Source organism: Salvia splendens, chromosome 3, assembly GCF_004379255.2.
Source record: "Salvia splendens isolate huo1 chromosome 3, SspV2, whole genome shotgun sequence".
NCBI lineage: Eukaryota > Viridiplantae > Streptophyta > Magnoliopsida > Lamiales > Lamiaceae > Salvia > Salvia splendens.
Window position 1 is genome coordinate 5,607,208 of NC_056034.1, and position 133,897 is coordinate 5,741,104.

General features: G+C 39.0%; 9 protein-coding genes and 2 long non-coding RNA genes across 21 annotated transcripts in view; 5 read left to right on the top strand and 6 right to left on the bottom strand.

Moving 5' to 3' along the window:
• The window catches only part of LOC121794552 (protein MEI2-like 4), a 7,122-nt gene extending 2,228 nt beyond the window's left edge, over window positions 1-4,894 (bottom strand). Inside the window, exons 1-10 of one of the 2 annotated variants that reach the window (XM_042192760.1) lie at window positions 4,223-4,894; window positions 3,446-3,618; window positions 3,233-3,278; window positions 2,075-2,410; window positions 1,547-1,965; window positions 1,291-1,449; window positions 1,054-1,170; window positions 827-975; window positions 598-671; window positions 67-474 (exon numbers count right to left, since the gene is read on the bottom strand). In XM_042192760.1, the coding sequence (XP_042048694.1) occupies window positions 67-474; window positions 598-671; window positions 827-975; window positions 1,054-1,170; window positions 1,291-1,449; window positions 1,547-1,965; window positions 2,075-2,410; window positions 3,233-3,278; window positions 3,446-3,511 (1,774 nt within the window). In that variant the 5' untranslated portion in view covers window positions 3,512-3,618; window positions 4,223-4,894. Of the gene's footprint in view, window positions 1-66; window positions 478-597; window positions 672-826; window positions 976-1,053; window positions 1,171-1,290; window positions 1,450-1,546; window positions 1,966-2,074; window positions 2,411-3,232; window positions 3,279-3,445; window positions 3,619-4,222 lie in introns of both variants that reach the window. The other variant, XM_042192758.1, reaches the window with a different exon arrangement.
• A 40,062-nt stretch (window positions 4,895-44,956) lies between these two features.
• Window positions 44,957-47,483, bottom strand: LOC121793612. 4 transcript variants are annotated; one of them, XR_006049133.1, is made up of 5 exons: window positions 46,750-47,483; window positions 46,052-46,232; window positions 45,708-45,820; window positions 45,485-45,628; window positions 44,957-45,383 (listed from the first exon to the last, which is right to left on the bottom strand). XR_006049133.1 is itself a non-coding variant. In XM_042191643.1 (4 exons), exons 1-4 carry the CDS (start codon window positions 46,848-46,850, stop codon window positions 45,324-45,326), a joined length of 486 nt encoding a protein of 161 aa, XP_042047577.1. In that variant the 5' UTR covers window positions 46,851-47,483; the 3' UTR covers window positions 44,957-45,323. The 4 variants fall into 4 exon arrangements, 1 of the variants encoding a protein (XP_042047577.1); XR_006049132.1 differs by having other exon boundaries at window positions 45,708-45,830; XR_006049131.1 differs by having other exon boundaries at window positions 45,708-46,232.
• An 86-nt stretch (window positions 47,484-47,569) lies between these two features.
• LOC121794553 (trihelix transcription factor ASR3-like) lies at window positions 47,570-51,387 on the top strand. 3 transcript variants are annotated; one of them, XM_042192762.1, is made up of 3 exons: window positions 47,571-50,029; window positions 50,564-50,605; window positions 50,901-51,387. In XM_042192762.1, exons 1-3 carry the CDS (start codon window positions 49,360-49,362, stop codon window positions 51,173-51,175), a joined length of 987 nt encoding a protein of 328 aa, XP_042048696.1. In that variant the 5' UTR covers window positions 47,571-49,359; the 3' UTR covers window positions 51,176-51,387. The 3 variants fall into 3 exon arrangements, with proteins under 3 accessions (XP_042048697.1, XP_042048696.1, XP_042048695.1); XM_042192761.1 differs by having other exon boundaries at window positions 47,574-50,029; window positions 50,558-50,605; XM_042192763.1 differs by lacking the exon at window positions 50,564-50,605 and having other exon boundaries at window positions 47,570-50,029.
• Window positions 51,388-57,222: 5,835 nt separating this feature from the next.
• On the top strand, window positions 57,223-66,647 carry LOC121794554 (ADP-ribosylation factor GTPase-activating protein AGD3-like). 2 transcript variants are annotated; one of them, XM_042192765.1, is made up of 20 exons: window positions 57,223-57,813; window positions 57,990-58,000; window positions 58,872-58,948; window positions 60,060-60,160; window positions 60,624-60,694; window positions 61,633-61,695; window positions 62,095-62,139; window positions 62,530-62,595; window positions 62,693-62,740; window positions 62,836-62,931; window positions 63,014-63,055; window positions 63,286-63,501; window positions 63,604-63,735; window positions 63,835-64,059; window positions 64,155-64,241; window positions 64,324-64,659; window positions 64,909-65,054; window positions 65,158-65,251; window positions 65,340-65,824; window positions 66,015-66,647. In XM_042192765.1, the coding sequence occupies exons 2-20, from the start codon at window positions 57,998-58,000 to the stop codon at window positions 66,127-66,129; spliced, it is 2,448 nt and encodes an 815-aa protein (XP_042048699.1). In that variant the 5' UTR covers window positions 57,223-57,813; window positions 57,990-57,997; the 3' UTR covers window positions 66,130-66,647. The 2 variants fall into 2 exon arrangements, with proteins under 2 accessions (XP_042048699.1, XP_042048698.1); XM_042192764.1 differs by lacking the exon at window positions 57,990-58,000.
• A 2,459-nt stretch (window positions 66,648-69,106) lies between these two features.
• LOC121794555 (inactive leucine-rich repeat receptor-like protein kinase CORYNE) lies at window positions 69,107-71,529 on the top strand. The gene is made up of 2 exons (XM_042192766.1): window positions 69,107-70,536; window positions 70,949-71,529. Exons 1-2 carry the CDS (start codon window positions 69,674-69,676, stop codon window positions 71,256-71,258), a joined length of 1,173 nt encoding a protein of 390 aa, XP_042048700.1. The 5' UTR covers window positions 69,107-69,673; the 3' UTR covers window positions 71,259-71,529.
• Window positions 71,530-74,498: 2,969 nt separating this feature from the next.
• Window positions 74,499-77,420, bottom strand: LOC121794556 (aspartokinase 1, chloroplastic-like). Of its 3 annotated transcripts, none has more exons than XR_006049311.1 (7): window positions 76,964-77,418; window positions 76,807-76,889; window positions 76,654-76,694; window positions 75,921-76,075; window positions 74,987-75,135; window positions 74,783-74,878; window positions 74,499-74,693 (listed from the first exon to the last, which is right to left on the bottom strand). XR_006049311.1 is itself a non-coding variant. In XM_042192767.1 (7 exons), exons 1-6 carry the CDS (start codon window positions 77,324-77,326, stop codon window positions 74,801-74,803), a joined length of 900 nt encoding a protein of 299 aa, XP_042048701.1. In that variant the 5' UTR covers window positions 77,327-77,420; the 3' UTR covers window positions 74,499-74,693; window positions 74,783-74,800. The 3 variants fall into 3 exon arrangements, 2 of the variants coding, with proteins under 2 accessions (XP_042048701.1, XP_042048702.1); XM_042192767.1 differs by having other exon boundaries at window positions 74,956-75,135; window positions 76,964-77,420; XM_042192768.1 differs by having other exon boundaries at window positions 74,499-74,878; window positions 76,964-77,419.
• Window positions 77,421-85,272: 7,852 nt separating this feature from the next.
• LOC121794560 (protein NEOXANTHIN-DEFICIENT 1-like) lies at window positions 85,273-90,233 on the top strand. 2 transcript variants are annotated; one of them, XM_042192773.1, is made up of 11 exons: window positions 85,273-85,536; window positions 87,157-87,251; window positions 87,368-87,451; window positions 87,549-87,612; window positions 87,849-87,895; window positions 88,975-89,029; window positions 89,239-89,277; window positions 89,365-89,524; window positions 89,594-89,657; window positions 89,742-89,809; window positions 89,912-90,233. In XM_042192773.1, the coding sequence occupies exons 2-11, from the start codon at window positions 87,187-87,189 to the stop codon at window positions 90,103-90,105; spliced, it is 840 nt and encodes a 279-aa protein (XP_042048707.1). In that variant the 5' UTR covers window positions 85,273-85,536; window positions 87,157-87,186; the 3' UTR covers window positions 90,106-90,233. The 2 variants fall into 2 exon arrangements, with proteins under 2 accessions (XP_042048707.1, XP_042048706.1); XM_042192772.1 differs by having other exon boundaries at window positions 85,283-85,536; window positions 89,742-89,798; window positions 89,901-90,233.
• Window positions 90,234-90,284: 51 nt separating this feature from the next.
• On the bottom strand, window positions 90,285-92,812 carry LOC121794559 (serine carboxypeptidase-like 45). The gene is made up of 9 exons (XM_042192770.1): window positions 92,332-92,812; window positions 92,157-92,258; window positions 91,969-92,064; window positions 91,754-91,846; window positions 91,589-91,668; window positions 91,234-91,515; window positions 91,032-91,156; window positions 90,730-90,940; window positions 90,285-90,651 (listed from the first exon to the last, which is right to left on the bottom strand). The coding sequence occupies exons 1-9, from the start codon at window positions 92,579-92,581 to the stop codon at window positions 90,502-90,504; spliced, it is 1,389 nt and encodes a 462-aa protein (XP_042048704.1). The 5' UTR covers window positions 92,582-92,812; the 3' UTR covers window positions 90,285-90,501.
• A 3,056-nt stretch (window positions 92,813-95,868) lies between these two features.
• LOC121794558 (coiled-coil domain-containing protein SCD2-like) lies at window positions 95,869-102,709 on the bottom strand. Its single transcript, XM_042192769.1, has 17 exons — window positions 102,214-102,709; window positions 101,684-101,850; window positions 101,368-101,443; window positions 101,230-101,271; window positions 101,078-101,140; window positions 99,954-100,003; window positions 99,836-99,863; window positions 99,636-99,704; window positions 99,448-99,558; window positions 99,317-99,377; window positions 98,627-98,743; window positions 98,390-98,505; window positions 97,851-97,920; window positions 97,445-97,486; window positions 96,617-96,657; window positions 96,304-96,430; window positions 95,869-96,182 (listed from the first exon to the last, which is right to left on the bottom strand). Exons 1-17 carry the CDS (start codon window positions 102,574-102,576, stop codon window positions 96,061-96,063), a joined length of 1,665 nt encoding a protein of 554 aa, XP_042048703.1. The 5' UTR covers window positions 102,577-102,709; the 3' UTR covers window positions 95,869-96,060.
• Window positions 102,710-117,132: 14,423 nt separating this feature from the next.
• Window positions 117,133-119,750, top strand: LOC121794563. Its single transcript, XR_006049312.1, has 3 exons — window positions 117,133-117,815; window positions 118,950-119,011; window positions 119,472-119,750. It is a non-coding gene; the product is annotated as an uncharacterized LOC121794563 (long non-coding RNA).
• Window positions 119,751-125,477: 5,727 nt separating this feature from the next.
• LOC121794564 lies at window positions 125,478-127,019 on the bottom strand. The gene is made up of 2 exons (XR_006049313.1): window positions 126,181-127,019; window positions 125,478-126,099 (listed from the first exon to the last, which is right to left on the bottom strand). It is a non-coding gene; the product is annotated as an uncharacterized LOC121794564 (long non-coding RNA).
• Window positions 127,020-133,897: the final 6,878 nt, after the last annotated feature.

Consider the following 133,897-nt stretch of genomic DNA (forward strand, 5'->3'; position numbering starts at 1 on the left):
GGCACAAATGAATAAGAAAAAAGATGCATTAAAAGATAAGGGAAACCAAAACCCGGTCGTTGTTACCTTCATTTAACTCGATTGACTGTCCATTAGGGGTAATTCTACGGAACTGATGGCCATCACTTATTTCTGGAGGACGGATATTAACATTTGCAGCTATATTACTTGGAGAACCGAAGAGAGGCCCATTTGCTAAACCATCATGATATTCAGGAAGAGAATGCGGATGAAGATTCGACTGGCTCTGGAGCTCATATTTTGGGTGGTTGTGTGGATGGCCAGATTCAACAATGTTGGATTGGTTTCCAGATTCAACTCTTATTAGAGATGGTAAGCTGTTAGGTACACTAGATGATACACCATGTTGTAGCACATCATCCAGGAGAGGACCAATATGACCTCCATTTGTCGAGAGAGGGCCATGAATTGCATTCTCTGTACCAGAGAATGTCCCCCCCAGCGAAAGCGATCCTGCTATTAGAAAATATAAATATAAATATGAATATAAATTACTCCATATACTTATGAACCATGTCATGAATTGTAAGTGAATGCAAAGAACATGAATTATCCGAAATTGAGAAATAAAATTACCAGAAAATCCACTTGATAGGTTATTCAAAGGGCTATGCTGCAACAGAAAACCAGATTCTTCCTGCTCCAGGAATCTATACATGGGACACAATAAGCTGTTAGTCGATTCATTAAAAGATAAAAGTGATTGTTTGTAAGATTGATTTAAAAAAGGAAGCTCATTAAGGAAGCACATGGAGATAATGGATGTGATAGCGGAAATGTATAATGGAGATTTGAAGTAACGCACCTTTGGGAGCCACCAAGTCGACCTCGTTCAAGCTTAATCTGCTTTCCGGAAATGTCACTCCGGTTCAATGCACGAAGTGCAGATTCTGCAGCTCTGACATCATAAAATTCTACATATTTGTGATAAGACATGCCCGGAGAATCACGAATCTGCAAGCAGAGAAATAGGTAATGCTCAATACGAATGTGAACTAGACATTATTCAATTAAGCTGCATTTGAGCTTTACCTCCTTGGCATCACCATAGACACCAAATATTTCACGGAGTTCATCATTTGAAACAGAAGAATCAAGGTTGAAAACCACAAGGGTACCCTGGTTTACATCCTTTTCTGATGGATTCTCCTGGAACAGATATATAGCAAGATAATACTTCAGAACATATCTATTTAAATTTCACATACGTAAAGGGAAAAACAACAGGATTAAAGCAGGGTTGGAAAAGGCACATTTCCAGAAAACCACCTTCGGAATTGAGAAATGTATATCAAGTTTCCGACGCCTCAATGACTTATTCTGAAGAGCTTTCATTGCATTGCAGGCAGCTCTTATATCATAATATGAGATCATAACAAATCCCCTATGCTTGCATGCTGTATACAGGGTGCGGATGTCTCCGTATTGCTGCAATACCAGTTTTGACAGCAAGAATTCACCAGTAAGAAAACGACCAGAAAAATCTTGAAACACAAATGAAATACTGACAGGTGATACCACTTACCTCAAAAAGTGTTCTCAATTCAGAGTCTTCAACGTTGCTATTTATATTTCTGACAAAGAGTGTCCTAGAAGGATGCTCACCAAAAGGGTGTTCCCCGCCGTTGGATCCCAGCTGATTGTTAGAATTGAAATCACAAAGTTCAGGATTTCTTTGCAAGAAGCTATCTTCTCCAAGTTCCAATCCTCCAACACTGCTAAAGAGGTCTAGATCTTCCACGTCTTCCACGTTATTAGATCTCATAACACTGCCAAACCCATCAGTCACACCAGAAAGCAAGTCATCGTCATCTGGTAGAAGATTACCAATAGTTTGAGCCTCAAGTTCTTCTAGCGATTCAAAAACTTCCTCTTCCTCATAATGGGAGGAAGCAGCAGCAGCAAAGGAGTGACCATACGGGCCATTGTTAGATGACAATTTTACTGCAAGATAACAACAGATTCATGGTTTTTATCATTGATTTGGCAGGTGCTTGGATGATGAATGGACAGCTTAAGAATTAACACAACTATGAGAAAAGAGAGTACATACAGTTTCTACTAAATAAATCCGACATTGAACTTGAGAAAAGGCCATTTTCATACTGAGCACCGGTGAGGTTTATTTTATCTCCATCAAAACAATATGGCACAGGCTCTATGTTCGAATTAGTTCTAGAACCCAGATCATGATCAACAGCACTCGGCAAGGAGCGGCTGACAGCTCCAATAAGATGATTTCCCAACGAAAGGTTAACATGTCGACCACGGCTGAGATAATAGTCAGGAAGAGCAAAACCATTTCCCGTATGTGAATCCAATGGGATTTTATTTTCATATGGTGACGAAGCAACGCCTTCAGGTCTTAGCATCCCATCTAGTTTGAAACCTGAAAAGAGTATAAACAAGTTTCAGAAGACCTCACCAAGACCTGTGGCTATATAATATAAATAATAACATCAAGACAAGTGTTATAATCTGTACATAACCATTTTCGAAATGTTACAGTACTTAGATACATTTGACTTTTCATCCCAACCACAAAAGCATCGTCACTTTTATTTAGCATCAATTTCACAATAGTTTAATTCACTTCAAGTAAGACTCCTAACTTGCACAAACATATTGAATAGAGATTTAGTGGATATAGCACAATAATGCATGCCTCTGAATTTACACATATATATAACCATCGTAGACTCATTGTATGAAATAAACTTAACATTGAAGGTTAGTGAAGTGCTAACTTAACCACATGTAAAACCACCTTGATATCAAAGAAAATTGGCAAAAACAATCTACTAACGAGGAGATTTTGTACTCCTATTAACTATTAAGAAATGCCTGCCACCACGAATGGATACCTACAGCAGTCGTAGTGCACAAGCTAGTCTTAGAGCAATGATAACATAAAAAACTACGAGTGATTAAATGTAACAGTATTAACAATTATTGATAAAAGCTGATAGATTTCAGTTTCCTACAATAAAGTTACCAAATATGACAAGAATATCAGAAATTTAGCTTTTATAGAACAAATTGAGGCCATGCTGTAAGATAAATTTTATCAGTAAGCACAAAAGTAATTTGCATCCATTTCCCGCCTACTCTATTTTCCATTTTTTAAGATGAATATCAGTACTGGATTGGAAACCTTACAAGAAACATGAACCTTCATACAACTCTATATAACAATATCATGAACACTCACCGGCATAACCACTCATTTGGTCCATCTTCTTTATACCAACCTGTTTCTGCAAATTAAAGAGGTAAGAAATAATGTATAATCAATCACATAGCAAGCAAAAGCATGTACGATGTTTTTCTGAAGATGGAGATGACAGTTACACACAATATACCACCAGATTGTAGACCTATAATTCTGAAGTTCTCTTATTAAATATTGTATGTGCAATCATACCTCATCAGACAAGTACACCTCCTCTGAAAAGAAGGATGAAGGAGAAAAACCCCTAGAGTTCATCATTTCAGAAGGCTTGGTTAATCCTTTTAGAATAAATCAACCCTTAGCCTCCAACAATCACAAAAAATCAGTTCTTGTTGAAGTTTAGAGGATATAGCTTCAGAAAGAAACTGCACGGACAATTGGGACAAGGTTAACACCCGAAGAAAGAGAACATGGAAAACCAGACACATGAGCAACAGCTTGACAAGCAAGGCGAGAAATCACAAACAAAGACAAATGATCTAGTAGTTATAGTCCAACACGAAATGTAAGTGTCTAGCTAATCAAAATTTAAGTTAAAAGTAGAGCTGTTTCATTTGATATATAGGTTGCCAATAAATTGTGCCAATCTACCTATAATTCAACAAAATTCACATTGTAACAGCTGCATTTAAGATCTCACAACTTAAAAGGTAATTAATTGATGACAAAACGATAACTCAAAATTTTCACCAGACAAAACTCCAACCACAAATAGAATTCTCGAATTGTGCAGATCGAAGAAAAGCAAAAGTCTGCAACAATTCAAACTTGAAATCACCAGAGAGCGAGAGAGACGAAGGCAAACCCTTCCCACATCAAAATTCAGGTGATTAAACCAAAATTCAACACCGGATCACACAGTACAGAGCCTTGGGGAGCAAAAATACTATCTTTGGTCTAAAAACACAAATTTCCCCTTAAGATCAAACGAAAGCCAGCTCAAATTTCAAAAAAATAAACAAAAGTCACCTGTGAGATTACAGCAGCATATCTCAGAAGTCGGAACGAAAACAAAGATAATACTGAAACTAAAAACACAGAAACGAGCAGAAGGAAGAGGAGAAGGATTTTAAGAAGGCTATAGCAATTGAAGGAGAGAAACCGAAGGGAGAATCATCTCGGAATTTAAGAATGACAGGGAAACGGAATAATTTGCGGCAAAAGGCAAGGGTAAGGGAGATTGGAGAAGAGATCTAGGTATCTGTGCCGTGCAAATAACCTCCTCCAAAGCTTCGTCGATGCCTTTCTCTCTCTTCATATTTTCCTTGTTTTCCCTACATTGCACGTTAATCACATGTACTATCATCTATGCTCTCTCTTTCTCTCTCTTGTTTGAATAATTTCTCTATAAAATATGCATATGAATTCTCCCTCTGTCCTGTGTCAGACCCAATCGGCGTTTTCCTGCTCGCTTTTTCTCTAAGCTTTAGACCGGAGATTCCGTCACGTTCCGGCGAGGCACGGCGGAGATCCTATCCTGATCTCCTCCGCGCGCTCTCGAGCACGGAAAATTATGACACTGAATTTCAGGATAAATTCAAACTGTAAAACAGAGAAAAAGGGGAAAGGTTAGAGAGAGAAGGAAATTAAAGATCGGTTTTTATCATTTTATGGATGATTTGAATAGCGATTGAGAATGCAAGAAACCAACAAGAAAAATTAAAATAAATCTTAAATTAATTCATCTTCTTTCATGTATTTACCCATTTTCCTGCTCTCCTAATAAAGAAAAATGAAATCTGTAATATTTGTTTCATTTTAAACATATACTCGGTCCGTAAAAAAATGTCTCATTTTTTTATTTGTAATGTTCCAATTTAAAGTCTTTTTCATTTTAGATAAATACACCACGTCATTTAACTAAAACTCATTACCCTTAAATTAGTATTACTACTATAAAATTAATATATTACTCCATCAGTTCGCATTCGCGAATAGGAGTCTTATTTCTCTGGCATGAGTTTTTAGAATATTAATAAAGTGGGCTGGAAAAATGTTAGTGAAATATAAGTTTCACTTGTATTAAGAAGTATTGGCTTTAAATGATACTATGTGAGTATAATGAATTGGTGGAACGGAAAACCTTATAATCATTTATAGTAATAATGAACTGGGACTCGTATTCGCATATGGATCGAAATAGAAAACAGAACTCCTATTGCGGATGGAGGGAATACTATAAAAGTATGGTCCACAATCCATTACCTCAACTCCCTATTTTACTTCTCAAATTCAATAATTTTCTAAAATCCTTACAGAATTAAAATGAGACTATAAATGGATGACGGGAAAGTAGTATTAAACTGGGTTTTATCCTCTACCGCGCACTCTTTTTACACCGGACAATTCATCAATCATATTTCAGATTGAAACTCGATTGTCATTTGTCATGTGTTTGAATGGCTATCATCTAAAAAAAGAAAGTTATTGAAGTATTTATCCATTTTACGACACTTGTAGTCTTAAAGGAGTTTGTCATATTCTGTAACTATGTAATTATATTGATTGTTATGAGTAAAAGATATGTTAGATTTTGTAAATCATTAAATACCTTAGTATGTTTCGTGTAGACTAATGAAATTTTTAATTTTTTTTGTCGCGATGAGTAAACAATTAATTGTGAGATGTCAAGCACCTGAAAACCAAATTTACTTAATTTAATCTGATATTTATTATCCGTTAGATAAGCAAGTGCAACAATGGCAATAAAATCTTGATAAAGTGTACCCTAAATTTGCTCAAATATTCAACATAAAACATAGTAGTACTCTTTATTCTAAATAGGGAAAGATTAACATAAGTGAGACACAAATAAAAATTTGAATATTGACATCTAATATCATGGAATTTTCAAGAAGTTGGGTTTTTCCCACGAACTTTGAAATTGACAAATAATATCACGAACTTTACCTCGAGTTTGTTATTTCCCACCAATAAAAAAATTCCAACTATATTAATAGATTGAAGAACAAATTTGGAGGATGTGCTTCAAGAAAAACTATTCTCAAAGATTGAAAATCTTGAAACTCTCTAAGTTGTTTTCGAGAAATTACGAAAAAAAATCCGTATCATGATATTATTTGCCGGAATTTTTTTATTGGTGAGAAATAACAAACTCGAGGTAAAATTCGTGATATTATTTGTCAATTTCAAAGTTTGTGGGAAAACCCCAACTTTTTTAAAGTTCCATGATATTAGGTGCCAAATATCCCATAAAAATTTGTTCAAAAACATGTTTTAAGTTGTGATGGCTCAAAATTTGTTAAAATGTTATGAGTAATAGATAATACAGTAATATTTTAAAATGTTTAATCTCATGACAAATTTTAACCGCCAAATGTAAGGATATTTTCCGTTTTATTTATATATCGGAATTTGGTATTTTAAGAACGGCTAATGACAATAAATAGCATACTGTTAAGTTTTTTTGCTTATTTGCAAATAATTTCATGGTATAAATAAACGCTACGCCTACGATAATTACCTAAGTGGGGATCAATATTTTTAAATGGCTGCAGCAAGTGGACCATGGTCGACCAAATTTTAAGTACTTCATCAAAATTTTGGGACCCGATTTTTATTGCATTATTATCATTTTCCTATAATTTCGTTATTGATTGCATCTCTCTTCTATACAATCCAAACAATTTATGAAGGAGTAATTTTCAAGTCAATAAGATGATTTAAGTTTACAATTTATATTCCATAAGTATAACTTGTTACGGCAGTATATTTACATTATATTTCACTATAAATGGCAAGGATGGTAGATAAAATATAAAGAAAAAAAAGAGAGATAAAAGTTTGATTGTGAAAATGATCAGTTTTCATTATTGCAGAGGAGCGAAATGTCGAGATTAGTAGTGGATTTTCATTATTATCGTTTGGACGCTTTTGGTGCGGTAGGTGTCAATATTATTCTAATCTCAAAATTATCTGCCAGATAATCATTAATTTATTCTTATCTGCTTTTCTAACTTTTCTTTCTCAACTATCACAATTAATTTGGGAAACTGTAAAAATGCCCTCACACGCTCAAACATATTCATTCAATAATTAAAATTTAAAATAGGGTGATTTGATTATAATAAACAATATTTTCGCTTTTCTTTTTATTTTAGTTTCTATACACAAATACTAGTACTATATACACTTTGTATTTTTCTTAGTATTTTTCATTGAGTGGAAACATATTTTTCTTAGTTACGATACGGGTTTAAAAAATGTAAAGAAAAATGAGTTGAATAAGTTAGTAGAATATGTGTCTCACTTATATATATTAGTTTTATTATAAAATGTGAGTGGAATAAGTTGGTGGAATGTGGAACTACTTATCATTTATAGTAAAAGTGAAATATAACTCTTATTGTGGGACAGACCGAAACAGGAAAATAGGACTCTTATTACGGACGGAGGGAATACTCTTCATCTACTCATTAAAAGCTCATTTTGTTATTTCAAATATTCGTCATTATGTGTTTCCTTTCAATTTTTTAATATAGTATTTAGTAAGTAGTATTACTATTCTCTTATACTACTTCCGTCCATAAAAAATATACCAATTTTACCATATTTAGGTATCCACCAAAACTAGATCAATTCTAAATATGAAAAGTGTTAAACAAATATTACTAACCATACACATCATTCTAAGTATGGACCTAACAATTCCTCTAAGGCCACTCGCAATGGGGCGCCCGATGGCGTCCATTATCCTCGGGCGCAGACGATGCCCACATTGTGGGTGGCCGCCATCGTCCGCGCCCTACGTCCGCGGCCGATGCATAGGGCGCGCCCTACGTCGCGGACGATGGCCTATCGTCCGCACCATCGTCCGCGCCATTGTGGGATCGGCGGACGATGGCGCGGACGATAGGACATCGTACGCGCCATCGGGCGCCCCATTGCGGGATCGTCGAACGATGGTTGCGGACGATGGCACGCGTTTTCGATGGCTATTTAAACCTCATTTCTCATTCACTTGTTCGTACGAACATCGCACCTCTCTCATTTCGCTCATCTGTCACATTTCTACATCTCTCAAATACCAAAATGAACCATGACGATGACGCCACTAGTTTTAGCTCCTCGGAGTCGGGTAGTTCGACCTCGGCCACCTCGGAAGCCTTAGATGCAGTCGTTGAAGAGGCCATGGCGGAATGCTTAGCCCAACTGCAGCGCGATGCGGCGGCGGCGGCGGAGCAGATCCACAAGCCTATTCGACGTCGGAGGTCTGTCCGACGCGACCACGCGGCAGCTCACGAACGTCTGATGGCAGACTATTTTGCTGATCAACCACGGTGGGGACAGACTGTTTTCCGCCGTCGGTTTAGAATGTCGCGTTACATTTTTCTCAGCATTGTCCGGACGTTATCATCACGTGATGAATACTTCACGTATCGGGAAGACAGCATCGGCTGACCCGGCCTTACACAGTTGCAAAAGTGCACGGCTGCACTCCGTCAATTGGCCTACAACTCCACGGCGGACATTTTCGACAAGTACCTCCACGTCGGGGAGACAACAGGCCGGGAGTGTGTGAAGAGATTTTGTAGGGGAGTTGTGGAGGCCTACGGCGACACATATTTGCACAAGCCGACTGCCGCTGATTGCCAGGGCCAGATGAAGATGCATGAGACGGCGCACGGCTTTCCTGGGATGCTAAGGAGCATCGACTGTATGCAATGGCAGTGGAAGAATTGTCCGACGGCGTGGAGAGGCCAATTCACAAGTGGATACAAGGGCAGCCACCCGACGATGATCCTCGAAGCCGTAGCTGACCATCGACTCTGGATCTGGCATGCTTACTTCGGCGTAGCCGGGTCGAACAACGACATTAACGGCGTGGAGAGGCCAATTCACAAGTGGGCAATTGTGAAGGGGCCGGCTCGTCTCTGGTTCAAGGAAGTCATCGCCGATGTCATGTATGCGTGCATAATCATGCATAACATGATAGTCGAGCATGAGGGTGGGAGCATCACCGACTGGAACGATGATAACGGTGCATCTAGCTCGTCCAGCATGGCGACCAAGCCCCCCGCTAGAGAATTACCGTCGTGCTTCAATGAGGTTCTAGCTAGACAGGCCTCAATGCGCAACCAACAAGACCATGTTCAGCTCATGAACGACATGATTGGAGAAATGTGGGCCCATAACCGTCGTCACTGAGTTTGCGTATTTTTCAAATTCATATTGTAATGTATTGATTTCTATAAATGAAATGAAGTTTTTTCCCATTTTTTGTTGTTATTTAAATATTCAAATAAAATGAAAATTCATAGGGCGCGCCTTAGAGCACGCCTTAGGGCGCCACATTGCAGGTGGGGGGTAGGAAGATAAAACTGATGACGTGGCACACCTTAGGCCGCCCCATTGCTAATGGCCTAACACAACTTCCATCATTTTTTCTCTCATTCTCTCTTATTTTACTAATTGCGCATTAAAACTCCTGTCATTTATAACTTTGTCTATTTTTTATGGACAAAGATAGTATTCAATTACTTCTCTTTATTATTAAATTATAAATTAATTTATAAGATCGGGACTGAGGGTTTTTATAGCGATCAACCTCTATCCATCATGTCCCTTAACTATTCATCCTGCACCACTTTTTGCTCTCATTATTCATGAGTTTCATTGTTTCATTTCCACTATTAACAAAAAAAAAAGTTTTAATACTAATAGAACTTCATTAAAAAAAATTCAAAAATTACATTACCAATTCTTAAAAATTTGCTAGAGAATGAAGCCTCTATCCACCATGCCCCTTAACTATTCACCCTGCACTACTTTTTGCTCCCTTCATTATTCATGAATTTCATTGTTTCATTTCTACAATTAACAAAAAAAAAAATTAATACTAATAGAACTTCATTAAAAAAACCAAAAAATTACATTACCAATTCTTAAAAATTTGCTAGAGAATGAAAATTTGGTGTGATTTTTTTTATATAAATGACGTATTTATAAATAATTTTGGGATGAATTGGAAGATAAAAAACATGAAAAATAAGTCAAAAAACGACAATAAACAATAGTATACGGGGGGAAATGATATTTTTTTCCAATTTCACCGTTTTTTAAAAAACAATTATAATGGCTAAATAGGACGCTCACTCGCGGCCCGACGAGAGGATGACAACGTGCGTTGTGAGCGGACCACGTCGACAGGGCGCGTCGGCCCGACAGAACGAGCGGCTCGTTGGGACAAGAGTTCTGCAGCGGCAGCTCGTTGCTATCTCATCCTAACTGAATGGGACAGCACACTAACGAGGCTTACTGTTGCGGGTGCTCTGAGACTCCAATAACTTTTAATACTCACATTCTTGCATACTCCATTAAAACTTGTGTCCATCACAAATACTCCCTCCGTGCCCAAAGAATATGCACAGTGGGTTCGGCACGAGTTTTAATGTAAAATTGGTAAAGTAAGAGAAAAGTAGAGAGAAAAAGTAATTAAAGTATTGTCAGTGGAGAATGGGTTCCACCTCTTTAGAGAGAAGACTTTCAAAAGTTAGAAAGTGCATGTTCTTGTGGGACGGACTAAAAAAGAAAGAGTACATATTCTTGTGGGACGGAAGGAGTAAGACATTTAATGACAGATAAAAAAATATATATACTAAAAACAATATAACAACCAAATCGGATAGCGACACTTTTTAATGCTATTAAGGGCGCTATTTTGGGTGTCTAATTATACCACCAACGCTTCATAAAATGTCTTTATTGTAATTGTCCCAACTAAAATTAGGGGAACAAATAGAAGTGTCATAAAAAAGATCAAGATAATTTGCCCTCAACTTGAGGACGTTTTCTTTTGCGTCCTAAATTATGGTTATTTTTAAAATTTTCAAACGCTACTAATTGCGTCTCAGTTTTTATGTCCATAAAAGATAAGTTTTTTTTGTAGTGTAACTTTTAGTAAATTCTGATATTATTAAGTTTTTTCTTTTTACAATTTATTAATCCCTTCATTGTTAGAGAAAATCTATTAAGTTTGAAATGTAGAAATTTAATATCTCGACATTGTTTCGCTGTCGAAATTTATTCTCTGCGAAGGAAGAAAAAAAAAATCCATTTACTTGATCGTTCAACTATTGCATATCCAAGATGCTAAAATAACGTCAAACTGAACCTCACATTTTTCAGCATATCAACCATATTTGTTTGCGTCATAATAATTGTACGGAGATGCCTATCCGGAACCGGCGGTTACGGTTCAAAACTGTCGGTTCCGGTTTTGAAAATTGATAAACCAGAACTGAACCGCGAGGGTGTTTCGTGGGTACGGTTCCGGTTCCAAAACCTCTGATTTCGGTTTTGGTTCCGAACCGGCATTTTTTTTACGGTTTACACGGTTCTGAATCGTCGATTTTCGGCGGTTCCAGCTCGGTTTCACGATTTTCCGGTGGTTTTTCGCAGTTCCGTTTTGGAACCGCCCGGAACCGGCGGTTCCGACACGATTTCGGTTCGAAAAATTTCAAACCTGAACCGAACCACGGTTCTAAAATCGACGGTTTCGGTTCGGATAAATTCTCGCGGTTCCGGTTAGAAACCATAACCACCGGTTACGGTTTCACGGTTAACCGCCAAAACCGTAAACCTTGAGCACCCGCCAACTCCAATTATTAAAAAATAATTTCATATTTTTATTTATTCATAAAAATTAATCTTAAATTATTAAAAATGAAAAGTTATTATTAATTTGTCACTCACTTTTTATCCTTCTCTTTATTACTTTATCTATATTTTTCTTTCTTTTTAACAATTTATCAATTTTATAATAAGTCATATAACTAAGTTAAATTATTTTTTAATGAACGGTAAAGAATTTTATTTACTAATCCCTCCGTTTGTTCATAGTTGAGGTAAAACTTTTCGGCACGGAGTTTAAGAAATGGATGTTGAATGTGTTAAATAAATAGATAAAAAAGTAAGAGGGGAAAAAGTCGAGAGAATAAAGTAAAAAGTGAATAAAGTAGAGAGAATAAAGTAAGAGAGAGTAAAGTAAGAAAGAGAAAAAAATTACTATATATGGAAATGACTCAACTATGAGAGAATTTCCTAAAATAGAAAAATGACTTTAACTATGGAGAAAACTATGGAGAAACGAGGAATAACTATTTATCCTCATTATTTATAAACGTAAATCATTACTACTTCATCCATCAGTGATCATTAAATATCCTGTTTGTAGCAATCGTACTGACGGTCCCACGCTATGATAAATCACATACTTCAGTAGATTAGATATTAGTATTACTGTACAATATACTCCACATTTTATAATATATAACCGTGACAAACGATTAAATCATTCGTTTCTTTTTTTTTAAATATTCACCTCGTTTCACTAGTACTTTTATTATATTTAAAAGTAATGTTATGCTCTCCCTTATATAAAATATAGTATTTATATTTTTCTATTTTGGTTTATTCACCAAAAATCAGTTTCTACATATAGTAAGTTTTTATCTCTTTAATAAAGTACTAGTAATTCAAATTTGTGCTAACAATATCTAAACCACATTATTTGTAATCTCTTTCTTTCTATTTCAAATTTTACATTAAACTCATGTCATCAACAGACAACTATCTATATTATTTTTTATTGACGGATGAAGTATAATGATGGGATACGGACTAAACAATAATTGCGAGCCCAATAGCAGTGACGGCCCATCAGCCCAAAACCCAAGAAAGAGTATCAGTTCGGCACAACCAAAGAGTTCGGTCACAGCCTATAGCTCGGAAAGAGTATCAGTTCGGCACAACCAAAGAGTTCGGTCACAGCCTATAGCTCGGTAAAAGCCGACCAATCGAGCTCAACTCTCAGATCGGCAAAAGCTGATCGGCAAAGTTCAGCAGTTCGGTCTCAGTATTCGACCGAACAAGGAGATAGTGGACCCATGCAGGATCTCCACGACCTCCATTACACCCACGATCTATTTAGTGGTATTAAGCAGTTATCAACCCCACTACCAGGGCTGCAAACCACGATCTTAGTTCGAATGTATAAATAGAACTTAGATCAGATAGACCAGGTTAAGCTCTCTAGATCCTGAATCTTATAGCAAATCAGTATTGTAATCTGTAAGCGAGACCAAGCAATACAAATTTGCCCTCTCTTCTTCCCGTGGACGTAGATTTACCTCAGTAAATCGAACCACGTAATTTTCCGTGTTGTGATCATTTATTACTTGCATTTATTCCCATCAAAAATTCGCCACATCATCACTGGCGCCGTCTGTGGGAAGCAGAGAACCAAAACTGTGATAAAAGCGAGTTTTTGATCCTTTTCCACCAAAAAAAATGCGTACCAGATCACATAATACACATACTTCCGTCCGTGATGAAGGTGAGGAATCTAGTCCAGCCCATAGGTCTGGAAAACAGCCTCGGGAGAAATCTGCCTCCAGTTCTCACGGTGAAGGAACAAACCACTCAAAAAGTCATCGCACCGAGCCTCCCCAGCAGCTCGCTTTGAATGAGGCTGTCAAGTTGTTCTTGGCTGAGAAGCAGGATGAGTTCTTAACATTCCTGCAAAAGAGCCAGAAGCCGGAGAAGAAAACGGCGGATTCTCCCTCCCCCTCCAGACATGAAAGTCACTACCGCAGTAGTGTCGCACCTTCCAGGAGAAAGAATCCTCACCACCGACATGTTCCTGTTCCTCCTCGGTACCGAAATCACAGGAGAACTCCATCTCCACCATACCGAAGAGATGTCGGATTCGCCATGTATGGAGCGCTGAAGACTCCATTTTCGGATGATATCACCCGAACTCCATTGCCACAGAATTACCGAACTCCGTCAATGACTTATGACGGGTTAGTGGATCCTCATGATTTCCTGGGACGCTATTAGTATAATATGGCGAACCAAGGTCTCAATGAGGTTCACATGTGTAAGCTGTTTCCCGAGCTGCTTATCGGGAACGCAAGAAGGTGGTTTGACAGCCTCCCTCAAGGGAGCATTAGATCTTACAGAGATCTAATGGATGCTTTTCACAGGAGATTCTTCCAGAAAGCGGAAGCCCGAATCACTTCGGCTCAGCTGCTTTCTATACGTCAAGGTCGCGATGAAAAAATTAGCGACTTCATGACGAGATTCCACAAGGAATGCCTACAAGTTGATGATCTCAATGATCTACTTGTCATTTCGGCATTCCAAAATGGAATTCTGCCCGGAGCTCTCTACAGAAAGCTCGTTGAGTGCAGTCCGCAAACAGCTCAAGAGATGTGGGACATTGCGGACCAGTTTTCTCGTGCCGATGAGGCAGACCGTCGAAAACGGTCTTTAGACAGCTCATCCAGAGGAGACAAAAAGAAGCCCGATCATAGCGATCAGGGGCTTCCTCGCCGAACTCCTTTTGAAAGAATTCAAAGGGCACCGGTACAAGGCAGATTGGGACCACGTCTCGATCTTGAGAAACCGCCCGCTCAGTTCGTACCATTGAACAAGTCGAGAGCGGAAATTTTCGAACTGCATTCTGATATGTTCGAAAAACCAAAGCGGATGACGAAATCAGCCACGCGCCGAAGTCAGGATACGTACTGCTCCTACCATCAAGACCACGGTCACGATACCGAGGAGTGCCGAAATTTGGCAGCAGGTATTGATGTTCTTGTGAAAGCAGGGACGTTAAAAAAATACCAAAGCAAGCTGCCGAAGAAGAATAAGAAACAGAGAGGTGCGAACTGCGCTCCTCAGGATCCTAAAAGGCAACAGGATCCCGAAGACGATGACGAGCCGCAATATGACGGAGTAATCCAGACTATTGACGCTCTCCCAGCCGGGAAGACTAAGTCGTCTCTAAAAGCAGAACGCAGAGGCGTCAATCGAGAGGAGCCTATGCATAAAAGGCTGAAGAAGGAGGAAGTAATCACTTTTTCAGATGCAGATCCCGTCCCGGCCATTTCTCCTCATCAAGACGCGATTGTCATTCAAGCCGGAGTGGCAAACAAACTGATCCACAGAGTGTTTGTGGATACAGGAGCGTCGGTTAGCATTCTTTTTAAAGAATGTTTTGATAAACTGGAAGTGGATCCAGCTCGGCTCAGTCCGGCCCCACTTCCTCTGAAAAGTTTCAACCAGGAAGACACCCGCCCTGAAGGTACTATCAGCCTTCCGATTACGGTGGGAAGAGCGCCTACTAGCTCCAGTACGATGATCGAGTTTTTTGTGGTAAAAGCTCGGTCCCCGTATAACATCATCCTGGGAAGAGACTGGCTCAACACAGTTCGGGCCATTTGCTCTACTTATCACCTCACAATCAAGATCCCCACTAAAGGAGGGATTGCAGTCATCCGAGGTGATCAAAAGAGAGCAAAAGAATATTTGCAGATTGCGCTTAAAAGTGCCGAGCAATCAGATCGGCACCATCAAGCATAGCAATCACAGCAGCCGGAGTCAGAGGCAGGCGAAATGACCGAAGTCACACCGGAGCCGAACTCGATGACAGTTCAGTTATACGAAGATGATCCATCCAGAACGGTCAAGATCGGTTTCGCGGGAACACCTCTGCTCCGGGAAAAGACCATCCAGCTCCTCAAAGAGTACAAAGATGTCTTTGCGTGGTCTCCGTTGGACATGACCGGAGTGTCTTCCGAGGTAATTACACATCGGTTAAATATTGATCCTTCAGTCCGGCCTATAAAACAGAAGCAAAGACTCTTTGCGGCAGAAAGAAATCAAGTCATCCATGACGAAGTCCGCCAATTACTGAAAGCGGATGTATTATTCGAAGTAAAATATCCTTCTTGGGTGGCCAATCCTGTGATGATCAAGAAAAAAGAAGGAGGATGGCGGATGTGCATAGATTTTACCGATCTAAATAAGCACTGTCCTAAAGATTGCTACCCCCTTCCGAACATAGATAAAAAAGTAGAAGCTTTGATAGGCTTCGAAATTTTCTGTTTTCTTGATTTGTATAAAGGATACCACCAAGTTTTAATGGATGAGAATGATGCTTCAAAAACGGCTTTCATTACTGACTTCGGCATTTTTGCTTATAAAAAGATGCCATTCGGTTTAAAGAATGCCGGAGCCACATATCAAAGGATGGTAGACAAGCTATTTCGGCACCTGATCGGAAAAGAGGTTGAAGTCTATGTTGACGACATAGTTGTTAAAAGTAGAAGCACTTCGGATTACGAAGACAATCTCAAATCAACTCTCGACGTGCTCAAAAAAGCCAACCTCAAACTCAATCCCCAAAAATGTACCTTTTTGGTAGATTCGGGAAAGTTTCTGGGTTGTTGGGTTTCAAAGGACGGACTCAAGGCAAATCCCCTAAAGGTTCAAGTTGTTCAGAACATGGCAATGCCGAAGTCCATACACGGTGTGCAAAGGCTAACTGGATGTCTAGCCGCACTGAATAGATTCCTTTCCCAAGCAGCCGAAAAACAACCGCCGTTCTTCAATGTTTTGAAGAAGGCACCAAAGTTTGAGTGGGGAGCCGAACAGAAAAAGGCTTTTGACGAACTCAAAAGTTATTTAGCCGAACTCCCTATTCTCTCTGCTCCAACAGATGCCGAAGTGATATTCTTATATTTAGCGGCATCAGATCAAACCATTAGCGCGGTACTTGTACGAGAAGAAGGCCTAAAGCAGCGTCCTATCTACTTTACAAGCCGAGCATTAAGAGGTCCCGAAACAAGGTATCAACCTCTGGAAAAAATTGCTCTGGCATTAGTAAATGCAGCAAGGAGACTGCGGCCATATTTCTATGCTCACAAGGTATGCGTCTTAACCGATCTTCCACTTCGGCAAGTTTTGACTAAGCCTGAAGCATCAGGCAGAATTGCCAAGTGGGCCATAGAGTTGGGAGAACATTCAATAGAATATCTACCTCGGAAAGCCATCAAGGGACAAGCCTTGGCAGATTTTCTGGTAGAGGCAAAGTTCGATCAAGCAATCCCTATTATTGCCGAACCGAAAAGCCCTACCAATGATGAACCAACACAGCCCCAGGAACCCGAAGTAGAGCCGCCGGACTGTTGGATTGGATTCGTAGATGGAGCTTCGAATAAGACGGGAAGTGGAGCTGGTATTCTACTTATCGCTCCCGACGGACACGAGGTAACTTATTCACTTCGGTTCTTATTCCCAACCACTAATAACGAAGCCGAATACGAAGCCCTTCTTGCCGGACTTCGGTTAGCGCAAAGTCTATTTATCAAATCTCTCAAAATCCATTGTGATTCACAAGTCATAGTGAATCACATGTTGGGTACAAGTGAAGCCCGAGATGAAAGGATGAAAAAATACTTGGACAAAGCGCAAAGCATTAGCCGAAGTTTCTCTTATTTTCGGATAATCCGCATCCCCAGAGCGGAAAATGGCCGAGCAGATACTTTAAGCAAGTTGGCCTCATATCCGAGCTCAAAAGTGGAGGAATTACCGCACAGAAGCATTGATGATGCTGAGGTACTTTCAGTAACCAGCTCGCCGAACTGGATGACGCCAATATCAAAGTATCTAGATCAAGGACAACTGCCCGAGGATAAGAGAGAAGCTCGGAAAATCACATGCCGAGCACTTCGGTATGAACTTCATGAAGGAGTCCTATATAGAAAGTCCTACCTTCAACCGTTATTGCGATGTGTAGGACCAGAAGAGACGGACTACATCCTTAGAGAAGTTCATGAAGGATCGTGCGGCAGCCACATCGGAGCTAGAGCTTTAGCTAAAAAAGTTCTGAGATGGGGATATTATTGGCCAACTATGGTACAAGAAGCAGTACAGCTCGTTAAGAAATGTACGAAGTGCCAAATCCATGCAAATATCCCAAGGATGCCGCAGACCGATCTATGTGCTATGCAAAGCCCTTGGCCTTTTATGCAATGGGGCATAGACATAGTAGGACCACTACCACAAGCTCCTCGGCAAATGAAATTCTTGATCGTTGCCGTGGACTACTTCACAAAGTGGGTGGAGGCTGAACCATTAGCTACGATAACGAGCTCGAAGGCATTGGATTTTGTTTGGAAGAACATAGTTTGCCGATTTGGCATACCCCATATCCTCATTTCGGATAATGGGACTCAGTTCACCGACAAGACATTCAAGAATTGGTGCCAAGAGTTGAATATTCAACAGCGGTTCACTTCGGTCTCTCACCCACAAGCAAACGGACAAACGGAAGTAACAAACCGTATTTTGGTGAAAGGATTAAAAGCTCGGTTAGAACAAGCCAAAGGACAATGGGTAGAAAATCTTCCTCAAGTCCTATGGTCTTACCGAACTACACCAAAAACCTCCAACGGTGAAACTCCGTACAGTCTAGTGTACGGCACTGAAGCCGTAATTCCGGTTGAGATCGGCATACCCAGCCCCCGAACACTCAATTTCTCAACAGAACTGAATGATGACGGACTGAGAGCCGAACTAGATCTTGCCGAAGAAAGAAGAGAACTGGCCTGCATAAAAGCAGCCAAGTACAAGGAGCAAGTAACCCGGTATTATAACCAAAGGGTGAAAAAGCTGCAGTTTCAAGTGGGAGATCTCGTATTGAGAAACAATGAAGTAAGCCGAGCAGAAAAGCTGGGCAAACTTGAACCCACATGGGAAGGTCCGTATCGGGTGTCAGAAGTCCTGGGAAAAGGGTCTTATAAATTGACTCACATGTCAGGAGAACAAGTACCCCGAACATGGCATATTTCCAACCTCAAGAAGTTCCATTTGTAAGAGACAAGGTCCGGTCAGTCTTGTATCTAGTTCGGTCCTAGGGATATGTGCTTTCATGTTTCTATTTGTCCTTTATGCTGGTCGTTTTATAAAAGTTTAAAATCTTTTTCGTCTTTTTTATTTGTCTTTATGTGCGTTTAGTCTCTATGTGCGTTTTGTCTCTTATAAATATTACTGAGGTATATTGATCTTTAAAGGCTGATCCCCTTTTTAGATCATGTATTAAAGACAATTGTGAGTCCAAGCTTCTAAGGAAGATACAAGACCACAATTCAGCTTAAGAAACAAGCAGTTCGTCTGAAACGGACTGCAATAAGCCGAAAACCACTTCGGTCAACCAGGGAAAGTCCAATCCAAGCGATAAAACTCGCCAAATTAGGACACAAAAGGAAAGTCCAATCCAAGCGATAAAACTCGCCAAATTAGGACACAAAGGGAAAGTCCAATCCAAGCGATAAAACTCGCCAAATAAGGACACAAACTAAGTCCGGTCAAAGAAGAGTTTTCTTCATAAGACTGAGGACGAGTCCGGCCAAAGAAGAGTTTTCTTCATAAGACCGCGGACGAGTACAATAAATGAAATAAAAAATCGCTGAACTGTAAATACGCAGTGATAGAAGCGAAATGAAAAAAATTTCATTTATTAAGTCTTGTTCGGCATACAATTTCGCTGCCCTACGAGAAGGCGTTACACCATTACAAAGGACTATTCTACTGTCCACGGTTGCTAAAGTTGAGCCACCTATCCAAAAAATCCTCATGATGCTGAGTTCGGGTGTTCCGAACAGTTGAAGAATAAGTAGGTCGACGAGATGCTCTGATCGACCTACCGCCCCTTCCCTGAGTCCGGGAAGTTCTAGCACCTCGGCGGCGAAGAGTCTCTTCACGAAGCATCCGCTGATCTTGCTCACTCATAATCACAACTCCTCTACGAACTTCAGGGCGTTCTCGTCTTGACATTTCCGGTTGTTCCGGAGTCCGTTGCTGACTTGGAGTACGTTCTCGTCTTGACGTTTCCGGTTCATCCTGAGTCCGTTGTTGGTTTGGAGTAGAATCTTGAGCAAGTGGATTAGAGGTTTGAGTTGGAGTGTGAGCATCTGTTGGCGGGAAACGCCTAAGGAATCTCTCGATTGAGGGACGCCGGGAAAGAATGATGTCGTACCGAGAAGCCAAGCGCCGCAATGACTTCACAACTTGTTGGCAAGCCGAGCTCTCCAGCGCATTGTTCTTCCGGAGTACATGAAGCTCCTCCCACAGTTCATCAACTTGATTCTGAACTTCAGATATGGTCATCAACTTGATTCTGAACTTCAGATATGCAGTCCTCTCAGCGATGACAGTGTTCAGCTCGGCCTCCAGATCTTTCTTTATGGACTTTAAGTCCTTATTGTTGGACTCCAGCTCCACTAACCGAGCCAAGAGTTCGTCATACTTCACCTGGTCATCTATGGCTTTTTTCTCAGCTTCGTTTAAAGCCGAAGAGTATAGCCGCTTCCAGTGAAGTACCTCCAGCTCCTTAGAGTTAAGAATACAAAGCAGCTATGTCAGTTCGGCATTTCAGTTTACCGAGCAGGCAGTAAACCACAACAGGAGTAAAAGAGATTACGAAAAGCTATAAAGAAGACACGAGTGTAGAAAGAAGAATTTTTTCATTCACAAGAAAAATTTTTTACACAAGGAGGGCTTCAAGGCCATTTTACAAGGAGAGAAAGAAACTAAACTAAGAGAAGGGAGACGAAATCATACTCCGCCAGTTTCGTCTCCGGCTCCTCTGTGGGTTTCAGCCTCCTTCTCCTTGCCTACTTCGGCTTCAGCCTCGGCCTCCCCACTCCCTCCAGCCTGCTCGGTGCCCCCATCGCCGATCTGCTGCACCTCCTGCTCGGCATGCCCGTCGCCGGCCTGCTGATCCGTCTGCTCGGTCTCCTTGCCGGCCTCGTTTTCCTGCCCACCCTCTTCGTTAAAGATTGAAGCGGGTGAAACAGGTCCCAAGGAGGCAAAGATGGCCTCCATGTTCTCGTCCCGGTCAGCGCGGCAGTTACGAACTCTTTCAGCAGAGAGCAGGACCGAGGAAGAAGCAAGCTCCTCAAGGAGCGGCAGACTCTGGAGACGAGCTGAAATCTCTCGGCCATACAGCGCCAGGACGACTTCGGGTCCCTGCTCAGCGTTATCGGTCATCAATTTCAGCAGATCACCGATAAAGGCCGAAAATTGATTGCTCAAAAAGAGTTTCTCCGCGAAAACACGGAGAGCCTCTCCCTGAGCAACCACGGCGGCAGCCTCCCTCTGTTTAGATTGCTCTCTCTGGATGATGAGCTGGTTTTTGGCACGCTGAGCTTCATCCTGAGCCGAGATCCTAGCGGCCCTTGCCTTCTCAAAGTCTGCCCGAGCCTGTTCGGCCTGGTGACGAGCAGCATTCAACTTCCTCTGCATCTCAGCATAATCGTTGGACGCTTTGGAGAGTTCAACGGCGACGAGCTTGGAGAGCATATTGTTCCTCTGAAAATGGAAAAAGGAAAAAGTCAACAGAGGGGCCACAAAAAATATAGGAAAAAAGCAAGGCCAGAAAATCAAGAAGAGAATTCACCTCTACAAAGTCCGTTGGCCATGCAAAAGGCTCACAGACATGTTCCGAAGGGGCCGCCAAGACAATGTCTTTCTCCGGCGCTCTTGGGGGTTTCTGAATCTTCCCCTTCCCCTTTGCCGAAGTCGACTCCGGCTTTTTTGGATCCGAAGAAGAGGTCTTCTGCCTTTTCGGATTCTTCTCGACATCAGACGCCGAGCCGGTGGCTTTCTGTTTCTCCGGCTCCTTGGATTCGGAGGATTTCCGACCTAGCCTGCTTAGCCTGTTCACTGCCAAAAAGCCGCCCGAAAAGAGACAAAGTTAGTTTCGCCCTAAAAGCAGTAAAGCAACAAAGAAATCCTCACCCCCATTCTCTTCGTCCGAAGACGAGAATCGAACACGAATTCACCTTACTAGCTCATATTCCCGAATACTGTTTCCTAATCAGGGAATCTTATTGAGCTCCGCCCTCGAGCTCGTCACGGGTCACTACCTAGGATGAGGAATTACGGACTTCTGCCCTGCTCCAATGAAAAGTCCGGAGCCGCGTCCTATTGTACAAAAAAGAATAGGGACGCCGGGAAAGAATGATGTCGTACCGAGAAGCCAAGCGCCGCAATGACTTCACAACTTGTTGGCAAGCCGAGCTCTCCAGCGCATTGTTCTTCCGGAGTACATGAAGCTCCTCCCACAGTTCATCAACTTGATTCTGAACTTCAGATATGGTCATCAACTTGATTCTGAACTTCAGATATGCAGTCCTCTCAGCGATGACAGTGTTCAGCTCGGCCTCCAGATCTTTCTTTATGGACTTTAAGTCCTTATTGTTGGACTCCAGCTCCACTAACCGAGCCAAGAGTTCGTCATACTTCACCTGGTCATCTATGGCTTTTTTCTCAGCTTCGTTAAAGCCGAAGAGTATAGCCGCTTCCAGTGAAGTACCTCCAGCTCCTTAGAGTTAAGAATACAAAGCAGCTATGTCAGTTCGGCATTTCAGTTTACCGAGCAGGCAGTAAACCACAACAGGAGTAAAAGAGATTACGAAAAGCTATAAAGAAGACACGAGTGTAGAAAGAAGAATTTTTTCATTCACAAGAAAAATTTTTTACACAAGGAGGGCTTCAAGGCCATTTTACAAGGAGAGAAAGAAACTAAACTAAGAGAAGGGAGACGAAATCATACTCCGCCCAGTTTCGTCTCGGCTCCTCTGTGGGTTTCAGCCTCCTTTCCTTGCCTACTTCGTGCTTCAGCCTCGGCCTACCCACCTCCCTCCAGCCTGCTCGGTGCCCCCATCGCCGATCTGCTGCACCTCCTGCTTTCGGCGATGCCGTCGCCGGCCTGATGATCCGTCTGCTCGGTCTCCTTGACGGCCTCGTTTCCTTCCCACCCTCTTCGTTAAAGATTGAAGCGGGTTGAAACAGGCTCCCAAGGAGGCAAAGAGGCCTAAATGTTCTCGCTCCGGTCAGCGCGCAGTTAGTTACGGAACTCTTTCAGCATGAGAGCAGGACCGAGGAAGAAGCAAAAGCTCCTCAAAGGAGCGGCAGACTCTGGAGACGAGCTGAAATCTCTCGGCCATACAGCGCCAGGACGACTCGGGTCCCTGCTCAGCGTTATCGGTCATCAATTTCAGCAGATCACCGATAAAGGCCGAAAATTGATTGCTCAAAAAGAGTTTCTCGCCGAAAACACGGAGAGGCCTCTCCCTGAGCAACCACGGCGGCAGCCTCCCTCTGTTTAGATTGCTCTCTCTGGATGATGAGCTGGTTTTTGGCACGCTGAGCTTCATCCTGAGCCGAGATCCTAGCGGCCCTTGCCTTCTCAAAGTCTGCCCGAGCCTGTTCGGCCTGGTGACGAGCAGCATTCAACTTCTCTGCATCTCAGCATAATCGTTGGACGCTTTGGAGAGTTCAACGGCGACGAGCTTGGAGAGCATATTGTTCCTCTGAAATGGAAAAAGGAAAAAGTCAACAGAGGGGCCACAAAAAAATATAGGAAAAAAGCAAGGCCAGAAAATCAAGAAGAGAATTCACCTCTACAAAGTCCGTTGGCCATGCAAAAGGCTCACAGACATGTTCCGAAGGGGCCGCCAAGACAATGTCTTTCTCCGGCGCTCTTGGGGGTTCTGAATCTTCCCCTTCCCCTTTGCCGAAGTCGACTCCGGCTTTTTTGGATCCGAAGAAGAGGTCTTCTGCCTTTTCGGATTCTTCTCGACATCAGACGCCGAGCCGGTGGCTTTCTGTTTCTCCGGCTCCTTGGATTCGAGGATTTCCGACCTAGCCTGCTTAGCATGTTCACTGCCAAAAAGCGAGAAAACAAAGTTAGTTTTCGCCGCTAAAGCAGTAAAGCATAAAAAAGAAATCCTCACCCTCAGTCTCTTCGTCCGAAGACGAGGAATCGAACACGAAGTCACCCTTGACGAGCTCAGATTCCGAATACTGTTTCCTAATCATGGGAATCTTATTGGAGCTCGCCCTCGAGCTCGTCCAACGGTTCTACCCGAGGATGAGGAATTACGGACTTCGGCCCTCTCCAGGAAAAGTCCGGAGCCGCTGTCCTATTGTAAAAAAAGAAACGATTTTGCCACTTCGGCCATTTGGTTTTACAAAAGGCTCTAAAGGGCTGTAAAGGGATCAAGTAAAACCAGGATCCCTTTCCTCTTAAACTGAAAGAAATTAAGGATTGCCCTCAGAGACAGATCCTTTTCTAGTCTACGCAGCTCGGCAGCAAAGGCCGATAAGTGCCTCCAAGAATTTGGAGTCACCTGACCTAAAGGAAGTTGAAAAAAAATCAAGAAGCTCTACAAAGGCAGGGGGAAGAGGGAAACGAAGCCCGCATTCTAAGCAGGCTTCGTAAACGGTGGCATAACCCTCCGGCGGCGAGTTAGCCCTATGAATGTCGTCGGGAATCACCACTAACCCCCCAGGAAGAAAATATTTTCCGTGTAAGGATATCACAGTATCCTTACTCAAAATGCTGTGAAAAATATTCTACCGTCTTCTCCCCGGACCTTTTCCGGCCAGAAGACCCCTCACCCCCCTTCCTACCACTACCTGATTCAGAAACAGTTTCAGAAGAAGAAGACATGATTCTTACTCTTTGATGGTCGAAAGTCTCTGAAGAAATTCTTGAAGAAGCGGAAGAAAATTTTACGAAAAAGAGAGAGAATGCCGAAGAAATAATCGCAAAAGTGTTCCAATGATGAAGAAAGGAAATATTTATCAGATTCGCAGAGGCATTTCAAATTCGTCACACCGTTTCAAATCCCACTTTTTCCGGATTCTCTGGCCGGATTTGCTGTCACATTTAATGCAGACACGTGCGGAGCACGTCCCCTGACGTCAGCCTCCCCCTTACACTTATCCAAAATGCCGAAGTGATTCACTTCGCTTTTCGGGGGGGTGGTGATGGGATACGAACTAAACAATAATTGCGAGCCCAATAGCAGTGACGGCCCATCAGCCCAAAACCCAAGAAAGAGTATCAGTTCGGCACAACCAAAGAGTTCGGTCACAGCCTATAGCTCGGAAAGAGTATCAGTTCGGCACAACCAAAGAGTTCGGTCACAGCCTATAGCTCGGTAAAAGCCGACCAATCGAGCTCAACTCTCAGATCGGCAAAAGCTGATCGGCAAAGTTCAGCAGTTCGGTCTCAGTATTCGACCGAACAAGGAGATAGTGGACCCATGCAGGATCTCCACGACCTCCATTACACCCACGATCTATTTAGTGGTATTAAGCAGTTATCAACCCCACTACCAGGGCTGCAAACCACGATCTTAGTTCGAATGTATAAATAGAACTTAGATCAGATAGACCAGGTTAAGCTCTCTAGATCCTGAATCTTATAGCAAATCAGTATTGTAATCTGTAAGCGAGACCAAACAATACAAATTTGCCCTCTCTTCTTCCCGTGGACGTAGATTTACCTCAGTAAATCGAACCACGTAATTTTCCGTGTTGTGATCATTTATTACTTGCATTTATTCCCATCAAAAATTCGCCACATCATCATATAATATAGTAGTAGATCTTTATTAGTACTCTCTACATTCATTTAATTTGTAGTTGAATATTCCCTCCATCTTTGCTTAGTAAAGGCATTTCTTAAGGTACGGAGATTAACAAATTTTGTTAAATTAAACAAATGAAGATAAAGTAAAATATGAGTGTAAAATAGGAAAAATAAGTGATCGACTAAATTAAGAGTAATTAGATATTTATTTCTGACTTTTTACTTGTAATAAATTTGTACTCACTTTTGCTATAAAAATATTCTTTAACTCAAATATTGAAATGGAATTTGTTACTCATATCATGGCAACTTAAACATCTTGTGGGAAGAAAAGCAAAAATAAAATAAAAACAAAATAATAGGCCAACTTCCAAAATTCATGTAGTAAGAAATTTGTAGTACAATTTTCAGTACACATTAGGTTAGCGAGTCACATGTTCGTCTTCAGAAGATATTGTATGTGGAGTAGATAAATTGAGATTTCAACCTTTTCACACTTGAAACGTTATGATCATATTTATATTAGATCAATAAAAAATTACTACAATAATTGAATTGAACAATAAAGTTTTATTTGAAGATCCATTTTGTATGTTATTCAGGTAAGATTATGCTAATTTATAAATTTACTCTTACACACCTCTCTCCCTCTATCTAGGGTTTTCTTAATATTGAGAGATATTAATGTGAGAAAGGGCAGCTGGTTGAACGGATCAACCAATGGAAGAATTAAGAGAAAGACAAAATAGTTTAGGGATCGGTCCAATAAATCGACTGCCAGTTTTTAGGTTAGTTACCAAAGCCTTCATTTGGATCTTATTTCACGTTCTACTATTATCGAGTAACATTTTAGTTTGTCACACTTCACAAGTATAAACATATGAATAAAATTTAGATTTTTGTGTTGGATCCATACACTTATTTTTCTCCTGTGAATTTTGGGTTGCTGTGTTTCCACTTTTTAATTGGGTTTTTGAGTTTTATATTGTACAACTGATGTTCATTTATTTTAAAATAAAGTTTTTAGTTACTAAGTTTTACTATTAAAGAATTTTTTTGTAAACTCTCTCTCACTGTGAAAGAGAAAGAGAGTAGTGACAAAAACCAGGAACCAAATTAAATTTAAGTTGCTTTCCATTGGTGTATAAACAATGCCTTTTATATTTGTTTGAAAAGCAAAAAGTATATAAATAATTAATCCATTGCTATAAAAAAAAAGTAGTACAAGAAAATCCGTCTTCTGATCTCCATTTGTTGGAGTTTTTTTATTTTAAAGTTGAAGTGTGATGGTTTAGACACACTAATGATTTGATTAAGTTCCATACGGTAGAAACAAAAGTTTTGAATGTATTTTTGAATAGTGTACATACTCTTAAGAATCGAGCTTGGGTAATTAATAGACATTATAAAGATGTGCTATTAAAGTGAAAACATATGGTGCATCATTTCAAATGAGAAACAATCTTAGTTATAATTGTCGGATGAGATGTTAATGCAAAAGAACAAAAGAATATTATGAAGAGTCGGATGAGATGTTAATGCAAAAGAACAAAAGAATCAAATGCTAACTAATTTCAATTTTGTATATTAAAAATATCAACATAAAGATATAAATTTATTAATTAATCTTCTTGTGTTGATAAATTTATGTAATTGTGTTGATATTTAAATTTACATGTTGTATTGATATAATTATGTCTTTGTGTTGATAATTTTAATACACAGAATTGAAAGTTATTAGATATTACTGTAAATTAGTATTACAATAACACGACCCGGAAGGAGTATATACCACTGAAAATAAATTTAAGGAAAATATTTATTAAAAATAAAACAAGATTAGGACCATCTCAGATATACACTATAGAACTTAAAATAGAGTAGGCAATTAGTCCAATAACACTCCAAAATCAATTTCATTTAGAGGTTTTGAGTAAAACATAATACTCCTACTACCTATTTTTAGGTTCACAGCAAAACAAACCGAAATTATTTTTCAAATTCGGTGAGTAAAAAAGATAGTGAAAATAGAATATTCTTTTAAGTTTAATGTAAATTGTTAGAGTAAACTTACCACTCCCCCTTGTCCCTCATTATGTATCGAGTTTTCCATTTTGGTTTGTTTCACTCACTTCATTTTTATCACTTTTAATAGTGGGCATCACATTCAACTAATGATGGGGTACGAACTAAACCCTAATGGCAAGCCCAATAACAGTGACGGCCCACCAGCCCAGAGCCCAAGAAAGAGTATCTGTTCGGCACCAAAGAGTTCGGCACGACCAAAGAGTTCGGACTCAGCCTACAGCTCGGTAAAAGCCGACCAGTCAAGCTCTCCTCTCAGATCGGCAAGAGCTGATCGGTAAAGTCCAGCAGTTCGGTCTCAGCATTCGACCGAACTAGGAGTTAGTGGACTCATGAAAGGCCTCCACGACCTCCGCTATACCCACGATCTATTTAGTGGTACGAAGCAGTTATTGAGCAGTTATTGCTCACCCACGATCTTGTTAGTGGGGCTGCAAACCACGATCCTAGTTCAATGTATAAATAGAACTTAGATCAGATAGAAAAGGGTTAAGCTCTCTAGAGATAAAATAGCATATAGCAAGTCTGTGTTGTAAGCTGTAATCCCAGATCAAGCAATACAATCTTGCCCTCCCTTCTTCCCGTGGACGTAGATTTACTTCAGTAAATCGAACCACGTAAATTCTTTGTGTCATAATCTTCATTCTCTACCAGCATTTATTAACATCAATAATTCGCGGATTCATCACTGGCGCCGTCTGTGGGAAACAGAGAACAAAATTTGTGATAAAGCGAATTTTTGATCCATTTTTTCCACCCAAAAAATGCATACCAGATCGCAGAATACCCGTATTCCAGCCCGTGAGAACCAGGAGGAAGCCAATCCATCCCATAGGTCGGGAAAACAGCCTAGGGATAAATCCACCACCAGTTCTCATGGCGAAGGAACAAGCCGCTCCAAAAATCGTCCCACTGAGTCTTCCCAGCAGCCCGATTTGAATGAGGCTGTCAAGCAGTTTTTGGCTGAAAAGCAGGAGGAATTCTTAACCTTCCTGCGAAAAAGCCAAAAGCAGCCGGAGACGAAAACGACGGATTCTCCTTCTCCCTCCGCACAAGAAAGTCACTACCGCAGTAGTGTCGCATCTCCCAGGAGAAAGAATCCCCGTCCCCCACATATTCCAGCTCCTCCTCGGTACCGGAATCACAGGAGAACTCAATCTCCTCCATACCGACGAGATATCGGATTCGCCGTGTACGGAGCACTGAAGACTCCGTTCTCGGACGATATCACCCGAACTCCCCTACCACAGAACTACCGAACTCCGTCGATGACTTACGACGGGCTCGTGGATCCTCACGATTTCTTGGGGCGCTATCAATATAACATGGCGAACCAGGGTCTCAACGAGGTCCACATGTGCAAGCTGTTTCCCGAGCTGCTCATCGGGAACGCAAGAAGGTGGTTCGATAGCCTCCCCCAGGGCAGCATCAGATCTTACCGAGATCTAATGGATGCCTTCCACAGGAGGTTCTTTCAGAAAGCGGAAGCCCGAATCACTTCGGCTCAGCTGCTTTCCATTCGTCAAGGTCGCGACGAAAAAATCTGCGACTTTATGACAAGATTCCACAAGGAATGCCTGCAAGTAGACGATCTCAACGATCTGCTTGTCATCTCGGCATTCCAAAATGGAATCTTGCCCGGAGCTCTCTACAGGAAGCTCGTTGAGTGCGGTCCGCAGACAGCTCAGGAAATGTGGGACATTGCGGACCAGTACTCCCGGGCCGATGAGGCAGACCGTCGCAAACGGTCGTTAGACAGCTCATCGTCCCGAGGAGACAGAAGGAAGCCCGATCATAGCAATCAGGGGCATCCTCGCCGGACTCCATTTGAAAGAATTCAAAGGGCTCCGGTGCAAGACAGATTGGGACCTCGTCTCAATCCCGAGAAGCCGCCCGCTCAGTTCGTACCGCTGAACAAGCCGAGAGCGGAAATTTTCGAACTGCACTCTGACCTGTTCGAAAAGCCAAAGCGGATGACGAAATCAGCCGCGCGCCGACCACAGGATACTACTACTGCTCCTACCATCAAGACCACGGTCACGATACTGAGGAGTGCAGAAACTTGGCTGCAGGCATCGATGTTCTTGTGAAGGCAGGGACATTGAAAAAATACCGAAGTAAGCAGCCAAAGAAGAATAAAAAGCAGAGTGGTGCGAACTGCGCTCCTCAGGATCCGAAAAGGCAGCCGGATCCCGAAGACGATGACGAGCCGCAATATGATGGAGTAATCCAGACTATTGACGCGCTCCCTGCCGGGAAGACCAAGTCGTCCCTAAAGTCAGAGCGCAGAGGCTCCAATCGAGAGGAGCCAACGCATAAAAGGCTGAAGCAGGACGAAGTGATTACGTTCTCGGCTGCTGATCCCGTCCCGGCCATCTCTCCTCACCAAGACGCCATTGTCATCCAAGCCGGAGTGGCAAACAAACTGATCCACAGGGTGCTTGTGGATACAGGAGCGTCGGTTAGCATTCTTTTTAAAGAGTGCTTCGACAAACTGGAAGTGGACCCAGCTCGGCTCAGTCCGGCTCCGCTTCCCCTGAAGAGCTTCACTCAGGAGGACACCCGCCCTGAAGGTATTATCAGCCTTCCGATCACGGTGGGGAAAGCGCCTACTAGCTCCAGTACGATGATTGAGTTTTTCGTGGTGAAAGCTCGGTCCCCGTACAACGTCATCCTGGGAAGAGACTGGCTCAACACAGTTCGGGCCGTTTGCTCCACCTATCACCTCACCATCAAGATCCCTACTAAAGGAGGGATAGCGGTCATCCGAGGTGACCAAAAGAGAGCAAAGGAATGTCTGCAAATTGCGCTTAGAAGTGCCGAGCAGTCAGATCGGCACCACCAAGCATAGCAATCACAGCAGCCGGAGTCAGAGGCGATGACCGAAGTCATACCGGAGCCGAACTCGATGACAGTTCAGCTGTACGAAGACGATCCATCCAGAACGGTTAAGATCGGCTTCGCGGGAACGCCCCTACTTCGGGAAAAAAACCATCCAGCTCCTCAAGGAGTATAAAGACGTCTTTGCATGGTCTCCGTTGGACATGACCGGAGTGCCCCCCGAGGTAATCACTCATCGGTTAAATATTGATCCTTCAGTCCGGCCGATAAAACAGAAGCAAAGACTCTTTGCGGCAGAACGAAGTCAAGTCATCCATGACGAAGTCCGTCAATTATTGAAGGCGGATGTGTTATTCGAAGTGAAGTATCCTTCGTGGGTGGCCAATCCTGTCATGATCAAGAAAAAGGAAGGAGGATGGCGGATGTGCATAGATTTCACCGATCTAAATAAGCACTGTCCCAAAGATTGCTATCCCCTTCCGAACATAGATAAAAAGTAGAAGCTTTGGTAGGCTTTGAAATTTTTTGTTTTCTTGATCTGTACAAAGGATACCATCAAGTTTTAATGGATGAGATTGACGCTTCAAAAACGGCCTTCATTACTGATTTCGGCATTTTCGCTTATAAAAAGATGCCATTCGGTTTAAAGAATGCCGGAGCCACTTATCAAAGGATGGTAGACAAGCTTTTTCGGCACCTGATTGGAAAGGAGGTCGAAGTGTATGTTGACGATATAGTCGTCAAAAGCAAAAGCACTTCGGAGTACGAGCACAACCTCAAGTCCACTCTCGACGTGCTCAAGAAAGCCAACCTCAAACTTAATCCCCAAAAGTGTACCTTTTTGGTAGATTCGGGAAAGTTTCTGGGTTGTTGGGTTTCAAAGGACGGACTCAAGGCAAACCCCTCAAAAGTTCAAATCGTTCAGAACATGGCAATGCCGAAGTCCATACATGACGTGCAAAGGCTAACCGGATGTCTAGCCGCACTGAATCGATTCCTTTCCCAAGCAGCCGAAAAGCAACTGCCGTTCTTCAAGGTGTTGAAAAAGGCACCAAAGTTCGAGTGGGGAGCCGAGCAGAAAAAGGCCTTTGACGAACTCAAAAGTTATCTAGCCGAGCTTCCTATTCTCTCCGCTCCAACCGAAGCCGAAGTAATATTCTTATACTTAGCGGCATCGGATCAAACCATCAGCGCGGTGCTTGTACGAGAAGAAGGCCTAAAGCAGCTTCCCATCTACTTTACAAGCCGAGCATTAAGAGGTCCAGAAACAAGGTATCAACCTCTGGAAAAAATTGCTCTGGCATTAGTAAATGCAGCAAGGAGACTGCGGCCATACTTCTATGCTCACAAGGTATGCGTCTTAACTGATCTGCCACTTCGGCAAGTGTTGACCAAACCAGAAGCATCAGGCAGAATCGCCAAGTGGGCTATAGAGTTGGGAGAGCACACAATTGAATACCTACCTCGGAAAGCCATCAAGGGACAAGCCTTGGCAGATTTTCTTGCAGAAGCAAAGTTCGATCAAGCAATTCCTGTTATTGCCGAACAGAAGAATTCTGCCAATGCCGAACTAGCACAGCCCTTGGAATCCGAAATAGAGCCGCCGGACTGCTGGAGCGGATTCGTAGATGGAGCTTCAAACAAGATGGGAAGTGGAGCTGGTATTTTACTTGTCGCTCCCGACGGACACGAGGTAACCTACTCACTTCGGTTCCTATTCCCCACTACTAATAATGAAGCCGAGTACGAAGCCCTCCTGGCCGGACTCCAGTTAGCGCAAAGTCTGCTCGTCAAATCTCTCAAAGTCCATTGTGATTCACAAGTCATAGTAAATCACATGTTGGGTGCAAGTGAAGCTCGTGACGAGAGAATGATGAAGTATTTGGACAAAGCGCAAAGCATCAGCCGAAGTTTCTCCTATTTTCGGATAATCCGCATTCCCAGAGCGGAAAATAGCCGAGCAGATACCTTAAGTAAGATGGCCTCAGATCCGAACTCAAAGGCGGAAGAATTAATGCATCGAAGCATTGATGAAGCCGAGGTACATTCAGTATCCAGCTCGCCGAACTGGATGACGCCGATCTTGCAGTATCTGGATCAAGGACAATTGCCCGAGGATAAGAGAGAAGCTCGGAAGATCACATGCCGAGCACTTCGGTACGAACTTCATGAAGGAGTCCTCTTTAGAAAGTCTTACCTCCAGCCGTTATTGCGGTGCGTAGGACCAGAAGAGACGGACTACATCCTCAGAGAAGTTCATGAAGGATCGTGCGGTAGCCACATCGGAGCCAGAGCTTTAGCTAAAAAAGTTCTGAGATGGGGATATTATTGGCCAACCATGGTACAAGAGGCAGTGCAGCTCGTCAAGAAGTGTACGAAGTGCCAAATTCATGCAAATGTCCCAAGGATGCCGCAGACCGATCTATACACTATGCAAAGCCCTTGGCCTTTCATGCAATGGGGCATAGACATAGTGGGACCGCTTCCTCAAGCTCCTCGGCAAATGAAATTCCTTATCGTTGCCGTGGACTACTTCACGAAGTGGGTGGAGGCTGAACCATTAGCTACGATAACGAGCTCAAAGGCATTGGACTTCGTCTGGAAGAACATAGTGTGCCGATTTGGCATACCCCACATCCTCATCTCGGATAATGGGACTCAGTTCACCGACAAGACGTTCAAGAATTGGTGCCAAGAGCTGAACATTCAACAGCGGTTCACTTCGGTCTCCCATCCCCAAGCAAACGGACAAACGGAAGTAACGAACCGGATTCTGGTGAAAGGGTTAAAAGCTCGGTTAGAACAAGCCAAAGGACAATGGGTAGAAAATCTCCCTCAAGTCCTATGGTCCTATCGAACTACACCCAAAACCTCCAACGGCGAAACTCCGTATAGTCTGGTGTACGGCACTGAAGCCGTAATTCCGGTGGAGATCGGCGTACCCAGTCCCCGAACTCTAAATTTCTCCTCAGAAATGAATGACGACGGACTGAGAGCAGAACTAGATCTCGCCGAAGAAAGAAGAGAATTGGCGTGCATAAAAGCAGCCAAGTATAAGGAGCAAGTAGCCCGGTATTATAACCAAAGGGTGAAAAAGCTTCAATTTCAAGTGGGAGATCTCGTCTTGAGAAACAACGAAGTAAGCCGAGCAGAAAAGCTGGGCAAACTCGAGCCCACATGGGAGGGTCCATATCGGGTGTCAGAAGTCCTCGGCAAAGGGTCTTATAAATTGACTCACATGTCAGGAGAACAAGTACCCCGAACATGGCACGTCTCCAACCTCAAGAAGTTCCACTTGTAAGAGACAAAGTCCGGTCAGTCTGTCTTGTGTCTAGTTCGGTCATAGGGGTACATGTTTTTATTTGTTTGTTTTTACTTGTACCTTTTACTTGTCGTTTTATAAAAAGTTTAAAGTTTTTTTTCTTTCGTCTTTTTCATTTTTTCCTATGTGTTTTGTCTCTATGTGCTTGTCGTCTCTTACAAATGGTACCAAGGTATATCGTTCTTTAAAGACTGATCCCCTTTTTAGATCGATTATTAAAGACTATTGTGAGTCCAAGCTTCTAAGGAGGATATAAGACCACAAGTCAGCTTAACAAGCAGTCCGTCTGAAACGAACTGCAATAAGCCAACGATTGTGAGTCCAAGCTTCCAAGGAGGATACAAGACCGCAATTCAGCTTAACAAGCACTTCGTCTGAAACGAACTGCAATAAGGGAAAGTCCGATCCACGCGATAAACCTCGCCGAATTAGGACGACCAAGTTCGGTCAAAGAAGTTTACCTCATAAGACCGGGGACGACCATGTCTAGTCAAAGAGGTTTACTGCATAAGACCACTTCGGTTAAATGGGAAAGTCCGATCCACGCGATAAAACTCGCCGAATTAGGACAAGGGAAAGTTCGATCCCGGCGACAAAAATCGCCAAATTAGAACACAAACCAAGTCTGGTCAAAGATGTTTATTTCATCAGACCAAAGACGAGTCCGGTCAAAGATGTTTATTTCATCAGACCAAAGACGAGTCCGGTCAAAGATGTTTATTTCATCAGACCAAAGACGAGTCCGGTCAAAGATGTTTATTTCATCAGACCAAAGACGAGTCCGGTCAAAGATGTTTATTTCATCAGACCAAAGACGAGTCCGGTCAAAGAAGTTTACTTCATAAGACCAAGGACCAAGTCCGGTCAAAGAAGTTTACTTCATAAGACCGAGGACAAGTACGATGAAATTTTTTCGCTAAGCTGTAAATACAGTGTTAGAAGCGAAAACAAAATTTCATTTTTCAAATCTTGTTCGGCATACAACTCAGCTACCCTACAAAATGGCGTTACGCTATTACAAAGGACTATTCTACTGTCCAGGGTTGCTGAAGTTAAGCCACCTATCTGCAAAATCCTCTGGAAGCCGAGTTCGGTTGTTCCGAGCAGATGAAGAATAAGCAGGTCGACGAGATGCTATCCTCGACCCAACGCCTCTTCCCCGAGCCCGAGAAGTCCTAACACCTCGGCGATGAAGAGTCTCTGCAATAATCATCTGCTGATCTTGCTCGCTCATAGTCACAACTCCTCGGCGAATTTCAGTCCGTCCCTGTCTTGACGATTCCGGTTGCTCCTGAGCCCGTTCTCGTCTTGACGTTTCCGGCTGTTCCGGAGTTCGTTGTTGACTGGAAGTAGGATTTTGAACAAGGGAACCAGAGGCTTGATCTGGAGTGCGAGCATCTGTTGGCACGACATGCCGAAGGAATCTTTCTATGGAGGGGCGCCGAGAAAGAACAATGTCGTACCGAGAAGCCCAGCGCCGTAATGATTTCACAACTTGTTGGCAAGCCGAGCTCTCCAGCGCATTGTTCCTCCGGAGTACATGATATTCCTCCCACAGTTCGTCAACTCGACTCTGAACATCTGATATGGTCAATCCCCCGCGCACACGGATGTAATCCTCGTACGCAGTCCTCTCAGCAACGGTCGTATTCAGCTCGGCCTCCAGATCCTTCTTATCGGACTCTAAGTCCTTATTATCGGCCTCCAGCTTCACTAAACGAGCCAGAAGCTCGTCATTCTTCGTCTGATCGGCTATAGCTCTTTTCTCAGCTTCGTCTAAAGCCGAAGAGTACAGCCGTTTCCAGTGAAGTATCTCCATCTCCTTGAGTACAAAGCAGCTATATTAGTTCGGCAGCTGTACCGAGCAGATAGTAAAATACAACAGGAATAAAGGCGAGTACGAAAAGCTATACGAAGACAAGTGTAGAGAATTTTTTCATTCACAAGGAAAATTTTTTACACTAGGAGGGCTTCAAGGCCATTTTACAAGGAAGAAACTAGACTAAGAGAAGGGAGACGAAATCATACTCCGCCAGCTTCGTCTCCGGCTCCTTGGTCTGGTTCAGCTTCTTTCTCCTGAACTACCTCAGCCTCCGCCTCGCCTCCTGCCGGCCTCGCCTCCGCCTCCTGATCGGCCTCCTTCTCCGGATGCCCGGCCCGCTCGACTTCGGCCTCCAGCTCCAGCGGCTCGGCCTCACCCTCTCCGTTGTAAGTCGAAGCGGGTGAAACGGGTCCCACGGAGGCAAAGATAGCCTCCAGGTTCTCGTCCCGATCAGCTCGGCAACTCCGGACTCGGTCTGCAGAAAGCAGGACCGAAGATGAAGCGAGCTCCTCAAGGAGCGGCAGATTCTGAAGCCGAGCTGCTATTTCTCGGCTGTACAGAGGCAGCACGACGTCGGCCCCCTGCTCGCCCTTATCGGCAATTAGCCTTACCAGGCTACCGACAAAGGCCGAGAACTGGCTGCTCAAAAAGAGTTTCTCCGTGTAAACACGGAGAGCCTCCCCTTGGGCAACCACGGCAGCAGCATCGCTCCGCTTCGTCTGCTCTCGCTGGATGACGAGCTGGTTTTTGGCAAACTGAGCTTCATCCTGGGCCGAAATCCTAGCAGCTCTGGCCTTCTCAAAGTTAGCCTCAGCCTGTTCGGCCCGATGACAAGCAGCCGCCAACTTCCTCTGCATCTCGGCATAGTCATTGGACGCTTTGGAGAGTTCGACGGCGACGAGCTTGGAGAGCATATCGTTCCTCTGAAAATGAATAAAGAAAAAAGTCAACAAAGGGGCCACAAAAAATACAGGAAAAAAGCAAGGCCAGAAAATCAAGAAGAGAATTCACCTCGGCGAAGTCCGTGGGCCATAAAAACGGCTCACAGATATGTTCCGAAGGAGGCGCCAAGACCACGTCTTTCTCTGGCGCTCTCGGGGGCTTCTGGGCCTTCCCCTTCCTACTTGCCGAAGTCGACTCCGGCTTCTTCGGATCCGAAGAGGTTTTTTGCCTTTTCGGAGTCCTCTCGGCATCAGACGCCGAGCTGGTGGTTTTCGGCCTCTCCGGCTCCTTGGACTCCGAAGATTTGCGGCTAGCCTTACTCAGCATGTACACTGCCAAAAAGCAAGAAAGCAAAGTCAGATTTTCTTCGTTAAAGCAGTAGAGCATAAAGATAAAGAGAAATCCTCACCCTCGGCCTCTTCGTCCGAAGACGAGATGTCGAACACGACGTCGCCCTTGACGAGCTCAGACTCCGTGTATTGTTTCCTAACTATGGGAATCTTGTTGAGCTCGCCATCGAGCTCGTCCAACGGTTCAGGCCGAGGGTGACGGATAACGGACTCCGGCCCTCTCCAGGGAAAACTGGGAGCCGCGGTCCTATCATAGTAGAAGAAGCGATTTTGCCACTTCGGCCACTTCGTTTTACAAAAGGCTCTAAAGGGCTGTAAAGGGATCAAGTAAAACCAAGACCCCTTCCTCTTAAATTGAAAGAATTTAAGGATCGCCTTCAAAGACAAATCCCTTCCTAACCTACGGAGTTCGGCAGCGAAGGCCGACAAGTGCCTCCAAGAGTTCGGAGTCACTTGGCCTAAGGGAAGCTGAAAAAAATCTAGTAAATCTATAAAGGCAGAAGGGAGGGGGAAACGAAGCCCGCATTCTAAGCAGGCCTCGTACACGGTGGCGTACCCCTCCGGCGGGGAGTCAGCCCTATGATCACCGTCAGGTACCACCGCCTTTCCCCCAGGAAAAAAGTATTTTTCGGGTAGGGATACCACAGTATCCTTACTCAAAATACTATGGAAATACTCTACGGTCTTCTCCCCGGACCCTTTCCGGCCAGAAGACCCCTTATCCCCTTTCCTACCGCTACCCGACTCCGAAGAAGAAGAAGACATTTTTCTTACTTTTTGAAGGTGAAGAAAGTCTGAAGAAGCTCTTGAAAGCGGAAGAAAATTTCTCGAGAAAGAGAGAGTATAGAAGACGCAACAGCAAAGGTGTTCAAATGAGGAAGAAAAAGCATATTTATTAGATACGGGAAAGATTTCGAGATCGTTGCGCCGTTTCGAATCCCACCTTTTCAGGATTCAACGGCCGGATTTTACTGTCGCATTTAATGCAGGCACGCGCAAGGCATGTCCCCTGACGTCAGCCTCCCCCTTACCATTATCCAGAATGCCGAAGTGACTCACCTCGCCGAAGTGATTCACTTCGCTTTTCGGGGGGGGTAGTGATGGGGTACGAACTAAACCCTAATGGCAAGCCCAATAACAGTGACGGCCCACCAGCCCAGAGCCCAAGAAAGAGTATCTGTTCGGCACCAAAGAGTTCGGCACGACCAAAGAGTTCGGACTCAGCCTACAGCTCGGTAAAAGCCGACCAGTCAAGCTCTCCTCTCAGATCGGCAAGAGCTGATCGGTAAAGTCCAGCAGTTCGGTCTCAGCATTCGACCGAACTAGGAGTTAGTGGACTCATGAAAGGCCTCCACGACCTCCGCTATACCCACGATCTATTTAGTGGTACGAAGCAGTTATTGAGCAGTTATTGCTCACCCACGATCTTGTTAGTGGGGCTGCAAACCACGATCCTAGTTCAATGTATAAATAGAACTTAGATCAGATAGAAAAGGGTTAAGCTCTCTAGAGATAAAATAGCATATAGCAAGTCTGTGTTGTAAGCTGTAATCCCAGATCAAGCAATACAATCTTGCCCTCCCTTCTTCCCGTGGACGTAGATTTACTTCAGTAAATCGAACCACGTAAATTCTTTGTGTCATAATCTTCATTCTCTACCAGCATTTATTAACATCAATAATTCGCGGATTCATCAACTAATTTATTCATATTCACATTTTATTATAAAACATACTATATAAACGTAAGACTTATAGTATTTCACTAACTTTTTCAACTCATTCTTTATAATGGGATGTAGTATTTATTAAAACCTATGTTACGTTAATGTAGGAAACATATTAAAGAACAGAGGAAATACGTACAAATGTGATATTTCCGCTAAAATAAGTTTAAATTTAAAGATAGCTCAAATCATTATCTACGATCCAGCAAAAAAGAACGTGATTATTGGCCGTAGAATGCGTATAGTAAAACTACTTTGACAAAGTATAAAAGAGTAAAACAATAACAATGATTCGATCATACACGTTGTGCAATGATAGGATGTGTAGTTGGTATTTGTGTGCCCAAGAATATAAGATTCTCCTAGGAGTAATACATCTTTATATTTTTATAAAGAAATTCACCAAGATACCGAATTTCATTTTTTTATTAGAGTAATTACTTTCTTAATCCGCCGCTAGAAATTTTAATTTACTAGTTTAGTCGGTTTGTTATCGAGAGTTTCAATTTACTTTTACTATAAATAATAGGTATTCCACTAACTCATTTCACTCACATTTTATTATTCACTTCGTCCATCATTTAAAGAGCTTTTTTAACTCGACATGGGTTTTAAGAAATTACTATTTGACATTGTGAAGAAAAGTAAAAATGGAGAAAGTGAGTGGAATATGGAACTCATTTAAAGTAATAGTTTTATATTGAATTGTGAGTGTAAAAAGTTGGTGGAATGTGAGGTCCTCATACTAAAAGTGGAATAAAGTAAATGATTCTATCAATCGTGGACAACCCAAAATGATAAAATGGTTCTTTAAATGGTGGACAAAAGAAGTGGAGTACAAAACTAATATAGCAAAATAAGCCCTACATTCCATTATCTTTTCTCACCCACTTTTCTTTATAATTCTTAAAACCTGTACTGGACTCAAATGGAACTTCTAATGGCGGACGGAGGGAATATATCTTTATATTTTTATAAACACACTCACCAAGATAATCCATCCCCAAATGAGCTACTTCCTCGCTTTTTTTGTTAATTGATTTATTTTACAATGTATTAAGATAATTGAGATATTTTTTTATTTTTAATAAAAAAAATATTCTTTTAATAATTTCTTATCATTATTATAGTATTTTTTTAAAATAATAATAAAAAATCACACTTTTTCAATTTTGTCAATTGTATCACAAAGGTAAAAAAAATAAGATTACAAAATTAAATGTGATGTGCCAAAAATGAGGTTATTTTGAACAAAATGACATTATTTTTATTTTAGGTTTTTATTAATAACGTAGGTTTATGATGAGGCTCGTTTCATGCATGTGTTCTATGGTAAAACTACATCAAATTTTGTAAACTAACAGCCATTTTTGAGCCAGATGTGTGTGAAATCCGCCATTTTCAGAGAAAATGAACAAATCAGTAGGGCGGACGAACGGGTCAAGAAAAGAAGGCAAAAATTGCGGCATTTAGTTGATCAAGTCAAAAATCAAACGGAGCCAGCATGAGTTCTGCATTGGGAGATAGAGCTAAAGGCCCCACCACCAAATGTGAAGGGTAGGAACGACATTTCAGATAGAATGGTACCCTAGGGATCAGAGCCCTACGCTTCTCTATATAAAGGAAGCCCGACACAAGAAAAAGGGAGTCCCAACCAGTGGTGAAAGGGGGGGTCTCATAAGCTTTCTTGGTTAGAGCCCTAGGGATCGGAGCTCTTGCACTTCATCTTCTTGATTTCGTCGCACACACACACTTGGTCTTGTTCTAGTTTAGTTTAGCTGATAGTTTGGTGGTAGTTTCCTACACTTTTATATTCCGGTTCTGTTATTCCACTCCGAGAAGGGGTGATGAAACAATTTACTGCTTTCATTGTTTATTTTCAATTTACTTTTGATGTTAATGATTCTTGATGTTTTGATTTAGTAAATTTTGAAGTTATGTTTTCATTTTCAGTTGCTGTGTTCTGTTTCCATGCGTGATGTTGTTGATCTGTGTCTCGGTTCCTTCTTATGTCGCATGTCTTATTAGCTCAAAGGTGTCTTGTTCTGTTTTGATTTGGTCAGATCTGATGTTTCATGTTTGAGAGCTTTTAGGATGTTTAGATCTAGCAATTTATGTTTCGTTTCTGCATGATTATGGGTTAGTTTTCTCGTTTACGTGATCGTAGCTTAGATCTTAGGAGTAGATTTAATTTCATGAGTTCTTAACTTGTTATAATGTTTCATCTTCCATAGCTTTTCAGATCTGTTCTTTGTTCTGTTTTCTATGTTGATTTGGTGAATAAGATGAAGTTGTTAGAAAGTTTTTACTTTACAGTGCTTTTTGCAGGGGACTGACAGTCCCCGTTTATTCTGTTTGTCCATTTATGGAAAGTTTAGTTAAGTTGATCAAGTAGTTTTAGCTTTGTCCTGTAAGTTGATCAGTTCAGTTAATTTAGTTTTCTCAAGTCCAGTAGTTAACTTAACCCACCCCCTAGAAAGAGTGGCAGCAGCCATCCTCAAGTCGTGTCATGCAAACAAATGTCGAACGCCTCATCTCTGTGGAATCGATCCTTATTTCCCTATACTAGTTAATAGTATTGTGGGTTACGGTTTTGAAAACACGCTCCTTTTAGCTATCTTGTTCATCTCACTCAAGTCGAATCAGTGTCGAGTTGATCAGCCTGAGCTTTTACTGGATCCACTCACCTGCAGTTTGCAGGTAACAAACATATATAGGCTGGTTGGATCAGTTTGACGATCCAACTTGAGTAAGCCACCAGGATAATACAAGAAGATGAAGAGAGAGAACGAAAGGAGTAACTTTCAGTTTACTCGAAATGGTGTCGTTTTTATACCATATCAATTCCGATTTTGACCATTTGTCTATCACTTCTATTGTATTGTTAACCCAACTTTAAATTAACGTAAATTTATTTTTCTATTCTTGATTACAGATTTACATTTACCACGATTGCTACAAGATCTAAGTTTATTTCGTTTATAGTACAGTCCTTCCGTCTCAGTTTTAGCGAGATGTTTTTATTTCCGCACATGTTTTAGAAAAATGATTATAAATAGTTAAAGTGAAGATAAAATTAAATAATATAAAGAATACTATAGAAAAGACTCTCGTCTATATTATTATTCTCTCTGTTATTTAACTTTATCTCCACCCTAACTATTTACTACGATTATTTTTTAAAAAATAATAAAAAATGAAATGGGTGTAGCTTAGGCCGGAGGGAGGGAGTAAGAGTGTCCACTATGGTGAGGACGCGGCGATAGTCGCGGGTTGGGGCGGCGGGCGGGCGGGTTATAGTGTAGAAGTTGTCCACCCCCGGGGCGGATGAGGATTGGGGGCGGTAGGATGGCGGACGACGGATAGGTGGAGTTGGGGCGAGGACGCGGCTGGTCGGAATTAGCCGCGCCTATATGCGCGGCGACCATAGTGGACGGACATCCGGCGCGCCTATGTCAATTTCGATTTTTTTATTTACCTCTATAAATACACTCTCCACCACCTATTTTTCACCATTTTCACAAAATCCATCCATTCCCTATCTACACAACCACTCACCGTGTGGACGACGAACCACCCGACTCTCAGGAGGTGTCCACCATAGTGGCGGAAATAGAATTTTACCTGTTTGCAATACAATGAATATTCGGCCCCAATTACCTCGTTTTCTAATTATTTACACTGCGATCATTTTAATTATACCTGATTAAAACTAAAAATATTTTAAAATGATGATTATAAAATTTGAGGACTATTAGAGGTGTCCACTATAGTGGCCGAAATAGAATTTTAAGGCTATGAATAATTAAATTGGGGCTATGAACAAAAATTGAGGCATTACTATTGGGGTGTCCGCCTTCCTTACAGTGGACACCCTAATAATTTTGAGATTGAGCCTTGTACAAGAGACAGTGGCCTAGTTAGTCTAGTGATTTGATTGATGTGACGTAATAGTTACTTTGGAATCTATCCAGCGACTAGACGTTTTACATTTCCAGCTTAAAGTTTAAATGAATTTTATTGTGTCAGCATATGTTTGTTTATTACTTGGCCGTCTATTGTTTATGAAAATAATTATTGATTGGGCAACTACTCCTTCTCATTGGTGCTAGATTTAGTTTAACACTGTTCTGATTTTTAAATGTAGTAACAGAAAGTGACTAAAAACGGTAGAACTAGTTTTATGCGTATTCCGTTCCATCCTTAATTAATTTTGTTATGTTTAGATTGTTCCGGTGATTGAAAGCTAAGTATATTTTATCTTCTTTATTTTATTCTTTTTTCCTATTTTATTTTTTCTTTTAAATTCTATATCTAAAAGAAATCAATCAGTTACAACACAGAACAAAAGGAATATTAGTTGTATATTAATAAAATGTAAATAAAATATAATTAGTAAAATATGAAATCTATTATAAAAAGTAGAAAAAGCAAATAATAAGATAATTATTTACTAATGGTCACAAATAGCAAATTACAACTATTAATGAGAAACTGAAGTAGTTATTTTACAAATACTATTATACTCCATCCGTCCCAAGTTACTTGAGTCATATTTTTTTGGGTTGTCCCAAGTTACTTGAGTCATTTTCTTTTTTGACTAAACCAAAACATCTAATCTCACATACTTTATTCTTTCTTTTACCTTTCTCTCTTATTTCTTTTACTTTATTCTCTCATCTACTTTATTTAACTCACTAAACACAACTTTCTTAAATTTCATGCCGAAAAGAAACGCCTCAAGTAACATGAGACGGAGGGAGTACTGCTATATAAAGAATGTTATAAACAATAGAAGGTCATGTTCGAAGTTTTACATCTTAGAATATGACTATTAATCACGTTCCTATAAATATTATTTTTCCTTTAAAACTAAAAGAACATATAAGAAATTGGATATATATATATATATATATATATATATATATATATATATATATATATATATATAGGGTAGTGTTAAACTCCTTTTCTCCCCTTAGATTTAAGTTCCTTCTTAATCTGGACCGTTAGATCTCATTCATCAACGGTCCAGATGATCTGCATTATTACACTATAATGGTGCATTATTAGTCGGTGTGCATTATTCAACTGAAAATCTGCATTATTACACTATAATGGTGCATTATTAGTCGGTGTGCATTATTTAACTGAAAATCTGCATTATTAAATGACACGTGACATCAATCTAACCGTCGGATGACAAAATCGTGGGACTGAGGTCAAGAAGGAAATATGAGAAAATATGAAAAAAGGATTTGAATACAATCATATATATATATATATATATATAGAGGTTAGTGATAAAGATATAACTAATTTTAAGTGTATAATTAGAGAATAAATCTCAGCCACACAAATAAATGGAACAAATATTATTTATTTTAATAATATAAAATAGGCCAAGTGTATTTTTGGAAATTACATTATGAAATTTAAAGGAAAAATTACGCGGATACATTCTCCTTCCAAATCTCCTTCGATATCTCCTTCCAATTCTCCTTCGATTTCTTTCCAAATTTCCTTCCAAATTTGATCACTTCATTCAAATCATAAGAGGCGATTTAATTCAATTCGACGCGATTCAATTCAATCCGTTCATCGTGATTCAAATCAATGGATTCAATTATGAGGTCGGACGAAGATTATTTCGATTCCGACTCATCATCTTCGGGAGAGGAAGCTGAGACTTCTAAAGGTAATCATTATTCGTTGCACTTCTATAACAATTACGGTCGATCATGATTAGAGTGAAGAAGTTGAAGTTTGTGTGTTTGTTCTCATCATGATTAGAGTATGTATGATGTTCAAATACGTTAGAGTGATGTATTTATATGTTAAAGTGATGTATATAGGCTTTAATTGAAGCGTGCGTGTTTTGTGAATTGAATAGTGCATTGTGTTCCAGGGTTTAAGTGAGGTGTCTTTAATTTTTTGATATAGTGATGTATTTTGTTAACAACAGTGAAGTAAAATCATGCTTAGAGTGATGTTTTCCACGGTTAAGTGATGTTTCTTTGATTTTTTGATATAGTGATGTATGTTGTAAACAACAGTGAAGTAAATGCATGGCTAGAGTGATGTTTGTTTGATTTTTTGCTATAGTGATGTATATTGTTAACATCAGTGAAGTAAATGCATGCTTAGAGTGATGTGTTCCAATGTTAGTGATGTTTCTTTGATATTTTGCTACAGTGATGTACTTAATTGACAACAGTGAAGTAAAATCATGCTAATAGTCCGGAATATAGCTTTTACTTTACTAGTTCTTTATTCAGTGGCAAGGTTAACACTGGTTCCTTATTCAGTGAAGTAAATAGATACAACACAACAGTGAATTAAATAGTAAACAAGATATTAATGTAAAATAAGAACTTGCTATTGAATTTAAATGAAGTTTTTTACAATAGTTCATGAACGCTTGAAGTTTACAATCATTTTTTCCACATCTATGTTCATGTTTTTCTCATATTCTTCAAAATGCTTTGATACTGTTGCCAAGTTCTTCAATGACTCATGGTTTGTTTCCGACAATATTAATGCGCTGCAATACTTTGCTCTTAGTCTTTGGAGTGTTCTCTTGCTTCTTGTAGTTAATCCACACTTCCAATCTTGTTCCCGCTCACCATGATAACATTCCAAATGTCGCATAAAAAAACTCCACAATCTTCTACATTTGATGTTGTTCTCCAAGTCATTTTGAGTCTTTTTATGTTCACATCCTTTATTGATTTGCATTGGATGTGATACCTTTTTTTGTCAAATAATGACAAAAATACACTCTCTGCAATATATCATCATGAATATCAGATGTAGTTCACTATAAAGAGTATTCTACTTCACTGTAATCACAAAAATATTTCACTATATATCATGTATGCTTACCACAGTTTTAGGTATGCTACCATATTTGACTGTGATGTCCTCATCATCACCATTCTTTGAATTGTCAATCACCACTATACTTTTAGTGCTAAATCTGAAGCATATGGTATAGTAATGTTCCGTAGCACAAATTGGAAAGAACACCTACATAGATAATAATAATAATTTCAGAATAAAAACAATTAGTTAATATAACAAAGAATCCATTGTGTTCAGTATTTACCAAATCTACGTCGGTCTACTTGAAATACGGAATTTGTTCAACCTCATTTTCTAAATTGTCACAAAATCTATCAATTACGGTCATGATGTCGACCCCATCAGGCCGGTGAACAACTGTATACAGCTGAAAGATGAGACAAGTAAAATCTGGATAGAAATAATTCACTTTGTGTCCTGTTTTATAGCACTAATGAACTGTGTTTAGCTCACTTTATAGTGAACATATACTTATAGTGAAGTTTAAATATCATATAGTGAAATGAATATGATTAATAGTGAAGTATACATGCTTTATAATGTACATATACCATGCAATTAAGTTTTCAAAATTTATACTATACTTACGGATGGGTATGTTGTGAAAAAGAGGCGTCTCGATGAAGATAGAGCCTTGTATTCTTCCATGTTATTCAAATAAGAAGCCCATGCATTGATCACACCCACTTCTATTAGCGTATGTGGCAATAGTGAACAAAATTCTCTTTTTGTTACCATTATGACATCTTCATCATACAATATGGTGTCCCTGTTCAAACATGTGTGTGTTAGCACATCTTTTGTATATTTTTTGTAACACCCCGTAAAAACAAAAAAAAAACAAAAAAAAATCAATTATTTATTCCAAATTTGTAGTCAACTATTTGGTCAAATATATTTCTCCAAACCCCATCACCAAACGATTTCCCCATATCTCTACTCCCTAAAATCTCTCCAACAAACCAAATCTCCACAGAATTATTATATATCTCAACAACTCCATATCAGTTTCAAATCTACAATTTATACGTGAATATATATGCCCACACCGTCCCACAAATTTTTCATCACATCTGTAGTAGGGCATCCGTGAGTTTCATTCCTCCCTGAAATTGCAAAATATGTCCCCTTTACAAAAAGGTATATCCCTCCTAGCAACCAATTCTCCTTTCTCTTCATGTGTTTGCATCTCACATAATACCCAACCAAAAACCAAACTTTGAATCGAACATAAAAAAATGAAATAAAAGGTTTAAAATTTGGGGAAAAGGAGAGAGAGAGATGACCGGGGGTACGAAATTGGTGCTTCCGTGAAGTAATTTTGAGAGTAAGCTTGATGTTTTGGTGAATTGGGGAAGAATGGCAGAAGGAGAGAGAGGAAAAACATAGAGGGATTTGAGTTAGAGAGAGATGCAGTGATGGTTGGGAGTATACTTTTTACTAATTTCTTCCTCCTTTTGTACACGTATGTGTGTGTTGAGGGAGTATATACATGTGCTAAGTTAGGGAGTAAAATATGTTGCCTACTCCTTTCCCTTTTTCTTGTTTTAATTGTTTGAGCACTACTAATTATATTATTTGATGGGGTTCAATGAGGATTATTGTATAGTAATTTTAAAGTGGGGAATTGATAACTATGTATTGACATTAATGCCCTTGAGATGACATCTTTTCTTCTCTCTCCTATGACTCATCATCTCTTGTGGTGAACTCCACTTGATCAATTTGCTGATTAGGCAGGTTCCATTGCTTGTCCGCAACTGATCAACTTGTCTTCGGTTTTGGTCATTTTTCGCTTCTTTTCTGAGTTGATTAATTTGTTCTTGCATTCTGCCGCTTCAGCACTTTTTAGCCCCTGCACACTCAAATTCACCACTTTTTCGCACAGTATCACTCATGTTAGTGTAATAAACCCCTATAAAACCATGCTTGTAACGAGCCCTATCAGTATTCAAAAGGGATGTGATCAAATGCAAACTCTAAATATTGTACAAACTTCAAATTATAATTTGGACCGTTAGAAAATGTCAACAAATGACAACATAGTAACAATAAAAAATATCAACACAATGTCAATGGTTGATGCTGTGTTGACATTGTGTTGATATTTTTTTGTTGATGTTATATTATCATTTGTTGATATTTTTTAATGGTCCAGATCATAGTTTAGAGTTTGTACAATATTTACGGTTTGCATTTTATCACTATCCGTATTCAAAATATGTCATTGAGACACTGATAAACTAATTTTGATTTTAGTACATGCCTTTTGTTATGAAAACCCCATCTCAAACCACAAAATTATGTGCCCAAGAAAAATGAGAATGTCACTCCCAATAAATTTCGATTTTCCACCAGACTTTTTTGGAGGACAAAGGCCCAAAATTACATAAAACTAAACGCATCAACTGTTGCACAGGGAATTAACATAAATTAAATACGTAATACTCCATATACTTAGATCATTTCTTATAATATGCACTCATTTTTTAAAAAAATGAACAAAAATAAGATTTCAAAAATACTGTGCTAAATATAATACTATTCCGATTTGGTTCAGTTGTTTGAATTTCAAAAAAGAAAAATTCAACCCTAACTAAAACTCATTGAGTTGGCATTACAGTAATAGTATTACTCCAAATTAATGTGATGATCCATAAAAGTGGACAATCCCATTTGGTAGAGCTTGGTCCCCACATTATCACAACTAAGAATATGACATTTTACTAACCCCTACCCTTAATATAGACAAACTAGTGAGATAAGTTCAACCAACCAAAACAATACACTGAATTCCTCTTAATGCCCCCATCATTATAATAACACCCAAAATAGGACTATCTTAATCTTACAATAGTTTAAATTATATTATGTTTGTACATATAATATTTTTTCATCTAGTAAATACAAAACAAAATACTACTATTAAATATTGATCATAATGTCAAAGTGTTATTTTTATTGGAGCATATGCAGCCCCAAAAAAGAAAAGTGGATTTTAATAAAGTAATTGAAATAAGGGGCAATTGTGGCCTTATCAGCCCATATATGTAAATGCCATATTCTCAAAGACTTCAAACAACCAAAAGTGGCCCTGCCCTTTCTCTAGTGGGGGACCATTTATTGGCATTAATCAAAAAGATTATGTGGCTAATGATTCTTTAAGATTGAAAGGTGGAAAAGAGTGGTGCTAATTTTTACTTGGTTTGAATTAGGATAAGGTTCCATTCATAACCTCTAATCTCTATTCTTTTTGTGCTTGCCCTATTATATCAAAATCGTTATCCTTCTTGGTCTATGAATTTTTAAATTGAGATGTATAATGAAATAATAAAAATTTTGATTGGAGAATCAAATTTATTTAATTATAAAATATATTTATAAAAAAATATATGTGGCAAAATTTTACCAAGTAAAAAGCATAACAATAAATAGTGAAGGTAAAATTGGAACTAAAACGCGTATGGTTAGAAATTCCACGAAAGGAAAGTGACTCTCAAATACTAGTCTGACAAGATTTGATTTAGTCAATTACTCCCTTAAATTATATCCTCAACTTGAGAGAAAGTAACCTCATTATAACAATAATTATTGAATTTAGTACCATTCATAAGCCCTAACAATAAAGTAAAGATAAAGCCTAATCACGATCATCCTCACTAATTCAAAATCAAACCCCAATTAAACTATCATAATTCTCTTGTTAAGGGTCTCTCTTTCCTCCCCTCTTAGTGCACCCAAATAATTCTTTTAAAAAAAGAAAAAAACAAGTCTCTCCTCCACACAAGGAAAACGCCGTTAAAAATTAAACGCCGTTTTCGTAAACAACTCTCAATTCTCACGTGACTTTGAAACTATACAAAAGTTTATAAAGTGGAAGTCACGTGACCTTTGGGATGGGGCTAGAGCAGTTGAGTTTAGGCACGGTGCCCGTTGACGGCGGAGCAGACGGCCGTCAGCCCGGCGACGAAGGGGGAAAAACGGCTCGGCTCCCGCGGTGGACGAGGCAAGAGATCCTGGTGCTGATTCAGGGCAAAAGAGTTGCGGAAAATCGAGTGAGAAGGGGGCGGGCTTCCGGGTCGGCGTTCGGGTCGGGTCAGATTGAGCCGAAGTGGGCGTCGATTTCCTCCTACTGCAAGAGGCACGGGGTGAACCGGGGGCCGGTCCAGTGCCGGAAGAGATGGAGCAATTTGGCAGGGGATTTTAAGAAGATAAAGGAGTGGGAATCGAAGATAAAGGAGGAGACCGAGTCGTATTGGGTGATGAGGAATGATTTGAGGAGAGAGAGGAAATTGCCTGGGTTTTTCGATAGGGAGATTTATGATATTCTTGACGGCGGCGGCGGCGGAGAGGAGGATGTGCTGCGTTTGGCCTTGGCGCCTGGGCCGGTGGCGGAGGCCGCCGATGAGGAGCCGGAGGCGTTGTTTGACAGTGGGCGGAGCACGGCGGCGGACGATGGACTTTTCTCGGATTTCGAGCAGTCGGGTCAGGAGGAGACGGGTCGGAGCTCCGAACAGAAAAGGGAAACTCCGGTTAAGGATATCCCCGCGCCAACGCCGATTTCAGGTAACTGATGATACCAAGATTGTCTCTTTTTTTCCCCATCTTTTGAAGTAAATTATGCTTCTTGATTATGCTTCAATGTATTGGTGCGAAAAAAGTTAGTACTAATGTATGGATTTTAGGTTGAACTGAGGGAATATTTTAAAATAGTTTAGTTGGGATACACTGATACGTGGTGTGTGATTATCGATCCTGCAGAGAATAGACATATAATGTCTGATGATAAAGAGACACACTATATCTATGGACTTATTTGCTCATTTTATTTTATTTTGGCACCTTTTTCTACTTTGCTTTTGGGGGAACAGGGATTTACTTGCTCTAGTCTGTATATCAGAATTAGAAGGAGGCGATTGGTGTTCCATATTTTACCTAAGAATGTTTTGTGGAGCCATATCCATGTGGATGAGCTCACAGTTATCCTTAATGAGGATTCTTAAACTAAGCGGCATTAAGAATCAAATATTGATTAATTGTGGAGCTGTTTGTTTTATCTGTCAATGCTTGATGGCTAGTATCTGTTTTGTTAAGTTGCAGAGAAACAATGTGGATCGTTTCCTCAAGAATCCCCTGGTCGAGGTACTTTCTCCTCGCCTGCACAGTCATTACTTTTTCTTCTTACATGATGGTAGACTTTTTTTGGTCAGATTGACTGTTGGACGAGGTATAGAAGGTTTTCTCAATCGTACAGACCAACTCATTCATATGAATATTTGGTTTTACTTTTGATCTTATTTGGTCATCTTTTTGTACTATAATTTGGCTTTATGAAGAAGCAATATCTATTGAAATTGTGTAAGAAGTGGTGCACATATAATATCAACTTGATGGGAGATGTTAAGCATAGTTGATAAGCGCTGTGGATGATTTGCAGGGAGAGATAAGGAGAAAGCAGGTGGTTCGGAAGAAAAGAATGAAGGAGGAAGGAAAAGAAAGCGATATGCAAGTGATGGAGGTGGAGAGAGCGAGGTTCAACACGAGCTGGTTGAAGCTTTGGAGAAAAATGGGCGATTGCTGCAGTCCCAACTAGAAGCTCACAACACTCACCTTGAGTTGGATCGAGAGCAGCGAAACGTCCATGTTAATAGCTTCATAACAGTCCTCAGCAAACTTGCAGATGCCCTTGGAAGAATTGCAGACAAATTGTAGCTGCTGCTCATGTACAGATTCCTTTTTCTTCAGCTATACAATTCAACATTTTGCTTCTTCAACTGCCAATCAATAAAACAGCCCTTTTTGTCATTTTATCCTTGTTAGCTTTAGAGCTGAGATTTGCATACTGTTTTATAGGATTATTTATTGTAATAAATTTTGGGAGTCTCTTCTCTTCTCAGTGTATAATACTACTCCATTTACTAGCTGTTTCCTTGTATGCCACTAAATAGTTTTTAATCCCAAGCTGCGCGTTATTTTTTGCTCACGAATATGGGTGGCAAAAACAATGCAAAAATTGAGGTTATTAATCTTCAATTGAATCTATTAATCAACTAAACTGATTGACATAAATCTTCCTACATTCAAGATAAAATACAGCAGAGAATATTTCAGGAACTCTTGCATACACATATTGGTTTTGACAATCTTTGATTATCAAATCTGGCAAGAGAGAGGTACATATGTTTAGATTAGATAGTTGTGTGTATGAACCAAAGACGAACAGCTTCCATTTTGTTATTCAATAATTTCAGTTTCCTATTGCTTCATCGTCTTGACTCTCATCTTGTCTTCAAATCTCACAACCACTGGGAATGGTAGTTAGGTTTGGATTTCAATATGCTCATTCAGTATCTCTTTTTTTTAGGACATTGTCTCATAAAATCTTTGGATATATTCCGTGATTATGGCAGAGTATCTGTAACGGTGTTGTATTCGGCGTGATTCTTGATCTTTTAGCGGGCTTTACGAAGTTTGTTACTTTCCAGAATTTTCAGTATGTTGATTACTTTAAGTTATAAGTGCTCTAGATTGAAATACTAGTATGCACTCTGTTATTCTGTTTGATGGCAAATCCTAGTTAAAAGTTAATGAAAACATCAGGTTAGTATGTATTGAATGGAAAAAGATGATGGATTGATTGAGCACTGAATTATTATTAAAAAGATGGTCTTTATATTGAATGGCAAAGAGGTCTCAATACGCGCAGGCAATCAAGACGAGAACTCAACGTGGTGTTGTTGGATAGTGAGCCATGTCCACCCGTTATTGATGGCTATGAGCAGAGATTGGGGAGCGTTTCATATCATCAAAGTTCATTATGTTGACGGTTGAAAAGTAAGTGAAAGAAGTTGAATGGCAGGCAGAGTTTTGCCTTTTGAGTTATAGCCAAGTATCAAATGCAATTGTATCTTCCTTATTTTACTACTAAAATAACTCCAAAGTCCAAAATAAATTAAACATATAGGGCAGGGCTATATGATTATGTAAAGACATTTGGATGCCCTCCTTCCAATTTCTAATATACCATGGATCTTTTTATAGCTGCGTAGCTGGTAAAAATTATGCTATTTAAGGTATAATTGTGATTTGTGAATATAAAGTCACACTCATACCAAGTACAAAAACTAACATAATAGTAGTACTTACTATAAACTGTACGAATACATGAGATCATGGCATGTACAGTTGTACTAGTAATTATTAAATCTTGGGAAAATATAATCATACTACTTAGGAAAATTCTGAGAAAAAGGATTAATAGATAGTAGTAATAATGAAAAGGGAATTGGAAAAGGATGGAATTGTCTGGGCATCGGTGGCCTTAGTTGTAAACTGTCCCCATCTGCTTCTCCTTTAACTTTTTCTTTGTATTTTCCTTTTCTCTTATTTATTTTTAATTTCAGAATTACATCTTTTTCTGTACCTCCACAAATATTTAATGAAATGCGACCCCTCGTTTCTTTTTCTCTTGAATTTTTAATTTTTATTTATTTCCTTTTCATGATTGTTTTTCTTCGTGTGTCTGGGTTGGCAATCGATGCATCTCACGTGGCAGATTGTTCCTTGTTTTGCAATCTCTAGGTCATCATCATTTCGCCAATTTGAGCATATACTCCCTCCGTCCCGCACTATTCGCACCTTTCCTTTTGGACACGGAGATTAAGGAATGAGTGATAGACAAAGTCAACAATTACGGCTGTAGGTATAAATTGCTACTAAAAATGGAAAGAGTGCAAATAACTTGGGACGCCCAGAAAGGAAATAAGTGCAAGTAAAAATGGAAAGAGTGCAAATAACTTGGGACGCCCAGAAAGGAAATAAGTGCAAGTAGTGCGGGACGGAGGGAGTATTACTCAATAAAAATATTGGATCATGTTTTCGGATTGAATTAGTTAATGACGGTATTACCCTTGAGAGTACGAAAATACAACGACATACGCAAGGCACAAATGTTGTTGGGGGTGGGGGGGGGGCGAATGCAATTGTACACATACTTGGCCATTAGCCGTGGAGCGCACCACGTCATCAGTTTTATCCTCTTACCCTCCAGGCCTCCACCTGCAGTGGGGCGCCCTATGGCGCGCCCTATGCATTTTCTTTTATTTAAATATTTAAATAACTACAAAAATTGAGAAAAAACTCCATTTCATTTAAAAAAAATAATACATTTATAAAAATTAATGTTCATATGCTTATGAGTTAGTCAAGAGTAGAGTCACATTATTAGTAATGTAATTGGATTTAAAATAAGAAAAATTCATGTTATAAAAATTAATTTTTATCGCATTTTCATCTTAATAAATGTATAAAATAATTTAGTTTTCAAGATAACTCAAGTAGTGTGTGTAGCCCAATGGTTAGGACTATTGCCTTCCAAGCAATAGACCTGAGTTTGAACCTTGGCAAATGCATTTTTTTAAGTAAAATGCTTGCCATCGTCCGCCGCCCCCATAATGGCGCGGACGCGGACGATGTATCGGACGTGGGCTTCGGGCGCGCCCAATGGCAGGTGTCATTGCTTTTTTGGGAAATTCGAGAAATTTATTGTGTTTTTCTTTTTTCATTTTGAAATTTAACTTGTCCCTTTTGGTGCAAGTATTATGTGCAAAGAAAATTGTAAAATGGTACAGTACTATTCGCGTAAAATCCTTGAAATTTTTTGTCTTTTCGCACTTACCCTGGTGCCACTTAATTTTTTTATTTTCCTTTTTCACTATTTATTTTATCTATACCACGCTGACTCGAACTTCTGATTTATTAGTTGGAAGGAAACGTCTTATTAATTGAGTTACGCTTCCCGTGCCTCTTAATTGGTTTTATATCAATATTTGATTTAGTAATTATCACTGTTTAGAGTTTTTTTGGCAAATCCTGAAATAGAGTTGATGTTGTTGAATCAATTCAAGTAGCATATATTCTGTAGTCATGTAGATATAATGAATTATTGAGTAATCAAGTTTTATATCTGGCGGACGAAAAAGTAAGTGTGAATAATCGGCTAGATTAGTTTATGTTATTTTTTGGTAATAAATTAGTAAAATTTGGTTCTTTGGCTGAAACCGTGAAAGGCAATACATGGCGATCTTCTGTCTCAGCTGAAGAGGTCTAGGATCAAATGTTATATTCTTATTATTCCAATAATCCAATGTCTTTGATTTTTCTTATTTTCATATCGTATCTCATGTTTCATTATCATTAGATGATAATATTCCATAATTAATGTTATCAGTGCTTTGTTTTGCATAGGTGGCGGCGGGCGCGCATGGTGCAATGCCGCACACCCAAATTTTCTTCCTAATAAATTAGTAAAAATTATTTTCTCGTTGAATAAAAATATGTGCACTTTATCCCAACTCAATACTCATATACATCAATTTATTTAAAACTTATACTATTATAACACACCATTACAACTCATTAAACACTAATAATAATACTGATCTCACTATCCTTCTTCTCCTTTCTTACTTTACCAATTATGTAATTCTGATGTCATTTTAAATACCCATATTTTGATGTGATGGGAAAAGTAATACTATATATTTCATTATCATCAAATGACAATATTGCATGTATAAATAAATTACTAGTACTAGTGATTTCAAATATGAGAACAATATATATGAAAAAAGCAGAAAAGAAATTGCAGAAGTCAAAAAGTAAAACAAAGCTAGGCCATAGTTGCTGCCTAAAAAAAGCACCATTCTTTTCACTTTTTCATTTGATCTGAGAATTCTTGCTTCGTTACTACTAGTAGTAGAAGTATTCTTTTAACAAAAAATACAACAATACTATTGATAATAATGTAAAAAGTGATAACGCCACCGCCTCCAAATCTATTTGACAAAATATCACAAAATGGAGTAATTATAAAGCTAGCTAAATATGCTTACTCAGCATTTAGTGGTTGTCCACTAATCCAATTAGCTAGAGCATTCTGTGCAATTAGATTGTACTATTTGATTATAGTAAAAAAATTGACACTTGCATAAATATATACTACTAGTATCATGTACCACACTACTACCATACATAGCAATAGTGCAATCACCCTATAAATTAGTGATGCCTTTCTTAATCCAACTCATAACGCCTATTCTACTCCCTTTTAATGGAATTCATCATGACTTCTATACATCATAACATCACTCCCCATGTATATTTACTTATTTTAGTTTTATTTTTATATTTAAGTCGGATGGATAAACTTTATTCTAAATCAACTTTATTTCTAACTTGGAGACGGTGTTTGCAATCCATATCCATATCTTGATTTTTATAAATAAGAGAAATATGATGTTCATTCCAAAAAACATTTCGAATTTAAAGAGTATGTGGACCATTATTAATACTACTCCATTTTTCTATTTTCACTGTTACCGTTACTTTAAATTAAATCAAGTACGATTAGGTCGTGCCAATATCTAACACAAGGAGCCCTTGTTAAAAATAAAAAATCACACATTAAATTATTTACTTTTGGATGACTAAGTTGATGTTGATGAGTGTTTGATATGCTAGAAATAAGTGAAATATGTAAAGTCACTTCTTGTTTGGTACATTAAATTGTATTTGTGTTTAAATTTTGATTGAATAAAATTAATTTTACAACAAATCTTAATTTACTGACAAAAAAATATTACTCCATGAGATATACTACATTCAATACAGATAAATTAATCAACCAGTTTGGTATGTTAGAATAAACCAATAAAATCAGATAATCAATGTAGACTCTTTTAGACCGGGAAGGGAATCCAACAGAAGACATGATGATAAACAATAAATAAATCCATAATATATCTATATAAATACGTCCACCAAAAAGATTAAAAAAGGAATATTATTATTAGCCATCTCTATTTCTATTTTGGGTGTGGGGGTGGTTAAATTTTGGCTGTTACGAATCAATAATGTTATGAAATGGTCAAACTGAAGTAACATACTGTAGTAATTAATGAAAGACAATGACTTTGTTTATCAAAGACAATGAGAATGAATGTTGTTAGTTGTTACCATATTATAAATGTCTCATTCTCATTTCTCACCACAACCTTGACATTGGAAGAGAAATAACTACAATCAAACAACTGCAAAAATACAAACAAAAATAAGACTACTATAATATAAATGTCTGATTCTGTGTGTATTAGATATTGGGATCACAACGGGTCAGGTACACACCAATTTTTTCATTTACTTATAATTTATCCACACGAATCTTCATTTTTATTAGGGTTTGACCAATATGGTCATCCATAAGATGCTAAATTAATTGACATTCCTAATTTGTCATGAAAAACTGGCAAAATAAATTCAGGAAAAAACACTTTATTAGAGATGGCTACCTGCGAGAATCTAGTTATATTGCCGCCCCTAAATAGTAGTATATAACAAAACTTTCAAAATAAATTCAGGAAACTATACCTTGAAACTGAAAGCTCTACTTTAGATTGTGGAAAAGTATTAAAAATTGAATATACCGAATATAATTCCTGAACATTTAATTAAAAGAATAGTGGGCCACCACCAAAAACACAAGGCAATAGATATATTCTTGATATGCTCGAGACTCAAATCCGAATATTACTCTTCACATACAAAAAGTATTGGAGATTTGGAGTAGAAAAAAATGTAAAATTTTCAGAAGCTGTCTGTGTGTTATATCAAAATCATCATATGCTTGTATTGTGATAAAATAGAAATAACCATATTCCAAAATTATTAATATGCTTGTATTGTGATAAAATAGAAATAACCATATTCCAAAATTATTAGTAAAATCCAAGTAATTGAGAAAAGGGCACTGATTCTTCAACAAAACATTCATCAATTCCCAAGTTTCTCCATTAACAGAAACAGATAATCTCTCTATCTCACTTGGTCTCCACTCTCACTATTTCTTCACTTTCCTTTCCCCTAGGGTTTGGGTTCCTCTTCTAGGGTTTTGTACCAACATAATGTTATTTTTGTCTACTCCACTTTAGTCTTTAATGGAAAAGTGTTAAATTGGGAAAGAAAAAAACCGCATTTTGTTTTTCAAGGAAAAGTAAATTTCGAATAAACTTATATCGAAGCAATTATTATTTTTTTTCCTATTGCGTTCTCTTAGAGCTGAGATTTGAAGGTAGAGTTGGATCAGTGAGTTTCTGAAATCGGCAGAAATGATAGTTATTGTAGTGACTTCTTAAGCTTAAGGAGAGGTAAAGATCCATGTTGTCACCTCTCTATGGAAGTCTGATGAAATTTAATTTTGTCTAGAACCAAAAAAGGTAAAACAGAGCAGAAAAATTGTGTCTGCAAACATGCATTTTGCTAAGCTTGATGACTCTCCGATGTTCCGTAAGCAGGTTGGCGTTCCTTTCTTTCTTACACTCACTTTTTGAATTTTCTTTTGTCTGTTTGCTGCAATTAAGCTTATTGAGTTAGTATTGGAGAATCTGAGACTGTTACTAAAATCCTATTTATTTTTTTTTCTTGGTGATGATTGGTTTAATTGTTTTCCACCTTTTCTGGCTGTTCAAAGCTGAAATCATGGTTAGTTTTCCCTGGATTTCCTGCTTTTCTGATAATATATTACCATCCCATTTAGCTGTGTGATTTTAGTTGTTTGTCCTTGTTAGATTATCTTTGAACCGATTAATAGTTGTTTGTCCTTGTTAGATTATCTTTGAACCGATTGATCCAATCTTTGCAAGCTTTGATCCTCTGAATTTAACAGAACTTTTGGTAAAAATGTTTAGGTTTAGCTCATGTCTCAAAATTGAAAAATGCTGGGTTTTTTGTGCTTAATTTCCCCCCAGTACCTGACTTGTTAAAGTGACAGTAGTCTGCATTCAATTTTCTCACACACTGATAACCTATCCAATTATACAAGCATGTACTACTCCTTTAATTCCATCCTTTGCCTTTTAGACTTCAATTTCTGTTCGTCCTCATTTAAAGAAAGTAAGGAAGTCCTGGAACTGTGACATTTTCTTGTTGCCCATATCTTTCTTTAGGCTCAACATATTATGTTCCTTAAGAGTTTGTGTGTGTCTGATGATGCCAAGAGTTATGTTATCCCTGATATTGAACAAAATAACCGGACTTCCATCAGAATCTAAGCTACGTTGAACTCTTCACATTCAAAGATATACTAGAAATATTTTGATGGCATACACATTTCAGAGAAAGCAAAGATGATCCTATATTTAAGACTTTGCTAGTCTCTGATACTGTCTGAGCTTATGTATTACTCCAGTAAATTTGAGCTCATTCTGTTGTAAATTACAAGTTGTACTTACTTCTCGGACATGTCATACTTAGTTGTATAAATTTGATTTCATTCCTTCTACATTTGCTTCTTGATGTTTGTCGATGTTTTTTCCCAATGGTAGTTCTGATACTCTGCTTTATCTATAAACAGATACAGACTTTGGAGGAAAGTGCTGACTCCTTGGGGGAAAGATGTTTGAAGTTTTGCAAAGGATGTCGAAGATACACGTGAGACCAGTATTGTTATGCTTTATTTTCTGTGGTCATGATGTTTTCATCTCCTCTGATATTTCTTGGTTTTTATGGTACTGCATGTTAGCACTATTTGGTTTGGACCTCAAATTAAGTACGGACTATCTATGATTTTTTAATTACTAAGTAGAAATGAGTATTCTAGCGTAGAAATGAGTATTCTTGCGTAGAAATGAGTATGCTTGCTTCTCTTATATATGTGGTTTCATTGCATCAATGCTTAGTGGTGCCTGAAACTCAAGCCAAAACTGTTATAAGCTATTGCCTAATTTATGCTGATACTGAGTGGTGTAATAATTCACACAATAACCACAGACAATGTATGCTTTGCTTAAATGCCATCTTCAAAATGTAGAAAAAAAAACACTTTTTATTAGTTGTTACTCCCTCCGTCCCAAAAGTGAGACGTTTTCCCTTTTGGATTGTCGCACTAAAAGTGACACATTTCCTAAAATGGAAAAAACATCATCTCTACTTTTTTCTATCTCTTATTTTTTTCTCTCTCCACTTAACTCACAAAACAACACTAATGCTTCCCATTTAGTGGGACGGAGGGAGTACAAATTATCAGTTGAAGCTACTTTGACTGTAGTCTTTCTTAGTGAAGGAGAGTCGTTTCTCTTACATAGTAGTGATTCTTCTTTGGGAAAATTAAGAGCCAACTTATCAATCTGGAGCAAGGTGCTCCAAAGTTCTAGTGAGCTGCACCATCGAACTATTCCTTGAGTTTCTATTAAACTACACTTGCTTGTTCTTTTATACTCCCTCCGTCCGCCATTAAATGTCCCATATTTGACCGGCACGGGTTTTAAGAAATTGTTTGACTTTATGAAGTAAAGTGTGTAGAAAAGTTGGTGGAATGTGAGGCCTACTTTTATATATTGGTTTTATAATAAAATGTGAGTGGAATGAGTTAGTGGAATGTAGGGTCCACTTACCAAATATGGTAAAAGTGAAATGAGACATTTATTGGCGGACAGACGAAAGAGGAAAAATGGGACATTTAATGGTGGACGGAGGGAGTATTTTTCTATGTGATAATGTGGAGTCTATTTCGAAAGTTTGAAGCATCTTTTTCTTTTTGCAGTGAAGGACTCGGTGAGGGATATGATGGAGACATAGCTTTCGCCAGTGCACTGGAAACCTTTGGTGGAGGCCATAATGACCCTATTAGTGTTGCCTTTGGAGGTATGAATGAATGTTCTATAAATTACCTGTTGCGATCTAGTTAAATGTCATGCATAAATATTTATCTTCATCAACAGCACTGGAAAGTGGGATGCTCAAGTGTCAAATTTCAATCCATTGGAATACTCCTACGATTGACCTTTTTTTTCTAACTTGTGTGATCTAGAAACGCTTTGCCATTCTAATATTTGTTTAACTGATCTAATGAAATGTTATCTACTTTCCATACCTCAACATCGCACCGCATGCTATTCACCTAAAGAATATATTGTCTTATGGTTCTTGGCATATCAAATATTTTCTCGATCTTTACAGACCACGTGCTTTTTTATTTTGCTTGATCTTGTTCCACAATATATTTCGCTCTATTATTGATAAAATCTCCTATTTATTGTCATGGCGCTGAGCTTCTATCAGTCAATTGATTAAAATTGCTATTAATTTATAATTCTTGTACTTGTAGGTCCTGTTATGACAAAATTCACTATTGCATTGAGGGAAATTGGGACATACAAAGAAGTTCTTAGATCTCAGGTATGCACTTATGAGTTTGGCCTATACCTATACTGTTTATAGCTGATAACCGTGAGGAAAAACGTGTCTTATCGGTCTCATGAAACTAGTTGGGGACTTGAGCTGTGTTAATATCTTATATGTATTCTGTCCCACATGGCTTTGGCACTATCCAAGCACATGATATTTTGACTGATAGCTGGTTCTAGGCTATTGAGAAGCCAAGTCATGACGGAGGAGTCATCAGCACACCAAGTGTCGTAGTTGGCATCTGTAGTAGCAGGCGGGGCAGTTTGAACATGGCTTTTCTTCTTCTGTGATCCCAAAAATAGGAGAAAAGCACGGGACCAAAGCATATAGTTGGAACCATTCAGCTTAATGGTGGTTCCAATAGGCGGTCTAAAATCAGACATGATAAAACGAGAGTACATCCTATGCAGAGCAGCAGGCAAGAGCGCTGGCAAATAAGTAGTAGGCAAGAGCGCAGGCAAATAAGCAGCGGGCAAGAGCGCATGCAGATAATAGCGCAGAGCAACGCAGAGTAGAACAACAGGCAGATAATAGCGCAGAGCAACGGAGCAGGAAGAGCAGCAGCAGGCAGAGAAAAAACCCCTAATTTGCAGACTAACCTAGTGACGGATTCAAATCCGCTCTGGTACCATGTAGAACAGTAAAATAAAGGGACATAGTGGAGAAAGTAGTAGTGTATTATATTATTCAACATAGGTAACATATATATAGTACAAGAGACTAAACTAGGCTATGTTACATCACCGATGTGGGACAGAATACATATAAGATATTAACAAGCTGTACTTCACCTGTAACTTTGACATACATTGTCATATCAACTATTATGAACGCATTTCCTTGATAGGGGTATTGTATTTGATTGTGAACTTAAGATGCTCCCTTGATAATGATATTGTATTCAACTTTTCTGCGTTTTGCTTGTACAGGTTGAACACTTGCTAAATGATCGATTGCTGCAGTTTGTAAATTTAGATTTGCATGATGTCAAGGTACTCTTTGCCTTTTGACTCTTTTAGATTTAATTCGTCTTTTGATCCTGATAGAAAAACTACGGAATATGCTATTTGCTTGTTGGGCATATAGGCCATCTTTCATCGGCAATTAATACATCAAAATTTCTGGAGTACTAGTTGAATGAATTCTAGTATTCTTCATTACGCCCCAAATCTCCCACCGCATTCCTTCCACAACTTAGATTCAGTATTCCATGCATCCAATCTATGTTCTAGGTCTGGAATTATTTATTATTATCATCATCTTATTGAGCTACCCCCTACCCCCATGCATTTATTGGACTCATATCTCATTCTGCAATTAACATGTCTACTGAAAGTGTATTATGCTGTCTATAGTTTTTGATAATTTCTCTAATAGATTTTAGCACGCAGGAGGCACGTAAACGCTTTGACAAGGCTAGTCTTCTCTATGACCAGGTAATGTTCCATACCATATTGATTCTCATGTAGTGTCCAGTGCCTTTCTCCTGAAGTTCAGCCATGAAGGTCCTTGATAATATTCATAATGTGCCAGATAGGGTCATTATAATGAGCATGGGATGAGTACAACTATATCAAGTGCTAAAACACCATAACCATTGCTTCAGTACTCTGGGGTTGTCAGTTTCTTCTGTAAGAAACTTCATGAAGTTGTACACTTTCCATGAGTAGGCTAAACGGATTTGCTTTTCCTTTTTAGCATCAGATTAGCCAATATGCTGGGCCGAGATATTTCAATAAGTTTAAATATTGGTGGGGTGTTTATTATGATTGACTTCGTCGGCAACATGAGTAAATTTTGTTAGTAAATCTGTTATAGTTCTACAGGCTCGTGAGAAGTTTTTGTCATTACGAAAAGGCACAAGAAGCGATGTAGCAACTGTCCTGGAGGAGGTAAACCATCAAACTTGTCGCTATGATGCTAAATCATAAAGTCCATATAATACCCTTAACCACATGCATAATAACATTGTCTCTTGGATGTAACCAGGAGCTCCATCATGCTCGGTCAACTTTTGAACAGGCGCGATTTAATCTGGTTTGTGATTCCATTTACTGTTTTTAATTATTTCATAGTCGAATTAAGGTTCTCAAATGATAGTTTATGCTTAATTTTATATTCTTTCCGTCCAGGTCACTGCTCTTTCAAATGTTGAAGCAAAGAAAAGGTTTGAGTTCTTAGAAGCAGTTAGTGAAACAATGGCTTCTCATCTGCGCTATTTCAAACAGGTCGAACTAAGTGTGAAGTGGTCGAATATCTTAATCTAGTGTTACTGTCCTTTCCAACTCCTTTATTCTTTGTTTTGTGTAGGGATATGAGCTGTTGCATCAGATGGAACCATATATTAACCAGGTTTGCCTTACTTTTGATTTCTTTTGGTTGTTGAACTAGTTGAGAATAAAACTTATGATGATTATTTGTGATTTCCAAAGTTCTTCCTTTTCATAAATCCTTAATAATAATACTCAGCAACATTATGTTTTCATGCTAATTAGTTCATTAGTATGTTGGACACACTATATGAGTTCTATAATATTATGACTCAAGAGAAATATTATATTGATGATTAATATTTGGTACAGGTCTCAACTTATGCAAAACAATCAAAAGAGAGATCCAACTATGAGCAAGCAGCTCTTAATGAGAGAATGCAAGAATATAAACGCCAGATTGATCGAGAGAGCCGGTGGTCCTCAAATGGTTCAAAAGGATCTCCAAATGGAGATGGAATCCAAGCCATTGGAAGGAGTTCGCATAAGATGATAGAGGCTGTCATGCAATCTGCTGCAAGAGGAAAGGTTAAAGAGCTTTGACGTTAATGACCAACTGTTTCTCTAGCTTATTGTTTTATATTTCATTTTGTTATTTGTCTGCCTCCTGAAGCTTGGAATTTCATTCAGGTCCAAACAATTAGACAGGGTTACCTTTCGAAGAGATCCTCAAACCTGAGGGGTGATTGGAAAAGAAGGTTCTTTGTCCTTGATAGCCGGGGTATGCTGTACTATTATCGCAAAAGAAGCAGCAAACCTTCTGTGAGTAGATACTTGAATTATACACTTGTGTAAAAATGAGATGCTGCTTTTCTCTAGAAATCCAGTCCTTTTAATCCCACGAGATATCATTAACTGCAGGGCTCAGGCACTCAACTTGCTAATCAAAGAAATAGTTCGGAATTGGGTTCTGGATTGCTAAGTCGTTGGTTGTCTTCTCATTATCATGGAGGGGTACACGATGAGAAATCTGTTGCTCATCACACAGTAAACTTGTTGACTTCAACGATAAAAGTTGATGCCGACCAATCAGATTTAAGATTCTGCTTCAGAATAATATCCCCAACAAAGAACTATACACTCCAGGTCTGTTTTCTTACAGTTATATAGTTTGTATGCCTCTTTACCTCTCAAGTATGCTATTATTTCAATTTTCATAAATTATTCCTTTTGCTTGTCAGGCAGAGAGTGCCCTGGATCAAATGGATTGGATTGAGAAAATAACGGGGGTGATAGCCTCATTGTTGAGTTCTCAGACTTCTGATAGGGTAACTTTTCTTAGATGTTATACTCTAATAATCTGTAATTAGTAAAATTCTGATGATTGAAGGTTTCCCGTCGTTTATTCAGTGTTTACCCACTAGTCCAATGGGAAGTGGTCATCATCGGTCCACTAGTGAGAGTAGTTCATTTGAAAGTGCCGACTTTGATCATGGAGCAATTGAGGAGTACACATCAGAGAGATTTAACTCGTTACAGATAGACCGTCCTCTGAGAAACTCACAACAGCAAAGAACTGGTGTAAAAACCGAGAAGCCAATTGATGTACTGCGAAAAGTCTGTGGTAATGACAAATGTGCTGATTGTGGTGCTTCTGAACCAGATTGGGCATCCTTGAATCTTGGCGTTCTTGTATGCATTGAATGTTCTGGTGTTCACCGTAATCTTGGTGTGCACATATCTAAGGTATAGGCTACATAATTTTACTAAGCTTAGCACTAGGACACCACTATTCAATATCCCAGCTTTTAATTCGCTAGCAGAAGGCAATTTAATTGCCTACCCTATGTTTGGGATCTTAATTAAAAACTGTTCACCTATAGCTTTCATAATCTCTTGAAGCAAATGTTTACTGGATTTTGTGTTGTGTTCAACACATAATTTTGCTCTAAAGTATGAGTTAACATGCAATTCCATTCTTGCTCCTCCTTGCAGGTCAGGTCACTAACTCTCGATGTTAAGGTCTGGGAGCCATCTGTTTTAAATCTATTTCAATCTCTGGGAAACACCTTTGCAAATTCAGTATGGGAGGAATTACTGCAGTCAAAGGGTGTCTTCCAAGTCGAGCTTGGTCCGACAGGGTAATGCTTATTTTAACTTAATAAATTATGTGCTTTGGCGAGCTGCTTTTGGTATAAAATCTATGCACATCATTAATTATTTATTCCTTTTTTTTTTCTGTAGATTGTACCAGAGTAATAAGCCACAAATGCTTTACTTCAGCAAGCCCAGTCCCGCAGATTCAATTTCTACAAAGGAGAAATTTATTCATGCTAAGGTAATTTCTTATCAATCTCTTATTTTTTATCGAGTATCTCGTTATCTCTCATCTTATATATAAGCTGCTTCTGCTTCCACTGGCACAGTATGCGGATAAATTTTTTGTTCAGAAGGCCATGGACCACCAGCCTCTAGCACAGCAGATGTGGGATGGTGTCCGTGTCAATGATAAGAAGGCTGTCTATGGGCTCATTGTCAACTCAGGAATAGATATAAATGCTATTTATGGGCAAGGAGCTAGTAGCTCGTCTCTCACCCTTGCCAAAGTAATGCTGTTGCAAGAGCAGACTGCTCATGATCCGTACTCTGATTGCTTGGAAGCCGAGATGTTGCATGATACATTTCCAAGCTCCATAAACCCAGCATGTACAAGCAAAGACAACAGTTCTGTTGAGGATATCGACGGATGCTCCTTGCTTCACCTTGCTTGTGAAACTGCGGATTTAGGAATGATAGAGCTTCTTTTGCAATATGGTGCAAACATAAATGCCACTGATTCCAGGTCACACACACCCCTTCACCGGTGTATCATTAAAGGCAAAGCAGCGTTAGCAAAGCTTCTCCTAACAAGGTAACAAGTCATTTGAATGAGGCATAATGCTTCTGCTCTAATTACATTCTAATTGTTGATTAAAAAACCTTAACTTGAGTTTAATATTGGGTATTAATAAACCTGATTGAGAGATTGTGGAGCTTAATTGCCATAAAAAATTGTGTATAGATAGTTAGTTCTCTTTCGCTGACTAATCTGTTCATTTCAGAGGAGCTGATCCACGAGCTGTTGACTACCAAGGAAGATCCTCACTCCAGCTTGCTGTAGAATATAGTTTTGATGACACTGAGGTCCTTGCGATTCTGTCTGAATCACATGGATGATGATCTAAATCAAGGAAATAAGCAAGACATCTCTTAAGGACTGAAGCAGGAATGGTGGTGATTGGGGGCGTTGGTAGTCAGTCTACTGTAATTATGTGTCATTGCTTTCTCTTCGATGGAGAACGCCGTTCATGAATCCCGGGTTTCTTCGCAGGTAGCATATGCTTGTACATCGATCCTGAGGTTAATTTTGCCGTTATGATTAATGGTGATGGGGAGGTTAGGTGTAATGAGACTGGTGTAATATATAATGTTGGTTGAGTTATTATTTATTAAAATGGTGGGTTGTTGAGGGGGATTTTGGTGTGTTGGTGTGTGTTTTGTACATGCTAGTTAGGATGGTGAGTTTTTTGTGTTGAGTCATAACTTTTTGTGTATACTTTGCCAGGAATTTGAACAGGAGTTTTGCCTTGTCAATTTCTCTTGCCTTCACTCCTTTTGTATTAGGTGGTGCATGTAATTTTGATGGTCCCTTTTTACAATATTTATTTATTTAATTGATTTTGGGGGTTCTTCAAGATTTTCATTGTAAGAATGAATATTTATACGTAAAAAAGAGAGAGTTATGCATGGAAATAGTTATTTGACCTTTTTGAGGAAAACTTGCCCACGGACTTGACATATAAAATCTTGCTGAGTTTTAGATTTAAGACTATTTATTACTATAAGAAATACATTCCCCCAATATTCCATCTCAAATTGGTGCCTTTAGTTTATAGAAATAGGAAACATTAGTAATTGAAAAGAAGGTAGGAATATCAAATATGTTGATAAATAGAGAGAGAGAAAATGATTATGGATTTATGGTATCTTGAGAAAAGTGGTTTGTGCATAAATTGCAGGGAAATGGAGGGTGGAGATAGCGCACAAGATTCGATGATGTTATGCTTTCAGCCATCAATTTATTAAAGAATAATCGTAAAATTGGACAGCTGAGAATGGATAAGATGCTTTTATAAAACAAAAAAGTAGATTAGAATCATATACTAAATTTCTAGCTGAGATGCTGGCTAATGTTACATTCGTGGCCCATTTGCCTAAAAAAAAAGGATAATGTAATTCAACTCTATAATGTGGCATTCAAAAATGCACTTCTTTAGAAATTCAAGAAACCATATTACTGTATTTATGAATCCAATGATGCGCTTCAATTTAATTGCTACAAGTATGTACTTATATCGTTTAAGAAAGTTTAGTCGTAGACTTTTTACGTGTAAACAATTATTTTCTTGGGCCTTAGTTGACGGACAACGGTGAAGAAATAGGAGATTGCATTGCATGTATTTTTATTGAGTTATTTGTCCGTAAATGCATGGATTTTCCACATTTTTTGGGTTTTCCTCCGAACTTTAATATTTGAATCTAAATAAATGAATTTTGAGTTTTTTTTTCTAATTTTTCTCCAAACAATAGTTTTTCTTTAAATTGAAGCTGACGTGTTAGTCGAAAGTGCTAGCGTGGGAAAAAATGACAAGTATTAAAATAACGTCATTTGAACAAAGAAGGGTAATTTGTTTGAAAATACACGAATTTTCAAGATTTTCTCGAATATCCCACGAACTTTGAGACTTTCAAGAATTTCCTCCACACTTTTGAAATTTTCCAATTTTTTCCCTAACTATAACTTTTTTTCTAAAATCATGAATCGTCCAACACCTTTATAATTCAGACATGAGTATTAATTTATGTTCACAAAATTCATAGAGAGTGAAGCTTTTTAAATAATATTTCATTAAATTGTTTATAACACATCATTTAAATAAAGAAAATTGTTGATCAAAATAAAGTTTATATGCAAATTGTTATATATTCATATTAAATCACAAAAATAAAGTATTAGTTTATAAAAATGAAAATAATCATTATTCTAATCGAATGCAATTTGAAAGATAAAAATCACAAATATCTCAATTCGTAACATCTCTTAAAATGTGTTAATTTTTCAAGATATTATACATAGTTCAATATAATTAAAAAATATTTATCGTCAAACAATAAAAAATTACAAATTAGAAAAAAAGGTAAAATTAGAGCAATTTACAAAATAATTTTATTTTGATTTAAATTGTTCATTGGGGGAAAATAAAAAAATCTCACAGTTAGGGCAACACATTTTCTTAAATTGCTTAACTTGTCCTATTGATTTTCCACCTTTCGCCACGTAGATAGTAATACGTCAAGTGTACTCCACATTAGCTTTAATTTGACTGGAAATGTTTTTCGAGAGAAAATCAGAAAAAATCAAATTTCATGTATTTACATTTAAAAATTATAGTCAGGGAAAAAAATAAAAAAAATTTGAATGTTCTTGTATATACATACAAAACTCATTTTTATTTTAGAGGTGTTTGCTTTTACTTTCCAAAATTTTGCTAAATTCTGATTTTATATCAATTTTAAGATCTGCCAATAAATTATTAAATTATTTATTTATTTCAATCTTAAAGTATTGCATATAAAGTACATTAGGTCAATGCATTTTCTTTTCTTAAAATTGTAGGTTATTAATTATATTTATGTAACAAGTACAAGTGAATACAATAATGACATTATCCATATATTTCCCTTTTGTCGTTGGCGTACATGTCCAATGCCTACATTATTTGCATTTTCGTGTGTATTGTGCATACAAATTTCAAATACTCCATGCACTAGAAAACTTCATCACTATGAATCTATGATTACCTACACTTTCTTATTACTACTATTATCTGGAATTTTAAATTACAATGAATAACAGTAGTAGTAATAGTACTAATTTTTATGGCGACACTTCATAAAGAATTTATTAGAATTAAAAGATTTTCTTGAAAATTCAAATTTCAATAATACTAAGTGAAAATGGGTTAAACAAGAGCCCAAGACACAGCAAATCAGAGTAATTTAATCTGTGGGTGTTATTAGAATAGTGTTTAAAAGTATAATCTTTTTAGCAGAAAAGAGGCCAACATGATGTTTTTGATGCAATTCATGTATGAATGTTTTGGGTTTGAAATGTTATTCGTATGTTAGCAAAATCCTGTCTTTTTGAAATATGGGTTTTGTTTTTCCCTTTCGCAGTTTGCACCATTTTTAACACTATCCCACACTCCACTTCTCTCAGGCGCAGTTTGAATTTGAAGGTAGAAAACAGACACAGATAAAGATCAAGGTGGGTGCAAAAAGGATGGAATATGTGATGTAATCATTCACCTCCTCCTTCATTCTCAACATTTCCCCTCACACCACCTTTGATTTTATACTATTCCGCCTCCCATTTTCCCTCAATTTTCGCTTAAAGTTTCAGTCTTTTGCCATTTGGGGCTCCAAGATTCCTCTAGAAACTGCTGAGAAATTGGTGGCCTGGCCTCCTTCAATGATGTGACTTTCTTCACCTTTTATTGGGGAAATGTAGTTTGCTTTTCCATTCTCTCTCTCCTCTCCATACTGCTTAGCCCTTGGAATCTTGTGTTTGAGACATGGTAGGAACTCATGCTTATCTAGGACTCTTTATTTCATGAGAGGTTTTGTTTTCATATTTTAGCTAGCTCATAACTATCTTTCCATGGAGAAAAAAAGACAGGAACTTGGTGCGAGCAAGGCATTGAAGATGGTTGTGTTTGTAGCTTTTTGTCTCAATATAATTTCTGCTGAATGCGCAGATAGGCTGAGCAAGAACTTCTCCGGCGAGCCTCCGCCGCCGCCCAGCCTCAAGAGTAGGCTTAGGAGGATTTTCTTGAGCATAGCATTAGGGAGTGTGACAGGATTGATTGGTGCCCTTCTCTTACCTTTGCTGTTTAGGCACTTTGTGAAATATGTGAATAGAGCTCCAATTCTCAAAGGCCCTCTGCTGTTTACACCTAGAATATCTGTTAGGACACTTAGATCAGCCCTCTCGAACAGCTCGGAGCTTCTGAGCTCGAGCCCGAATGGAAGATACTACAAGGCCGTGCTGGACAACGGCCTTGTAGTAGCAGTCAAGAGGCTAGAGCCCGACTGTGGGGCCGGGGCTAGGGTCAAGGCCTTGAGGAAAAAGATACACAAGGAGCTCGAGGTTCTTGCTAGCTTGAGGCATAGGAATTTGATGAGTTTGAGGTCTTATGTGTGTGAATCTAGTGGATACTCATTAGTGTACGATTTTGCCCCGGCTGGGAGCCTTGAAGATGCAATGAGGAGAGTGAGGGAGAATCAGTTGGAGCTCAAGTGGGAGTCTCGGCTTCGAATTGGTGTTGGTATTGTGAAAGGGTTGTATTATCTTCATTTCAATTGTGATCCGAGAAGGTTGCATTACAACTTGAAGCCTTCGAATGTCATCTTGAACTCGCAGTTCGACCCTAGGCTGGCCGATTCCGGATTGGCTACCGTCCTTCCTGATTTCAGACGAGCAGCATCGGGGTACAATGCCCCCGAGTGTTTTCAGAACTGTAGGTATGAAGCAATGCTTACATGTTACTGCAGTAATTAATACTACTTGCTTGTCCTTCATTAGACTAATGTTTATTGACATATTTAGTGTGATTGATTACTTCATGTTTGATGAATGATCTATTGTGCTTGGTTGATGATTATGCATCTAGAAAAAGTTTGATTAAGAAGAGAACTTATCTCTTTTGGTCATGTGAAAAAGTTATAGAATCTGCAGACAGCTGAAAGTGCATTAAGCTTTATGCAAAAGCTGTGTAAAGCATAAAATTAAAGTATATTTGTGTTGATCATCATCATATAAAGTTGATATTCACTTTGGTAGAATATAGTAGAAACTAAATAGTAAGAAATCCATTGCTTGAACTATTATTTGTGGAAATGAAATTGTAACTTAGTATTTGGTATTGATTTCTAGGTATACAGATAAAAGTGATGTCTTCAGCTTTGGGGTCATATTAGGTGTTCTATTAACCGGTAGGGACCCGCTGGACCCGTTCTTTGGTGAAGCAGCGAGCGGGGGGAGCTTAGGGCAGTGGCTCCAGCAGCTGCAGCAAGCCAGTGAGGGGCGGGAGGCGCTAGACAAGAGCATTCTAGGAGAAGAAGTGGAAGAGGAGGAGATGCTGATGGCTGTTAGAATTGCGGTTGTGTGCCTATCAGACTTGCCTGCTGATCGCCCCTCAACGGATGAGCTCGTCTCCATGCTGACTCAGCTGAACAGTTTCTGAAGCAAGAAGCTTTTGGTTGTTCCCACGGCACGAGAGCGTGCATAGGTTAAGTTTGCCGTGGGAGCAACCGCTGAGCTCCGACAGCTGCGTTGGTGTGTTTCATGCTTGGTGTAGTGAAGAAATTGATGTGATGGAGGAGTAGGGAGGCATTTGCTCATGGTGGTGGGGATGATTTTGTTTGCTCTGTTTTTTTGGAAGAGGTCATTTCATTTCACATTTTCACCACTTTTTAACACATGTTAATGTTAATTGTCTACTTCTTTTTGGAAAATTACAGTTTACATACAAATTACTCCATGTGCTTAAAAATAGAAACGGCGCTTAAATTTTTTTAAAAAAATAGGAGTACTGAGTTAATGATATTTTTGTGATATGCGTATTATTCCTTCCTATCAAGAAATTAATACAAGGGGTCCTTAACTTTCTTTTTGCAATTTAACCCAAATTTGTTTTTAGCTAGAGTAATTTCATTCGTCCATTTTCTAGTTTTTGCGAGATGATACACAATTCAATTTTTGAAAACGGTAATAATTCCATCGACTCCATTTGTTCACAAGACATTATGCTATTAAGTTATTAACCATTGTTTATTGAAACTTCAAAGAGGATATATAGATTTCAACTTAGTGATGAAATCAATATCTTGAATTCACATCACAATGATTCGAGAAGATTTAAAGGAAAAACTGATATGATGGGTGGTAGTAGTGCATAGATTTGACATTTTGACCAGCCTTTTACTGAATTCATCATCTACCGGGAAAGAAATTTTAAAAGTCCATTTTCCTTACCAAACAGGGAATATTAAAATTATCATTTCAAAGAAATTGATAAACAATTTACTCCAATGATTGATAAATTAATGAATGACAAATTTTGATCGCCCTATTCACTTAGAGCATCCACAATGGTTTTCGCCCAGCCATAGCCTAACCACAAACTCCTCCTGCCACATCATCAGCACTAAAAATCCTCCTGCCACATCATCAAAACAAGCAAATAGCTCAGCCATAGCACAGCCACATCACTCAAAATTATATAAAACAAATAATGAACAATCACACAATATACGGAAATAAATTTACGCCACATATACGGGAAAATGCAACAATTTTATTTAAATTTTAAAAAAATTACATTTTAAAAAATTACATAAATAAAAAAATTAACTCCGAGTAGTCCTCCGCGCCCATAACTCTTCAATTAAATCATTTTGGAGTCGAATATGAGCTTCCGTTTGGCGCATGTCGGCATGTGCTTGGAGGAGGCCGGCTTCATCGTGAGGTACCCCACTCCGTGCGTTGGGGACGGCCACGCCGTGGCTTGGACCGGCTTCATTATCGTCGTTGGCCTAATCCGTCAGTTGTACACCTTCATCTTCGACAATCATGTTGTCCATGATAATACAAGCGTACATTATATCAGCAATGCAGTCGACATGCCACAAACGCGTTGGACCCCTAACCGCCGCCCATCGAGACTGGAGCACACCAAATGCGCGCTCCACGTCCTTGCGGGCCGACTCCTGTTGTGCCGCAAAGTAGGCCTTCCTCTCATCTGATGCGCATCGGATCGTCTTCACAAACACGGGCCACCTAGGGTATATCCCATCAGCCAAGTAGTAGCCCATATCATGCCGGTTGCCGTTGGCGACAAAATTGATGGCCGGCCCGACGCCCTGGCACTGCTCGTTGAAAAGGGGCGACGAGTTGAGGATGTTGAGGTCGTTGTTCGACCCGGCTATCCCAAAATACGCATGTCAAATCCACAGCCGGTAATCAACTACGGCCTCGAGGATCATCGTGGGATTCTTTCCCTTATAGCCGGTCGTGTAGAACCCCTTCCAGGAAGTGGGACAGTTCTTCCACTCCCAATGCATACAATCTATGCTGCCTAACATTCCCGGGAACCCATGCTTCTCCCCGTGCATCTGCATCAGATCCTGACAGTCTTGGGGGGTAGGGCTTCGAAGGTATTGATCACTAAATATTTCAATCACGCCCTCACAGAAAATACTTCATACATTCCAGGGAAGTCGTCTCACCGATGTGGAGGTACTCGTCCCACATGTCTGCCGCTCCTCCGTAGGCCAACTGCCGGATTGCCGCAGTGCACTTTTGAATAGATGTGTGGCCGGGTTTGCCAGCCGCATCGTGCCTGAAGCGAAAATACATATATCGCTGCTCCAAGGCGTTAACAATATGCATAAACAGGGCTCTGCTCATCCTAAAACGTCGCCTGAAAAGGTTGGCGTTGAACCGCGGCTCCTCTGCGAAGTAGTCTTCGTATAGGCGCTGATGTGCAGCTACGTGATCACGATCAATCACTTGTCGGCGATGGACAACTGGCCGAGGTCGAGGTACCGCCGGCTGCAAGGCTCTTTGCATCCATTGGTCTATCCCGCGGTTGGTATATGCCTCAAACGCTTCGGCCATTCGACGTTCGTACTCCTCAGCGTCCCCCCACTACCTCCACTACTACCACCCGCGTTACTCATTTCTCGGTGTTGATCTTGTATAGAAATTAAGATAGAGAGAGTACTCGTTAATACAAATGGTGCGAATGAAAATGAAGTGCAAATCGCGTATATATAGTGTTTCGAAAATTAAAAAAAAAAACCGCTAGGCTATGCGATGGGCGATCCGGGCGCTGCAATGGCGCCGAGCGGATCGCCCAGCGCATAGCCCAACGGATTTTGACCGCCTAGCGCTAGGCGAAATTCATTTCCGAAAAACCGCTCGGCGGTTTTCGGCTCCTGCAATGGTTCGCCTAGCGCCGGCGCTCGGCTAGGCGGTGCGCTAGGCGCCATTGTGGATGCTCTTATGAAAACAAATACAGTCTTGCTTATGCAAATAGACCTCGCATAACACTAGGGCAAACAATGTTATTGATAGTATAAGCCCATGTTCGAATACTACAAACTTGCAGTAATTAAAGGTAAGTGGTGTTAAACAAGGACAGCCCCCCCCCTTTGGAATCTTATCGTCCTGATCCAACTGTATTTAGGACTATACAAAGTTTGTCTCACTCAATTTCTCAAAAAAAAAAAAACACAGCGCTTACTAGAGTGTGTTATATTGCTAATTTTTTAAGTTGCTAACTCTGCTAACTCATCAACGCAGTGTATTAAAAATGTCAACGCGATGACATTATAATGTCAACACATAATATTAACACAGTGTATTGAAATGTCAACAAAATTATTTGTTGACATTTTTAATACACTGCGTTGATGAGTTAGCAACTTAATAAAGTTAACAATTTGCTATGTTCAATATACATGTCTTCCACCTATAGTTAAGAATGCAGAAAAATAACCAGAGCTCCAAAATAAGCAAGCTCTGCAGCCTCTTCAAACGTCAAATAAGGTACAGGTTTTGCACACGGATGAATACTGGGATCACAGGTAAGAACACCACTGACATCCTTCCAGACCTGTGGGAAATTGAAGCAAAGCCGAATGGCTATTTTCTATGAATCAAACAATATATGTAGTCAACATAAAATAGTCTTCATGATTTCACCTGAATTTCTCGTAAACCCTAAGCTTTGCCAATTACAGTAGCTGTCAAGTCACTACCACCTCTACCTAGAGCAGTTATCTCACCAGACTTGCATCCCTGCATATGGAAACTCCTTTGTAATTTTCAAAGGCTATAATCAGTAAATAAATACTACCAGTTGATGCTTAAACTACTTCCTCAGGGTCAGCAGATTTGAGTAAAAACCTTCCGAGAAAGCCAGTAACTACAGGAATTGCTTTATTGCTAATCCAGTCAGCATGTAATTTAGCGGCAACAGCAGGATAGGTTGCATCCAAAATGTCTGCATTTGTGAAATCATCCGTTGTGACAAATCCAATGTCGAATGCATCATACTGCAGTATTCACAGACCACCATAAGGGCAGAGGATAGTGAATAGTGATAATGAATGTAATGCACCAAATATATGTTAGATAATCCATTTTCACAATATAAACGGGAAACAATTTGAAACAGATGAGAGCAGCCACAAACATGTTCAACCATGTGTCTCAGAGAACGAAGTTAAAGCCACAACAGCTGAAGCCTTATCTAGATTATATAAGAGAATTTACTTATCTATTTCTAGAACAATGCAAGATCACACAATTTCAATATCACATCACAACTACCAACTGTTAATTACTTTCACCAATTAATTATATTCTGCACTTCCCATAGGCCAAATTTCTCCTTGTCAATCATCAAACAAGAACCTAAGAAGGAAGTGCCAACTTTCTCCAAATGTTGGGGAGGCTGGAGGTGCCATATAAGTAACAGTAGCCTTACTTAGAGCAATGAAACCTCTCATTCATTCTGACTGGAATTCAGTTGTTTCAATGTTTTCCACAAGTATGATCGTGTATATTATTAACTTTTTTTTTCATATTATGTGATGGTGACTCAAGTCATACTGGTAGAAAAATGACGTTTTGGTCCCCATATGATGCCATGCTACACATTAGGTTGCACAAGAAACTTTTCGGTGTTGTTTGGAACAAAAAAAAAAGGCATGACATGTCCTATGGAACCAAAAAGCAATGTTCACTCACACCATGCAGAAATTGAATTTCCAGAAGTTCTAGGGTTTGAGTTAGTTAAGTATAATCTTCGACATGAAAGCAAGAGCAGCAAACATACTTGTTGTGCTTTTATGCCAATGCTATTAAGATAGGCAGCAAAAACCCTCGTAGACATACACTCCCCAAATGAAACTAGTTTGTCTCGAGTCCGGGGTGTCAGCTCCTTCAGTCTAGCTATCCCATTCAAAAGCAACTCCAATTCATCCAGTTGTTCTGAGAAGAACCAAAACAAAAGTTTATGCCAAAATCCGATGGAGATAGCATCATTGTTCCAAGTGTATCTATATAATAAGGCAGTAGCACAAGGGCATACAACTATAGCATACTAAACAGTAACTGGATGCATGGTTTTTTTACAGCGAAGAAATTCATCTGCTATTATAAAACATGATTCTCATACATAATACATTTACAATATCTATATAGAGATAAACATATACTACTAAAATTCCTTTGTGTATGACATGCACAATGGAATGTCTTTCAAGCAGAAATAACACCTTCTTGAGATCTAGAACAGACACTTAAATAAAGGAACTTCCAACCAGTGCGAAATATATGGCTGTCAGCAATTACATAACTTAAATCAGCAGAACTTAGTGAAAACCTACAATAAGAATACATTTTCTTGATCACTGCTCACTATATCTAAAATTAAGATTCTTTCAACCATTGAGAAACTAATGCTCTGTACAATTAGGTGTAAAAGGGCAAAAATGCTCTTTCAATTCTCAGACTATATGTTAGCATATTTGAAGAGAATAAATGCAACAGCCACAAAGAAACCTTACCAGTAATCACAGACACACCAATCCCCAGCTCGTTCACTATTCTGAAAAACACAACCAAAGGCTAGATATTTGTATTTTGGATTGCACAATGTATAGAAGAAACTCTAAGAAAACTAGTGTACAGTTATTCCCTCTGTGCTGCATAGAAATAACCTAAGATGCACGTCTTTGATAAGGCTCAACTCCTCGATCTCCGACATGTTGGTGAATCCGCAGCTCACAGCCTTCTCTCCTGCCTATAATTCAACTCCGTGAGTCAAAATGCACAGAAAAACTGGAATCCAGTAAAGCTACTTTGAACGTAACGTACGCAAATTAGATTGTTGGAGGTCTTTCCCATGGCGGAAAGCACGATTATTGGATTCTCCTCGGGAAAACATTGGATGAGATTAGCCACCTCTCTCATCCTCTCCGCCAGAGCTACCGAAGAGCCGCCGAACTTCATCACGCACGTAAAGGCGTCGCCCCGATCGGAAAACGCGGAGTCCCCATCTTTGTTGCAGTAAACAATCGAGGACCTTTTGTGATCAACGACGGCAGATAATCGGTAATTGGGAGGGAAATGGAGGTGATCGGGGAGTTGGAATAGGAGGGGGGAAGGAAGGTTTTGGTTATATTGATGGTAGAATCTAGTGCACAAAATCTTAGCATTGGAGTGGAGTGAAATCGACATTATCAGAGAATGAATTCTACCTCGCTTTCTTACTCCAATTTCAGTACCTTCACTTCACTGTTACTCCATTTTTCGCCGCCATTTCCATAATTTTTTTTAATAATCACCAATGTCTTCTAGTAAAACGTAATTATATGCCAAAATGAAGTACTAATCGAATTAGTACAGTAGTAACTAAATACGGTCCACAGTTTCAAAATTTGTAACTCGCCACCAATTTTGAATTGATAATTGACTGGTACAAAATCGGCATTTTTTTTTCAATTTACATCACTTCTGGTTTCAGCATTTACAGAAGCGCGCCCTATAGTCCGTCCTATAGAGCGTCATATCCTTCACCACATCAGTATTTTATCCTCCTACTCATTCACCTGCAATGAGATTGGCCTATAGTCCGCCACATAGTTTTAAACTACTATTTTATATTTAATTTTTATGTTTGCAAATATGTCAAGCAAAATAAATAAAAAAGCTCCACAATTCAAAGACAAATCCTACATTTACTTAATTAAAAAAAAGTTACAAGAGTGGAAATAAAAAAACAAGTGCACTACAGATAAAAAGGCTAGTCTAAAGCATTCCTAATTGGCGCTGGAGAGCATCGATCATCTTCTTGAGGTATTGGGCTTCATCCGGGTCGTCGCACTGCCTGAGGGCATTGTACGTGTCCAACAACGTCCGTTGCGTGGCGACCCTCACCAAGTCCCAGTAGACATGTGCCGCAGCCGAAGTCGGGGCTGGGGCCGGGGTCGGAGTCGGGGCCGAGTTCTGTGAGGTCGTCGCCTTCGCCTTGCCCTTGTTCTTCGCAGCCTTGTTTCCAATGGGACGCCAGGAGGACACCGGTGTGCCGGAGCTCTCATCCTCGTACATCGGCTGGTTGAGGTCCATCGGAGGTGCGCCGCTGTCGCTACTCGTATAATCACCAGTAGTGGTGTTATTCGTCCTCTTCGACGCAGATGATATGGGCATAATCCCTCATTGGAACTTCTGTCTGTCCTTCACGATGAGCCAGGAGGAGTAGTGCTTGAACTCGCCGTACATTGATAAGTACGACGCCAACACCTTATCGCGTACATCAGACACACTCTCGCCGCTGCCCTGCTCCCTCTAGCACTTCTGGTACTCCACCGAGAACCAGTTGAGCTGCTTCTGCTAGTCATGCCCACGGTTCCAAAACCGGCGGTTCCGGTTTGGTCGAAGTCGAAACCGGACCGTGAGGCTATTTCACGGTTCCGGTTCCAGTTCGGAACCGCCGGTTTTCCGGCAGTTTGCACGGTTCCGGTTCGAAAACCGGCGGTTTCACGGTTCGAGATTTTTTTTAGTAGGCCGGTTGTGAGCGTCGTACACTTTAAGGTAACACGGTCAGTTCTGAACAAAGAAAAAAAAGAATTTCACAACCTAGATAGACTTTAACTACCTATCGAGAAAGGTTGCAATGTCAGTCCGATTGTTTCTAAGCGTTAGTGAAATAAGATGACATTGGTGTGGTATAACACTGAACGGATCTAAAAGCAAGACGTGTCTTTATGCTATCTACTAAAAGACGAGGTCTTGATAAATAAGTATTTCTTAATATGCATACATTAGCATTGAGCATACGATATTGATTATGCACTACTTTGACTTATCAAATGGTGCAGGTTTTTCGTAACCCAATAAGCCTGATATATTGGGTGGTGGTGATTAATATCTGGTAGTGCTAGGATTGCTATTATGTAGAAACGCACGCGAGGGGAGTCTCGTTTGATAATGTCCTCAAGAGGAGCGTGAAAGAAGATTCTATTATTCGTAACCTAGCTAGTTGGAGTTTGATTACTCTATGAATAATAAATAAGGGTTTCGTGCTAAGTCCACTCTTAGAATTAATAAGAAGTTAATTAATTTCGTCCATAGCAGACAATAATTAATTAATGGACATTTCTATCTTAAGTGCGAGAAATAAACATTTAATTTAAAATGGAAACCCAGATTACTCGTAATTTCGGATTTGGATGGGCAGTGCAATATTATTTCTGTAGTGGCTGCAAATAATATTCCAATATTAGCTTATATTAAATTGTGAGTTCAATTTAATTAGTCCTAAGCTAATTGGGGGAGGTCATATCCAAAACCTTTCATAGATCCCTGTCTGGACCCAATATGAACTAAATATAAATAGGAGAATAAATGAGAGACATATACATATATAATTATTATTGAAATTTTCGTCCCCCCTGCATTAAGGACTGGACGATTTTTTCAGCTCTCCTCCGTGAGAATTTATGTCTTCTTTATTCGAGTCCTAGTGTTCTGGTGAGATCAACCCACACTGATATCGGAATACGGTTCGGGAACCGGTCAGAAGATCCGTGGTCGAGTATTGAAGATCGACACGTGGAGAAGTAGCAAGCCATCCGCGATTCTTTGGAGAATCAAGAAGGTACAGCTTCTGTTCCGTAGAAAAGCATGTTTTAGGTTTCAATTAAGAATAATGCTATGCGGCCACATTATGGCCAGCCATAAATGAATTAAATAACAAAAAAAATTGATTTTTTTTCAAATTTTTAGTTTAATACTACTTAATTTTACTTTTATATCATCTTCAACATGTTAGTGTTGCTCTTTCGTAGTTTTTGCTCAACTTATTACTACTGTCATTTCTTGATTGTTGCTCAACGTATACAATAATTCGTGATATTAATGTGTTTTACGTAATGGAATTCAAAGATAAGTATCAACTCACAAGTACATTTACACACATATAAGTTTATATCGATAATTCTTATTTTTTTATACATGTAAATGAACTAAATTAACTCTTTATGGCCGGCCACATTATGGCCATTTAGCATCACTCTTCAATTAATCAAAAGCATGTTTTAATTCAAGTTATGAGCACGATACATGTGATAATTGCGCAAATAGAATTTGTCTAGATAATCTGTTAAATAGATCTATTTCTCTGATTTATTCATGCTTCCGCTGCTAAACCCCAACCTAAACAGGCTATTGGCTCTTGCATGCATCTCTCAAATTTTCATGCGATTGTTTAAATAATTGTAAAGTTTAATTAACTAAGCATATAATGTGCGAAGAGGGGATTGACTTTGATGGGAGAAGTGAAAGATGAAGTAGTACGGAAATTAGAAAAGTTATCTTTATGAATGATTTTATTAGGTTAAGATCTTTATGATTGATTTTATTAGCGTAGAATATAATGTTGAAGGCTTGAAGCTTTAAAAAGTGTTTTGAAGGTCATTTTAGAAAGAGGAATGAAAGAGTCCTCTCTCCGTCCCACTCAAGATGTCCATATTCATGAGTAGCATGAGATTTTAGGAAGAATGATTAAGTGTAGTAAGTAGAGAGAAACGTGTAGTTGAATATTTTAATGAGCAGAGAAGAGTTTATTACCAAATATAGAACGTAGATATCTTGAGTGTGACATATTAAAAGAGAAATGTGGATATCTTGAGTGAGACTAAGAGCATCCACTATAGGGGCGGAGCGCCGCCCTCCCCCGAACCCCCGTCGCCGCGCCTACCTATACCGTGGGAAGCGTCCGCCCCGAGGCGGACGCATTTTTTGGGGCGGAAGGCCCATCGGCGAGAAGGCTCTGAGGACGCGTTGGGCGTGCTTCGCCGCGCCGATAGGCACGCCGGCCTATAGTGCGCCGGTCATCGGCGTGCCGGCAGAGGCCGGACACCTTCTTTTTTTAATTATTTTCGAAAATTTTATTATAAATACCACTCCTCCGCACACATCTTCACACACACTTCACACTCCATCCATTCATCCACTCTCAAAATTTTCACTCTCTAAAAATGCACGGTAGAAACGACGAATCACCCGGCTCTGACGAATCGGGTTATGGCGATTATCCTCCTTCCCAGCCGTGGGGATCGAGTCAAACTCCCCCTATTCAGAGGAATTTGGGTCGCTCGGCATTTGGAGATTACAAACCCAGCATGGGCGCTCTTAACCAACCGTGACCGTAGACCCCTTTCCAATCCAGCCAATCTCCTTTCACCGATGCAGATAGATTCGCACTAGAGCAGATGATGGGTTGTTTGAGTCTGGGATTACCGGATACTCTCCCAGCCCGTGTGGATACGCCCGTTCCGACGAGAGTCGGCGGGTTCGGTGGGGCGGGTGGAAGCAACGGCGGCGGCGGCGGCAGGGGAGGAGGCGGTAGCGGCAGCGGCGGTGGCGAGGGCAGCGAGGCAACGGGGGCCCGTGGTAAACGGTCCACGCACTACACCAAAGCGGAGTCCATTGCTGTGGCGAGGGCGTGGGATGCCGTCACATCGGACCCCATAGTGTCATGTTACTCATCTATGATATATACTCCATGAAACACTATAGGACTCTATAGGAGTTTATTCAGAAAGCTAGCAGAGTGGATTATTCGATTGGATACAAATATAATAAAAATCTAACATCCAAATTCCAAACCTTTATTTTTTAAATTTCTGAAAACACTTTTTTCATGATTTTGTAGTATAAATTTCGGGTTTTCGGGGAGAGATAGAGAAACACGATAAAGATTGAGCACTCACTTATTAATTAATCTAGGGCTTAGTGGGAACCAATAATTAGAAAGCAGTTCGACGCGTTTAGAGCAATGAAACCCATATATTAACTAAAGATGCCTTAATTAATCTATCAATATTAAATAGCTGGACGAAGCTTCGTCTGCCAATGTGTCACCTTTGAGATCCCATCATATTTAATCATGCTCCTTTGTTTAATTCCCTTTATCTAAAATATTTTGTTTCTTGTTTGATATAGAAACATTCCCCTTCTCCAGTAAAACCATCAAAGAAAGCAAAGTTTATTTAGTGGTCAATTTTTCGCCACCTACTAACTTATTCTTTTCCAAAGTTCAAGATTCGCATTTCATCCAATTGAAAAAATAAGATATACTGTAAGAATCTTATAGAATCTATGAAATCTAGAAAAAGAATATGTCCGATTAATTATAATTGAAAAACAATGAATGGTTATGTAATTACAATTAATTGGACAAACCACATGATAATATGTTCCTTTTGGTAGTATATGGAGATTGTACCTTTTGTTTGCGACTTAAGATTTATAAAATTTCGATTCAATTAATTTCATCGTATACACACATGCACTTAAAATGAGTCGAAGTGACTTTTCAATAGACATGCGATTTGTCATTTCTATCTATTGTTATTTTTTGTGTTTAGAGTTATTGTTGATAATTTTTCACTAACTTGGAGATCTGTGATCGCATGTTGTTGTATGTAAGGCCATCCGCATCCCTATCTCTCATCCGTCTCATCTCTTTACTATTTATGGGCTCCACTGTATTTTTCATCACATCTCTTAACTAAGAGACAACACCTGCATCCCTTCATATCTTAACCGTCTCTTAACCATCTCATCCCTTAACTATTCATTCATTTTCATTTTTTATTTTTATTTCCAACAAATTCAATTAATAAAAACACACTTCATTCAATAAAATAAAATTACAATTTAAAATCCTAAAAAGCACATAATTAAAATCTAAAAAATAAATAAAATAGACATAATTTAAAATACTAGAAATTAAAAATTACACACTTAAAAAACTACTCCGCCGATGAATCATCCCCCGAAGGCGGTGGCGATGCACTCAAGCCACCTGTAGGCGGAATACCAATTTGTCTTGCCATATACTCAATTCCGGCAAGATGGGCTTGATATTGGGGAGGCGTCATGGTGGAAGTGTCAGCCATTGTGGCGGTCAAGTACATGGACAATAGGGTGTTCGAGCCAGAGACCGAGCCCGCCTGGCTTGATTCGCCTCGGCCCCTCCTCCCTCTAGCCGCCTTCGCCGCCTTGGTCCCTTGCGGCCGACGACGCCCCACTGGAGGAGCCCCCTGCATTAACCTCTTGTGAGGATTTGTCTGACCCGCCCTCAGTAGACGAGTATTGGCCACCCGCCGTGTGCTTCGTGCGTTTCGAGCTCGAGCCCGTGCTGGACTGGACACCGCTGCCACCTTTCAACGTCTTTGACCGTCTCCCAAACATCGACATGTTTGAATTCTTTGTTGTTGTCGTAAAAAAAGACTCGCATAGCCGTTCTCAGAAAGTCGGCTCCACTGGCTCCGCTTTGGTAATTCGCGCTTCATTCTTGTAGATCCCGCAAAATTTTTTGACATCTCTGTCGACTCGGTCAAAATGACTGCTGAGCATCTTCATGGTGCGGCGGCGGGACCCCTTTGGCTTGTTCTCGTTGTAGGCGTCGATGACCTTTTTCCAAAAACACTTGCGGGTTTGTTGATTCCCGACGATGGGATCGTACGAGACGCTGACCTAAGCGTTGAACATAGTCATCATGTCGTTGCGGTTGTATGGATGACGGCCTACATCCTCCTCTTCCTCCACGGCGTCGAATGTGCGACCTCCGGAGCTTCCACCGCCTCGTCCTCCTTCCGGATTGGGTTCATCCAAAAAATCCTCCCTAATTTGTGATAATCCCTGCAATTGCCCATACCTCGGGGTGAGGGACGAGAGTATGCATCCATATCAAAATAGAGTGGTTGGTACGCCGCCGGCGTCGACGAGCCTTGGGTGCCCGGCGTCGACGAACCGGAACTGGAAGCACCCAAGACATTGTACATGCCCCCCCCCAGTCGCCAAACGTGTTCAAGTCATAGCCGCTGGAGCCGCCAGAGTTTCCGTCGCCGAACATTTTGAGATGAAAATTGGAGATGTGAGATGAAAATTGGAGAGAAAAGAGAGATGAATTGAGAATAATAGATGTGTGTTTGTGTGTATAATGAGAATGAGAGAGGAGTATTTATAGAATAAAAAAAGAAAAAATAATAAAAAATTATTAAAATTACCGTTGAACGGTAATATTACCGTTTTTTAATTTTTTTTATTTATTAAAGTCAAATTTTAAAAAGAAATTATTTATTGCGTCCGCTTGACGAAGCCCACTCGCGGGCCGAGACGCCCGCCGAGACGAGACCGAAATGGATGGCTGCATCGCTGTTTCGATGCCGTTTCGTCTCTTCGAGACGAGATAGAGACAACATCGAGACGTGATGCGGATGACCTAACGATCTCCATTATCAACATAAATGATTAAATTTTTTTCTGTTATTTATTAGCGTGACACCGTTAGTATATTGGTGTTCGGTCACATGCATTGAACTATATTAGGTATATATTTATTATTCTCTCTCATGAAATATAGGGTTGCACACTTGCACTCTCATCCAAATCTATAGATATTAGAAAAACACAATTGAATTGAAATAGAGGTGTTCAGTCACATGCACTAATCAATGAAAGATGAGTATTTATAGAAAAAAAAATTATTAAATTATCGTTGAACGATAATATTACCGTTTTTAATTTTTTTTAAAATCGAATTTTAAAAAGAAATTATTTATTGCGTCAGTATGACGACGCCCACTCGCGGGCCGGTCACATGCACTGATCATGAACTATACTCCCTCCTCAATAGAGAGAAGAGATTTTCAAAATTAGAAAGTGCATATTCTTGTGGGACGAACTAAAAAGAAAAGAGTGCATATTCTTGTGGGTCAGAGGGAGTATTAGGTATATATTCATTATTCTCTCCTAAAATATAGAGTTGCACACTTGCACTTCATCCAAATATATAGATATTAGAATAACACAATTGAATTTGTATAAACACTTTTATATACTAGTAGTACTATATTTTAGATTCAAGAAAAAATTGTGAAAAAAAATTGAAGTGAAAATTAAGTAGGCATACTTATAAAAGACGCAATAGCTAATCATAGTAACCGAACAGCCATACATGTCCAAGGAGAGTAGCATCAGATTCATGAAACCTACCCTTCAAACATTTGCTTAATAATGATAGATTAAGTATAAAAGTAATGAGTAACTAATCTTGAAAAACAGGGGACTGTTTAGTGTAATAAAAAGCTGCCGCCAAATGAGAGGTCGTGTGGGTTTGTTTAGGGAGTGGCAACAACAAAATTAAGTACAGTACTCTCGAATGTACTCGTTTCTAACAACTCTAAACTATAGGTTATCTACTCTTATTATTGTGTAATGATGTCACTCCTTTCGCCACCCATAACCTCATCCCTTCCTATCAAAACTCCACCCACTCACGATTTTATGTTTCATAGTATAAATTCAAAACAAAACTCGAAAGTTAGGGAATATTTTCTTTCTGGGATTAATTACCCAACAGCTTGAAAAAGATAAAGGTTTGATTTTTAGTTTGTTTTTCGTACATATGACCGCCCTTTGCCCTTGCCGACTTCTTTTGCTTGCTTTTCTTGAATATGATGTTTATCTTTTTCCCCTTTTCTTTGCCATTTGCTATCAAGTATTGTGTGGTTTGCCCTCCTCTCTCTCTGTCTCTCTCTCACACACACACACACACACACACACACGCACACACACACAAGCTTTCTGAATAAGTATTGTTTTGTATGCCATGAAGTTTTATACATGTCTGCTCATTATGCACAATGCTGGTCCCCTAGATTCAAATGGAAGTTTTTTCTAACTGAACATTAAATGAGGGTCTTGTTGGAAACATTAAATGGAAGTGTTTTACTTACTAGATTTTGACTGTTAGGGAAGAAGTGCACAAAATTAGATATAGTGAAGTGAGCTTACTGTCTTTCTAGTATAGTAGGAAATGAACACACAGTTGCTTGCCCTAGTTTGCCATTGCCATTAATCAAATTAGGTGGTGTTCGGTTTTTAAGATAAAATAATACCAAGATACAATCTAGGATTGAGTTGTAAGATTATTTTTGTCATAGGGGGTTAGCTATGACTAATTATCCCATGATTATCCATCTAGGATTGAATTGTGGGGTTGAATATTACGAACCAAACACACTACAAGTTTAATCCCGGATACAATCTTGCAAACCGAACACCCCCTTATAGAACTAGGGATTGCAGCTCAAGGGCCAGCCCTCTTGTTTTTCAGTTCATTCTTTCTGATTAGTTACTTTCAAGGACTGTTTTCATTGTTTTCGAGGTTAGAATGGCAAGATTTAGCTGTTTTAAGTTATGTAGATATATTCACAACCTCAAGGATTTGGGCTAACTATAGGCATAATTTATGTGGCTCTTCATCTAAATACTTCGTTTGATGAGAAAGGTATTACCCTATATCAGATTATCAGTAAGCTTTGGCATTTCGTCTGACACAGCAAAATTTCCCTTGGGTTGTTGCTGGATTTGGGAAAGTGATAGGGCAACATGGTTGTGTGTTTCTCAGTCTTTCTGATGTATCTGGAGAATAAACCGTGTGATCAGTTATGCTTGTGTTTCTAGATAAACTGCAACCTTTTTATTTGATTTTAATGCTAATGTAATTTTAATATGCAAGAAATCTATGAACTTGTATTCTGATGATTGGTATTTACGGTAACCTCAATGATATTCTATATTTGGAACTGATGATGCCATTAATTAGCGTGTAGGACCATCTGCACAAAAACTCAGGCAATATAGTATTATTTGATTATTTATTAGTATATTATATCAACTTGTGCAACTTGCATGGCCCTCACAATACTATGTATGATGATAAACAGTGAGCAGTGTTCTATGTTGTGAGCTGAAAATGTTTATTTAATTGAAAAAGTTTTTAAGTCCCAACTTGCTGAATGTGCATGGTGTCTGCATGTAGCTTACAAATATGCTTCTATTGCTAAGTCATTATATTTCTGATGAAAATATTACACGAGATTGCATGCCTTTTTCGTTTTGTTTATGATTAGGTCTGTCTGAAGATGAAGCTGGTGTTGTTTGATTCTAGTGTTCCTTAATTTCTTTTCTGATGTTGGAACTCTCTATGGCAGTGACTACAAGTTTTCTTGCTGCTTGAAACAATGGACACTTCAGAAGTAAATTCTTCTCGAGGATATGGTAAACCACCGTGGATTTTCAAGGGAAGGCAAGTTTTTTTTATCTCATTTCAAATGAAGTTTCGTTGACTAATATTTTGTATCAAGTTCTTGATGGAAAAAAAATATCGAAATGTACATAAAGTGCTCAGTCTTGACATTTCAGTGCCTTGTACCAGCTCCATCTTGTGAAGGCAGAGACAGCTCGAGCATTCATTCCCAAAGAACTCAGATTAGTAGAGGCGTTCGGGTAAACCAGTGGCGTAAACAGCTTGTTTCTTCAGATGCACGTAAAGTCAAAATCTTTTTTTAATACTACTAGTTGGTACTATCTATGTACTCTGCAGGTATACTCTTGGAGGATTCTTTCTTGCTAATTACGAGGAAAGTCCTGCTGGAATATTTGATGAGGTTTTTCATTGTTTATATTACCTACTTTTATTATTTATTCCTGATAAGCCCATGTGAGGCTACCATGATTCCTGAGATAATTGAAAACAATAATACAACTTGATAGAATATTAAAATGCAGTTTATGGGGACATTCATTTCTATTTAGGAACATGAAAACAAGGATCTGTCTGATAAGCTTAAATTAATGTCAACTTGCATTTAATCTACTTTTTCTCTTGGCCTTATTTTTTCAGCTTGTAGTAATAGCAGGAATTGTTTGGAACCCTCCTACTTCTTGTGCGTAAGTATTCTGCGAACGAGTTGTGAATTTTGTATATAATGTCAAAACTACTTTGTCTGACTATTTTCTTTATATATGTAGCTACTATTTTGCACATGCTTATATGATTTTTGAATGAGATTTCATACCTCATATTCCTGTTAGGATCGTCGACTGCAACATTAGTTTGATATTGTCCGCTTTGGGGCAAGCCCGCACGGATTTGTTTTTGGGTGACTCCCAAAAGGCCTCAAACTAATTGGGGTTGGACAGGAATTATATACACCTTCCAACTTTCCTCCCTCATCCGATGTGGGATGGGTTTGTAACCCAACAAACCTCCCCTCAAACCGAGACCACATCGGGAACGCAGTCGACACGAACATGGGTCGTTCCAGCCCTGGCCCCTGGGTCATCCTGGGCCCGACTCTAACCCGAGTCCTTCAGGGCCCGACCCTAACCGGGGCTCATCCAGGCACAACCCATAGCCACCTGGGCTCTGATACCACTTGTTAGGATCGTCGACTGCAACATTAGTTTGATATTGTCCGCTTTGGGTCAAGCCAGCACGGATTTGTTTTTGGGTCACTCCCAAAAGGCCTCAACCTAATTGGGGTTGGACAGAAATTATATACACCTTCCAACTTCCCTCCCTCATCCGATGTGGGACGGGTTTGTAACTTAACAATTCCTTGTATGACTGGTTCCTTACCGAGTAATCCTGCAAGTTTGGACGTGGATGATCTAAGTCCATATTTATCTTGTGCTCCGGGAGTATTGGATATTAGGTCATTTTCTGCTTTCCTACATTTTACTACTGGAAGACGATGACCTTAGTTGCACCACTTTGAAAATGCTGTTATATAGTATTAATTTACATTGCAGCTGATAAATTTGTTCCAAGCATATTATTATACTATCATCTGACACATACAGACAAGATTTTGTTTCTACGTATGATGTGCTTGCATAGATGTTCAGCCAATTTACTAATAAACTCAACATTTTTCAGTATTAGTCCTCTATCATCTAGACTGTGAAGCTGTAGTTTTGCTAAGTATTCACACTGACAAGCTCCCTTGTATATATTTTATGGATAGATGGGCTGCAAGAGTGCTGGTAAACAGTGACAAAGCATGCCTCCACGGACAAAAGGTAGCCTTTGGAGTTCCCAGTTTGCCATATTTTGTCGTTTCATTCATCACAGAGCTTCCTGTTCAAGGGTTCAGTTTTGATTGATATGAAATAGCTTCCTGAAATTAGCTAGGCAAACTATAGGCATGCTATACAATCTCATGGTCATACATTCCAGCTGCAGAGCTCCCTGCAAAACTTTAATAACATTTCCTAAAAATATTTTGCAGGACGTCGGACTCCCTAGCCGAGTTGCCAATTTTACAAAGGTGGGCTTCAATCTGAATGCATACGCCTCTAGGAATCACAACCTGTGATGTATTTCCATCTAACATTTCTAAGTTTGTATTAACTAGAGCGTGAGAGCACTTCCCGTGTCAAAAAGGAGTCGATTTGGTGGCTTTATGAACAAGATTGGCATCAGTGATAGCATGGAGAAATGTTTGGATATACAAGTAGAAGAGATGAACAATCACATAGCCATGGACTTGTGCAGTATAAAACTCACCTCTGCTGGTCAGTATGCTGCTGCCTTCTCTTGTCAATTTGATATCGTGCTATAAGTAACTCGTTTTTACTTGGCAGCATCTCAAAAAGACACTGGAAGATGGATGGGCCCAGAAATCAAGATGTCACTCCCAAGCTTTAGGTATTCACTTTACTTTTTTTCCGAAGTTCCACCCTTTGGAGATCGCTGTAAATGAAACTGTTTTTGGTTTTTCACAAAATGCAGCGGCCGCACAGAGCACAATCCTCACCTCCTTAAGTATTCTTGCCAGATTGGATGCAGGTTTCTTCCTAGTAATTATTTTACACCATATTCAGCTTTATTTTCATCTAAATGTTTTGTTTCAACAATGCACAATTTGCTTATTTATTCAACTTTATTGAGGGTGAGAGCAGTGTCACCAGCTAAAGTGTGTGGTCCATTTGGATCAAATATGGATGGTGAGGGTATGGACGGGGATTCTGGAAATGAGAAGAGAGACCTCAGCATCTCCGTGATGCTATCAAAGCCTATTCTAGCCTTGGAGTTCAACTGTCTGGAAATGAAGGTGGAAGCTCCAACAATCGTTCCACAGGAGAAGCACGGATGAAAAAGTGACCCGTGTCGTTGTCGTTACTTTATAGCTTGCCTCCGTAGTTTCCACATGTTCATTCTTTGATTTGCAAGATGATTTGTTCAGTCTAAATATCGTTGGGAAATAAATGTCTCTTAATCTTATATTGGTTGCTACTATTGCTGGCCTTCTTTTCAATTAAATAGAGTATCTAGTTTCAGAAAGTTGTTGATTATTTTGTTTGAATTTGCAATTTCATCAGCACTAAAAATACACTTCCATCTTCTGACAAAAACTGCCATCAATTGGCACACACCATTTCTTCATTCTTACAAATCTTGATTTCCAGAAACCAAACAAATTAACAAATGTAAATTCTTTAACATCATCATTCAACAGTTTAACTAATTACAATTGAATATTAGACGTTCTCTAAAATTGTTGAGGTAGAGGCCTGCCTTCCAGAAACGCTTTGAACAGCACAAGGGATCTCTCCGGCTGAGAAAATGGAGCTTCATGAGACGCCCCTCGGATTGTTGCAAACGAGAGGATGTTGTCGTAGACCTGAGTCCACCCTCCAACCTGAGATAGGCATCATCACTCAGACATGTTAACCAGGAACACACTATATTGATTGATTCACTCAATAGATCATTTCACCTGCATCCCAGCAAACCACACCCTGTAAGGCGTAGTTGAACGCAGTTTCAACAGCCGCGCCAGTCTGTGAACGAGCCTTCGACTTCCAGTTAAAGGTATGACTGAATCTTGATCTCCACTGTACACCAAAACAGGGATTCCAGCCTGAATTATTCTCCCCACAACGTTGATTGTAGGTATCTCGAGATCAAGCGGTTCATAATCCAAAATACTGAAACAAGGTTGTCACAAAAAGTTCAGAATCCTGTTCTGCATCGTGTGTGCATGTGGGACGTATGTTTATGAACAACAAGGATTATTACTTGCTGCAAACGAGCCACCGGTTGAGTCCAACGAGGCGCGCATGAAGGGCCTTCTGAACATCTTTCCTGTTCAAGTAATTCAGAGTCTCGTCCTCCACACACACATCTATGCTCTCAGTGACTTGCTGCACAGAAGAAACGCGCAATTCAGACTTGCAAATGCAGTAAGACAGTTAGAGGCCCTAAAAACTGGGACTCTAACCTGTGGAGCAAGGGCTTTGGACTGAGAGAGCACAGATGGGATGCAGACATCGAGAGTGACATCGTATTTGTCAACAAATTTGCTGGTTTCAGTTGTGACAAGGCTCATCACCTTGGTGCAGATTGGGGAGAGAGAGCCTCTGTAGTATTCGCTCACATATCGCGAATAATTGCAGGTAGAAGTGAACATTTTGTACGTTGTATCGGATATAAGGCCGTGAGACCAGAAGAATTCAGCCCTTGAGTTGAAGTCTGTTCCATATTCTAGTACTGGATTCCCTAGCTACATTACAGATTATACAGACAAATTATTGATCTTGAAACAAGATGGGAATTCTGTTTGAGCAAAAACTCACTGCAATTCCTTTGAGATTGAATTCTTTTCTCTTTTTGTTGAATTGGAGCATCAGCTCTGCTAGCTGGGGAATATAGTGGCCTAAGAGTAACTAAAACTTGTTAGGAATCATTCCACCTCACAATTTTATTCTATTGAAAAAAATATTCTTTTTGGGGGGTACTACCAGCATAGCTCTCTCCTGTGATATACAAGCTTCTGTCTTTGTATTGTGGGAATTTAAGGAACCAGTTTTGCAGAAATACCAAGTTGTCACGAGCTATAACACACAGCAAGATTTTAGAATATTAATTACAGATATTTCCCATCTCCTAAAATGGAACAAAAAATTAAAAAAGCAACAATTCACATGCATGGAGATTAGAGAAGATGGAAACATGCCTGTGATTTTGTCATTTACACCTTCATAAGAGGATGAATTGGCAGCATAAGAAAAACCTACTCCAATGGGTGACTCCAAATACAAGACATTTGCTTCTGCAGACCATCACACAAATCAAATGCCACAAAATGTGAGTCAACTAAAACAAAATGAGTGAAGCAAAGATATGTTGAAGATTGAATGAAACCTCTATTCCAGCTATGCTCATTCCTGACCAGCCCATTCCCACTTGGCCTAAAAGGCCCATTTTCCGAAAACGCCCCAACTCCCAAAGATGAACAACCAGGACCTGCCAATAATCACACCATTCAAACTACTGTCACAAACACACAGACACACACACACACAGTGAGAAATGTGACCTCCATTCAACCATAGAACAAGAGGCTTTGACGCAGGATCAATCTCAGCTTCAACAAAATAGTAAAATAGAGCTCTCTCCTCATTTTGATCAACAGATACGTAGCCAGAATATTGGTGGAAGCTAACCCGGGGCTGCCCAGGAAGCTCAGATATTCTGTCACCAGCCGACAGAGAAGAAGATGAGGAATGACACTTAGCTGAATGTGCCAATAAAGAGAAAAAAGCTACGATCTTTACAATGGCAGCCATGGCCAAATACAGAAGCGGAGGAGGGGATTATATAAAGGTGGGGATGTGTTACTTATTTTCTTATCATGAAGGAATTAGAGATTATTTGATTGTGATGAGAGATGAAGAAAGGGTGGTCAAAACTCGTTTCACAACGTGAGCTGTATGAATGAACAAGGATATGATAAAAGGGAATGGAAAAAACTGGGGTCTGATTTCTTGCAGACTGCAATTGTAGTTGTAGTCCCCTCTCCTCGCTTGTTCTCTTATTGTGTGGTGAAAAAAGTTAGGACATATTTACAAAAAAAGATCCACTTTTTTGAAGTGGGATTTATTCGATTCAAGGTCAAAACTTCTTCACACTGTTGCAGCATCAGCTGTAATTGTGTGTAGACTAGAAAAGCTTCTCCTTCCACACTGAGTTCGAAGATTCTTTATTTCTAAAATTCTTATATTGTTAGTAGTATTAAGTCTGCAAATGCACACAAGTAAAAGACTATACTTCACTTAAAAACCGTAATTATGAATCTGGGGTAAATCAAACTCAATATCATATGTTAGTATCGAATATTTAATTGATTGTAAAATTAGAAAAAATCAACAGTTTAATTGCAAAATCAAAAAAAATAATCCATAGCTTGATAATTTATAAACAGATTTTAAAACTGTTATGCAAAACCAAAACGTGTGAAAAATTTAGGAATATACAAGCAAATTACTCTTTTATTATGGTCAACAAGCATTAGACAGCCCCACAATATCAATTTGACAACATTGCAACTGTATGTATGGTAAAAGGAGACCTAACAACAACATTGCAAACTAAAAATTTATTAGAGATTTGTTGTTATATAAAAATATTGAAATTTCATGTCTAAATGCTATAGAAATTTATTATAATCTTGAAAGAGATAATCCGATCTTTTTGGTATTCGACCGAAAAAACAGGTATGCTACTACTTTATATATAAATAATGTGCCTGACATACCTTCCAATATTCATCACAAAACGAGTTGCATATTGCTAAACAATAAACATGGAGTGTGGTAAAAGACATTAAGAAAGATTGTTGATTTCAGTAAAAAAAAAAGTTGGAGTAAAAGAAATAAAAAAAAGTACTAAAGAATTGGAAATTGGAGAGTAACAGTTGCAGCAGCAGATGATTGTGTCAACAATGAAATGATGGGCTTTTCACCATCTTTAATTTCACGCCTCATTAGATTTCATGTCTACACAATTCATGTACATACTACTATATCATTCACATATAGTCTTGCTATGAATATGATCTTTTTTATTTTATTTTATTTTTTTGCTATGAATATGATCTTTCTTTATTTCCTTTTTCTTGATTCTAATAAAGTGTACCCGACACTAATATTACCACGGCATATATATATTACTCCACAGGGTTAGAGCATGCGCAGCGGTGCTCGTTGGAATGAGCACCCGCTGTGCCGTCGGCGCGGCGAGTACCCTGCTCGCCGTTGTGCTCTTGCGCACGGACGTGCTATTGCCATCGAGCACCGCCATGCCGAAGAGCAAGTCGATGTGGCGGCTGCTGATTCGCCAAAGGCAATGCCTTGGCATTTTTCATTTTTTTTTAAATTAAAAAAATCTGATTTTTCAGATTTAAATAAAAAAAATATTTTCCCACTTCCCAATAAAATATATCCTTTTTTTCTCCACTTTTAATTTATTTTTCATTATGTTTACCCTAAAATTCACATTTTCATCTATAAATACCCTCATATCAAGACAAAAAATCACCCCACACTACAACAAACAACTCTCTCATCAATCTCATTTCTCTAAATTCTCACACTTTCTCTCTTGCAAAAATGTCCGGCTCCGGCGAACACCCCTCCGACTACCGCCATCGAACTAGTCTTCTTTAAATTTCCACAGATGTATTTTTTAATTTTTAGGATTTAATTATGTAACTTTTAATTTTTAGGATTTTAATTATATAATTTTTAATTTTTAGGATTTTAAGTATGTAATTTTTTATTTTTAGAATTTTAGTTATGTAATTTTTATTTTTTAGTAATTTGTAATAGTAGTTTGGGCATTTTTAATGCATTTTAATATTGTGGAAATGTTTTTAGTAATTGAATTATTTAAATTGAATAATAGAATAATATGACCCTTGAGCATGCTCTTGCGGAAGACCGCAAGAGCATGGATGTGGGAGATGTGCTCTTGCGGAAGAGCATAGAATTAAAAATGAATAAAGGTGGGTCACAGCTCACATCCATGCTCTTGGTAAGAGCATGGATGTGGATGCTCTTATGATCAATTGTGTTATGATCAATTGCTAACGATTTATTGGTTGAAATAATGTCACGTCGATTATATTTTAAATTTAAAAAAATATTAAATAAACTTAAAAGTATTAATCTCAATTCTTATATATGATAATTAAAATTAATCACTTTCTCTCTCCTAATCGTCTTAAAATTTTAAATTATGTAACTCTTTCGATTTAAATTATTTTTTCGTAAAAAATATATTAAATTTAAGGTAATTTTATAAGGATTATAACGAGATCTCAATTGCATATGTTTCGATGATGATCAGATGATGAAATTTTATAATTTTTATTTCAATTTTCGTATATATGTTAATAAACCGATTTTATATCAATAAATAAATCAAACAATCTCAATATAATGCATGTACACATTTATAAAACTGTGTTGAAATTGGCATGTCACTGTGTTGATATTTGTAATATACTATGTTGATATAAAAAACTGTGAAAAGTATTATGTTATAACAGATTGACTATTTTACCATTTTGTTGATATTTTATCTACTATTTATTGAAATACGTGAGCTTTAATCTCACCAACTCATTTAAGATCTAATTGTGGTTTTAGTTGTAGATCGGATATTATTGCATTTTTACGTGACCAATGAGCTGTACATATACTTATATTGCAACATTTAATAAAATGGGAATGAGATTTAGAGATAAGATGATGTAAATCTTTGTCGTGTTGCAAGATTTGGGTTTAGACCCACAACATAAAACAACTCGAAATTCCTCAGATTTATTCTTGTAAAATGACAATTTTCCCATCCTGTAGGAGTCAGTAATGAAAAGTCTCTATTATAACTGTAGGATTATTGGTGAAATCGATTCGCCGGCGTTTCGATAGTTCAATCAATCAGCTATTATTTTCAATCAGTCAGACCTATCGTTTCAGTGTGAATTATTAAAAGATTCTTTTTTTTTTTATGTGAAACATATATAAGTACCCACGGAAATAAAGGAATAATATGAGGATCTACTAGAGAAATTTTAATAGTATAAGGAAGAATGTGTTTTTTCCAGAATTAAATTGATATATATTCGAATAAAAAGATCCAAACTAGTTTTTAGGTAAACAGAACATAACATCCATATATGACTAGAAAATGCCTCATATTTACATCTGCCAAAAGCATCTCACTCATACAATTTACACCATCTAACGTGTTGTGATATGTTACGCTATGCAGTAGCAGCTTTTGGTCCGTTAAGAAGGGAGGCATCCTGCCCTAGTTCCTTGCGTGATGCTTCCCACAGTCTCGGCTCGATTGCCAATTTCCGCAGCTCCATTAGACCTTGCTCCACTGCATTCATAGTTACCACATGGCTCATTCCAGATGCAAGTTTTAAATGGGGTGTGTACTTTAGATGATGTGATTATAGAAAACCAGTTGTACAACATGTGCAGAAGATGATAAAACTCACCGTTAAAGGCATCATGCGAAGTTGGTGCTTTCCCACTACGGCTGATCCAGAACTCGAGTCTCTTCTTAGCTTTCTCTTCCTCTATACCATAAGCTTTAGCTCTTCTCCAAAAGTATGTAAGCCATGCCTGTAGTGCACCATCAGAGGAATCAATGCAGGATACCGCAACTTCTCAAAATGACTTGCTCACCCACCAAGTCAAGACCTTTTATTTTAAAACTTTAAAGAACAAGTAGCAACTTATAATAAGTAGAGGGAAGTATGATACTAATATGAGTGAAATACAAGGAACTGCATACAGAGACGGACAAACCTCTTTGAAGAGTACATCCTCAGATTCCTCTGCACTCAGTTCTGTAAGATAAAAGCAATAAATGGGAGAGTTTATATTTATTATTAATCATCAATCCTCATCAAATTTGACGGATAAGGTACACAAAAAATAATTTGATTACTATTATTATAAGCTAAACGGATACATCTGTGAGCACTGCACCATGAGCCAAACGTCTCTTTGAGGCTGATCTAAATCATAAATATAATCAGTCTCATGGGAGGCTGGTTGCATCATGATTGCACCACAAAATTTCATAAACTTCCCTTGCGGTTTATCCAAATCATAATGAGCCCTCCCTGAGGCTGGTCACATTATGATTAAACCCCTTTTAACTATTCCCCGTATCTGTCCCGAATAACCCTAAGTGGTCTTTGTAGTCCAATATCATTACATATGAAGCCTCTTTTAATCACCAAGATATTGTATGAATTTACTTAAACCCAAGTAATTCCCCTAACATTTCAGAAGATGGCTGAAGTCAATCCTATAAATATTGATGCATGGAATGTAGTTCTTATTATGGTAGAACACACTTTCTAAATTTTATTAGAAATGCCAACAGAAGTTTGGTATACATAACGTAATTTTCAAGCTATATAAGGTAATTCACCCCACAAAGGCAAACTTGGATTTCCATTTTTTTCACCATATTCATATTCTTCCAGATATTTGTCTCTATATTTATAATTTGATATTACTCATAGAGGTATACGTGGAAGTGAGGTCCCATGGTAAAAACAAGAAAAGCATGTCAGGGCTGAGACCCAATAGTGAACTGCACAGTAAGGGACCATAGGAGCTTACCGAATGCTTCTGTATACTTCGGATCAATTGGTGACCTCAAATCTGCCGAATCAGAAATTTTAGAAAATATGGAGAGAGTTAAAATAAAACTAAACATCTTTTTAACACACTCATTATGAGAAGTAAGCTCATGCTAGCTTTAACATTACCAGTACTAACAATTATCATACTTTATGAGCTTCAGAAAACAACCATGACAACTAGATCAAGTAAATGGCTAGCTTAACAAAGATAATATTTCCAGTACTAATGAAATTTTGCACCAAATCTAGTTTTAGGATATAAAATACAGGCTTGGAAGAAAATCTTCAATTCGAAAATTGAAGCAGTTATGCGAGACCAAAAAGGTTTTTGGTCTGAGAAGGAGAACAATTAGATCCATAAATTACAGATACTAAGAACAAACCTGGAATTGAAGTCTTAGTGGAGTTATGTCTTCTTTGTTGAGCAAACGCAAGAACAACAGATTCTTCAACCTAAATGACATTTGTTATAAAAAAAATAAAAAGGTCAAATCACCGGTCCAAACACCCAGATAAAGCAACTGCAAGATTTTTATTCCAAAATTAAGCATGATTTACATTTGGAAGGAAATGGAAATTGCTCCAGAAACCTTACTAGATAAAACATAATCCCTTTACCCAAGTATTATGACTCACATTTGCCATGAAACAGTAGAAAGAACACTTTACATGCATTTTTGCAACATTTTCTCAAAAATAGTTCTCAAGAGGTGGATAGATGTTAAACACTAAAGGACATCTTCAGATCGGGGTCCTCTTAGGATAAAAGTTTACTTTTTAAGAAATAACTTATTCTGAAATATTCTTAGCATATTAAAATAAAGGAGTGTAAACTCAAACCACTGAGTAATAAATTCATAAGTAAGCAACTACAGTCCAGTAAAAATAAATATGCAAGTGCTGGCAATTTTTCAGATTAAACCTTCAAAGAAGCAAGTTCTCTTAAGCCCATTTCAACTGCTAGGGTGCTCTCAATGTTTCCATCTCCAGTAAGATCAAAATCTTCAACAAGTTTGCTTCTTTGTGAGTTGTTATGACCTGCACATCATCAGAAAAGAACAAAGCTGATAAATTCCAAAGTGTAAGGGAGCACCTGAAATCTCTTGGCTTGGATTGCTTTTACAGGTAAGAAGCAGAAAATCAGCAAGAGATAACTAGCCTTTATCCCAACGTTCTTCCTTAGCCTTCTGTCCAGCGGATAGGACAATCTCCAAAGGAAGAGGTGCCAAAGATGACCAGTATTCATGCTTTGACGCAGCAATATCAGCACATATGCCTGTTTGGGTGGAAGAATAAGAAGTTAACAATTAATAGCAATCAACTGTAATTGTTTGCTTTATATTTTTACCCAGAAAGTGCTGGCTATGAATTTATATAAGCCAACCAAGTGCTCCAAGGATGGAACTTTTTGTATTAACATCAACGAAAAGATGCAGTATCCCGGGACAACCAAAAAACAATGTGGATGGGAGGGTCATGAAAGGTTATAATATAACTCTAGCAAGTGCAGGAATAGAACTTTTCAATGAGGTAAGCATACCAAAGAAACAAGAAGAAAAATGTTTAGGGAAGAAAAGGAATATTAGCTTATCAGTAAATAAGCTTTTCATGTCTCTTTTCTGAAGGTTTGCTTCCCTTAATAAAGTCCAAACAGTCTAGGTTCCAAATTCAGCTTAGCCATTTGTCATAATATGCCTTAACTTAGAACATAGTTGAAGAAGTATATAGAAAACTCAACCAATATTCAAAAGCTTGGTCACTAATTTTAATCATGCATTCAGAGATAATGCAAAATAATTCCCATACAAAAGAGATGAACACATATTCAAATTTCAATATGTTTGATTACCAAGTTTAGCAGCTAAGCCCCAATATCGAGCCAGCCAGCACCTTTTAAGAACAACATCTTCCTGCAAATGTAAATTTTAGAAAAGATTAGCAGGTAAAGTTTGTACTTTTCATAGAGTAGTAGCCACCTACCATTTCATGTTGGGTCAAAACAATTCTTTGTGTCATTGAGCGAAGAGCTTTAACTTCAGATTCATTTCCACGCAGTTGTTCAACAACAGCCGCGGACTCTTTTTTTGCCAGCTGAATATGGGGTAACATTTGTAAAAGCAGTATGCTGCACTAGTATTTCTAAACAAGTCTAAGTTAACCTTCCCCACCTTAATATCAGATTGCAATGATGACACTTCCACGTCATCTTTTGCACGCCTAGCCTCTTTAAGAGCAACCTAGATCAATTTTAGAACAAACAAAATTCATAAAGGTATAAACAAAGCCATTTCAAATCACTTTGTCTTAGGGGACAAAACAGTCCATGTAATAAGACTAAAGTCAACTGAAGATAATAAAAGAAAGTCACCTCTCTTTGACGCAATGCTGCTTCCTTTCTGTACGTTATCAATGTGCAACATTAGAATATTGAGAATGGAGAAAAAAGGCGGCATAATGGAGGTTTTTGTTGTTAATAGATAATATACCTGCTCAAAAGTTTAGCTTCCAAAGAAACTCCTTCTCCAAGAGCAGCTACCTGAAGAGTACATTTGATATGTCAAGCTACTCAACAAGAAAAAATTTACTGCCTCCATCCACGAAAAATAGTCAAAATTTTCCATTTTGGTCCCGTCCACCAAAATTAGTCTCGTTTCTATTTATGGAAACTTTCTCACAATTTTTTCTCTTTCGCTCATACTTTACCAATTACGCATTAAAACCCGTGCCATCCACAAATGAGACTATTTTTTTTTGGACAGAGGGAGCAAAATACAACTAGAATTAAGTTTAAGTGGTCTGAAATACAGAATGAAACAAACGTATGATCAGTAGGTTTCAATCTTATTTAGAGAGAAAATATAGCGATTTGAAACTAAGGGCATATTATGAATGAGCAGCCACAGCCCCAGACTGGTCACTGGAGAAGTTAATGCAGGAGTCTTAGACTCTTAGGATCCAAAACTGATAGTATACATAACTTTCAGGATGCAAGAGTTCCCAAAATTGGACCCTTGGTAAACTCCGTCCTATTAAACTATGGAGTATTATTGACTCCATTTCTTCATTCTAGATTTCCCCCAAGACATGGCCGAATTGGATAAGTTAGCATTCCATCTAATTTCTAAAGACCAATATCTAGAATAGAAAGAATAAGGCCAAACAAGCTTGACAATAAAGAATAAGTGGACCTGCTTTCAAATTGAATATCATTGTTTTGATACAATAGACTCCTACTTGTCTGTCTGAGTAGAGACATATTACTGGTTCAAGGTTATTAATATAAGACTTAAAAAGTTACAACTGTAACTCACATTCAGGAAATCATCTTATCAGGATAATTCTTAGAGACAAATTGCTTGATGCATTTCCCATGTCATACGAATAAATCATCTGGGTAGTGATCATTCCAAAATGGTAAACTAACACCCACAATTTTGAGTGCAAAGAGCTAATGAAGGTAAATATGATCTCTTTCAAGGTTGCTACATTTTCCTCTTCATTTCTCCTAAGTCCTAATCAGATTCGAATTTACTTAACAACACAATCACATACTAAATATTTTGCGAAGATTTACTTGCAATAAAAGTAAATGGAATGGAGAATGCATCACCTGTTTCTCAAGCTCCTTAACTCTTGCTTCAGCTGCTTCCCAACTCTCCTCTGCAAGTCTGAGCTGTAAAATCCGAATCAGACAAATAAATAAACATTGTTAGACTTGCATTAGGGAATACGAGCAATGCTGGTTATAAAAGACAAACAGACCTTCTGAACAATATTTTCATTTTCTTCTTGCAGCATATCGAGCTGTTAAGAAGTAGATATTAGTTAGAGAATATACAACCTAAAAACCCCAGAGTTTTTAAGATCTATACAGATAAAGTGTGGATGTGCCAAACATACTTCATCACGAAGTGCAGAAGAAGCACGCCCATCTCCTGCATCTCTCAGATTTTGTTGTCCTATATCTGGTGAGAATCTGCAGTTAATATCTGTACACATCAGTGATCAGTTCATATCAAATAGATTCTACATTGTATGAGTAGATAGTTGATGCACTAAGATTCTGATTTAAGAAGCTAATGGTACTGTAGAATGATGTAATTATCATGCAAGGACCAAGTTAGTTATCCCAGAACTTTTCTAAAGGAGAATATTTTCCAATTGAAATACGGAAACTAGCAAAGACTCAAAGCATCAAAAGATGGATTCTGAGTACTTCTTTTCTCTCTGCCGGCTGCTAGGAGGATCAATTGCCGGAATAGGTGTAGGAGTTTTCACAGAAGGCCTACTAGGAGGTAAGGCCGGCACTGTTCTAGTTGACATAGACGGCCTTCCTGTTGAAGTTGATCGTGGTGGTTGAATTTCCAATAAGTCGCGAGTAACCTAATATTCCAAACAATCACAGGAAGAAAAAAAAACCTCAATTAGCATCCAATTATGGTTCCTCTGCAACAAAATGCCCCCCTCTGGCACAATCTAGGCGTAAAATCTCAGAGATCTCGCTATGAGGCGATTTTTCCACATTTATGTTTCCAAACAACAATCCCCCAGTAGCAGGTGATTCCTCAAATAATCCAGCTAAAAAACCAGAAGAAAATGCAGTAATACTATTAAACCGCATCTCGACATTGCTAACACGAAAAACATAATTCAAATGCAGCTAAAATGCACAAAACCAGTGATAAAGTAATTTTCGAATTAAAGAAGCACACAATTAAAATACCGATAGAACACTTAAAAAATTACCGCATCGGAAGAAGATCTAATAATCTTAGGAGGCGGAACCAAAGGCTTGACGCCGCCAGTGCCGTTGGTAGCTCCATTAGTGTTAAGAGGCGGCCTGGAGAGAGATAGCGGAAGAGGAGGATTAAATCGGAGTCCGAAATCAGCATCATTGTCTCCGACGCCAGCGTCGTCCTCATCGTCGTCGTCGGCGGCAGCAGCCTGCGAGGCCATGACCTGAGCCAGGCGCTGAGCGGCGGCTTTGGCGGCGTAGTTCTGAGTGCGCTTGATGCTGGAAATGCCGCTGGCGGAGGAGGAGCGAGAGTGGTTGGCACGCGCCGGGGATGAACCGCCGGACTGGCTGCCCCATTGGCGCATCTTCTCCATTGAATCAAAAGAGGAAATCAGAGATGAGTGTTTAGCGCCTAGAATCTAGATCTTCCAGTTATAAAATCGCCGTGTTTTTTGTTTTTGGAGATTTCTGGGATAGTCTATGCTAAGTGTAATTATATTCAATTCACATTAATAAAAATGATAATTAGAAGTTAATGATGCTAATTATAAATGCAAAAGGAGCAGTCAACTTCAAGCTCGTTGTCACTGAATTCCAATGGATAATAGTAGTTCAGTGCGGAGTAGTACTACTAGTACAAGATACTACTAGCTAGGCCACCCGTGACGCGGGTGGCCCGTAATCCGTCACGCCGGGACGAGACGGCGGCGTGACGCGTTGCAGCGCCCCGTCTCGTCCCAGCCCGCCGAACGTTCCGTCCCACCGAGACGGATGGCGAGACGTCTCGCCACGCGCCAGCGCGACGTGGCATGCTCCGGCGCCATGCGTGACGCCCACTCGCCGGCCCGCGAGTGGGCATCGTCACGCTGACGTAATAAATCATTTTTTTAAATTGAATTAAAAAAAATTAAAAAAATGAAAAACGGTGATATTACCGTTAATATTACGGTTTTTCTTTTTTTTTTTTAATTTTAATTTTATTTTTTTACTCTATAAATACTCCTAATTCATCCTCATTTCACACATAAATACACATCTATTCTTCCCAAATCATCTCCATTTCCTCTCCAATTTTCATCTAACCTCTCATCACAAAATGTCCGGCGACGGAAACTCTGGCGGTGGCGGCTCCGGCGGGTTCGACATCAACGCGTTCGGCGACTGGGGGCATGTACAATGTCCTGGGTGGTGGTTCCGGTTCGTCGACGCCGGGGGTACCAACCACCCCATTTTGATGTGGATGCATATGCTTGTCCCTCCGCCCCGAGGTATTCGCAGGGATTATCCCAGATTCGGGAGGATTATTACGTTGAACCCACTCCAGAAGAAGACCGAGGCGGTGGAGGAGGCCGAGGCGGTGGAAGCTCCAGGGCGGAGGCGGAAGAGGAGGAGGAGGAGGATCTCGGCCGGCATCCGTACAGCCCCAAAGAAACGCTGGCGGTGTACAACGCCTGGATCAGCGTCTCGTACGATCCCATCGTAGGGAATCAACAATCCCGGAAGTGCTTTTGGGAAAAGGTCACCGAGGCCTACCACGAGATTAAGCCAAAGGGGTCCCGCCGCCGCACATATAAGATGCTCCATGCTCACTTTGACCGAGTCGACAGAGAGGTCAAAAAATTCTGAGCCATCTACAAGAGTGAAGCGGCTCATTACCAAAGCGGAGCCACATGAGCCGACATTCTGAGGTCGGCTTTGCGAGTCTACTTCGACGACGCCGCCAAACAATTCAAACATGTCGATGTTTTGGAGGTCGTCAAAGATGAGGAAAGGTGGGCCGGCGGTGTCCGGTCCAGCTCGGGCTCGACCTTGAAGCGCACGAATCACACGGCAATACTCGTCCAGTGAGGGCGGTTCGGGCAGCGCCGCACAAGAGTTTGCCTCGCAGGAGGTTGAGGACACGGCAGACGATGCCGGGGGGGTCCTCCCGTGGGCGCCGTCGGCCACAAGGGAGAAATGCGTCGAAGACGGCTAGAGGGAGGAGGGTCCATGTACATGACCGCCACAATGGCGGACACTTCCCGCATGACGCCTCCCCAATACCAAGCCTATCTTGCCGGAATTGAGTTTATGGCAACACAACTTGGTATTCCGCCTCTAGGTGGTTTCAGTGCATCTCCACCGCCTTCGGAAGATGATTCGCCAGCGGAGTAGTTTTTTTTTTATTTTCTATAAAATTATATTTTAAATTATATAATTTTTATTTTTTTGGGATTTTAATTATGTGTTTTTTTATTTTTTTTGAATTTTAAGTTGTATTTTATGTTGTAATTTTATTTTATTTAATGAAGTGTGTTTTTATTAATTGAATTTGGTTGGAAATAAAAATAAAAAATGAAATTGAATGAATAGTAATTTAAGAGACGGTTAAGGGACGAATAAGAGATGGAGGGTTGCAGGTTCCGTCCCTTAGAGCACCCACAATGGGGCGCCCGATGGCGTCCATCGTCCTCGAGCGTGGACGATGGCACCATTGTGGGTGCCGGCCATAGGGTGCGCCCGATGCTCACGCTCGATAAATCGTCCGCGGCGTATGGCGCGGCCAGCCTATCGTCCGCCCCAGTGTGGGATCGGCGGACGATGGTCGAGGACGATGACACGCGTTTTTGATTTTTCTATTTAAACCTCGTTTCTCATTCACTTTTCATACGAACATATCGCCTCTCTCATTTCGCTCATCTCTCACGAATCTACCTCTCTTGCATACCAAAATGAACCACTGCGACGACACCAATAGTTCTAGTTCCTCGGAGTTAAGTACTTCGACATCTGAAGCCTTAGATGCAGCCGTTGAAGAGGCCATGGCGGAATGCTTTGAGGAAATGCAGCGCGAGGAGACAGAGGCGGCGGCGGCAGCGGCAGCTGCGGTGGCGGCCGAGCCCCCCGCTAGAGGATTATCGTCGGGCTTCGATGAGGTTCTAGCTAGACAGGCCTCAATGCGCAACCAACAAGATCATGGTCAGCTCATGAACGACATGGTTGAAGAAGTGTGGGCCCGTAACCATCGTCGCTGAGTCTAGGTATTTTTTTAATTCGTATTGTAATGCATTAATTTTTATAAATGAAATGAAGTTTTTTACTAATTTTTATAGTTATTTAAATATTCAAATAAAAAACTGATGACGTGGCGCGCCATAGGGTGCCCCACTGCTAATGGTCTTAGTTAAGAGGTGTAGTAAAAAAGTACAGTGGGGCCCATAAACAGTAATTTAAAGGACGTATAAAAGACATCAAATTTAAACGTGTAGTAATTGAAAGATGGAAACACTATTTTATAACAATAAATATTCGTCGAAAATTAGGGTTAATAATTGTAAATATGTAGTACTACAATTTTTATTCGAATCTAGTACTAGGATTTTAAGATCTTACAAACTATAGTACCTGCTTTTTTTTTTTGAGATCTCCCTGTTTTCGGAGAAAGTTAATATGTGTGATAATATGTGAACAAAACTTGGCTAAAAACACGATTGATAATGGTGTGATTACAAAATATTAAATGGTGTGATCACAAAATATTAGAATGATAGCTGTGTGAATAAATATTTGGTGTTGCATGTATCCAAAAAGAAAAAGGGAAGGAGAAACTTGACTGGAACATTGCCCTTTATTCTTTAAAGTTCATCCAAGCTTTTGCAGACAATAGGTTGTTTTGTTTGATTGAAATACTAACGACCAGTGTTGATCAAACTCTTAAGTAATTTCAACACTTAGATTCTATAACCCAATCAATACATGTGTATAGTATAAGTAAAATTAATTCAATATATGTTTATAGCATAAGTAAAATCAATTCACTACATGTGTATAGCATAAGTAATAGTAGTAGTACTATTAATCATACTACATAATTACGAAAGTGATCATTACTTACTTCACGGTTTGATAATATTTCTCACATTTATATATTTTGGAGACATCACATTGAAGTTGCAAGGTATGCATGTTTTATAAACTATACACTTTCTTGCTCGTGGTGCTTACCAAGAAGAGTCTGCAATAATTGCTACAAAATGTGTCATTAAAAGACGTGGAGTGGTAAAATGAGTCATACTAAATTATGAATGTATATACATTCACATGTCTTTTATTTAAAAATAAACTAGCATGACTCAAAACAGAATTCATATATGTACACCTACCTTATCTTCCACTATGATAATATGTAAAACTACATTACATTTTATTTGAATTCATATCATAAAGAATATTGCACATTTTATCATAAAGAATGCAATTTGTGATGTAGTTGAATTATTTAAAAAACAATACCAAACATAGTAGTATTTCATTATTTTTTCCGTTGAAATGGAAAAAGGCACTGCTATATTTGATACACACCTTCAAATTAAGATGAGATTTGAAAATAACCTTGACCTCACAAATACTACTCCACCGCCGTCTATAATAATTAAGACCCAAATAGTATCAACAATTTTCGAGAGCATGAGACATTGAGTGTGGTTGTAACTTGTAAAGATGGAAACATAGATTATTGTAGTGAGGTTTTGTTGTAATGATTGTTATTTAGTCGATCATTAATGAAACTTGCTTCAGGTTAAAGCAATTCGTACACAAATGCGAATGTTGCTGAATCTTACGCAATCAAAAATGAATTCATATTTATTTCCATCATGACTCGATCGAGTCCCTCCCCTAGACCTTAACTCGCTTAGAAATCTTGGTATACAACTTTATAAAAGGTTTTAACGTGAATATTTGAGATTGTATTCATAGAGAATATGTAGCTACGATTAAAGAGGGTTTAGACTGGTTTGCTTTAAAAATCATGCTTGATTTGAATATAGTACGACGTCAATAGTGGCGGATCAAAGATTTTCGATCTGGGGGTGCAAAAAATAATTATACTCAGACTTAAAATTTCAAAACATGACTAATCCTTTTTTTTCTCTTTGTTTTGTTTTATCTTTTTCTTTATTTTTCTTTATTAAAAAACTTAGTTTAAATAAAAATAAATTATTTTATAGTGTCACTTAGACGATGAATTCTGCATTTGAAATACAAGTAGGAATATAGTATTATATAGATATGAATATTATGAGAAGAGTTTTATAATTACTAATATATGATACTTTCATGTTAGTAATAAAACTTGAATTTATTGTAAACAATTATTAAAGTTTTGCTTTATAGTATTAGTTGATGCGAATCAAATATTCAATTTCTTTGATCCTAATGTCAAGTGTATTTATGAATTATTTTGATCCAAATTGAACAATTTGAGGCAAGAATGTGCTTTTGACTTTGAATGACTTGGCAAGGGAACAAAATAATTCACTTGAACATTACGTGAAATTCTTTCCAACTTGATCACTTGCAGCAACATTTCCATTCAAATTTCTGATTCAGTGTAGGAGACGAAACAACATTCGTGAATCATTCCAGAAGCTCTTCAATTCCTGGCCGGTTCGAAGCTCCAACGACCCCGGTGACCAGCTGAATATTGCAGCAGAGACAACACCGGAAAGCTGCCGGGTTGAAGTCGATATTTGCAGTTCACAGCTCCGGCACCGCCCTGGATTTGATGCAGTACGAAGTCGGTAACTCACCATTGATGACAGAGCAAATCCCGAACAGAATCAGCGACCTGCCGAGTTGGGAGACCGACGAAGCTGGCGACTGGTTGGTATTGCTGTCCCAGTTCACGAACAGAAACGGCGACCCGCCGGCTTGGTTCTCCCACGAAATCAGCGACTCGCCAGAGTTGCAGTTGGACGGCAGTTTTGGGCAGTTATTGGAGCAGTTTCATGCATGGAAAAGGAGAGAGAAAAGGCAGTTATGTGAGTACCACTTGGGGAGTATTTAAGGTACAAATATTGAGAGAATGGAGGACGTTTTTGGGGGAAAGAAACAGAGACAAGAAATTGGAGAAAGAAGAAAGAAAAGAGAAGATGAAGGAACGATCCAAACCATCACTCCGGAGATCATCCATCATCTAGAGTTGGAGAACACCATGGAGTTCACGGTTCACGGTTCTTTTGGTGTAATTTATTTTAGTATGTTTAGCTAGATCTTGAGACGTCTAGATAGGTGGAATTTTGTAGCCATTATTCTATTGCCTCTTTAGCATAGATTTTGGCCATTACTCATATGCAAGGAACTCAAGATTTGATACTTGTTCAGAGAGATAGTCTCGAGTGGATCGATAGTTTTTATCGGTAAAATTGGTTTGGTGTCTGCCGCGCTTCCACGTGGGCATTAAGTTAATATGATTTAATTATCGTATTTGACAATTGAAGAAACTAATCTAAAGCTTGCTACGCGACCTAGTAGTGGTGATAGGTTAGTGAGTAGAATTTGGGAGACGTGTTCAGCTTATCCTAGGTATACAATTCTCTTGAAGTGTTCAACGGATAGGGAGCGTAAAACAAACTCAATTCTCTTAAGCATAGTCTTGATCGTAGTAGTCCATCGAAGTATCCCAATTCATATGCCCGAGACATATAGGAGCAATGCTTTCTTCTTATCCTATTTTCTAAAGTTTGTGTTTTGTTTATCCTTGTGTGTTTTATCATCTCTTTATCAAATTTTATTTTATCAATCTCAAATTAAATAACCTACGCCTCTATGTGGTTCGACACTCTTTTACTACAACTGCATCTGTACTCTTGCAGAAAGATTGTAATTTTGGAGCTATTTTATATACTTGTTTGTTATTAATTCATCAATACAAAAGCTCGAAAAATACACATCAGTAGTCATATATGTATTTACTACAAATAAAATATTTAACGAAAACCAAATATGGGTTGATAACAAAATTAAATTGAAAAAGAGGTGGTATGTATTTAAACAAAGTTAATTGGAAGAAAAAAAGTGAAGTGAAAAACAAAGAGTAGGAAAAAAAAAAACTTGAGAAGGCTCGAACACAAGCCCATGCCTTTGAAATGAGCACGTTTACCACAAGGTCATAGATTGCTTTTTGTTAATCTAAGACTACATATAGTGTATTAATGTCACGCCCGCACTAGCTAAGGATAACATAATACGGATAATCGTGACTAGGGGGAGGAAAGGGGTGGGGAGAAGAAATGGGGGAAGATCGATCCAAAAATACTTAGTTACTGAACTCAACTGGAAACCACTAAGATAGTTTATACTAAGTAAAAGTTTATACAATACCAAAAGATAAGAGTAATGACGCAAAATAAGATTTGGTGTTCCTAAACTTGCACAACGGAAGTAGGTAAACACGATCCATATATTGAAATATGAACATCTAAGAGGCTTAGTCTAAACAACCAAAAACTTCCTCTCAACACCAGTTGCCCACCTCTTCATTGTATCAACCTGCACGTTTAGAATTACATGCAGGGCTGAGTACAAAAATACTCAATGAACACATTGCCGAAAGATACAATTATACATATGAAAGTGTTGTCAAGTCATCACAGTCTACAATTATACACTTAGGGGTTTTATTTAAAAGGCCCAAGCTTACTAAAATTTTATGTTTAACTGCGCAGTCTACGTTACCTCGCTATATCCGTCATCTCGTGCCGTGGAGATGGTGTTCTACCACGGTCACCTATAACTTTCTTGTGTAGGGAAGGTGGCCACCTTCCTCGGTCACTGAACCCGCCATTTGGCTGTCGGTCCGTTGTATACACTAATCCACCCTTGCTCATACCCGAATTCGATTCATAATATTCTTGGCATAAGCATAACAGATAGGCATCTTCACACAAAAATATTTATGACTAGACAACGACATTTGTATAGATAACGAACATGAGTTTAGATTTTTACCAAAACTCAGCTTGAAAATAATTTGTATTTTTATCCCCATTAAAATGTAGGATAGAAGTTCACCTTATTTATTCTTCAAGATCTTGGAAACAACCCTTTGCTTCAACGACGATCCCCTTCGTGATTCTTACCTTTTTTTTAAATAAAAACAAACTAAGTTAGTTATGCTATGCGATAATATTCCAACTCACTAATACACATCCAATTTTCCATAATTTCTTCTTTTAACTCAATGTTATAAATAAATTTGGAGGTTTAGCTAAGATATAACTAATTTACATAAGGATGTCATGATATGAATCAAATTGTACATTCTTATTACCCTAACTTTACATGATTTATATAGTTTGATGCTTGCAAAGGATGTTTTGTGGTGTAGGAAGAGGAATGAATGGTGAAACAAGGAATGAAGCTCGGATGGTGATGAAGTCGGGCAGAAAGCTCTCAGAATTGGCAACCCGGCCGGGTGAATTTCATGCCCAATATTGTACACGGCCGGGTGATTTTCAGAAAGCATGCGGAGTACAGTTTTATCGCCCAGTCGGGCGATTTCATGCTTCAAAACGCCCGGTCGGGCGTTTTCAATCTCAAATGCGAAATAGGCAGTTTTCTCGGCAGTTTTCAGGAGGAACTTGGAGTTTAAAGGGGAGAAAAATCAGAAAACAAAGGGGGGAGACGACAGAGGAGAGAAGGAGGAGGAAGAGAGGAAGATTGGAAGTGCAAACATTCAAACTTCCATCATCTCGGATGAGATTTGCTACCATCTACACATCAATTTCATGAGTTCTATGGTTCTTGTTTATTGGTTGTTGATGTGTAACTAAATTCTTACGTTGCTCCTAATTTGTGAAAGATGTGAATTAAGTTTGGATTCTATGGATTAACATTAATTTATGATCTTTTCTACGGTGCTTTTTACATTGAATTATAATTCCGGCCTGATTTATGATTCGATCTTGTCTTTTAGCCAATGTCTCTTTAACTTGGTTAAAAGGTGGAAACGTAGATAAAGAGTTTGAGATTCGTATCGTGTTCAACGTATGAATCTAGGATAAGTTAATTTACATGTCGTTACAATAATTGTTGGATATTTACTATGCTTCTATAGGAATGTTCAATTGATCTTGTAAATGAATCATGTACGTTGGAGCGTAGAAGTTGGATTAGAGCTTACTATGCGTCTGTAGGAGTGATAATCCGACGAGTACGAATTTGATCTTAGTGTTCAGCAAGGTTAAATTCAAGCATCTATGAACATGTTCATTGTGAGTAGAATGAACGAGATTATTACAACTTTCATTAGATTAATCGTTAATCCATAGGTTAATTGGTCCGTTAAGTTAATTCACATCTGGAGCATATTAGGAGCAACGTTCTCTATCTCTTGAGTTTCTCTATTTTCATTCTTTAGTTTTCAATTTGTTTATTAATCTTGTCAAACCTTATTAAATAATCAAACGCCTCCCTGTGGTTCGACACTCTTTTACTACAACTGCATCTGTACTCTTGCAGAAAGTTGTAATTTTAGAGCTATTTTATTAAGCTTGTGTGAACTTTACCATTAATATTTGAACTCGAAAATTACACATCAAGTTTTGGCGCCGTTGCCGGGGAGGCAACTGGTTATTTAATTTAGGATTCTTTTTATTTTTTATTTTTGTATAGTTTTCTAACATTTTATTTTTTGTTTCAGAGTTGTAGCTAGAAGACTAAGTCGAGCCAACGACTTTAAACAAAGGCGCTAGTTGGGAGGCAACCCAATGAGTTTTTAGTTTTCTTTATTTTCTCTAAATAAATCGAGGGTTTTGTTCGCTCAATTCTTTCCTTCGATGTATTTTTATGAATTGAGTATTTTATTTTCTTTTTGTGGTTTTAATTTTTCTTTTTGTAGGAGCAACGTGGAGATAGGATTCACATTCGAGCTTATGAGGAAGCACACCTACAAAGGAAAATACACCCACCCACCCACCCGAATGCACTATGGATATCACGCCAAGTTTGGGGGAGTCTTCTTTCCCTTTACTTTATATGTTCTTCTTTGCATACATTGAGGACAATGTAGCATTCAAGTGTGGGGGGGATTGTGAATGATTTTTATGCATTATGCATATTTTTGGGTGTATTGCATGATAAAGGTGTGTTGAATCAGATAGTTGACGGGTGCATGCTAGATCTTCGACTTTCTGGTTGGGAAATCTCGCTCGATTTTACTTGATCTTTGAAGCTTAGGATGAATGGAATTTGTGCAATCTATTTGAAAAAAACATGTTGTGATTACATCCGATTTCTTGAGTTGAGGAGAGTATGAAAATTACATGTCTTGTGGAGATTATCTTGGATTGAATTGTTTTATCGAGTTGCGTGCTTGCATTCATTTGTGTTAATGATTTGGGAGGATAAGGCACTAGGATGAACTCCATGGCCAAATGATCACATGCCTAGTCCATCTAATGATCCCCTAGAAGCCACTTTGAGCTTAATTCCATACTATTTGTGTAAAAACTTAGCCAATCACTTAGCTACTGAAATAAGCCTCATTTTAGCCTCATCAATAGACCTTGCTACTATTTGGGTGCTAAATATAAGTTTGAGCTTTGTGGTTTGAGTTGGTGTGTTGGGTGGTGAATTGTAAGAGAGTAGACACATTCTAGACTTGATGTAATGTGAAAAGAATGAAGTTCTTAGAAAAGGAAAAAACGACCTCCAAATTTGTAAAAGTCGAGGTCTTTTAAAAAAAAAAGAAAAAAAAAGAAAAAGAAAATGTGTGATGAAATAAAGATAGAGCTTCTATATTTGTACGATGTAATCTTGTCTAGAATAGATCTCAAGTTTGGGGGAGTGTGAGTTTGGTTGTAAAATTTTGTTGTTCGATCTTTCGAAGGAAGTTGTAGGAGGGAAGAATTTGGCACTCAAATGTGTAGCCTTTGAGCTCACTATCCATATCTATCCTACCTCGTCCCTAGCCCCATTACAACCTTGAAATAAGACCTTGGACCTTATCGTTGATGCTTGTGGATGTTTTGTACACAGCTTGGTAGAGTTAAAGAAGTTTGATTTAAAATCCGCGAGTCTATGTGGTAAGTAATGCTTGACGAGTCAATGAAGACGGTTTGAGTTGTATGTGATCTTGCTCGAGGACGAGCAAGCAAATAAGTTTGGGGGTATTTGATGTGAATCAAGTTGTACATTCTTGTTACCCTAACTTTACATGATTTATATAGTTTGATGCTTGCAAAAGGATGTTTTGTGGTGTAGGAAGAGGAATGAATGGTGAAACAAGGAATGAAGCTCGGATGGTGATGAAGTCGGGCAGAAAGCTCTCAGAATTGGCCACCCGGCCGGGTGAATTTCATGCCCAATATTGCACCCGGCCGGGTGATTTTCAGAAAGCATGCGGAGTACAGTTTTATCGCCCGGTCGGGCGATTTCATGCTTCAAAACGTGTAACAATTAAATTTACTAACCTAAGATAATTTTAACTGCATCAAGTTGTATTTAAAATTCTAATGAATCCTGAAAGTAAAGAATTTGGGGCTGAGGATTTGTAAACAAAGATTAGTCAAACAAATTTGATTTATATGTAGTTCTCATTACTTATTCATGTAGCCTAACTCCAAAATAAATAAAGAAAATGAAAAAATAAATAAAGAAAATGAAGAGGGAGCCCAGATTAATATCTATCCTAAGTATAAAAGCCTAAGGAGTCTTCCCTTCAAATCATTCCATACCCTAGCCCCCAACGAAGAGAGAACTCTCTCTTCTCTCTAGAAGGAGAGCTGCCATTGCTGCCAACATCCAGCGTCGCCATCGGCACCCCCTTTTTCTCTTAGTTTCACAATCACTACAGCCACTCTCTCTCTCTCTCTTCGCCATCGTTGTGCATGCACAAGCGGCGGTCTCTCCGCCGTTCGCCCACACCCTGCACCACCGGGAATTGCCCAGTCATCCCAACGCCACCATTCACACCTCATACGCCGCCGCTGTATGCGACGGCTACTTCCGTGCGTGGTGGATGTCGCCGCTACATGCGGTGGTTACCCACCGCAGCTGCCCCTGCCCCTCTCCGTGCTCGCAGGTTCCGACAGCTGATAAGATTACTATTCTCTTATCCCTCACTCTTTTACTCATCCTCAAAAGATTCCTAACTATAAAATATTAATCTTTGTCACAACAGTTTCAAAATTGATAAAATGGGAGGTTTCCATCCTTCCTAGGGTTTATGGAATTTTCATAGTCCTTTCTGGAAATCGGAGCAGAAACTACTTCTTAAGATAAGCCATTAACATTTGTAACTATTGGAGTTTTAAGACTTGATTTGTTTATTTTATGAATTATTTATTTTTGGGAAGTCTACGCATGTTAGCTTACTAAAGGGAAAACTTGGGTGATAGAACATGTTGCAGTAGGTGTTATTCTTATTGAAGATTCAGGTGTTATGCTCAAAAAAATATAAAAGCACTAAATAAGAAGTGAATACTAAAAAATTTTACCGTTTACGGATTTTCTTTTGATGTTCTAAAGCTTGGTGAAAAGGTGGAAACAATTGGAGTGAGTTGAACATATATATATATATATGCATGGTCTTGGTGTTACACGTGGATTTACTCACTAGGTGTATGTGATTTGGCCTATTTATTGGGCAAGCCTCTAGACTATAGGTGGGTATAATGATGGCAAATTTGTTTTTATTAATTTTTTTTATCATAATTATTATATTTGATGTATATGTATTATTATTAATATTTTTAATATAGATTCTAATTATAGAAACTTCAAAAATACTTGGAGGTATACTGGGATCATGCGTGGTCGTCGAACAAGTTGCCTGAGACTCGCATGATCTTAGTTACTACCTTCGTCCCCCAAATATTGGCACACTTTAACCCGGCACGAGTTTTAAGAAACGTAATAGAAAGTGAGTTGAAAATGTTAGTGGATTATGAGTCCTACTTTTTATATTAGTTTTATAATAAAATGTTAGTAGGAATGAGTTAGTGGAATATGTGGTCCACTACCAAAAATGGTAAAAGTGAAATGGGACAAACTTTGGGGGACGGACGGAAATGGAAAAATGGAACAAACTTTCAGGGACGGAGGTAGTATTTTGTAATAGAGTAGTATTATATATATAGAGTAGTGATCTAGGGCAAGTGTCCATTAACTACATAACTAGAGAACAAATCACAGCCACAAGATCAAAAAAATCAAGGGCTAGTATTAATACATGTAATTTTCGAATTTAAGGAGAAAATAGTTCCATCAATCACAAATTTACTCCACAATAACAAGGCAGGGGTATAATTGTCATTGCAACCAAAATTGCGTCATTGGCAAATTCAATTCGTTTGAGAACGAACCCGCGTTCTTCACCTACTCTCCTCTTCTCTCTTCTGCAAAATTAAATCGCGATTCAACCTCGCCGTCGCCTTCGCGTTTCTGTGGTTAGAGTGATTTATACAACCGTAATTTCTGCGGTCAGAGTGATGTAGTTCTAGGTTTAGATTGATGTTTCTGTGATTTTTGGCTATAGTGATGTGATTTGTTAGCATCAGTGAAGTGAAATCATGGCTATAGTGATGTGTTCCAGTGTCAGATTGATGTTTCTATAATTTTTTGCTATAGTGATGTAATTTGTTAACATCAGTGAAGTGAAATCATGACTATAGTGATGTGTTCCAATGTCAAATTGATGTTTCTGTGATTTTTTGCTATAGTGATGTAATTTGTTAGCATCAGTGAAGTGAAATCATGGCTATAGTGATGTGTTCCAGTGTTAGAGTGATGTTTCTTTAATTTTTTGCTATAGTGACGTAATTTGTTAGCATCAGTGAAGTGAAATCATGGCTATAGTGATGTGTTCCAGTGTCAGATTGATGTTTCTTTGATTTTTGGCTATTGTGATGTATTTTGTTAGCATCAGTGAAGTGAAAACATGGCTATAGTGATGTGTTCATGTGTCAGGTTGATGTTTCTGTGATTTTTGGCTATAGTGATGTAATTTGTTAGCATCAGTGAAGTGAAATCATGGCTACAGTGATGTGTTCCAGTGTCAGATTGATGTTTCTGTGATTTTTTGCTATAGTGATGTAATTTATTAACATCAGTGAAGTGAAATCATGACTATAGAGATGTGTTCCAGTGTTAGATTGATGTTTCTGTGATATTTTGCTATAGTTATGTAATTTGTTAACATCAGTGAAGTGAAATCATGGCTATAGTGATGTGTTCCAGAGTCAGATTGATGTTTCTTTGATTTTTTGCTATAGTGATGTAATTTGTTAGCATCAATGAAGTGAAATCATGGTTATAGTGATGTGTTCTAGTGTCAGAGTGATGTTTCTGTAATTTTTTACTATAGTGATGTAATTTGTTAGCATCAGTGAAGTGAAATCATGGCTATAGTGATGTGTTCCAGTGTCAGAGTGATGTTTATGTGATTTTTGGCTATAGTGATGTAATTTGTTAGCATCAGTGAAGTGAAATCATGGCTATAGTGACGTGTTCCAGTGTCAGATTGATGTTTCTGTGATTTTTTTGCTATACTGATGTAATTTGTTAGCATCAGTAAAGTGGAATCATGGCTATAGTGATGTGTTCCAGTGTCAGATTGATATTTCTGTGATTTTTTGCTATACTGATGTAATTTGTTAGCATCGGTGAAGTGAAGTCATGGCTATAGTGATGTGTTCCAGTGTCAGAGTGATGTTTCTTTGATTTTTTGCTATAGTGATGTAATTTGTTAGCATCAGTGAAGTGAAATAATGACTATAGTGATGTGTTCCATGGTTAGAGTGATGTTTCTTTGATATTTTGTTACAGTGATTTTTTTTTCTCATATCCATGAAACTGCTGCAGCCGAAAAGAGGTCTAAGAATCGGGAGGATAGACCTTAACAACAACTTACTGCAACTTCTATTGAAATAAGGTCGAAGAATAGGGAAGATGGACCTCGAAAACAAGTTACTACAACTTCTCCTGAAATGAGGTCTAAGAATAAACATGATAGGTTACAAAAAAAAACCACAGAGTGAGTTATTTAATTATTTAGTATCTTAGTGAAATATATTATGTGTATGCCAGAGTCATTCGTGTATAATTTTGAACTATGTTAAGTGTGTATTCATGAATTTGACCAATTTTTTGTATTATGTCCTCCAGCCTCAAAGCGTGGGAGGCCACAAACAAATGATGATGAAGAACAGCCTGCTAGAAAGAAACAGGCTAAAGGAAAGTGTAATACCCATTTTTTTTTCTTCTATCTTTTTAAGTTAATATTTTGTTTTAAGAACGAGCGAGTGATAGACCTTGAATAAAATACCGTGTTGTTTCGATTGGTTGTGAATGCTTGAATTATTGTTGATTAATTGTATGGTGTAAGTTGTCGACGAGTTCGACATGAGAGTCGTCGATGGGAAAATTTGGGCGTTCGTTTACAATGTACTTGGAATAACACCAAAGTACTAAATTAATAAAACACCACAATTTAATCAATGTACTAAAATTATATATTTTTGGGCCTATCACTTTTGTCTATTTTTTTAGCCCATTTATCCTTATTCAATTGGACTATTTTTAATATAGCCATTTATTCCTAATTCCTATTTCATTCCTGCAGCCAACATAAATCTCTTCCTCTAAACCCTCCTACACGTTTTCTTTATTCACCAAAACCTCTACTCCTAAAATCTCTCCACCACTCCTTAAAAATCTCCAACCAAATACTCTATTAACTCCATTTATACATCTCCTCCCACAATCTCAACAAACCGTCTGGAGGAGAAACCCAAAGAGTTGTTATCTTTTCAATACCTTCTCTTCTGCAAGTTCTGCTTCTTCCGTGAAGGTATATCCACTATTTTTTTTCTGAATCATCTGCATCCCATCCCATGATTTAGTTTTACATAATCACACACTGGAATAAATCCCTATTGAAATTCTTGAAAAACTTGTTGAATGCAACACTCTTGTTAACTCAGAATTGTTCCTGCCATTGCAAGCAATCAATTCTGCCTTTTATCTCATTAAATCTTAATTCTTGATAACCCATTTGTCTGCCCATATAATATTTGAAATCAAATAATTAGAGATGAAAGCTTTGTTTAAATAGATAGGGAAAAGGGGATGAAACTTACAAGTTGTGAGGGGCGGAGCTACTCGGCGACGGTAGGCCGCGGCGGCAGTGTTTTGACAGAAGCTGCCGCACTGATCTGGCGGCGGCGAGTTCTATCAATGGCGAGGAGAGATCGAGGGGGAGAAAGATGTCAGCTTTGTGCTTCTAATTTTGGGGATTTGTTGTTCCTAAATTGAGACACCAAAATTTGAGAGATGGTTTGTGAATTTTAGAAGAATAATATAGATTGGGGGGGGGGGGGCGTGAGTTTTACAGTTTTACAGAGGCAGAGAGTGAAAATTTGAGATAGAGAGAGAGACATAGGGTTGCTGTGTTTGAAAGGAGAAGGGAGAGAGATACGTTGATGATGGAAGAGAGTATACTGTAGTTCTTTTGTTTAATGGCTTGGGCCATTTAATTCACTTACAAATTTTGGGCCCCTAACTAAATCTTTTTTTGTTTTAATTGGTTGAGGCACCACTAACTATATTATTTGATGGCCCAATTAGTTTTAGTGTATAATAGTTTTAAAGTGGGGATTTGATATTAATATATATACATATACATGTTTTGTGAGGGAGTATATTATGTATTTTATGTTCCTCTATTTACTTGCATATGATCTGTTTTGGTCAGTAGATGATTGCTACGAGATTCTTTTTATTTTGAGCTATGTTAAGCTAATGCCAACGGATGGAAATATAATTCCGGGGATGTTGTTTTGTTTGATTGATAAATCTGATTGATTATATGAGGTTTTGGTAGAAAGAATAAATGAATAATGTGAGCGCGCACACACTTAGGATGCATGCATTGTTAAGCTTATTTTGCAAAGTCTAATTTTACACATCATGTTATTTCTAAAAGGGTGAACTTGTGCACGTTGTTGCGGTTTGGAACAGAAAGTGATTAAGGAGTAAGCTTTTGAGGTGGGCTTTCTTTTTAATAAGGACTATGTCCTAAATATATTTTGATGTGAAAAGGAGGTAAAAATGTTTGTCTTGCCATGTTTTGTGTTTTGAATGAACCTATCTGAAGTGGCTATGCCATGTATGTTTAATCGAATTCGGGTCCTAGTAGGGCCGCAAACCCTGCTCGGACTAGTGTACACCCCGTAGATCGTGTGCTATCTCTTTGGAGTTGGCCGGTCTAGTGACTTGGTTCGTGGCCACGTTCCTTGTCATGTATGTTCAGATATGGTGATGGTGAATGTGGATGGAAAATGGTTGGCCGACCGAACTTGTGAAATATATGTTTTGGTGTACTTGGGTTTCTTTTAATTAAAACCCCCAAGGTCACTTGATTATGGCTTGACAAACTCTGTTTTGGCATGTGTCCACTGAGTGCATCAAGTACTCAGCCCTGCATATTGTTTTTCTTAATGTGCAGATTGAGCGGCGATGGGCGTGGAGGATGTTGAGCAGAGTTCATGGATTGTTCTGTCATGATTAATAATGTTGGATTTGTCGTGTCTTCATACTCGGCATTTTCCGTGTCTTGAACGCTTCCGCTATGAGTACTTTTCTTTAGAATTGTTTATTCGTGCAGAGTCTAACTCGTTTGAAAATTGTTTATTGTCCATTCTTTATTCACTTAGAGTTGGTATTATTGTTAGGATAATATTATGACGTTTTAAAAGTTAATTCAATTATTAAATTTTTGGTCAAATGTGTATGTTTTTCCCATTTTTTCCCCGCTTCTTTAATCCTCCCCTAGTCGCGATTAACCGTATTTTCTATCCTTAGAAAATGCGGGCGTGACAGAGTGGTATCAGAGCAACTTTCTTTCCGCTCTGGACCCAAGCGTCTTTTTTCTTTCTTGATCTAGATTAGTATCCCTAGATCAAAATAAATAAATAAAATAAAATAATTTAATTTAAAAGTGTCAAAGGCTCAACATCCGACCATCGCGCTCAACCTGAAAAGAGGTAACCAAAATTTTTTTTTGTAAGAGGTTTTGAGGTAAATATTTTGGGAATGGAAATGATTAGTTATTCATGGTGGAATTTGATGTGGCGGAAAAAAATTATGTTGTGGAAACTTGTGAATATTTTTGGAAATATGTGAACTTTAAGTGAAAGCATGCTAGTTCTTTTCCTATTGAGATTTTGAGGAACATGATGTTGTTATGTGTTGTGACGTCTAGTGATAAGTGTTTGTGTATGCTCGATTATGTGGCCTTTACGTGATGATTTGAGTCATGACTCGTAGATACTGGAGTATGATATTATGAATTCCTTGTGTGATTGCGGACTATTTTGGATGAACGTTAGACCTTACATCATCGATTCTAGTTGTATGTAGTAACTCAATTATTGCTTCTCCGAGCATATTAAATGAACGTGGAACAGCGAACCACAATGAATCTCTAATATCGAAAGGATAAAAGAAAAATAATAAGGATAAACGTTTGGAAAGTGCGAATGAAAGTTTGAGTGATGATAGTTAGTGTTACATGCGCATAGATATCTTGATTTATTATACGTATTCTATAATCGTTATGTATGAAAGGTTGCGTGAGAAGTCTTGATACGATAATGTAGTGATAAATAATTGGAGTGACCATATTAATCTATGCGTTTTGGATCAGAATGCCACCGAGACGTGGACGTAGACCTAGGCGTGGACGTGGAGAGGAGGACCCTGTGGACCCTCAGAATGTAGAGGGAGAGCAACCACCACCACCACCACCACCACCGCCTCCTCCACCACCACCACCCCCGCCTCAACCCAAACAATACATTGATACCTTTTTGAGGCAAAAACCCCCACAGTTCGATGGACTGGGAGAGCCGTCTAAGGCAGAGACCTGGATACGCACCCTCGAGCGCATATTTGATTTTATGGAGTGCACCGACAAGGAACGCCTCGCTTGTGTGACTTTTCAATTAACGGGGCCCGCAGATTTTTGGTGGGATACCAAGCTAAGGACCATGAACCCTGAACGCCGTGAAGTGCTTACTTGGGAGATATTCAAGGAAGAGGTGTACAATAAGTACGTTCCCATGAGCTATAGGCGAGCAAAGGTAGTTGAATTCCATACTTTAAAGCAAGGGAATATGACGGTGACAGAGTACGACCGTGCACTGTGTGAAATTACTCGATATGCTCCCGAGTTGGTGGATACAGATGAGAAAATGGCAGAAAAGTTACGTGCTGGTCTCAAGCACGAAATAAGAGTAGCAGTGGCAAGTCGCAGAGGACTTTCATATTCTGAGATTTTGGCTTGTGCATTAGACGTGGAAGAAGCGTTGCCTAAGGAGATGACAGTAGCAAATACTACACCAGTGCCACTTCAACAACATAATTTCAGAGATAAGAGGAAATGGGATGGAGATCGGACTCCATATGATAACAAGAGGCAGCAACCCATCAGAAACCCACCGCAATATGGAGGTAGGCAGAGTGCTCCCTATCAGAGGGGTGACTTCCGGCCTAGAGCCCTCCAGTGTGCTAAGTGCTTTAAAAACCATTTTGGGGAGTGCAGAGAAAAGAGCAATAAATGCTACACTTGTGGTGGAAATGGCCACTTCTCAAGAGAATGCCCGAGTAAGATTATGGGGATGGGAGCAGGACAGAACAATCAAGGGTTCCGTCCGCAAGTGCGGGCACTACAAGCCGAACCGAGGGGATACTTACCCGCACCACAGCAGCGGCAGCAACAACGTCGTCAAGGACTTCCCACTCAGGCAAGGGCATATGCTTTAAAAGGGAAACAGTCGACGAACCAGCAAGGGAATCAAGAGCAAGGAAACTTGGCAGGTATGGGCACGCTCCTCGACATGCCTATTGTTGTTTTATTTGATACGGGTGCATCACATTCTTTTATATCAGCATCATGTGTGAATACTTTAGAACTGCCTATCAATAGAACTGAACAAAGAATGAGTGTGACTTCACCCGTAGGAGGAACTATAGATATTTCACAAATTTGCTCGAATGTAGAATTTACTATGGGAGAACTTAAGCTAGTTGCACACAAATTACAAGTTATGTCGATGGGGAGTGTAGATATAATTTTGGGAATGGATTGGTTGGCCGAGAATCATGTTACCATTCGCTGCAAAGAGAGAGAGATCTCTTTTCAAACCCCGGGAAATGAGCCGACTATATTTTATGGGATTTCTACGAATCGACGCAAGTCCATAATTTCTGCACTTCAAGCGACGACTATGACAAGGAAGGGATGCCCAGCGTATCTCGTCTATCTAAATGGAGAGGAGAAGAAAGAAAGAAGCATAGAGGATGTGGCAGTAGTGAACGAATTTCCAGATGTTTTTCCCAACGCCTTGCCAGGACCACCACCCGATAGACAGTTGGAGTTTACAATTGATTTGGAGCCAGGATCAGCACCGATATCTAAGGCACCATACCGTATGGCGCCTAAGGAATTGGAAGAACTTAAGATACAACTACAAGAGTTGCTAGACTTGGGTTTCGTTAGACCCAGTGTGTCGCCGTGGGCAGCACCAGTGTTGTTCGTGAAGAAGAAGGATGGAACATTGAGGATGTGCATAGATTATCGAGAGTTGAACAAGTTGACACTCAAGAACAAGTATCCACTGCCGAGGATAGATGATTTGTTTGATCAACTCCGTGGAGCTGGAGTATTCTCGAAAATGGATTTGAGATCGGGATACCATCAACTGAGAGTCCGACGAGAAGATGTACCCAAGACGGCTTTCCGAACTAGATACGGCCATTATGAGTTTATAGTGATGCCTTTCGGATTGACCAATGCCCCGGCTGTATTTATGGACCTTATGAATCGTGTGTTCCATCCATACTTAGACAAGTTCGTCTTAGTCTTCATAGACGATGTCCTTATCTACTCAAAGAACGAGGAGGAACATGAAAAACATTTGAGGACTACCTTGGAGACATTAAGGGCCGAGAAACTCTACGCCAAGTTCAGTAAGTGTGAGTTTTGGCTCAAAGAAGTGAATTTCCTTGGGCACATAGTGAGCGCAGATGGAATTCGAGTAGACCCCGCAAAGGTGGAAGCTGTACAGAAATGGAAATCACCAACCACACCTAATGAAATTCGGAGCTTCCTAGGACTGGCGGGATATTATCGGAGATTCATCGAGGGATTTTCTAAGATAGCGAGGCCAATGACGCAACAACTAAAGAAGGGGATCAAAGTGAATTGGACGCCGGAGTGTGAGGCCAGTTTTCAGTTACTAAAAGAGAAGTTGACCACCGCACCAATTCTCGCTGTGCCAGAGCCAGACACTAACTACGTGGTGTATACCGATGCATCAAAAGTTGGACTTGGATGTGTACTTATGCAGAATGGGAAAGTGATTGCGTATGCATCAAGGCAGTTGCGGCCGCATGAGTTGAACTATCCGACGCATGACTTGGAGTTGGCAGCAGTTGTACATGCTTTGAAGATTTGGAGACACCATCTTTTATGGAGTTCGATGTGAGATATATACGGACCATAAAAGCCTCAAGTACTTCTTTGAACAAAAGGATTTGAACATGCGCCAGCGTAGATGGCTTGAGTTGGTGAAGGATTATGATTGCAGTATAAACTACCACCCAGGAAAGGCGAATGTAGTGGCTGATGCCCTAAGTAGAAAGTCTCAACCTCAATTGGCCACTTTTCTCACGAACGAAGAGAACTTGATACGAGAGTTCAGTAAAATGCGATTGGAGGTAGTGAGAGCACCCGAGACAGTGGAAGGAAGGATCGCCACCTTGGTAATGGAACCCGACCTAAGGGCTAGAATCGTGGAAGCTCAAAGACGCGATACTTTACTTGAGAAAATTCGTTCGGAAGTGAGGACAGGGGAGCAAGAATATTTTCACGAGGAGGCGGATGGTGCCCTCACATTTAAGGGTAGGTTGTGCGTGCCTAGAGACGAAGGGCTTAGGAATGAAATCATGAGGGAAGCACACGAAACACCGTATACTGCGCATCCGGGGAGTACCAAGATGTATCGAGATATGAAGAGACAGTTTTGGTGGAATGGCATGAAAAAGCATGTAGCGGCGTTTGTGGAGAGGTGTCTAGCATGTCAGCAAGTGAAAGCTCTACATCAACGACCTTATGGGAGACTACAACCACTTGAGATACCGGAGTGGAAATGGGAGCACATTGCAATGGATTTTGTGACAGGATTACCGAGATCCCAACGAGGAAACACTGTTATTTGGGTGATTATTGATCGTCTCACAAAATCTACTCACTTTGTACCGATTCGTGATACCTATGGAGCCAATAAGTTGTCTAAGATGTATGTGAAAGAGATCATACGCTTGCATGGAGTACCAGTGACTATTACATCTGATCGTGATGCGAAGTTCACCTCTAGATTTTGGATGAGCCTACAACGAGAGTTAGGCACTAAGTTGAATTTCAGTACTGCATTCCACCCGCAGACTGATGGGCAATCAGAGAGGACGATACAGACTTTGGAGGATATGTTGAGAGCCGTAGTGCTAGATCGAGGAGTAGGTTGGGAGGAAGTGTTGCCACTAATAGAGTTCGCTTACAACAATAGTTATCAGGCGACTATTAACATGGCCCCGTATGAGGCATTGTATGGGAAGAAGTGTAGATCACCACTTTACTGGGATGAAGTGGGTGATAGAAGAGTTCTTGGACCAGACTCGGTGGAAGAAATGATTGAGATTGTTCGACAAATTCGTGAGAGGATCAAGGAAGCTCAGGATCGACAGAAATCATATGCTGATGTTCGAAGAACCGATCTCCAATTTGAGGCAGGAGATAAAGTTTTTCTAAAGGTAGCCCCGTCAAAAGGAATAACTCGGTTCGGTGTGAAAGGCAAGTTGAGACCACGATTTATTGGACCTTATGAGATTCTTGACAGAGTGGGTACCGTAGCGTATAGATTGGCGCTACCACCAAGCTTTGGGAGAGTACACAACGTTTTCCATGTGTCACAATTGAGAAAGTATGTATTCGACCATAACCACATAATTCATCAAGAGGAGATGATGATTTTAAATCCGAATTTGAGTTACGAAGAAAAGCCCGAAGCCATTCTAGATCGGAAAGTGCAAGAGTTGAGAAATAAGTCTATTGCTTCGGTGAAGGTTCGGTGGAGAAAACATGGCATTGAGGAAGCTACGTGGGAATTGGAAGACAAGATGAGGGAGAAGTACCCAGAATTATTTGAATGATCTAAGCAAATTTCGGGACGAAATTTTTGTGAAGATGGGTAGATTGTAATACCCGTTTTTTTTTCTTCTATCTTTTTAAGTTAAGATTTTGTTTTAAGAACGAGCGAGTGATAGACCTTGAATAAAATACCGTGTTGTTTCGATTGGTTGTGAATGCTTGAATTATTGTTGATTAATTGTATGGTGTAAGTTGTCGACGAGTTCGACATGAGAGTCGTCGATGGGAAAATTTGGGCGTTCGTTTACAATGTACTTGGAATAACACCAAAGTACTAAATTAATAAAACACCACAATTTAATCAATGTACTAAAATTATATATTTTTGGGCCTATCACTTTTGTCTATTTTTTTAGCCCATTTATCCTTATTCAATTGGGCTATTTTTAATATAGCCATTTATTCCTAATTCCTATTTCATTCCTGCAGCCAACATAAATCTCTTCCTCTAAACCCTCCTACACGTTTTCTTTATTCACCAAAACCTCTACTCCTAAAATCTCTCCACCACTCCTTAAAAATCTCCAACCAAATACTCTATTAACTCCATTTATACATCTCCTCCCACAATCTCAACAAACCGTCTGGAGGAGAAACCCAAAGAGTTGTTATCTTTTCAATACCTTCTCTTCTGCAAGTTCTGCTTCTTCCGTGAAGGTATATCCACTATTTTTTTTCTGAATCATCTGCATCCCATCCCATGATTTAGTTTTACATAATCACACACTGGAATAAATCCCTATTGAAATTCTTGAAAAACTTGTTGAATGCAACACTCTTGTTAACTCAGAATTGTTCCTGCCATTGCAAGCAATCAATTCTGCCTTTTATCTCATTAAATCTTAATTCTTGATAACCCATTTGTCTGCCCATATAATATTTGAAATCAAATAATTAGAGATGAAAGCTTTGTTTAAATAGATAGGGAAAAGGGGATGAAACTTACAAGTTGTGAGGGGCGGAGCTACTCGGCGACGGTAGGCCGCGGCGGCAGTGTTTTGACAGAAGCTGCCGCACTGATCTGGCGGCGGCGAGTTCTATCAATGGCGAGGAGAGATCGAGGGGGAGAAAGATGTCAGCTTTGTGCTTCTAATTTTGGGGATTTGTTGTTCCTAAATTGAGACACCAAAATTTGAGAGATGGTTTGTGAATTTTAGAAGAATAATATAGATTGGGGGGGGGGGGCGTGAGTTTTACAGTTTTACAGAGGCAGAGAGTGAAAATTTGAGATAGAGAGAGAGACATAGGGTTGCTGTGTTTGAAAGGAGAAGGGAGAGAGATACGTTGATGATGGAAGAGAGTATACTGTAGTTCTTTTGTTTAATGGCTTGGGCCATTTAATTCACTTACAAATTTTGGGCCCCTAACTAAATCTTTTTTTTGTTTTAATTGGTTGAGGCACCACTAACTATATTATTTGATGGCCCAATTAGTTTTAGTGTATAATAGTTTTAAAGTGGGGATTTGATATTAATATATATACATATACATGTTTTGTGAGGGAGTATATTATGTATTTTATGTTCCTCTATTTACTTGCATATGATCTGTTTTGGTCAGTAGATGATTGCTACGAGATTCTTTTTATTTTGAGCTATGTTAAGCTAATGCCAACGGATGGAAATATAATTCCGGGGATGTTGTTTTGTTTGATTGATAAATCTGATTGATTATATGAGGTTTTGGTAGAAAGAATAAATGAATAATGTGAGCGCGCACACACTTAGGATGCATGCATTGTTAAGCTTATTTTGCAAAGTCTAATTTTACACATCATGTTATTTCTAAAAGGGTGAACTTGTGCACGTTGTTGCGGTTTGGAACAGAAAGTGATTAAGGAGTAAGCTTTTGAGGTGGGCTTTCTTTTTAATAAGGACTATGTCCTAAATATATTTTGATGTGAAAAGGAGGTAAAAATGTTTGTCTTGCCATGTTTTGTGTTTTGAATGAACCTATCTGAAGTGGCTATGCCATGTATGTTTAATCGAATTGGGTCCTAGTAGGGCCGCAAACCCTGCTCGGACTAGTGTACACCCCGTAGATCGTGTGTTATCTCTTTGGAGTTGGCCGGTCTAGTGACTTGGTTCGTGGCCACGTTCCTTGTCATGTATGTTCAGATATGGTGATGGTGAATGTGGATGGAAAATGGTTGGCCGACCGAACTTGTGAAATATATGTTTTGGTGTACTTGGGTTTCTTTTAATTAAAACCCCCAAGGTCACTTGATTATGGCTTGACAAACTCTGTTTTGGCATGTGTCCACTGAGTGCATCAAGTACTCAGCCCTGCATATTGTTTTTCTTAATGTGCAGATTGAGCGGCGATGGGCGTGGAGGATGTTGAGCAGAGTTCATGGATTGTTCTGTCATGATTAATAATGTTGGATTTGTCGTGTCTTCATACTCGGCATTTTCCGTGTCTTGAACGCTTCCGCTATGAGTACTTTTCTTTAGAATTGTTTATTCTCGTTTGAAAATTGTTTATTGTCCATTCTTTATTCACTTAGAGCTGGTATTATTGTTAGGATAATATTATGACGTTTTAAAAGTTAATTCAATTATTAAATTTTTGGTCAAATGTGTATGTTTTTCCCATTTCTTCCCCGCTTCTTTAATCCTCCCCTAGTCGCGATTAACCGTATTTTCTATCCTTAGAAAATGCGGGCGTGACAGAAAGAGAACAATGGTTTCTGATGACTGGTTTAAAATATGAAGACCTAAACTAGTTGTAAAGATAGGGGTGAAAGTTCTTGTTGATGCCATTGAGAAAATGAACTCAAAACAAATAGCTGCTCTGGACGTATTTTGGAGGACATTGGCAACATTTCCAATTGGTGCAGCTATGTTTTGGATATGCTACAGCACATGATAGCTGGAAACTCAAGAACAAATCCACACCATTCACTGGACCCATCACTTTCCTATTGGCGAGTTTTCTATTTTAAGCACTCCTTTATAGTGAAGTAAAAACATGCTTAGAGTGATGTTTCTTTGAGTTTTTGCTATAGTGATGTATTTTGTTAACATCAGTGAAGTGAAATCATGCTTAGAGTGATGTATTTTTATCATCACAGTGTAGTGAAGTATATAGAGCATATAGTGACCTATTATATGCTTATAGTGAAGTATATTATTGATCTGTTTTTGCAGGCTTGTTACGTAGATAGGGTTGTCTACCGTACGAGGTTGGTGGTTAGAAGATTCTCTACTGTCCGGAACTGGACAACATCACTTCTTAAGGAGAGAGGTGAGATGGAATTCAATAATGGAGGTATCATTGGCAGAGGAAACATAGAAAGTATTATCGACCCGGTCTCCATTGAAGCTATATACGTCAACAAGAATTCAATCACTGTCACTGCCTCTGTCCCTTCCACTACCACTGGAAATACTCTGCCAATAGCTGAAGCTCCTTCCACTAGAAACATTCTCCAAGTAGTCGAAGCTCCTTCCACTGGAAATACTCCACCAGTAGCCGGAGCCCCTTCAACTGATGAAGCCCCCCTTCAACTGATGAAACTCCTTCGTATGATGAAATCAAAAATTCAATAAGGGAGGCTGCAGCTGCTATTACAAAAATGATGAAGTATATGAAAGATGCTCCAGCAAGTAGCAATGACGCCAATTGCTTCAAAGTTGCAGCCATAAATGCACTAAAGATGGTGAGTGTGGAGGTTGATCAAGGAGACCAAGCTGTGTCAAATCCAATTGACAACATGACACAAGCTATGGAAGAGGATCAAGAAGATGATCCAGAATGGATTGATCTCATGGAAAAAATGAGGGAAGCCCATGATGAAAAGTGCAAATTAATGTCTGAAGGCACATCAATTTTACCTGAGATTAACTTGGGAAAGAAACTAGTAAGTTGAAGAGTTTGAACAGAAACCATGGATATTGTAAATAATTTGATTGTGGTCTGCAGTGTTTTAACACTTGACATTTGATTGAGAGTGAACTAAAAACAGTTTGTATGATGTTGTGTACTAATTAATAATATTTTTTTTTACTTTTTTGAGTTTTTATTCTTATGATACATTACACTTCACTATTTGCATGAGACAAATGAATTTTGTGAAGATGTAACTAAAGCATCATCACAAAACACACAGTTGAAGGTATAAAAACATACTTATAGTGATGTGTTCTAGTGTCAGATTGATGTTTCATTGATTTTTTGCTATAGTGATGTAATTTGTTAACATCAGCGAAGTGAAAGCATGGCTATAGTGATGTGTTCCATCGTCAGATTGATGTTTCTGTGATTCTTTGCTATAGTGATGTATTTTGTTAACATCAGTGAAGTGAAATCATGGCTATAGTGATGTGTTCCAGGGTCAGGTTGATGTTTCTGTGATTTTTTGCTATAGTGATGTATTTTGTTAACATCAGTGAAGTGAAATCATGACTATAGTGATGTGTTCCAGGGTCAGGTTGATGTTTCTATGATTTTTTGCTATAGTGAGGTAATTTGTTAACATCAGTGAAGTGAAAGCATGGCTATAGTGATATTTTGTTATAGTGATCTATTTTCATTTCTTATTATGAAAATAGGACGACATTGTGGATGCCCAAATTGCATCTGCAATAGAAGCGTGCATGGCGCTATGGGATGATGATGACTACGTTCAATCAGAATTGAAAGGGTCTGGCCAAAATCTGTCGACCGATTTAATAGTTTACGATCCGGACCTTGTAAGTGTACTACAGTGACCAACACTTTTAACACACATCAAGTGAACTATATGTCTTATATAGTGAAGTATATACACAATACAGTGATGTTTTCATCTCATTCTTGCCTTGACAGGCAAGTGCTGGGATTGAACAAGTGGGTTACGTTCAAAAGCTGATAAGAGAATATCCGCTGCATTGCGATCTCCATTCCATGAAAGACTGGTTCAGGCGAAAACAAAGTTTACCTTGAAAGAGTAAAAAATCTTTTTGTGGATTATGACAACATATGAATTAAATGAGTAAGATTTATATTATAGTTCTGATTTAGAAGGAAAAATATACAAAAGATGTGCTAACACACACATGTTTGAACAGGGACAACATAGTGTATGATGATGATGCCGTATTGGTAACAAAAAGAGAATTTTGTTCACTATTGCCACATACGCTAGTAGAAGTGGGTGTGATCAACGCGTGGGCTTCTTATTTGAATAACATGGAAGAATACAGGGCTCTATCTTCATCGAGGCACCTCTTTTTCACAGCATACCCATCCGTAAGAATAGTATAAATTTTGAAAAATTAACTGCATGGTATATGTTCATTATAAAGCATGTTTACTTCTATCCAGATTTGACTTGTCTCATCTTTCAGCTGTATACAGTTGTTCACCGGCCTGATGGGGCCGACATCATGGCCATAATTGATAGATTATGTGACAATTTAGAAAATGAGGTTAAACAAATTCCGTATTTCAAGTGGGCCGACGTAGATTTGGTAAATACTGAACACAATATATTTTTTGTTATATTCACTAATTGTTTTTATTCTGAAATTATTATTATTATCTTTGTAGGTGTTCTTTCCAATCTGTGCTTCGGAACATTACTACACCATATGCTTCAAATTTAGCACTAAAAGTGTAGTGGTTATTGACAATTCAAAGAATGTGGACGATGAGGACATCTGTCACGACCGCCCTTACTAAGGATAGTAAAGACGGAGAAATCGTGACTAGGGAAGGGACTAAGGAGCGGGGAAGAAGAAGGGAAAACAATGAAAGGCAACATCTTAAACAAAGCTTCAAAAGAAAAGTTTTAATCGATTAAACAATTAAGCAGCGGGTTAATATCTCAAGGTAATTAATGTCATAAAGTAGTGTAGAGCAAAACGAAAGACTTTATCAAGAACGATTCGAAACAAGGCAGTGGAATAAAGGTGTCTAGAGAGTCATAGGGAGACGCCTATGTATGAAGACACGACGCATCCGGAATTTCTTAAGGCTTGACTCAACATCCGCCGCAACATCACCGCTCAACCTGCACATAAAGAAAACATATGCAGGGCTGAGTACTTGACATACTCAGTGGACACACGCCAAAATATTTGATAAAAGTTGTCACCCATACCATAGTGAACTCGAGTTTTTACATTTAGAAAAGAAATATCATCGAGTATCACAAAAACAGTTTCATAGACTGGCCAGTCAAAACAATCTCCCCACTTTCACCACAATCAATCAATCACATCCTCTTACCATAGTGCGACGAAAGTGTGGCCACACTATTCGCCCACGAGACCGACTGACTAGCAAGGACGGCTCCCGATCCCACCTGTGTACACAGCCTGATAGGGTTTGCGGCCCTACTCAGACCCAAATTCGTTTCACACATAGCCTTATAGCCTAACGGAGCAAGCTCAAACGAACTAGGCATCAGGCAAAAATCTCAACATCAAAACAATCATGGCATGACATAACACTTTAAACCATCCTTATATCTCCAATATCATAATTTTGAAACGTAAAAGAGTTTTAGTACAGAAAGCCCACCTCGATTGCTTACAAACACGGTTCACAACTTTATTGAAATCCTTGCTCTTCGTACCTACGTACTCACAACAACCCTTGTCAACATCATAACCACATAATACAACACAATCAGTTTTCTACCGACACATTACTCATGCATGCCCTATCGTTCCTTTCATCGTTTTCTCATATTGCTCATCCCAACGTTCACCATCATAAACGATACTAATACATCAACGTGCAACGCATAATCACATCATAGGATAAGTTCTTACTCACACATGTAGCATGTATTTCATTCAAAACTTGCCAACAAGACTATTTCAATCAAGACATGAATCTGGCAGAATAGCGCAGTCGTTTTGTAAAAATCATTAAAAATCCATCCGATATCATTTGAAGCTAAACTTTGGTCACCACACAGTAGACACATCAAGGTTCATCCAGTTAAAAATCCATACCAAAATCACATCTTTAGATTGGTCAAAAACAAAAACGAAACTCACTGGACGAGAATACAAATTCTGACAGGACTGCGCAGTTCAATTGAAATATTCGTTAAAAATTCATCTTTCGTCAAAGGAGGCTGAAATTTTGACAAAGTACAAAAGACACTTAAAATGTTACTCAGTTAAAAATTCGTGCCAAAATAAGATTGTTTGGTTGGCCAAACACTCGTCGTAACCTACTGTCCAAACACCACAGTTTTCATGCTCAACATTTACAAACTAGGGTTTGTCTATCATTCATCCACACATACATATTCATGCTTTCAACACATATTCCCGCTTCAAAAACGACATCACTGCCATGTTCTCCTATTTACACATAGCATTCACCAATGAATCATCCACAAACTCTCACACACACACATACATACACGCACATACACATACTTTCTCATGCAAACATCCTTCCCAACCGATTAATTTTTAGATCTACGATTTCTACTCTCACTATATGCATGAGGGGATCAAGAAACATGGATTCAATGGTAAGAAGGAGAAAGGTGGATCAAAAATTATACCTTTCTCTTGAAAATAATCGGTAGAAAAGACAATTGGTGCGAACAGATCTTGAGTTTCCAACTCCAAATCGAAGCAACAATGAAGGATTTATTTGGAGCACTTGGGAGAGAGATGAGAGGGAAAAAAACGTGTGGGAGGAGAGGGAGGAAAAGAGGCGTGTATTATGAAGATTATGGTTAGGGCTTTTCTTTTTTTTATACTCAAGGATTAATTCCACACTTAAATAAAATAATTAAATTGTGGGAGAATAATATAGAGGTCAATGAATAAATCCCACAATTTTAGCAAAATACGCGTGTATTGAAGGGGGATGGATTTTCGAAAATTATGCCCTTTAATTGGCATAGATATTGATTTGGTATTTACTTGGAGAGAAAGATACTCACAAAATAGGTAAAAAGATATTGAGTATCCCATAAATAAGGTAACAAAATAATTCAAGCATCTCCAAGTGGGGAAATAAAAAGGGGCGTGTATAATGGGATAAATCCAGGAAAAATACTTAAATCCTCAAATCAAATAGGAATAAGATTTAAATTTGGTAATTTCTTGTAGGAAAAGACTCCCACAAAATAGGTAACAAATAAATTAATCTCACAAGTAATTGAAAGGCATATGTGCGAAAATTATGAGGTTTTAGGGAAAGAAATAATCAAATCCTAATTAACATAGGATATGGAGAGATTTGGCAAGATACGGTAAGATTGAATTGGACTTTAATTCAAGGAAATAGATAAACAAGATACCAATTAAATCTACAAAAATAATTCCCTCTCCTAATTAATAGGAGATTTTGAAAATCTCAAGGGATGGCCAAGGGGTCAAAAATCATGTAGAATAGCATAGGGATAATTTGGTTTGGGTTTAATTTGAATAAATATCCCAAAGTAATTAATTAAATCCAAGAAAGAAAGTATTATTTCCAATAAATAGGAGGGCCGAAAATTTCAAATAAAATGGCTAGAATGATTATGCATTATCCCATTTAAGTTAATTCACACATTGGAAGCTTAATCACATTAACTCACATAACTCACAACAACTAATTTCACATAATTAACTCAAACACATAGAGACTCAATTTCCGCAAAAGAAATTCTCATTCAACATCCACATTAATTAAAATAAAATAAGCCTTCAAATAAAAAA

Excerpts from the sequence above, each read along its gene's own strand:
- LOC121793612 (XM_042191643.1), bottom strand. The coding sequence starts at position 46,850 with ATGTTTTTCCTCTCTCTCCTTCTGCCATTCTTCCCCAATTCACCAAAA. Across the intron at positions 45,629-46,051 it reads TTTTCACAACATACCCATCC|GTGTTCTTTCCAATTTGTGC; the intron begins GTAAGTATAGTA and ends TTATCTATGTAG. Across the intron at positions 45,384-45,484 it reads GTAGCATACCTAAAACTGTG|AGAGTGTATTTTTGTCATTA; the intron begins GTAAGCATACAT and ends GATATATTGCAG.
- LOC121794553 (XM_042192761.1), top strand. The coding sequence starts at position 49,360 with ATGGGGCTAGAGCAGTTGAGTTTAGGCACGGTGCCCGTTGACGGCGGA. Across the intron at positions 50,030-50,557 it reads CGCGCCAACGCCGATTTCAG|TTGCAGAGAAACAATGTGGA; the intron begins GTAACTGATGAT and ends TGTTTTGTTAAG. Across the intron at positions 50,606-50,900 it reads TCAAGAATCCCCTGGTCGAG|GGAGAGATAAGGAGAAAGCA; the intron begins GTACTTTCTCCT and ends GATGATTTGCAG.
- LOC121794554 (XM_042192764.1), top strand. The coding sequence starts at position 57,769 with ATGCATTTTGCTAAGCTTGATGACTCTCCGATGTTCCGTAAGCAG. Across the intron at positions 62,932-63,013 it reads ATCTGCGCTATTTCAAACAG|GGATATGAGCTGTTGCATCA; the intron begins GTCGAACTAAGT and ends TGTTTTGTGTAG. Across the intron at positions 65,252-65,339 it reads AGAAATTTATTCATGCTAAG|TATGCGGATAAATTTTTTGT; the intron begins GTAATTTCTTAT and ends CCACTGGCACAG.
- LOC121794555 (XM_042192766.1), top strand. The coding sequence starts at position 69,674 with ATGGAGAAAAAAAGACAGGAACTTGGTGCGAGCAAGGCATTGAAGATG. Across the intron at positions 70,537-70,948 it reads GAGTGTTTTCAGAACTGTAG|GTATACAGATAAAAGTGATG; the intron begins GTATGAAGCAAT and ends ATTGATTTCTAG.
- LOC121794556 (XM_042192767.1), bottom strand. The coding sequence starts at position 77,326 with ATGTCGATTTCACTCCACTCCAATGCTAAGATTTTGTGCACTAGATTC. Across the intron at positions 76,076-76,653 it reads TGGTGTGTCTGTGATTACTG|AACAACTGGATGAATTGGAG; the intron begins GTAAGGTTTCTT and ends GGTTCTTCTCAG. Across the intron at positions 74,879-74,955 it reads AATCTGCTGACCCTGAGGAA|GGATGCAAGTCTGGTGAGAT; the intron begins GTAGTTTAAGCA and ends TTCCATATGCAG.
- LOC121794560 (XM_042192773.1), top strand. The coding sequence starts at position 87,187 with ATGGACACTTCAGAAGTAAATTCTTCTCGAGGATATGGTAAACCACCG. Across the intron at positions 87,452-87,548 it reads AGATTAGTAGAGGCGTTCGG|GTATACTCTTGGAGGATTCT; the intron begins GTAAACCAGTGG and ends TGTACTCTGCAG. Across the intron at positions 89,278-89,364 it reads GAGTTGCCAATTTTACAAAG|AGCGTGAGAGCACTTCCCGT; the intron begins GTGGGCTTCAAT and ends TGTATTAACTAG.
- LOC121794559 (XM_042192770.1), bottom strand. The coding sequence starts at position 92,581 with ATGGCTGCCATTGTAAAGATCGTAGCTTTTTTCTCTTTATTGGCACAT. Across the intron at positions 92,259-92,331 it reads TGTTCTATGGTTGAATGGAG|GTCCTGGTTGTTCATCTTTG; the intron begins GTCACATTTCTC and ends GATTATTGGCAG. Across the intron at positions 90,941-91,031 it reads CGGTGGCTCGTTTGCAGCAA|TATTTTGGATTATGAACCGC; the intron begins GTAATAATCCTT and ends ACCTTGTTTCAG.
- LOC121794558 (XM_042192769.1), bottom strand. The coding sequence starts at position 102,576 with ATGGAGAAGATGCGCCAATGGGGCAGCCAGTCCGGCGGTTCATCCCCG. Across the intron at positions 98,744-99,316 it reads GGGCTTAGCTGCTAAACTTG|GCATATGTGCTGATATTGCT; the intron begins GTAATCAAACAT and ends CCACCCAAACAG. Across the intron at positions 97,487-97,850 it reads CACTAAGACTTCAATTCCAG|ATTTGAGGTCACCAATTGAT; the intron begins GTTTGTTCTTAG and ends CTGATTCGGCAG.